This window comes from Salmo salar, chromosome ssa17 (genome assembly GCF_905237065.1).
Source record: "Salmo salar chromosome ssa17, Ssal_v3.1, whole genome shotgun sequence".
In the NCBI taxonomy this organism is placed as follows: Eukaryota; Metazoa; Chordata; class Actinopteri; order Salmoniformes; family Salmonidae; genus Salmo; species Salmo salar.
This window is the reverse complement of record NC_059458.1, coordinates 32,430,489-32,574,667: the sequence shown is the minus strand read 5'-3', so window position 1 is coordinate 32,574,667 and position 144,179 is coordinate 32,430,489. Positions and strand designations below refer to the sequence as shown.

The 144,179-nt window shown below is 43.7% G+C and overlaps 3 protein-coding genes across 5 annotated transcripts; 2 read left to right on the top strand and 1 right to left on the bottom strand.

Annotated features, from left to right (window-relative positions):
* Positions 1-65,834: 65,834 nt before the first annotated feature.
* On the bottom strand, positions 65,835-95,517 carry LOC106595002 (coiled-coil domain-containing protein 81). The gene is made up of 14 exons (XM_045699487.1): positions 94,837-95,517; positions 94,543-94,604; positions 88,847-89,000; positions 84,220-84,479; positions 83,433-83,598; positions 83,004-83,121; positions 77,467-77,578; positions 76,857-77,003; positions 75,603-75,710; positions 75,243-75,412; positions 74,925-75,003; positions 70,302-70,528; positions 69,942-70,067; positions 65,835-66,814 (listed from the first exon to the last, which is right to left on the bottom strand). The coding sequence occupies exons 1-14, from the start codon at positions 94,913-94,915 to the stop codon at positions 66,676-66,678; spliced, it is 1,947 nt and encodes a 648-aa protein (XP_045555443.1). The 5' UTR covers positions 94,916-95,517; the 3' UTR covers positions 65,835-66,675.
* Positions 95,518-99,819: 4,302 nt separating this feature from the next.
* Positions 99,820-117,678, top strand: LOC106595009 (interleukin-18 receptor 1). The gene is made up of 12 exons (XM_045699485.1): positions 99,820-100,313; positions 100,592-100,646; positions 101,069-101,348; positions 103,288-103,471; positions 104,251-104,419; positions 106,188-106,253; positions 108,485-108,611; positions 108,700-108,830; positions 109,922-110,071; positions 110,519-110,671; positions 112,621-112,805; positions 115,876-117,678. The coding sequence occupies exons 2-12, from the start codon at positions 100,595-100,597 to the stop codon at positions 116,056-116,058; spliced, it is 1,680 nt and encodes a 559-aa protein (XP_045555441.1). The 5' UTR covers positions 99,820-100,313; positions 100,592-100,594; the 3' UTR covers positions 116,059-117,678.
* A 159-nt stretch (positions 117,679-117,837) lies between these two features.
* On the top strand, positions 117,838-126,665 carry LOC106575893 (interleukin-18 receptor accessory protein). Of its 3 annotated transcripts, none has more exons than XM_045699483.1 (10): positions 117,839-118,436; positions 118,600-118,873; positions 120,038-120,200; positions 120,708-120,885; positions 121,142-121,204; positions 121,512-121,641; positions 122,256-122,419; positions 123,084-123,221; positions 125,162-125,338; positions 125,801-126,663. In XM_045699483.1, exons 1-10 carry the CDS (start codon positions 118,331-118,333, stop codon positions 126,394-126,396), a joined length of 1,989 nt encoding a protein of 662 aa, XP_045555439.1. In that variant the 5' UTR covers positions 117,839-118,330; the 3' UTR covers positions 126,397-126,663. The 3 variants fall into 3 exon arrangements, with proteins under 3 accessions (XP_045555440.1, XP_045555439.1, XP_045555438.1); XM_045699482.1 differs by having other exon boundaries at positions 117,840-118,436; positions 121,139-121,204; positions 125,801-126,662; XM_045699484.1 differs by lacking the exon at positions 123,084-123,221 and having other exon boundaries at positions 117,838-118,436; positions 121,139-121,204; positions 125,801-126,665.
* Positions 126,666-144,179: the final 17,514 nt, after the last annotated feature.

Below are 144,179 nucleotides of genomic sequence, written 5' to 3'. Positions count from 1 at the left end.
TAGTGTTGTTTATACAGTATCATACTGTCGTTACCCATATCTAGTGTTTATAACAGTATCATACTGTCGTTACCCATATCTAGTGTTGTTTATAACAGTATCATACTGTCGTTACCCATATCTAGTGTTGTTTATACAGTATCATACTGTCGTTACCCATATCTAGTGGTGTTTATAACAGTATCATACTGTCGTTACCCATATCTAGTGTTGTTTATAACAGTATCATACTGTCGTTACCCATATCTAGTGGTGTTTATACAGTATCATACTGTCGTTACCCATATCTAGTGTTGTTTATAACAGTATCATACTGTCGTTACCCATATCTAGTGGTGTTTATACAGTATCATACTGTCGTTACCCATATCTAGTGTTGTTTATAACAGTATCATACTGTCGTTACCCATATCTAGTGTTTATAACAGTATCATGCTGTCGTTACCCATATCTAGTGTTGTTTATAACAGTATCATACTGTCGTTACCCATATCTAGTGTTGTTTATACAGTATCATACTGTCGTTACCCATATCTAGTGGTGTTTATAACAGTATCATACTGTCGTTACCCATATCTAGTGTTGTTTATAACAGTATCATGCTGTCGTTACCCATATCTAGTGTTTTATAACAGTATCATACTGTTGTTACCCATATCTAGTGTTGTTTATAATAGTATCATACTGTCGTTACCCATATCTAGTGTTGTTTATACAGTATCATGCTGTCGTTACCCATATCTAGTGGTGTTTATAACAGTATCATACTGTCGTTACCCATATCTAGTGTTGTTTATAACAGTATCATACTGTCGTTACCCATATCTAGTGGTGTTTATACTGTATCATACTGTTGTTACCCATATCTAGTGTTGTTTATAATAGTATCATACTGTTGTTACCCATATCTAGTGTTGTTTATACAGTATCATACTGTCGTTACCCATATCTAGTGGTGTTTATACAGTATCATACTGTCGTTACCCATATCTAGTGGTGTTTATAACAGTATCATACTGTCGTTACCCATATCTAGTGTTGTTTATAACAGTATCATACTGTCGTTACCCATATCTAGTGGTGTTTATACAGTATCATACTGTCGTTACCCATATCTAGTGTTGTTTATAACAGTATCATACTGTCGTTACCCATATCTAGTGGTGTTTATAACAGTATCATACTGTCGTTACCCATATCTAGTGTTGTTTATAACAGTATCATACTGTCGTTACCCATATCTAGTGTTGTTTATAACAGTATCATACTGTCGTTACCCATATCTAGTGTTGTTTATAACAGTATCATACTGTCGTTACCCATATCTAGTGTTGTTTATAACAGTATCATACTGTCGTTACCCATATCTAGTGTTGTTTATAACAGTATCATACTGTCGTTACCCATATCTAGTGTTGTTTATAACAGTATCATACTGTCGTTACCCATATCTAGTGTTGTTTATAACAGTATCATACTGTCGTTACCCATATCTAGTGTTGTTTATACAGTATCATACTGTCGTTACCCATATCTAGTGTTGTTTATAACAGTATCATACTGTCGTTACCCATATCTAGTGTTTTATAACAGTATCATACTGTCGTTACCCATATCTAGTGTTGTTTATAACAGTATCATACTGTCGTTACCCATATCTAGTGTTGTTTATACAGTATCATACTGTCGTTACCCATATCTAGTGGTGTTTATAACAGTATCATACTGTCGTTACCCATATCTAGTGTTGTTTATACAGTATCATACTGTCGTTACCCATATCTAGTGGTGTTTATAACAGTATCATACTGTCGTTACCCATATCTAGTGTTGTTTATAACAGTATCATACTGTCGTTACCCATATCTAGTGTTGTTTATAATAGTATCATACTGTCGTTACCCATATCTAGTGTTGTTTATACAGTATCATACTGTCGTTACCCATATCTAGTGGTGTTTATAACAGTATCATACTGTCGTTACCCATATCTAGTGTTGTTTATAACAGTATCATACTGTCGTTACCCATATCTAGTGGTGTTTATACAGTATCATACTGTCGTTACCCATATCTAGTGTTGTTTATAACAGTATCATACTGTCGTTACCCATATCTAGTGTTTATACAGTATCATACTGTCGTTACCCATATCTAGTGTTGTTTATACAGTATCATACTGTCGTTACCCATATCTAGTGTTGTTTATAACAGTATCATACTGTCGTTACCCATATCTAGTGTTGTTTATAACAGTATCATACTGTCGTTACCCATATCTAGTGTTGTTTATAACAGTATCATACTGTCGTTACCCATATCTAGTGTTGTTTATAACAGTATCATACTGTCGTTACCCATATCTAGTGTTGTTTATAACAGTATCATACTGTCGTTACCCATATCTAGTGTTGTTTATAACAGTATCATACTGTCGTTACCCATATCTAGTGTTGTTTATAACAGTATCATACTGTCGTTACCCATATCTAGTGTTGTTTATAACAGTATCATACTGTCGTTACCCATATCTAGTGTTGTTTATACAGTATCATACTGTCGTTACCCATATCTAGTGTTGTTTATAACAGTATCATACTGTCGTTACCCATATCTAGTGTTGTTTATAACAGTATCATACTGTCGTTACCCATATCTAGTGTTGTTTATAACAGTATCATACTGTCGTTACCCATATCTAGTGTTGTTTATAACAGTATCATACTGTCGTTACCCATATCTAGTGTTGTTTATAACAGTATCATACTGTCGTTACCCATATCTAGTGTTGTTTATACAGTATCATACTGTCGTTACCCATATCTAGTGTTGTTTATAACAGTATCATACTGTCGTTACCCATATCTAGTGTTGTTTATAACAGTATCATACTGTCGTTACCCATATCTAGTGTTGTTTATAACAGTATCATACTGTCGTTACCCATATCTAGTGTTTATAACAGTATCATGCTGTCGTTACCCATATCTAGTGGTGTTTATAACAGTATCATACTGCCGTTACCCATATCTAGTGTTGTTTATAACAGTATCATACTGTCGTTACCCATATCTAGTGTTTTATAACAGTATCATACTGTTGTTACCCATATCTAGTGTTGTTTATAATAGTATCATACTGTCGTTACCCATATCTAGTGTTGTTTATACAGTATCATACTGTCGTTACCCATATCTAGTGGTGTTTATAACAGTATCATACTGTCGTTACCCATATCTAGTGTTGTTTATAACAGTATCATACTGTCGTTACCCATATCTAGTGGTGTTTATACTGTATCATACTGTTGTTACCCATATCTAGTGTTGTTTATAATAGTATCATACTGTTGTTACCCATATCTAGTGTTGTTTATACAGTATCATACTGTCGTTACCCATATCTAGTGGTGTTTATACTGTATCATACTGTCGTTACCCATATCTAGTGGTGTTTATAACAGTATCATACTGTCGTTACCCATATCTAGTGTTGTTTATAACAGTATCATACTGTCGTTACCCATATCTAGTGGTGTTTATAACATTATCATACTGTCGTTACCCATATCTAGTGTTGTTTATAACAGTATCATACTGTCGTTACCCATATCTAGTGGTGTTTATACAGTATCATACTGTCGTTACCCATATCTAGTGGTGTTTATAACAGTATCATGCTGTCGTTACCCATATCTAGTGTTGTTTATAACAGTATCATGCTGTCGTTACCCATATCTAGTGGTGTTTATAACAGTATCATACTGTCGTTACCCATATCTAGTGTTTATAACAGTATCATGCTGTCGTTACCCATATCTAGTGGTGTTTATAACAGTATCATACTGTCGTTACCCATATCTAGTGTTTATAACAGTATCATGCTGTCGTTACCCATATCTAGTGTTGTTTATAACAGTATCATACTGTCGTTACCCATATCTAGTGTTGTTTATACAGTATCATACTGTCGTTACCCATATCTAGTGTTTATAACAGTATCATACTGTCGTTACCCATATCTAGTGTTGTTTATACAGTATCATACTGTCGTTACCCATATCTAGTGGTGTTTATAACAGTATCATACTGTCGTTACCCATATCTAGTGTTTATAACAGTATCATGCTGTCGTTACCCATATCTAGTGTTGTTTATAACAGTATCATACTGTCGTTACCCATATCTAGTGTTGTTTATACAGTATCATGCTGTCGTTACCCATATCTAGTGGTGTTTATAACAGTATCATACTGCCGTTACCCATATCTAGTGTTGTTTATACCAGTATCATGCTGTCGTTACCCATATCTAGTGGTGTTTATACAGTATCATACTGTCGTTACCCATATCTAGTGTTGTTTATAACAGTATCATACTGTCGTTACCCATATCTAGTGTTGTTTATACAGTATCATACTGTCGTTACCCATATCTAGTGTTGTTTATACAGTATCATACTGTCATTACCCATATCTAGTGTTTATAACAGTATCATGCTGTTGTTACCCATATCTAGTGTTGTTTATACAGTATCATACTGTCGTTACCCATATCTAGTGTTGTTTATACAGTATCATACTGTCGTTACCCATATCTAGTGTTTATAACAGTATCATACTGTCGTTACCCATATCTAGTGTTGTTTATACAGTATCATACTGTCGTTACCCATATCTAGTGTTGTTTATACAGTATCATGCTGTCGTTACCCATATCTAGTGGTGTTTATAACAGTATCATACTGTCGTTACCCATATCTAGTGTTTTATAACAGTATCATACTGTCGTTACCCATATCTAGTGGTGTTTATAACAGTATCATACTGTCGTTACCCATATCTAGTGTTTATAACAGTATCATGCTGTCGTTACCCATATCTAGTGTTGTTTATACAGTATCATACTGTCGTTACCCATATCTAGTGTTTATAACAGTATCATACTGTCGTTACCCATATCTAGTGTTTATAACAGTATCATGCTGTCGTTACCCATATCTAGTGTTGTTTATACAGTATCATACTGTCGTTACCCATATCTAGTGTTGTTTATACAGTATCATACTGTCGTTACCCATATCTAGTGTTTATAACAGTATCATGCTGTCGTTACCCATATCTAGTGTTGTTTATACAGTATCATACTGTCGTTACCCATATCTAGTGTTGTTTATAACAGTATCATACTGTCGTTACCCATATCTAGTGTTGTTTATAACAGTATCATACTGTCGTTACCCATATCTAGTGTTGTTTATAACAGTATCATACTGTCGTTACCCATATCTAGTGTTGTTTATAACAGTATCATACTGTCGTTACCCATATCTAGTGTTGTTTATAACAGTATCATACTGTCGTTACCCATATCTAGTGTTTATAACAGTATCATACTGTCGTTACCCATATCTAGTGGTGTTTATAACAGTATCATACTGTCGTTACCCATATCTAGTGTTGTTTATAACAGTATCATACTGTCGTTACCCATATCTAGTGGTGTTTATAACAGTATCATACTGTCGTTACCCATATCTAGTGTTGTTTATAACAGTATCATACTGTCGTTACCCATATCTAGTGTTGTTTATAACAGTATCATACTGTCGTTACCCATATCTAGTGTTGTTTATAACAGTATCATACTGTCGTTACCCATATCTAGTGTTGTTTATAACAGTATCATACTGTCGTTACCCATATCTAGTGGTGTTTATACTGTATCATACTGTTGTTACCCATATCTAGTGTTGTTTATAATAGTATCATACTGTTGTTACCCATATCTAGTGTTGTTTATACAGTATCATACTGTCGTTACCCATATCTAGTGGTGTTTATACAGTATCATACTGTCGTTACCCATATCTAGTGTTGTTTATAACAGTATCATACTGTCGTTACCCATATCTAGTGTTGTTTATAACAGTATCATACTGTCGTTACCCATATCTAGTGGTGTTTATACATTATCATACTGTCGTTACCCATATCTAGTGTTGTTTATACAGTATCATACTGTCGTTACCCATATCTAGTGGTGTTTATACAGTATCATACTGTCGTTACCCATATCTAGTGGTGTTTATAACAGTATCATACTGTCGTTACCCATATCTAGTGTTGTTTATACAGTATCATACTGTCGTTACCCATATCTAGTGGTGTTTATAACAGTATCATACTGTCGTTACCCATATCTAGTGTTTATAACAGTATCATACTGTCGTTACCCATATCTAGTGTTGTTTATAACAGTATCATACTGTCGTTACCCATATCTAGTGTTTATAACAGTATCATACTGTCGTTACCCATATCTAGTGTTGTTTATACAGTATCATACTGTCGTTACCCATATCTAGTGTTGTTTATACAGTATCATACTGTCGTTACCCATATCTAGTGTTTATAACAGTATCATGCTGTCGTTACCCATATCTAGTGTTGTTTATACAGTATCATACTGTCGTTACCCATATCTAGTGGTGTTTATACAGTATCATACTGTCGTTACCCATATCTAGTGTTTATAACAGTATCATGCTGTCGTTACCCATATCTAGTGGTGTTTATAACAGTATCATACTGTCGTTACCCATAATCTAGTGTTGTTTATACAGTATCATACTGTCGTTACCCATATCTAGTGGTGTTTATAACAGTATCATACTGTCGTTACCCATATCTAGTGTTGTTTATAACAGTATCATGCTGTCGTTACCCATATCTAGTGTTGTTTATACAGTATCATACTGTCGTTACCCATATCTAGTGTTGTTTATAACAGTATCATACTGTCGTTACCCATATCTAGTGTTGTTTATAACAGTATCATACTGTCGTTACCCATATCTAGTGTTTTATAACAGTATCATACTGTCGTTACCCATATCTAGTGTTGTTTATACAGTATCATACTGTCGTTACCCATATCTAGTGTTGTTTATAACAGTATCATACTGTCGTTACCCATATCTAGTGTTTTATAACAGTATCATACTGTCGTTACCCATATCTAGTGTTGTTTATACAGTATCATACTGTCGTTACCCATATCTAGTGTTGTTTATACAGTATCATACTGTCGTTACCCATATCTAGTGTTGTTTATAACAGTATCATACTGTCGTTACCCATATCTAGTGTTTTATAACAGTATCATACTGTCGTTACCCATATCTAGTGTTGTTTATAACAGTATCATACTGTCGTTACCCATATCTAGTGTTGTTTATAACAGTATCATACTGTTGTTACCCATATCTAGTGTTGTTTATAACAGTATCATACTGTCGTTACCCATATCTAGTGTTGTTTATAACAGTATCATACTGTCGTTACCCATATCTAGTGTTTTATAACAGTATCATACTGTCGTTACCCATATCTAGTGTTGTTTATACAGTATCATACTGTCGTTACCCATATCTAGTGGTGTTTATACAGTATCATACTGTCGTTACCCATATCTAGTGTTTATAACAGTATCATGCTGTCGTTACCCATATCTAGTGGTGTTTATAACAGTATCATACTGTCGTTACCCATATCTAGTGTTGTTTATACAGTATCATGCTGTCGTTACCCATATCTAGTGTTGTTTATAACAGTATCATACTGCCGTTACCCATATCTAGTGTTGTTTATACCAGTATCATGCTGTCGTTACCCATATCTAGTGGTGTTTATACAGTATCATACTGTCGTTACCCATATCTAGTGTTGTTTATAATAGTATCATACTGTCGTTACCCATATCTAGTGTTGTTTATACAGTATCATACTGTCGTTACCCATATCTAGTGTTGTTTATAACAGTATCATACTGTCGTTACCCATATCTAGTGTTTTATAACAGTATCATACTGTCGTTACCCATATCTAGTGGTGTTTATACAGTATCATACTGTCGTTACCCATATCTAGTGTTGTTTATAATAGTATCATACTGTCGTTACCCATATCTAGTGTTGTTTATAACAGTATCATACTGTCGTTACCCATATCTAGTGTTGTTTATACAGTATCATACTGTCGTTACCCATATCTAGTGGTGTTTATAACAGTATCATACTGTCGTTACCCATATCTAGTGTTGTTTATACAGTATCATACTGTCGTTACCCATATCTAGTGGTGTTTATACAGTATCATACTGTCGTTACCCATATCTAGTGTTGTTTATAACAGTATCATACTGTCGTTACCCATATCTAGTGTTGTTTATACAGTATCATACTGTCGTTACCCATATCTAGTGGTGTTTATAATAGTATCATACTGTCGTTACCCATATCTAGTGTTGTTTATAACAGTATCATACTGTCGTTACCCATATCTAGTGGTGTTTATACAGTATCATACTGTCGTTACCCATATCTAGTGTTGTTTATAACAGTATCATACTGTCGTTACCCATATCTAGTGGTGTTTATAACAGTATCATACTGTCGTTACCCATATCTAGTGGTGTTTATAACAGTATCATGCTGTCGTTACCCATATCTAGTGGTGTTTATAACAGTATCATGCTGTCGTTACCCATATCTAGTGTTGTTTATAATAGTATCATACTGTCGTTACCCATATCTAGTGGTGTTTATAACAGTATCATACTGTCGTTACCCATATCTAGTGTTTATAACAGTATCATACTGTCGTTACCCATATCTAGTGTTTATATCAGTATCATACTGTTGTTACCCATATCTAGTGTTGTTTATAATAGTATCATACTGTCGTTACCCATATCTAGTGTTGTTTATACAGTATCATGCTGTCGTTACCCATATCTAGTGGTGTTTATAACAGTATCATACTGTCGTTACCCATATCTAGTGTTGTTTATAACAGTATCATACTGTCGTTACCCATATCTAGTGGTGTTTATACTGTATCATACTGTTGTTACCCATATCTAGTGTTGTTTATAATAGTATCATACTGTTGTTACCCATATCTAGTGTTGTTTATACAGTATCATACTGTCGTTACCCATATCTAGTGGTGTTTATACAGTATCATACTGTCGTTACCCATATCTAGTGTTGTTTATAACAGTATCATACTGTCGTTACCCATATCTAGTGTTGTTTATAACAGTATCATACTGTCGTTACCCATATCTAGTGGTGTTTATACATTATCATACTGTCGTTACCCATATCTAGTGTTGTTTATACAGTATCATACTGTCGTTACCCATATCTAGTGGTGTTTATACAGTATCATACTGTCGTTACCCATATCTAGTGGTGTTTATAACAGTATCATACTGTCGTTACCCATATCTAGTGTTGTTTATACAGTATCATACTGTCGTTACCCATATCTAGTGGTGTTTATAACAGTATCATACTGTCGTTACCCATATCTAGTGTTTATAACAGTATCATACTGTCGTTACCCATATCTAGTGTTGTTTATAACAGTATCATACTGTCGTTACCCATATCTAGTGTTTATAACAGTATCATACTGTCGTTACCCATATCTAGTGGTGTTTATAACAGTATCATACTGTCGTTACCCATATCTAGTGTTGTTTATACCAGTATCATACTGTCGTTACCCATATCTAGTGTTTTATAACAGTATCATACTGTCGTTACCCATATCTAGTGTTGTTTATACAGTATCATACTGTCGTTACCCATATCTAGTGTTGTTTATAACAGTATCATACTGTCGTTACCCATATCTAGTGTGTTTATAACAGTATCATACTGTCGTTACCCATATCTAGTGGTGTTTATAACAGTATCATACTGTCGTTACCCATATCTAGTGTTGTTTATACAGTATCATACTGTCGTTACCCATATCTAGTGGTGTTTATAACAGTATCATACTGTCGTTACCCATATCTAGTGTTGTTTATAACAGTATCATACTGTCGTTACCCATATCTAGTGTTGTTTATAACAGTATCATACTGTCGTTACCCATATCTAGTGTTGTTTATAACAGTATCATACTGTCGTTACCCATATCTAGTGTTGTTTATAACAGTATCATACTGTCGTTACCCATATCTAGTGTTGTTTATAACAGTATCATACTGTTGTTACCCATATCTAGTGTTGTTTATACAGTATCATACTGTCGTTACCCATATCTAGTGTTGTTTATACAGTATCATACTGTCGTTACCCATATCTAGTGTTTATAACAGTATCATACTGTCGTTACCCATATCTAGTGGTGTTTATACAGTATCATACTGTCGTTACCCATATCTAGTGTTGTTTATACAGTATCATACTGTCGTTACCCATATCTAGTGGTGTTTATAACAGTATCATACTGTCGTTACCCATATCTAGTGTTTATAACAGTATCATGCTGTCGTTACCCATATCTAGTGGTGTTTATAACAGTATCATACTGTCGTTACCCATATCTAGTGTTTATAACAGTATCATGCTGTCGTTACCCATATCTAGTGTTGTTTATAACAGTATCATACTGTCGTTACCCATATCTAGTGTTGTTTATAACAGTATCATACTGTCGTTACCCATATCTAGTGTTTATAACAGTATCATACTGTCGTTACCCATATCTAGTGTTGTTTATAACAGTATCATACTGTCGTTACCCATATCTAGTGTTGTTTATACAGTATCATACTGTCGTTACCCATATCTAGTGTTTATAACAGTATCATGCTGTCGTTACCCATATCTAGTGGTGTTTATAACAGTATCATACTGTCGTTACCCATATCTAGTGTTGTTTATACAGTATCATGCTGTCGTTACCCATATCTAGTGTTGTTTATAACAGTATCATACTGCCGTTACCCATATCTAGTGTTGTTTATACCAGTATCATGCTGTCGTTACCCATATCTAGTGTTGTTTATACAGTATCATACTGTCGTTACCCATATCTAGTGTTGTTTATAACAGTATCATACTGTCGTTACCCATATCTAGTGTTGTTTATACAGTATCATACTGTCGTTACCCATATCTAGTGTTGTTTATACAGTATCATACTGTCGTTACCCATATCTAGTGTTTATAACAGTATCATGCTGTTGTTACCCATATCTAGTGTTGTTTATACAGTATCATACTGTCGTTACCCATATCTAGTGTTGTTTATACAGTATCATACTGTCGTTACCCATATCTAGTGGTGTTTATAACAGTATCATACTGTCGTTACCCATATCTAGTGTTGTTTATAACAGTATCATACTGTCGTTACCCATATCTAGTGTTGTTTATAACAGTATCATACTGTCGTTACCCATATCTAGTGTTGTTTATAACAGTATCATACTGTCGTTACCCATATCTAGTGGTGTTTATACAGTATCATACTGTCGTTACCCATATCTAGTGGTGTTTATAACAGTATCATACTGTCGTTACCCATATCTAGTGTTGTTTATACAGTATCATACTGTCGTTACCCATATCTAGTGTTGTTTATAACAGTATCATACTGTCGTTACCCATATCTAGTGTTGTTTATAACAGTATCATACTGTTGTTACCCATATCTAGTGTTGTTTATACAGTATCATACTGTCGTTACCCATATCTAGTGTGTTTATAACAGTATCATACTGTCGTTACCCATATCTAGTGTTGTTTATAACAGTATCATACTGTCGTTACCCATATCTAGTGTTGTTTATACAGTATCATACTGTCGTTACCCATATCTAGTGGTGTTTATAACAGTATCATACTGTCGTTACCCATATCTAGTGTTGTTTATAACAGTATCATACTGTCGTTACCCATATCTAGTGGTGTTTATACCAGTATCATACTGTCGTTACCCATATCTAGTGTTTATAACAGTATCATACTGTCGTTACCCATATCTAGTGTTGTTTATAACAGTATCATACTGTCGTTACCCATATCTAGTGTTGTTTATACAGTATCATACTGTCGTTACCCATATCTAGTGTTGTTTATAACAGTATCATACTGTCGTTACCCATATCTAGTGTTGTTTATACAGTATCATACTGTCGTTACCCATATCTAGTGTTGTTTATACAGTATCATACTGTCGTTACCCATATCTAGTGTTGTTTATAACAGTATCATACTGTCGTTACCCATATCTAGTGTTGTTTATAACAGTATCATACTGTCGTTACCCATATCTAGTGTTGTTTATAACAGTATCATACTGTCGTTACCCATATCTAGTGTTGTTTATAACAGTATCATACTGTCGTTACCCATATCTAGTGTTGTTTATAACAGTATCATACTGTCGTTACCCATATCTAGTGTTGTTTATAACAGTATCATACTGTCGTTACCCATATCTAGTGTTTATAACAGTATCATACTGTCGTTACCCATATCTAGTGTTTTTTATAACAGTATCATACTGTCGTTACCCATATCTAGTGTTGTTTATAACAGTATCATACTGTCGTTACCCATATCTAGTGTTGTTTATAACAGTATCATACTGTCGTTACCCATATCTAGTGGTGTTTATAACAGTATCATACTGTCGTTACCCATATCTAGTGTTGTTTATAACAGTATCATACTGTCGTTACCCATATCTAGTGTTGTTTATAACAGTATCATACTGTCGTTACCCATATCTAGTGTTGTTTATACAGTATCATACTGTCGTTACCCATATCTAGTGTTGTTTATAACAGTATCATACTGTCGTTACCCATATCTAGTGTTGTTTATAACAGTATCATACTGTCGTTACCCATATCTAGTGTTTTATAACAGTATCATACTGTCGTTACCCATATCTAGTGGTGTTTATACAGTATCATACTGTCGTTACCCATATCTAGTGTTGTTTATAACAGTATCATACTGTCGTTACCCATATCTAGTGTTGTTTATAACAGTATCATACTGTCGTTACCCATATCTAGTGTTGTTTATAACAGTATCATACTGTCGTTACCCATATCTAGTGTTGTTTATAACAGTATCATACTGTCGTTACCCATATCTAGTGTTGTTTATAACAGTATCATACTGTCGTTACCCATATCTAGTGTTGTTTATACAGTATCATACTGTCGTTACCCATATCTAGTGTTGTTTATAACAGTATCATACTGTCGTTACCCATATCTAGTGTTGTTTATACAGTATCATACTGTCGTTACCCATATCTAGTGTTGTTTATAACAGTATCATACTGTCGTTACCCATATCTAGTGTTGTTTATAACAGTATCATACTGTCGTTACCCATATCTAGTGTTGTTTATAACAGTATCATACTGTCGTTACCCATATCTAGTGTTGTTTATAACAGTATCATACTGTCGTTACCCATATCTAGTGTTGTTTATACAGTATCATACTGTCGTTACCCATATCTAGTGTTTTATAACAGTATCATACTGTCGTTACCCATATCTAGTGTTGTTTATAACAGTATCATACTGTCGTTACCCATATCTAGTGTTGTTTATAACAGTATCATACTGTCGTTACCCATATCTAGTGGTGTTTATAACAGTATCATACTGTCGTTACCCATATCTAGTGTTGTTTATAACAGTATCATACTGTCGTTACCCATATCTAGTGTTGTTTATACCAGTATCATACTGTCGTTACCCATATCTAGTGTTGTTTATAACAGTATCATACTGTCGTTACCCATATCTAGTGTTGTTTATAACAGTATCATACTGTCGTTACCCATATCTAGTGTTGTTTATAACAGTATCATACTGTCGTTACCCATATCTAGTGTTGTTTATAACAGTATCATACTGTCGTTACCCATATCTAGTGTTGTTTATAACAGTATCATACTGTCGTTACCCATATCTAGTGTTGTTTATACAGTATCATACTGTCGTTACCCATATCTAGTGGTGTTTATAACAGTATCATACTGTCGTTACCCATATCTAGTGTTGTTTATAACAGTATCATACTGTCGTTACCCATATCTAGTGGTGTTTATAACAGTATCATACTGTCGTTACCCATATCTAGTGTTGTTTATAACAGTATCATACTGTCGTTACCCATATCTAGTGTTGTTTATAACAGTATCATACTGTCGTTACCCATATCTAGTGTTGTTTATAACAGTATCATACTGTCGTTACCCATATCTAGTGTTGTTTATAACAGTATCATACTGTCGTTACCCATATCTAGTGTTGTTTATAACAGTATCATACTGTCGTTACCCATATCTAGTGTTGTTTATAACAGTATCATACTGTCGTTACCCATATCTAGTGTTGTTTATAACAGTATCATACTGTCGTTACCCATATCTAGTGTTGTTTATAACAGTATCATACTGTCGTTACCCATATCTAGTGGTGTTTATAACAGTATCATACTGTCGTTACCCATATCTAGTGTTGTTTATAACAGTATCATACTGTCGTTACCCATATCTAGTGTTGTTTATACAGTATCATACTGTCGTTACCCATATCTAGTGTTGTTTATAACAGTATCATACTGTCGTTACCCATATCTAGTGTTGTTTATAACAGTATCATACTGTCGTTACCCATATCTAGTGTTGTTTATAACAGTATCATACTGTCGTTACCCATATCTAGTGGTGTTTATAACAGTATCATACTGTCGTTACCCATATCTAGTGTTGTTTATAACAGTATCATACTGTCGTTACCCATATCTAGTGTTGTTTATACCAGTATCATACTGTCGTTACCCATATCTAGTGTTGTTTATAACAGTATCATACTGTCGTTACCCATATCTAGTGTTGTTTATAACAGTATCATACTGTCGTTACCCATATCTAGTGTTGTTTATAACAGTATCATACTGTCGTTACCCATATCTAGTGTTGTTTATAACAGTATCATACTGTCGTTACCCATATCTAGTGTTGTTTATAACAGTATCATACTGTCGTTACCCATATCTAGTGTTGTTTATAACAGTATCATACTGTCGTTACCCATATCTAGTGTTGTTTATAACAGTATCATACTGTCGTTACCCATATCTAGTGTTGTTTATACAGTATCATACTGTCGTTACCCATATCTAGTGTTGTTTATACAGTATCATACTGTCGTTACCCATATCTAGTGTTGTTTATAACAGTATCATACTGTCGTTACCCATATCTAGTGTTGTTTATAACAGTATCATACTGTCGTTACCCATATCTAGTGTTGTTTATAACAGTATCATACTGTCGTTACCCATATCTAGTGTTGTTTATAACAGTATCATACTGTCGTTACCCATATCTAGTGTTTTATAACAGTATCATACTGTCGTTACCCATATCTAGTGTTGTTTATAACAGTATCATACTGTCGTTACCCATATCTAGTGTTGTTTATACAGTATCATACTGTCGTTACCCATATCTAGTGTTGTTTATACAGTATCATACTGTCGTTACCCATATCTAGTGTTGTTTATAACAGTATCATACTGTCGTTACCCATATCTAGTGTTGTTTATACAGTATCATACTGTCGTTACCCATATCTAGTGTTGTTTATAACAGTATCATACTGTCGTTACCCATATCTAGTGTTTATAACAGTATCATGCTGTCGTTACCCATATCTAGTGTTGTTTATAACAGTATCATACTGTCGTTACCCATATCTAGTGTTGTTTATAACAGTATCATACTGTCGTTACCCATATCTAGTGGTGTTTATAACAGTATCATACTGTCGTTACCCATATCTAGTGTTGTTTATAACAGTATCATACTGTCGTTACCCATATCTAGTGTTGTTTATAACAGTATCATACTGTCGTTACCCATATCTAGTGTTGTTTATAACAGTATCATACTGTCGTTACCCATATCTAGTGTTGTTTATAACAGTATCATGCTGTCGTTACCCATATCTAGTGGTGTTTATACAGTATCATACTGTCGTTACCCATATCTAGTGGTGTTTATAACAGTATCATGCTGTCGTTACCCATATCTAGTGGTGTTTATACAGTATCATACTGTCGTTACCCATATCTAGTGGTGTTTATAACAGTATCATGCTGTCGTTACCCATATCTAGTGTTGTTTATAACAGTATCATACTGTTGTTACCCATATCTAGTGTTTATACAGTATCATACTGTCGTTACCCATATCTAGTGTTGTTTATACAGTATCATACTGTCGTTACCCATATCTAGTGTTTATAACAGTATCATACTGTCGTTACCCATATCTAGTGTTGTTTATACAGTATCATGCTGTCGTTACCCATATCTAGTGTTTATAACAGTATCATACTGTCGTTACCCATATCTAGTGTTGTTTATAACAGTATCATACTGTCGTTACCCATATCTAGTGTTGTTTATACAGTATCATACTGTCGTTACCCATATCTAGTGTTGTTTATAACAGTATCATACTGTCGTTACCCATATCTAGTGTTGTTTATACAGTATCATACTGTCGTTACCCATATCTAGTGTTGTTTATACAGTATCATACTGTCGTTACCCATATCTAGTGTTGTTTATAATAGTATCATACTGTCGTTACCCATATCTAGTGTTGTTTATAACAGTATCATACTGTCGTTACCCATATCTAGTGTTGTTTATACAGTATCATACTGTCGTTACCCATATCTAGTGTTGTTTATAACAGTATCATACTGTCGTTACCCATATCTAGTGTTGTTTATACAGTATCATACTGTCGTTACCCATATCTAGTGGTGTTTATACAGTATCATACTGTCGTTACCCATATCTAGTGGTGTTTATACAGTATCATACTGTCGTTACCCATATCTAGTGGTGTTTATAACAGTATCATACTGTCGTTACCCATATCTAGTGTTGTTTATAACAGTATCATACTGTCGTTACCCATATCTAGTGGTGTTTATAACAGTATCATACTGTCGTTACCCATATCTAGTGTTGTTTATAACAGTATCATACTGTCGTTACCCATATCTAGTGTTGTTTATAACAGTATCATACTGTCGTTACCCATATCTAGTGTTTATAACAGTATCATGCTGTCGTTACCCATATCTAGTGGTGTTTATAACAGTATCATACTGTCGTTACCCATATCTAGTGGTGTTTATAACAGTATCATACTGTCGTTACCCATATCTAGTGTTGTTTATAACAGTATCATACTGTCGTTACCCATATCTAGTGTTTATAACAGTATCATACTGTCGTTACCCATATCTAGTGTTGTTTATAACAGTATCATACTGTCGTTACCCATATCTAGTGTTTATACAGTATCATACTGTCGTTACCCATATCTAGTGGTGTTTATAACAGTATCATACTGTCGTTACCCATATCTAGTGGTGTTTATAACAGTATCATGCTGTCGTTACCCATATCTAGTGTTGTTTATACAGTATCATACTGTCGTTACCCATATCTAGTGGTGTTTATAACAGTATCATACTGTCGTTACCCATATCTAGTGTTTATAACAGTATCATACTGTCGTTACCCATATCTAGTGGTGTTTATACAGTATCATACTGTCGTTACCCATATCTAGTGGTGTTTATACAGTATCATACTGTCGTTACCCATATCTAGTGGTGTTTATAACAGTATCATACTGTCGTTACCCATATCTAGTGGTGTTTATACAGTATCATGCTGTCGTTACCCATATCTAGTGGTGTTTATACAGTATCATACTGTCGTTACCCATATCTAGTGTTTATAACAGTATCATACTGTCGTTACCCATATCTAGTGTTGTTTATACAGTATCATACTGTCGTTACCCATATCTAGTGGTGTTTATACAGTATCATACTGTCGTTACCCATATCTAGTGGTGTTTATAACAGTATCATACTGTCGTTACCCATATCTAGTGTTTATAACAGTATCATACTGTCGTTACCCATATCTAGTGGTGTTTATACAGTATCATGCTGTCGTTACCCATATCTAGTGTTTATAACAGTATCATGCTGTCGTTACCCATATCTAGTGTTTATAACAGTATCATGCTGTCGTTACCCATATCTAGTGTTTATAACAGTATCATACTGTCGTTACCCATATCTAGTGGTGTTTATACAGTATCATACTGTCGTTACCCATATCTAGTGGTGTTTATACAGTATCATACTGTCGTTACCCATATCTAGTGTTGTTTATAACAGTATCATACTGTCGTTACCCATATCTAGTGTTGTTTATAACAGTATCATACTGTCGTTACCCATATCTAGTGTTTATACAGTATCATACTGTCGTTACCCATATCTAGTGGTGTTTATACAGTATCATACTGTCGTTACCCATATCTAGTGTTGTTTATAATAGTATCATACTGTCGTTACCCATATCTAGTGTTGTTTATACTGTAACACAGACAAGTTGTCTAACCGTACCAGCTGTCTGTTTGAGATGAATCATAACCACACATTCGTTTTGATTTACTTAGGGTTTGTTTTTAATCAAACGCACCCAACTATTGATCTCATAAAAAAGGCTGGGCTTGCGGTTTCTGATCAGTTCAATATGCTGTGAATCTGCCTGATCGCTGTTAAAGCATCTAAGATGTGTGGATGCTGAATAACTGCAGATCCTCAGTAAAACTACCATGATGTTTCAGTCCAATATGCAATGATTGTTTATAGTTAAAGCATCAGAGAAGTTGAGGACAAAAGGTGGAGCCACATCTCCCAGTCAAGACCATGAGTCAGGCATGATTCAGGGCCACCAGAGAGCATGGTGTCATATTGTTGGAGAGGTAGCCAGCACCAGAGAGCATGGTGTCATATTGTTGGAGATGTAGCCAGCACCAGAGAGCATGGTGTCATATTGTTGGAGAGGTAGCCAGCACCAGAGAGCATGGTGTCATATTGTTGGAGATGTAGCCAGCACCAGAGAGCATGGTGTGATATTGTTGGAGATGTAGCCAGCACCAGAGAGCATGGTGTCATATTGTTGGAGATGTAGCCAGCACCAGAGAGCATGGTGTCATATTGTTGGAGAGGTAGCCAGCACCAGAGAGCATGGTGTCATATTGTTGGATAGGTAGCCAGCACCAGAGAGCATGGTGTCATATTGTTGGAGAGGTAGCCAGCACCAGAGAGCATGGTGTCATATTGTTGGAGATGTAGCCAGCACCAGAGAGCATGGTGTCATATTGTTGGAGAGGTAGCCAGCACCAGAGAGCATGGTGTCATATTGTTGGAGAGGTAGCCAGCACCAGAGAGCATGGTGTCATATTGTTGGAGATGTAGCCAGCACCAGAGTGCATGGTGTCATATTGTTGGAGATGTAGCCAGCACCAGAGAGCATGGTGTCATATTGTTGGAGAGGTAGCCAGCACCAGAGAGCATGGTGTCATATTGTTGGAGATGTAGCCAGCACCAGAGAGCATGGTGTCATATTGTTGGAGAGGTAGCCAGCACCAGAGAGCATGGTGTCATATTGTTGGAGAGGTAGCCAGCACCAGAGAGCATGGTGTCATATTGTTGGAGATGTAGCCAGCACCAGAGTGCATGGTGTCATATTGTTGGAGAGGTAGCCAGCACCAGAGAGTATGGTGTCATATTGTTGGAGAGGTAGCCAGCACCAGAGAGCATGGTGTCATATTGTTGGAGAGGTAGCCAGCACCAGAGAGGTTCACACCGTTATAGATGGGTGAACAGGGCTCTGAGATCGATGCACACATGGGCACACATAAACGCAAGCACACACAGACACAAACAAACGTGTGTTTATGCACGCATGCACATACACGCACACAAACACACATCCAACAATGTGAGAGCATGGAGATAGTTGGATGAACTGGCTCTGTGAACACACACACCCACACAACAATGCAGCGACATGGTCCTGGGTGAACTGTGTTCTGTCTGTGAGTGATTAGTAATCAGGTCGTTGGCCAGGTCCAGGGTGGGTTCTACTCTTCATCGCACGCTGAACTACCTAACAATGAGACTTCCTATCCTGCTCCCCCTCTTTATCTCTGTCTCCTGCTCTCTCTATCTCTCTCCCTTTCCCGCTCTCGCTCTCGCTCTCCCTTTTCGCTCTCTTCCCCTTTTCTCTCTCTCTTTCCCTCTCTCTCTGTCTCTCTCTCTTCCCCCCTCTCCCTTTCCCTCTCTCGCTCTCCCTTTCACTCTCTTTCTCTCGCTTCCCCTTTTCTCTCTCTCTCTCGGTTTGCTGTGTAACTGGGTCAGCAGCCCTGCCAACTGAGCCTAACCCCCATTCACTCCCAACGCCAATTCTACAGCCTTGGACAGAGCTGACCTCTGAGGCCTTGAATTAAGTATTCAAATACACAAGAATATTCATCCATGGTTGGACTTCTGCATTATAGAAAGTGTAATTGGTCCTCCGTTGGTTAGCAACCTTGACTACAGTATGCACAATGAGTCATCACTATGTTGGATGAAAATCTCCATTGTCATAGACGTCGTAAGGATAGGACCAAGGCGCAGCGGGTAAAGTGCTCATACTTAATTTATTCGATGAAAACACTTAAACAAAATAAACAAACGATGAAAAACAGTTCCATAAGGCATCCAGGCTATACAGAAAATAACCACCCACAAAACACAAGTGAAACAAACCTCAACGAAATATGGCCTCCAATTAGAGACAACGACAACCAGCTGCCTCTAATTGGAAGTCCTACCAAAATTCTGACATAGAAATAGAAAACTAGATTTAAACATAGAAATAGAAAACATAGAACCTAAACCAAAAACACCAAAACAAACACCCCCTGCCACGCCCAGACCAAACTACAATGACAAATAACCCCTTTTACTGGTCAGTACGTGACAGTACCCCCCCCCCCCCCAAAGGTGCAGACCCCGAATGCACCTCAAAAACAAAACCCCCACAAAAACAACCCCAAACTTAAAGGGAGGGAAGGGAGGGCTGCCACCGTCAACGACGGTCCCTGTGTTACACCCCCCCCTTCCCAATCCTCCCACTACGGAGGTGGCTCTGGCTCTGGGCGTAGCTCCCGTTCAGAAGACTCTGGGCTGTGCGGCATCGCTGGAGGCCCCGGGCTGAGAGGCGTCGCTGGAGGCTCCGGGCTGGGGAGCGTCGCTGGAGGCTCCGGGCTGGGGAGCGTCGCTGGAGGCTCCGGGCTGGGGAGCGTCGCTGGAGGCTCCGGGCTGGGGAGCGTCGCTGGAGGCTCCGGGCTGGGGAGCGTCGCTGGAGGCCCCGGGCTGAGAGGCGTCGCTGGAGGCCCCGGGCTGAGGGGCGTCGCTGGAGGCCCCGGGCTGAGGGGCGTCGCTGGAGGCCCCGGGCTGAGGGGCGTCGCTGGAGGCCCCGGGCTGGGGAGCGTCGCTGGAGGCTCCGGGCTGAGGAGCGTCGCTGGAGGCTCCGGGCTGAGGAGCGTCGCTGGAGGCCTCCTGCGTTGAGCTGGGACCGGTCTCCCCGGACTGGGGAGACTTACAGGAGACTGGGTGCGCAGAGCAGGCACGGGGCACACTGGGCCGTGGAGGCGCACCGGCGGTCTGGAACTCAGGGCTGGCACACCCCGTCCTGGCTGAGTGGTCACTGTAGCCCGGCACGGGCGGAGCGCTGGCACAGGGCGAACTGGGCTGTGCTGGAGAGCGAGGGCTGCCGTGCGTAGAGCAGGCGCAGGGTAAGCTGGACCGAGGAGACGCACTGGTGGCCAGATGCGCTGCCCCGGCGCACTTCTCCCTAGCTGCCGGCCAACTCTCGCCCGGCAACGCTGCGGAGCCCTTACTGACCGCACCGGACTGTGTGTGCGTATGGGCGACACCGTGCGCATTTCTGCATAGCTTGGTGCTCTTTTGGTCACCTGCTCCCCACGGTAAGCATGGGGAGTTGGCTCAGGACTCCACCCTGACTCTGCCCAACTCCCCGTGTGCCCCCCCCCCCCCTAATGTTTTGGGGGGGGCTGCCTCTCGCACTTGCCTTTGGGCCTATACAGCGCCTCATAGTAGCGCCGCTCTGCCTTTGCTGCCTCCAGTTCCTCCTTCAGTCGCCGGTACTCCCCAGCCTGCCTCCAGGGTCCTTTCCCGTCTAAGATCTCCTCCCATGTCCACGACTCCAAATATTTCTCCTGCTGCTCCTTCTTCCCCTGCTTGGTCCTTTTTTGGTGGGTGGTTCTGTCATAGGCGTCGTAAGGATAGGACCAAGGCGCAGCGGGTAAAGTGCTCATACTTAATTTATTCGATGAAAACACTTAAACAAAATAAACAAACGATGAAAAACAGTTCCATAAGGCATCCAGGCTATACAGAAAATAACCACCCACAAAACACAAGTGAAACAAACCTCAACGAAATATGGCCTCCAATTAGAGACATCGACAACCAGCTGCCTCTAATTGGAAGTCCTACCAAAAACCCAACATAGAAATAGAAAACTAGAGTTAAACATAGAAATAGAAAACATAGAACCTAAACCAAAAACACCAAAACATACAAAACATGATACTTTTGGTTGAATCTGAAGGGGTTGAGTGTGTATCTCTGACACAGCCTGTGTGTTTGTTCATTTGTTTGTGTGTGTGTTTGTGATGTTGTTTGTCCTCCAGCCAATCACATGTCCTGAGTTATAACGAGTATTCTCTACAGCTGGATCAGTAGACAGACTAGGAGACAGGCAGACTAGGAGACTGGCGGACTAGGAGACAGGCGGACTAGGAGACAGGCGGACTAGGAGACAGGCGGACTAGGAGACTGGCGTACTAGGAGACGGGCAGACTAGGAGACAGGCAGACTAGGAGACAGGTGGACTAGGAGACAGGCGGACTAGGAGACAGACAGACTAGGAGACAGCCAGACAACCTCATTTGGCCAATGGGAGAAAGGTTATTTGAATGGGCTGACATGGTGAGAGATGCTGTTTGTTTTGAGTTGTTATGAAAGAGGCCATCTTGTTTGAGCTAATGGGTTGTCGTTGCCACAGGGACACACATTCTCCAGAGTGGAGTTCATGTACATTTTTCCCCTCCTCTTCATTCTCCCCACAAAGCTGAACTGAGCAGACACAATCAAACAAGTGTGATGCTGGATTCCCCTCTCTGTGTATCTCTATCTCTCCCTCTCCCCTTTCCCTCCCTCCTCTTCACTCTTCCCTCACTCGCTCAATCCCTCTCCCCCATTCTCTCTCTCTCTCTCTCTCTCTCTCTCTCTCTCTCTCTCTCTCTCTCTCCCCCCCTCTCTCTCTCTCTCTTTCTCTCTCCCCCTCCTGCTCTTTCTCTCTCTCTTCATCCCTCTCTCTTTCTCACTCTCTCTCTCTCTCTCCCTCTCCCTCTCTCTTTCTCCCTCTCTCTCTCTTTATCCCTCTCTCTCTCCCTTTCTCTCTCTTTCTCCCTCCCGCTCTCCCTCCTTCTCTCTCTCTCTCTATCCCTCTGTCTGTCCATCCCATCATCTGTCCTTTCTCTCTCTCTCCGTCTCTCTTTCTCCTCACTCCCTTCTTCCCTCTCTCCTTCCTTGTTTGTCCATCCCCTCCTGTGTCCTCCCACTGATCCTTCCATCCTCTTGTTCTCCCCTGGCAACGAGGGAAACAGCTGTTCAAGAATCACAAGACCCGTTGGAAAAGCGAAGCAGTCCAAGAGGTCCTCTGAGTAGAACATTCGCTGTGAAATCAGGGGGAATGCAAACGTTGAACTATCCAAAACAATGGTGTGTGAGAGGAGGTCCACCAAGTCGAGAGCAAGCTGTTTCCACGCTAGTCTGATCTGAAGGGGCTGCGTACCAAATGGCACCCTATTCCCTATTTAGTACACTACTTTTGACCAAAATGAGGGAGTAGGGGGCCATTTGGGACACACAGGGTGTTGATCTCTGAGCTGGTCCAAATGGTTGGAGGGTCACGGGAAAGGAAACGTCTGTTCTCTGCGTGACTAGCAGGGTAATTCTATCTGACTAAGGTGGTTGTGTTTCATTAGGTGTCGTTCCTATGGGTTCCTGTTAGTGTCTCACAGCCTTCAGTTCAGTGTTGCTGAATCTTTCATCTGGACCACAGACTGAGAAGCGGTGCTGCCTACTCCTTGGTAAATAAGAGTTGATATTAAAACGGACACTTGAGAACTGACTGAGTAGATAGAGGGTGTATCCGCAATGGCACCCTGTTCCCCATATAGTGCACTACTTTTGACGAGAGCGCTATGGGTCCTGGTCCAAAGTAGTGCACTATGTAGGGAATCTGGTGCCATTTGGGGACCGGTCAGCAACATTCCAGGGACCAGAGTTGGGGTGGGTCATAATCATCTCTCCTTCCTGAAGTGTGCAGTAGTTCACTACTCCACATGAATTTAAAATAAATGGATTGGTGTTGGCTTGGAGAGGGAGTTTACAAATACCAGTCATTTCTTTTCAAATCCATGAAGGCTAGTGAACGAGTGTCTCCCTTCTTTTCTCTCCTCCTCTCTCCCTTAATTTCTCCCTCTTCTCCTCCCCTGTCCCTTAATTTCTCCCTCTCCTGTCCCTTCATTTCTCCCTCTCCTCTCATTTCTCCCTCTCCTCTTCTCCTTTCCTGTCCCTTCATTTCTCCCTCTCCTTTCATTTCTCCCTCTCCTCTCCTCCTCTCTTGTCCCTTAATTTTTCCCTCTCATCTTCTCTTCTCCTCTCCTGTTCCTTCATTTCTCCCTCTCCTCTTCTCCTTTCCTTTCCCTTCATTTCTTCCTCTTCTCCTGTCCCTTCATTTCTCCCTCTCCTTTCATTTCTCCCTCTCGTCTCCTCCTCTCCTGTCCCTTAATTTCTACCTCTCCTCTCCTTCTCTCCTGTCCCTTCATTTCTTCCCTCTTCTCCTCTTTTTTATTTAACCTTTATTTAACTAGTCAAGTCAGTTAAGAACAAATTCTTATTTACAATGACAGCCTACCCCGGCCAAACCCTAACCAGGACGACGCTGGGCCAATTGTGCGCCGCTCTATGGGACTTCCCATCACGTCCGGTTGTGATACATCATGGAAATTGAACCAGGGTCTGTAGTGACGCCTCTGGCACTGAGATGCAGTGCCTTAGACCTCTGCTCCACTCGGGAGGTCTGCTGGACAGCGACGTCATAATGAGTCAGTCAGTCACATTATGGCGTGTAATCCACTAAACATAATTTGATCATAACATTTTATTTAGTTATGATCTGTCCGTCCGATGCTGTCCTGGCCAAACTCATATCTCTGCCGTATGACCACCTGACCTTGGCGTTTAGAGCGGCCATCATTTCTCTCTCTGCTCCTCTTCAACAAGCTCTGTTCTGGTTGTCCAGAGTCGCTTAGGCCTCGTCCCAAATTGATCCGTATTCCCTGTATAGTGCACTAAATAGGGCATTGGGTACCATTTGTGACACAGACGTAGCTACATAGCTCAGATAAAAGCAGAGCAACAGTTTGTTTATGCAGCTGAAGATTTCACTGGAGCCGCTTGAATCCTTCCTGCCCTGAGGGCATAGTAACAGAAACAACAACAGCCAGTATAGGATAGGCACCAGTCCTGGCTCTGGTTACATATCTACTAGATATGCATTTCCTCAAGTTAATGTTTAGTCAAGATGTATGCGTTTATGAGGAACTTGTGGGGATCATTGTGTAGAGGTGTCTGACTCAGAGCTACATAAGTGTATTTCAGTGTTAGTATGTGTCTGTGGTAAGACTGTGATGTCACAAAGGGCAAGGAGAGCCTTCAGCATGCCACACAGGAGTTTTTTGATGCAGGACTAGATTCACCCACTACTTTATGTTACTGTGAGCGAGAACAAGAAGAGAAGCTTTATTGTGAGAGGCGTTGTGCTTGCAGCTTTCCTGAACACATTGGTTTGTCAGGGCGGGGAGGCAGAGGCACTGACATACTGAACATGTACCTGGTATTCATGCAGGAATCCATTTACCCAGTAGACTACTTCATGTCAAAGAACAAGAAGAGTGGTTTCATTGTTTTCCTGAACTCGTTGTCTTGTGGACCTGGGATAGTCCCGGTTCTGCATTAAAAACAACACCCTATTGCCTATATAGAGCACTACTTTTGACCAGGGTTGGCAACCTATTCCCTTTATAGGGCCCTGGTCAAAGGTAGTGCACTAAATAGTGAATAGGGTGCCATTTGGGATGCATATCTAGCCTCCCAGCCACCAGGACATGGGTTGGGTGTGGTGCGGTGTGGGTGGTGAGTCAGAGGCATTGGACAGAGCAGAACAGCGCAGAGAACAGAGCAAAGAAGAACTGAGCATAACTGAGCATAACAGAACAGAACAGAGCAGAACAGAATAGAGCAGAACAGAGCAGAACAGAACAGAGCAGAACAGACCTGCCTGGATGAGTTCTATCTGTGTTATAGATCAAGAGAGACAGCTGTGGGCTCAGTGCTTGTGAGGCCCTGTAACAGGAAGTGGGCTTGGCTTTACATGGCGGCTCACTGGCCGGGCTGGGCTGGCATGTCTGTTGTGTTTCCCCCCTATGACAGACAGAGCTCACTGTTCTGATCCATTGGGACACTCAATTGGACCGTGACACATATTTGTTCTATTCCAGCACTAATCAAGGATTTAAACTAACTTGATGATTAGTTTACCAGTAATGCTGGCATTGTAATAGAAACAATATATGATGGATATGACAGACGAGGATATGATGGTGCAACCTGGTCTCAGAGCACTTCATATTATTCTGTACGTAAATCCGAGACAGTGTGATATGTTACATTTCATATGGAATGTATTAATTTGTGGATGTCCATCATCCATTTCATATGATATGTTATGAATTTGCTTACAAATTTATTGTTGCTAACGTTAGCTAGGTGGATAGGTGGCTAACGCTGATGTTAGCTACCTATAGGGGTTAAGGTTAGGATTTAGTTTAAAGGGTTAAGGTTAGGGTTATCTAAAAGGGTTAGGATTGGGGGAAGGGTTAGCTAAAATGGTTAGAGGAAGGGTTAGCTAACATGTTAACCTCTATGGGCTAGGTGGGACGCTTGCGTCCCACCTACTCAACAGCCAGTGGAATCCCGTGGCGCGATATTCAAATACCTTAGAAATGCTATTACTTCAATTTCTCAAACATATGACTATTTTACACCATTTTAAAGACAAGACTCTCGTTAATCTAACCACACTGTCCGATTTCAAAAAGGCTTTACAACGAGAGCAAAACATTAGATTATGTCAGCAGAGTACCCAGCCAGAAATAATCAGACACCCATTTTTCAAGCTAGCATATAATGTCACAAAAACCAAAACCACAGCTAAATGCAGCACTAACCTTTGCTGATCTTCATCAGATGACACTCCTAGGACATTATGTTATACAATACATGCATGTTTTGTTCAATCAAGTTCATATTTATATCAAAAACCAGCTTTTTACATTAGCATGTGACTAGCATGTGACTAGCATTCCCACCGAACACTTCCGGTGAATTTACTAAATTACTCACGATAAACGTTCACAAAAAACATAACAATTATTTTAAGAATTATAGATACAGAACTCCTTTATGCAATCGCGGTGTCCGATTTTAAAATAGCTTTTCGGTGAAAGCACATTTTGCAATATTCTGAGTAGATAGCCCGGCCATCACAGGCTAGCTATTTTGACACCCACCAAGTGTGGTACTCACCAAACTCAGATTTACTGTAAGAAAAATTGGATTACCTTTGCTGTTCTTCGTCAGAATGCACTCCCAGGACTTCTACTTCAATAACAACTGTTGGTTTGGTTCCAAATAATCCATAGTTATATCCAAATAGCGGCATTTTGTTTGTGCATTCAAGACACTATCCGAAGGGTAAAGAAGGGTGACAAAAAAATTCAAAATATTCCATTACCGTACTTCGAAGCATGTCAAACGCTGTTTAAAATCAATTTTTATGCGATTTTTCTCGTAAAAAAGCGATAATATTCCGACCGGGAAACCCTGTTTTCGTTCAAAGACAAAAAAATAAAAACATGGTGTCGGCTCGTGCACGCGCCCCCAGTCTCATTGTTCTCAGATCGACCACTATCCAAATGCGCTTCTGTTTTTCAGCCATGGCCTGCAAAGTCACCATTCAACGTTCTGGCGCCTTCTGAGAGCCTATGGGAGCGTTAGAAAATGTCACGTTATGCCAGAGATCCCCTGTTTTTGGATAGAGATGATCAAGAAGACCAAGAAATAGTCAGAGAGAGCGCTTCCTGTTTGGAATCTTCTCAGGTTTTGGCCTGCCAAATGAGTTCTGTTATACTCACAGACACCATTCAAACAGTTTTAGAAACTTTAGGGTGTTTTCTATCCATTATATGCATATTCTAGTTACTGGGCAGGAGTAGTAACCAGATTAAATCGGGTACGTTTTTTATCCGGCCGTGCAAATACTGCCCCCTATCCCCAACAGGTTAAGTAGTTGCAAAGTACCTAATGAGATGTGATGAGATTCAAACACGCAACCTTTGGGTTGCTAAACGTTCGCATTATACCACCCAGCTTTAGTTTTTGCCTTAAGTAACCTTCTGTCTTGTGTAACCATACCAAACGTAACATATCATATTCATTTCAGTTTCCCGGATTTACGTTTACTATGTTACGTCTAGTCTATGAGACCAGGCTGGATGGTGTTGTAATAGAACAATATAATGATGGATCTGACAGACGAGGATATGATGGTGTTGGAATAGAACAATATAATGATGGATCTGACAGACGAGGATATGATGGTGTTGGAATAGAACAATATAATGATGGATCTGACAGACGAGGATATGATGGTGTTGGAATAGAACAATATGCACTACATGACCAAAAGTATGTGGACAGCTGCTGTTTGTGAGGCCCTGTAACAGGAAGTGGGCTTCAAATGGCGGCTCACTGGCCGGGCTGGGCTGGCATGTCTGTTGTGTTTTCCCCCTATGACAGACAGACAGAGCTCACTGTTCTGATCCATTGGGACACTCAATTGGATCGTGGCACATATTTATTCTATTCCAGTACTAATAAGGATTTAAACTAACTTGATAATTAATTTAGGGCTCCTGAGTGGTGCAGCGGTCTAAGGCACTGCATCTCAGTGCAAGAGGTGACACTACAGTCCCTGGTTCGAATCCAGGCTGAATCACAACCATGATTGGCCATGATTGGGAGTCTCATAGGGCGGCGCACAATTGGCCCACAATTGGTTGTTCAGGTTTGGCTGGGGTAGGCCGTCATTGTAAGTAAGAATTTGTTCTTAACTGACTTGCCTAGTTAAATAAAAAAAATGACCAGTTATGCTGGCAGATGAGGATATGATGGTGCAACCTGGTCTCAGAGCATTTCATATTATTCTGTATGTAAATCTGAGACAGTATGGTATGCTACGTTTCGTATGGTATGTATTAATTTGTGGATGTCCATCATCCATAATATGTTACGAATTACAATTCGTACAATATGTGAATGTGCTTACGACGCTTGGCATTGGGTATGGTAAACAAAGTCTTGTGTGTGGCTGCTCAGCCATGGAAACCCATTTCATGAAGCTCCCGATGAATAGGTCTGGTGCTGACGATCCTTCCAGAGGAAGTTTGGAACTCGGTAGTGTGTTTACACGCTTCAGGACTAGGCGGTCCCGTTCTGTGAGCTTGTGTGGCCTACCACTTCCCGGCTGAGCCTTTGTTGCTCCTAGACATTTCCACTTCACAATAACAGCACTTACAGTTGACCGAGCCAGCTCTAGCAGGGCAGAAATTTTACGAACTGACTTGTTGGAAAGGTGGCATCCTATGACGGTGCCACGTTTAAAGTCACTGAGCTCTTCAGTAAGGCCATTCAACTACCAATATTTGTCTATGGAGATTGAATGGCTGTGTGCTCGATTTTATACACCTGTCAGCAACGGGTGTGGCTGAAATAGCCAAATCCACTACATTTGAAGGGGTGTCCACATACACTATATGTACAAAAGTATGATGGATCTGACAGACAAGGATATGATGGTGCTGAGAGAACCCACCTGCTGGCACTAGAGGGTCAAAGGTTAACAACCTGCTGCCAGGCTAAAGAAAATACACCCAGAGCTACTCAACAGACCGTCAAAATAGCTCATTGAGTTGTTCGGTCTCTGTGTCAAACTGAAGATAGATTCAGGATCCTACCTATCTGTAAGGGCTGTCTGAAGAGAGAGTGGACCAAAACGCAGCGGAGTTAGTGTTCATCATTTAATATTTAATTGAACAACGTGAACACTATACAAAAACAAGAAAAGCGAAAACCGACAGCCAACAGTCCTGTCAGGTGCAAACACTAACAGAAACAATTACCCACAAAACCCAAAGGAAAAACATGCTCCTTATGTGTGACTCCCAATCAGCAACAACGAGCTTCAGCTGTGCCTGATTGTCGAGCCACACACACGGCCCAAAACAAAGAAATACAAAAACATAGAAAAAGGAACATAGAACGCCCACCCAATGTAACACCCTGGCCTAACCAAAATAAAGAACAAAAACCCCTCTCTATGGCCAGGGTGTTACACTATCCTGGGAGAAATCAAGCAAAACCAAGAGTTGAGTCAGCCGCAAATACAAACAGGCATGTAGTTGAGTCAGCCGCAAATACAAAACAGGCATGTAGTTGAGTCAGCCGCAAATACAAAACAGGCATGTAGTTGAGTCAGCCGCAAATACAAAACAGGCATGTAGTTGAGTCAGCCGCAAATACAAAACAGGCATGTAGTTGAGTCAGCCGCAAATACAAAACAGGCATGTAGTTGAGTCAGCCGCAAATACAAAACAGGCATGTAGTTGAGTCAGCCGCAAATACAAAACAGGCATGTAGTTGAGTCAGCCGCAAATACAAAACAGGCATTTAGTTGAGTCAGCCGCAAATACAAAACAGGCATGTCAGGAAAGATTCTCCTTGGATGACTAATAAACACTTTTATGGGTCTCTCTCTCCCTGTCATATATCAGACTCTCAAAGCATACTGACTAGTCCATATAAACCATACTGACTAGTCCATATAAACCATACTGACTAGTCCATATAAACCATACTGACTAGTCCATATAAAACATACTGACTAGTCCATATAAACCATACTGACTAGTCCATATAAACCATACTGACTAGTCCATATAAAACATACTGACTAGTCCATATAAACCATACTGACTAGTCCATATAAAACATACTGACTAGTCCATATAAACCATACTGACTAGTCCATATAAACATACTGACTAGTCTATATAAACATACTGACTAGTCCATATAAACATACTGACTAGTCCATATAAACCATACTGACTAGTCCATATAAACCATACTGACTAGTCCATATAAACATACTGACTAGTCCATATAAACATAATGACTTGCTTATACAAGATGTTTATATTAGCTTATTTTTTTATTGAATCAGATGTTCTGTTTTGACTTCCCCGTAGTCTCTGAAGATAAAGTCTGACTCAGAAAATCCAATGAAGATATCAAAGAGGCTGTGTCCCGAATAGAACCCTACATTCCTGTCCTACACTCTTAGAAAAAAAGCTAGAACCTAAAAAACCTAGAAAAAGGTTATTCGGCTGTCCCTATAGGAGAACGCTTTTTGGTTCCAGATAAAACCCTTTTGGGTTCCATGTAGAACCCTTTCCACAGATGGTTCTACATAGAACCCAAAGGGGTTCTACGTGGAACCGAAAAGAGGTCTACCTGGAATCAAAAAGCATTCTCCTAAAGGGACAGCCCCCAAAAAACTTTTGGAACCCTTTATTCTAAGAGTGTATTCCCTATGGTCAAAAGTAGTGCACTACATGGGAAATAGGGTGCCATTTGGGACACATCCCATGTAATTCTCATCTTGGGGGACAGTGACCCTGTGCAGCGTGTCTCACTGTTATCCCAGATGATATCACCATGGCGTGAGTCAAATCACCCAGAACAACATCAGCACAATAGACACACACACACACAACATGGCAGAAACACCAGAGCCATCATCATTACAGACAGAAGCAACAGAAGTTTTGATCAGAATGAAGCTTCCTTTAATGAGAGAGAGAGACAGACAGATATGGAGATAGAGAGAGATAAAGAGAAAGAGAGAGGAGAGAGACAGACAGAGATGGAGATGGAGAGAGAGATAAAGAGAGAGGAGAAAGAAAGAGAGAGGAGAGAAAAGAGAAAGAGAGAGATATCAAATCATCATCATATGTTTGCTTTGGCAATGCATGTGGTAATACGGTCCATGCCAATAAAGCCATTTGAATTTGAGAGAGAGGAGACAGAGAGAGAGAGAGAGAGACCAGACAGACAGAGGAGGAGAGAGAGAGAGAGAGAGAGATGATGGAAAGAGTGAGAGAGTCAGCAACAACAGGGATAGGGTCAACTCACAGCTTGGATTGTAACTTCTGAACACAAACACACAGCAGAGTCTAACGTAGGCAGGAGGCAGGGGACTGGGGGCAGTAGACTGTAGACAGGAGGCAGTAGACATTAAGCAGTAGACAGTAGGCAGTAGACAGCAGACATTAAGCAGTAGACAGCAGACAATAGACATTAAGCAGTAGACAGCAGACAGCAGGCAGTAGACATTAAGCAGTAGACATTAGGCATTAGGCAGTAGACAGGAGGCAGTAGACAGTAGGACATTAGACAGTAGACAGGAGGCAGTAGACATTAGACAGTAGACAGGAGGCAGTAGACATTAGGCAGTAGACATGAGGCAGTAGACATTAGGCAGGAGGCAGTAGACATTAGGCAGTAGACAGGAGGCAGTAGACAGGAGGCAGTAGACAGTAGACATTACCTTTTACATTTTTAGTCATTTACCAGACGCTCTTATCCAGAGTGACTTACAGTAGTGAATGCATATATTTCATTTTCATTTCATACATTTTTTTATCTTCTTCGTACTTGGCCCCCCGTGGGAATCGAACCCACAACCCTGGCGTTGCAAACACCATGCTCTACCAACTGAGCTACGGGGAATCTACATTAAGCAGTAGGCAGTAGACGTTAGACATCTGGCAGCAGGTAGTAGACATTAGACAGTAGACATTAGGCAGTAGACAGTAGACATTAGGCATTAGGCAGTAGACAGTAGGCAGTAGGCAGCAGGCAGTAGACAGTAGACATTAGACAGTAGGCAGTAGACAGTAGGCAGTAGGCAGTAGACAGTAGGCAGTAGACATTAGGCATTAGGCAGTAGACAGTAGGCAGCAGGCAGTAGACAGTAGGCAGCAGGCTGTAGACAGTAGGCAGCAGGCAGTAGACAGCAGACAGTAGACAGCAGACAGTAGATATTAGACAGCAGACATTAGACAGCAGGCAGTAGACAGTAGACAGTAGGCAGTAGACATTAGGCAGTAGACAGTAGACAGCAGACAGTAGGCAGTAGACAGTAGACAGTAGACATTAGGCAGTAGACAGCAGACAGTAGACAGTAGACAGTAGACAGTAGGCAGTAGACAGTAGACAGTAGACATTAGACAGTAGGCAGTAGACATTAGACATGAAGCAGTAGACAGTAGACATTAGACAGTAGACAGTAGACATTAGACAGTAGACAGTAGACAATAGATATTAAGCAGTAGACAGCAGACAGTAGGCAGTAGGCAGTAGACAGTAGACAGCAGACAGTAGGCAGTAGGCAGTAGGCTGTAGACAGTAGACATTAGGCAGTAGACAAGAGGCAGTAGGCAGTAGACAGTAGACATTAAGCAGTAGACATTAGGCAGTAGACATTAGGCATTAGGCAGTAGACAGTAGACATTAAGCAGTAGACATTAGGCATTAGGCAGTAGACAGGAGGCAGTAGACAGTAGACAGGAGGCAGTAGACATTAGGCATTAGACAGTAGGCAGTAGACAGTAGACAGTAGGCAGTAGACAGTAGACATTAGACAGTAGACATTAGACAGTAGACAGGAGGCAGTAGACAGTAGACATTAGACATTAGGCAGTAGACATTAGGCAGTAGACAGGAGGCAGTAGGCAGTAGACAGTAGGCAGTAGACATTAGGCATTAGGCAGTAGGCAGTAGACATTAGGCATTAGACATTAGGCATTAGACAGTAGACAGCAGACAGCAGGCAGTAGACATTAGACAGTAGGCAGTAGACCTTGGGCATTAGGCAGTAGACAGCAGGCTGTAGACAGTAGGCAGCAGGCAGTAGATATTAGACAGCAGACAGTAGACAGCAGGCAGTAGACATTAGACATGAAGCATTAGACAGTAGACAATAGACATTAAGCAGTAGGCAGTAGACAGTAGACAGGAGGCAGTAGGCATTAGGCAGTAGACATTAGGCAGTAGACATTAGGTAGTAGACATTAAGCAGTAGGCAGTAGGCAGTAGACAGGAGGCAGTAGACAGTAGACATTACATTTTACATTTTTAGTCATTTAGCAGACGCTCTTATCCAGAGCAACTTACAGTAGTGAATGCATATATTTCATTTTCATTTCATACATTTTTTTTTCTTCTTCGTACTTGGCCCCCCGTGGGAATCGAACCCACAACCCTGGCGTTGCAAACCACATGCTCTACCAACTGAGCTACGGGGAATCTACATTAAGCAGTAGGCAGTAGACGTTAGACATCTGGCAGCAGGTAGTAGACATTAGACAGTAGACATTAGGCAGTAGACATTAGGCATTAGGCAGTAGACAGTAGGCAGTAGGCAGCAGGCAGTAGACAGTAGACATTAGACAGTAGGCAGTAGACAGTAGGCAGTAGGCAGTAGACAGTAGGCAGTAGACATTAGGCATTAGGCAGTAGACAGTAGGCAGCAGGCAGTAGACAGCAGACAGTAGACAGCAGACAGTAGGCAGTAGACAGTAGACATTAGACAGTAGGCAGTAGACAGTAGGCAGTAGACAGTAGACAGTAGGCAGTAGACATTAGGCATTAGGCAGTAGACAGTAGGCAGCAGGCAGTAGACAGTAGGCAGCAGGCTGTAGACAGTAGGCAGCAGGCAGTAGACAGCAGACAGTAGACAGCAGACAGTAGGCAGTAGGCAGCAGGCAGTAGGCAGTAGACAGTAGATATTAGACAGCAGACATTAGACAGCAGGCAGTAGACAGTAGGCAGTAGGCAGTAGACATTAGGCAGTAGACAGTAGACAGCAGACAGTAGACAGTAGACAGTAGACATTAGGCAGTAGACAGCAGACAGTAGACATTAGACAGTAGACAGTAGGCAGTAGACAGTAGACATTAGACATTAGACAGTAGGCAGTAGACATTAGACATGAAGCAGTAGACAGTAGACAGTAGACATTAGACAGTAGACAGTAGACATTAGACAGTAGACAGTAGACAATAGACATTAAGCAGTAGACAGCAGACAGTAGGCAGTAGGCAGTAGACAGTAGACAGCAGACAGTAGGCAGTAGACATTAGACAGTAGACAGCAGACAGTAGGCAGTAGGCTGTAGACAGTAGACATTAGGCAGTAGACATTAGGCAGTAGACAAGAGGCAGTAGGCAGTAGACAGTAGACATTAAGCAGTAGGCAGTAGACATTAGGCAGTAGACATTAGGCATTAGGCAGTAGACAGGAGGCAGTAGACAGTAGACATTAAGCAGTAGACATTAGGCATTAGGCAGTAGACAGGAGGCAGTAGACAGTAGACAGTAGGCAGTAGACAGTAGACAGGAGGCAGTAGGCAGTAGACATTAGGCATTAGACAGGAGGCAGTAGGCAGTAGGCAGTAGACAGTAGACATTAGACAGTAGGCAGTAGACATTAGGCAGTAGACATTAGGCATTAGGCAGTAGACAGGAGGCAGTAGGCAGTAGACAGTAGACATTAGACAGTAGGCAGTAGACATTAGGCATTAGGCAGTAGACATTAGGCATTAGGCAGTAGACAGGAGGCAGTAGGCAGTAGACAGTAGACATTAGACAGTAGGCAGTAGACATTAGGCATTAGGCAGTAGACATTAGGCAGTAGACAGGAGGCAGTAGGCAGTAGACAGTAGACATTAGACAGTAGGCAGTAGACATTAGGCATTAGGCAGTAGACATTAGGCATTAGGCAGTAGACAGGAGGCAGTAGGCAGTAGGCAGTAGACAGTAGACATTAGACAGTAGACATTAGGCATTAGGCAGTAGACAGGAGGCAGTAGACAGTAGACATTAAGCAGTAGACATTAGGCATTAGGCAGTAGACAGGAGGCAGTAGACAGTAGACAGTAGGCAGTAGACAGTAGACAGGAGGCAGTAGACATTAGGCATTAGACAGGAGGCAGTAGGCAGTAGGCAGTAGACAGTAGACATTAGACAGTAGGCAGTAGACATTAGGCATTAGGCAGTAGACATTAGGCATTAGGCAGTAGACAGGAGGCAGTAGGCAGTAGGCAGTAGACAGTAGACATTAGGCAGTAGGCAGTAGACATTAGGCAGTAGACATTAGGCATTAGGCAGTAGACAGGAGGCAGTAGGCAGTAGACAGTAGACATTAGGCAGTAGACAGTAGACATTAGGCAGTAGACAGTAGACATTAGGCAGTAGACATTAGGCATTAGGCAGGAGGCAGTAGGCAGTAGACATTAGGCAGTAGACAGTAGACATTAAGCAGTAGGCAGTAGACATTAGGCAGTAGACATTAGGCAGGAGGCAGTAGACATTAGGCATTAGGCAGTAGACAGGAGGCAGTAGGCAGCAGACAGTAGGCAGGAGACAGTAGGCAGTAGGCAGTAGACATTAGGCAGTAGACATTAGACAGTAGACATTAAGCAGTAGACAGTAGACATTAGACAGTAGACAGTAGACATTAGACAGTAGACATTAAGCAGTAGGCAGTAGACATTAGACATCTGGCAGCAGGTAGTAGACATTAGACAGTAGACAGTAGACAGTAGACAGTAGACATTAGGCAGTAGACAGTAGACATTAGGCATTAGGCAGTAGACAGTAGGCAGTAGACATTAGGCATTAGGCATTAGACAGTAGGCAGTAGGCAGCAGGCAGTAGACAGTAGGCAGTAGGCAGCAGGCTGTAGACAGTAGGCAGCAGGCAGTAGGCAGTAGACAGTAGACATTAGACAGTAGGCAGTAGACAGTAGGCAGTAGGCAGTAGACAGTAGGCAGTAGACATTAGGCATTAGGCAGTAGACAGTAGGCAGCAGGCAGTAGACAGTAGGCAGTAGGCAGCAGGCTGTAGACAGTAGGCAGCAGGCAGTAGACAGCAGACAGTAGACAGCAGACAGTAGGCAGTAGGCAGCAGGCAGTAGGCAGTAGACAGTAGACATTAGACAGCAGACATTAGACAGCAGGCAGTAGACAGTAGGCAGTAGGCAGTAGACAGTAGGCAGTAGGCAGTAGACAGTAGACATTAGACAGTAGGCAGTAGGCAGTAGACATTAGGCAGTAGACAGCAGACATTAGGCAGTAGACAGTAGACAGTAGACATTAGGCAGTAGACAGCAGACAGTAGACATTAGACAGTAGACAGTAGGCAGTAGACAGTAGACATTAGACAGTAGACAGTAGACAGTAGACATTAGACATTAGGCAGTAGACATTAGACATGAAGCAGTAGACAGTAGACAGTAGACATTAGACAGTAGACAGTAGACATTAGACAGTAGGCAGTAGGCAGTAGACAGTAGACATTAGACAGTAGACAGTAGGCAGTAGACAGTAGACATTAGACAGTAGACATTAGACATTAGACAGTAGACAGTAGACATTAGACAGTAGACATTAGACATGAAGCAGTAGACAGTAGACAGTAGACATTAGACAGTAGACAGTAGGCAGTAGACAGTAGACATTAGGCATTAGACAGTAGACAGTAGGCAGTAGGCAGCAGGCAGTAGACAGTAGGCAGTAGGCGGCAGGCAGTAGGCAGTAGACATTAGACAGTAGGCAGTAGACAGCAGGCAGTAGGCAGTAGGCAGCAGGCAGTAGACAGTAGACAGTAGACAGCAGGCAGCAGACAGTAGACAGCAGACAGTAGACAGTAGGCAGTAGACAGTAGACAGTAGGCAGTAGACAGTAGACATTAGGCATTAGGCATTAGACAGTAGACAGTAGGCAGTAGGCAGCAGGCAGTAGACAGTAGGCAGCAGACAGTAGGCAGTAGGCAGCAGGCAGTAGGCAGTAGACAGTAGACATTAGACAGTAGACAGTAGGCAGTAGACAGTAGACAGTAGACAGCAGACAGTAGGCAGTAGGCAGCAGGCAGTAGACAGTAGACAGTAGACAGCAGGCAGTAGACAGTAGACAGCAGACAGTAGGTAGTACACAGTAGACAGTAGACAGCAGGCAGTAGACAGTAGACAGCAGACAGTAGGTAGTACACAGTAGCTGGAAGGAGCAGAGCTCTCTTTCACCAGTAATGTCAGTTTGTTTTGCACCCAGACGTTGCTCCTCTTGTGACAGCAGAGCCAGGGTTGGGGACAGGGGACAGAGGGTGAGGTCTGGAGAGGATAGGACAGAGAAGGGAGGACAGGGGATGAGGTCGGGTCTGTGTTGAACCCAGGTCATAAGCACAGCCAAGGCTGTGTTAGACTGCTGGGTGAAGCCTGTGCATTAGTTAGGTGGTCATCATACAACCCCCAGACAACCTCCAATACAGCATCCATCAATCAGCCATAATAATGATCAATAACACTCATGACCTGCTGGGAACCAGAGTACAGTAGTTGATGTTATGTTGTATCCAGATGTACAGGGAACATCTGTGCATAGCCGCAGGAAGTAGTTTGGGGGTGCTGGGATTTTTTGGTCCGTGCTACAAACGGCTAATACAGGACTAGTAAAGGCCCACTGCATTACTTTGTGAGAAAAATATATATATGTTCTCCAAAAACGGTAACTTTTTATATATATACTGCTCAAAAAAATAAAGGGAACACTAAAATAACACATCCTAGATCTGAATGAATGAAATAATCTTATTAAACAACTTTTTTCTTTACATAGTTGAATGTGCTGACAACAAAATCACACAAAAATAATCAATGGAAATCCAATTATCAACCCATGGAGGTCTGGATTTGGAGTCACACTCAAAATTAAAGTGGAAAACCACACTACAGGCTGATCCAACTTTGATGTAATGTCCTCAAAACAAGTCAAAATGAGGCTCAGTAGAGTGTGTGGCCTCCACGTGCCTGTATGACCTCCCTACAACGCCTGGGCATGCTCCTGATGAGGTGGCGGATGTTCTCCTGAGGGATCTCCTCCCAGACCTGAACTAAAGCATCCGCCAACTCCTGGACAGTCTGTGGTGCAACATGGCATTGGTGTATGGAGCGAGACATGATGTCCCAGATGTGCTCAATTGGATTCAGGTCTGGGGAACGGGTGGGCCAGTCCATAGCATCAATGCCTTCCTCTTGCAGGAACTGCTGACACACTCCAGCCACATGAGGTCTAGCATTGTCTTGCATTAGGAGGAACCCAGGGCCAACCGCACCAGCATATGGTCTCACAAGGGGTCTGAGGATCTCATCTCGGTATCTAATGGCAGTCAGGCTACCTCTGGCGAGCACATGGAGGGCTGTGCGGCCCCCCAAAGAAATGCCACCCCACACCATGACTGGCCCACCGCCAAACCGGTCATGCTGGAGGATGTTGCAGGCAGCAGAATGTTCTCCACGGCGTCTCCAGACTCTGTCACGTCTGTCACCTGCTCAGTGTGAACCTGCTTTCATCTGTGAAGAGCACAGGGCGCCAGTGGCGACTTTGCCAATCTTGGTGTTCTCTGGCAAATGCCAAACGTCCTGCACGGTGTTGGGCTGTAAGCACAACCCCCACCTGTGGATGTCGGGCCCTCATACCACCCTCATGGAGTCTGTTTCTGACCGTTTGAGCAGACACATGCACATTTGTGGCCTGCTGGAGGTCATTTTGCAGGGCTCTGGCAGTGTTCCTCCTGCTCCTCCGTGCACAAAGGCGGAGGTAGCGGTCCTGCTGCTGGGTTGTTGCCCTCCTACGGCCTCCTCCACATCTCCTGATGTACTGGCCTGTCTCCTGGTAGCGCCTCCATGCTCTGGACACTACGCTGACAGACACAGCAAACCTTCTTGCCACAGCTCGCATTGATGTGCCATCATTGGATGAGCTGCACTACCTGAGCCACTTGTGTGGGTTGTAGACTCCGTCTCATGCTACCACTAGAGTGAAAGCACCGCCAGCATTCAAAAGTGACCAAAACATCAGCCAGGAAGCATAGGAACTGAGAAATGGTCTGTGGTTCCCACCTGCAGAACCACTCTTTTATTGGGGGTGTCTTGCTAATTGCCTATAATTTCCACCTGTTGTCTATTCCATTTGCACAACAGCATGTGAAATTTACTGTCAATCAGTGTTGCTTCCTAAGTGGACAGTTTGATTTCACAGAAGTGTGATTGACTTGGAGTTACATTGTGTTGTTTAAGTGTTCCCTTTATTTTTTGAGCAGTGTATATAAATATACAGTTGAAGTCGGAAGATTACATACACTTACAGTGTGGGAAAAAAGTATTTGATCCCCTGCTGATTTTGTACGTTTGCCCACTTACAAAGAAATGATCAGTCTATAATTTTAATGGTAGGTTTATTTGAACAGTGAGAGACAGAATAACAACAAAATAATACAGAAAAACGCATGTCAAAAATGTTATAAATTGATTTGCATTTTAATGAGGGAAATAAGTATTTGACCCCTCTGCAAAACATGACTTAGTACTTGCTGGCAAAACCCTTGTTGGCAATCACAGAGGTCAGATGTTTCTTGTAGTTGGCCACCAGGTTTGCACATATCTCAGGAGGGATTTTGTCCCACTCCTCTTTGCAGATCTTCTCCAAGTCATTAAGGTTTCGAGGCTGACATTTGGCAACTCGAACCTTCAGCTCCCTCCACAGATTTTCTATGGGACTAAGGTCTGGAGACTGGCTAGGCCACTCCAGGACCTTAATGTGCTTCTTCTTGAGCCACTCCTTTGTTGCCTTGGCCGTGTGTTTTGGGTCATTGTCATGCTGGAATACCCATCCACGACCCATTTTCAATGCCCTGGCTGAGGGAAGGAGGTTCTCACCCAAGATTTGACGATACATGGCCCTGTCCATCGTCCCTTTGATGCAGTGAAGTTGTCCTGTCCCCTTAGCAGAAAAACACCCCCAAAGCATAATGTTTCCACCTCCATGTTTGACGGTGGAGATGGTGTTCTTGGGGTCATAGGCAGCATTCCTCCTCCTCCAAACACGGCGAGTTGAGTTGATGTCAAAGAGCTCCATTTTGGTCTCATCTGACCACAACACTTTCACCAGTTGTCCTCTGAGTCATTCAGATGTTCATTGGCAAACTTCAGACGGGCATGTATATGTATTCTTGAGCAGGGGGACATTGCGGGCGCTGCAGGATTTCAGTCCTTCACGACGTAGTGTGTTACCAATTGTTTTCTTGGTGACTATGGTCCCAGCTGCCTTGAGATCATTGACAAGATCCTCCCGTGTAGTTCTGGGCTGATTCCTCACCGTTCTTATGATCATTGCAACTCCACGAGGTGAGATCTCGCATGGAGCCCCAGGCCGAGGGATATTGACAGTTCTTTTGTGTTTCTTCCATTTGCGAATAATTGCATCAACTGTTGTTACCTTCTCACCAAGCTGCTTGGCGATGGTCTTGTAGCCCATTCCAGCCTTGTGTAGGTCTACAATCTTGTCCCTGACATCCTTGGAGAGCTCTTTGGTCTTGGCCATTTTGGAGAGTTTGGAATCTGATTGATTGATTGCTTCTGTGGACAGGTGTCTTTTATACAGGTAACAAACTGAGATTAGGAGCACTCCCTTTAAGAGTGTGCTCCTAATCTCAGCTCGTTACCTGTATAAAAGACACCTGGGAGCCAGAAATCTTTCTGATTGAGTGGGGGTCAAATACTCATTTCCCTCATTAAAATGCAAATCAATTTATAACATTTTTGACATGCGTTTTTCTGTATTTTTTGTTGTTATTCTGTCTCTCACTGTTCAAATAACCCTACCATTAAAATTATAGATGGATCATTTCTTTGTCAGTGGGCAAACATACAAAATCAGCAGGGGATCAAATACTTTTTCCCTCACTGTAGGTTGGAGTCATTAAAACTCGTTTTTCAACCACTCCACAAATTTCTTGTTAACAAACTATTGTTTCGGCAAGTCGGTAAGGACATCTACTTTGTGCATGACACAAGTAATCTTTCCAACAATTGTTTACAGACAGATTATTTTGCTTATAATTCACCGTATCTCAATTCCAGTGGGTCTGAAGTTTACATACAGTAAGTTGACTGTGCCTTTAAACAGCTTGAAAAACATCTATATCCACAGTAAAATTAGTCCTATATCGACATAACCTGAAAGGCCGCTCAGCAAGGAAGAAGCCACTGCTCCAAAACCGCCATAAAAAAGCCAGACTACGCTTTGCAACTGCACATGGGGACAAAGATCGTACTTTTTGGAGAAATGTCCTCTTATGTTTGGAGGAAAAAGGGGGAAGCTTGCAAGCCAAAGAACACCATCCCAACCGTGAAGCACGGGGTTGGCAGCATCATGTTGTGGGGGTGCTTTGCTGCAGGAGGGACTGGTGCACTTCACAAAATAGATGGCATCATGAGGGAGGAAAATTATGTGGACATACTGAAGCAACACCTCAAGACATCAGTCAGAAAGTTAAAGCTTGGTCGCAAATGGGTCTTCCAGATGGACAATGACCCCAAGCATACCCCAAGCATACTTCCAAAGTTGTGTCAAAATGGCTTAAATGGGTCTTCCAGATGGACAATGACCCCAAGCATACTTCCAAAGTTGTGTCAAAATGGCTTAAAGGACAACAAAGTGAAAGTATTGGAGTGGCCATCACAAAGCCCTGACCTCAATCCTATAGACAATTTGTGGGCAAAACTGAAAAAGCATGTGCGAGCAAGAAGGCCTACAAACCTGACTCAGTTACTCAGTTACTCCAGCTCTGTCAGGAGGAATGGACCAAAATTAACCCAACTTATTGTGGGAAGCTTGTGGAAGGCTACCCGAAATGTTTGACCCAAGTTAAACAATTTAAAGGCAATGCTACTGTCACAGTTGTCAAAAGGAGAAGCGGACCAAAGTGCAGCGTGTGTGTCGTTCCACATTTTATTTACTCTGTGAAACTATGCAGTACATAAATAAACTTGTAACGGTTGTCGTCGGGAATGGAGGACCAAAACGCAGCAGGAATGTGGATGCTCATCTTGAATTTATTTGAAAATAAAGTGAACACCAAAATAACAAAAACGAAGAACTCACGAACAACAAAACAGTCTTGTCATGCTCACACACGCAAAACAAGAAACAATCTCCCACAACACTACACCAAACAATTACCCATATATAGGACTCTCAATCAGAGGCAACGAGAAAGCACCTGCCTCCAATTGAGAGTCCAACCTCCCATTAACCTACACATAGAAATACACCAACCCAGAAAGAACATAGAACATAAACCAAAACCCGGAAATAATAAATCAAACGCCCTACTAAATAAACCACCACCCCGAACCACATAAAACAAATACCCTCTGCCACGTCCTGACCAAACTACAATAACAGATAACCCTTATACTGGTCAGGACGTGACAAAACTGAATACACAAAACAATAAACTGCGACACAGAGGTGAAACAAACACTACTCAAAAATAATCACTCACAAAACCCAGGTAGAAAAAAACCCTACTTAAGTATGATCTCCAATTAGAGACAACGAGGACCAGCTGCATCTAATTGGAGATCATCCCAAACAAACCAACATAGAAATACATAAACTAGAACCTAACAACATAGAAATAGAACACATAGAATAAACCCCCTTGTCACGCCCTGACCTGCTCTACCATAGAAAATAACAGCTTGCCATGGTCAGGACGTGACAGCTACCAAATAATAATGAAGTGTATGTAAACTTCTGACCCACTGGGAATGTGATTAAAGAAATATATATATATATATATATATATATATATATATATATATATATATATATATATATAAAAAAATTCAGGGGGTACTGCAGCACCCTCAGCACCCCTACTTCCCACGGCTATGCATCTGTGTAATAGTTAATGTACTGTAACTCCAATGGTCTTAACATGGAGTTCTTCATTATCTCCACACTCATCAGAGAGGCTGTGAGCTTTACTGTAACATAAAGGACTTATTCACTAGTCTCCACAATCATCAGAGAGGCTGTGAGATTTACTGTAACCGTGCCAACGCCTCCACACAGAGTTACCATGACGACCGCAGAGGTCCTGCTCCCAACAGGAAGTGTTGTGCTGCGAGGGGTTAATGAGAGCTTCCGTGTTGCCAGAGGGAATTGGAAAAGACCCTTTGTTCCTGCTGCGTCATTCTGACCCCATCACAGGGGTTTTCCATCTTCTGACACGTCAACAATTATTATAATCTTTTTAATATATATACAGTATATACCTACTCATTCAAGGGTTTTTCTTTATTTTTACTATTTTCTACATTGTAGAATAATAGTGAAGACATCAAAACTATGAAAAAACACATATGGAATCCAATCATGTAGTAACCAAAAAGTGTTAAACAAATCAAAATATATTTTAGATTTTAGATTCTTCAAAGTAGCCACCCTTTGTCTTGATGACAGCTTTGCACACACTTGGCATTCTCTCAACCAGCTTCACCTGGAAAGCTTTTCCAACAGTCTTGAAGGAGTTCCCACATATGCTGAGCACTTGTTGGCTGCTTTTCCTTCACTCTGCAGTCCAATTCATCCCAAACCATCTCAATTGGGTTGAGGTTGGGTGATTGTGGAAGTCATCTGATGCAGCAGTCCATCACTCTCCTTCTTGGTCAAATAGCCCTTACACAGCCTGGAGGTGTGTTGAGTCATTGTCCTGTTGAAAAACAAATGATAGTCCCACTAAGCGCAAACCACATGGGATGGCGTATCGCTGCAGAATGCTGTGGTAGCCATGCTGGTTAAGTGTGCCTTGAATTCTAAATAAATCACTGACGGTGTCACCAGCAAAGCACCCCAACACCATCACACCTCCTCCTCCATGCTTCACAGTGGGAACCACACATGCGGAGATCATCCGTTCACCTACTCTGCCTCTCACAAAGACACAGCGGTTGGAACCAAAAATCTCAAATTTGGACTCATCAGACTAAAGGACAGATTTTCACCGGTCTAATGTCCATTGCTCATGTTTCTTGACCCAAGCAAGTTTTTTCTTGTTATTGGTGTCCTTTTGTAGTGGTTTCTTTGCAGCAATTTGACCATGAAGGCCTGATTCTGTCCTCTGAACAGTTGATGTTGAGATGCGTCTGTTACTTGAACTCTATGAAGCATTTATTTGGGCTGCAATTTCTGAGGCTGGTAACTCTAATGAACTTATCCTCTGCAGCAGAGGTAACTCTGTGTCTTCCTTTCCTGTGGCGGTCCTCATGAGAGCCAGTTTCATCATAGCGCTTGATGGTTTTTGCGACTGCACTTGAAGAAACTTTAAAAGTTCTTGACATTTTTCGTATTGACTGACCTTCATGTCTTAAAGTAATGATGGACTGTCATTTCTCTTTGCTTATTTGAGCTGTTCTTGCCATAATATGAACTTGGTCTTTTACCAAATAGGGCTATCTTCTGTATACCACCCCTACCTTGTCATAACACAACTGATTGGCTCAATTGCATTAAGAAGGAAAGAAATTCCACAAATTAACTTTTAATGAGGCACACCCTCTAATTGAAATGCATTCCAGGTGACTACCTCATGAAGCTGGTTGAGAGAATGCCAAGTGTGTGCAAAGCTGTCATCAAGGCAAAGGGTGGCTACTTTGAAGAATCTCAAATATAAAATATATTTTGATTCGTTTAACACTTTTTTGGTTACTACATGAGTCCATATGTGTTATTTCATAGTTTTGATGTCTTCACTATTATTCTACAATGTAGAAAATAGTAAAAATAAAGAAAAACCCTTGAATGAGTAAGTGTTCTAAAACTTTTGACTGGTACTGTATATATATATATTTTTTAATCACCAGGTGTTGCAGCACCCTCAGCACCCTACTTCCCACGGCTATGCATCTGTGTAATAGTTCATATAACTCCAATGGTCTTAACATGGAGTTCTTCATTATCTCCACACTCATCAGAGAGCCTGTGAGCTTTACTGTAACATAAAGGAGTTATTCACTAGTCTCCACAATCATCAGAGAGGCTGTGAGCTTTACTGTAACCGTGCCAATGCCTCCACACAGAGTTACCATGACGACCGCAGAGGTCCTACTCCCAACAGGAAGTGTTGTGCTGCGAGGGGTTAATGAGAGCTTCCGTGTTGCCAGAGGGAATTGGAAAAGACCCTTTGTTCCTGCTGCGTCATTCTGACCCCATCACAGGGGTTTTCCATCTTCTGACACGTCAACAATTATTTTTAGGGATCTTATTATTTTAACAGTCATTATATCCCAGATAATCAGAGCAGTGTTATATTTGTTTTATTTTTCCGTCTGCGGATATGTTTTATGTTTTTATGTTTTCCTGTCTTTGTGTGTGTGTGTGATAGTGTGATAGTTGTCACAGGTGTTGTGTTTTCACACACACACACACACACACACACACACACACACACACACACACACACACACACACACACACACACACACACACACACACACACACACACACACACACACACACACATGTCTGACAAGGCTGGAGTCTGGATTATGGTGAGATATAAAAACTTTTAATGACAGCAGTCAGCCAGGGAAAAGGAACTGCATGGAGTCTTTGTTGTCCTAAATCTCTGGACTTGGTCTCACGCAGCTCTCTGACTGTTTGGCTAGACTCCAGATCAGTGAACAATGGTAGTGCGTGCTGCTGGTGAGTGTTTTGGAGCCAGTGACACTGCTCACAGGTCAGTTCTTAAATTATGGTGTGGATTCCAAATGGCACCCTATTCCCTACATAGTGCACTACTTTTGGCCAGGGTCCAGCGGGAGCCCCATAGGGTTCTGGTCAAAAGTAGTGCACTGTGTAGGGAATTGGGGACCATTTGGGAAGCAGATTTGGTCAGGGCTGATGTTCAGCAAAGTGGTCACCTCCCTGTTCTGTCAATGCAGAGGGCCCCAGTGGGCTGATACACTGAACAAACACAGAACCACCTTGTTGGTTTTGGCAGATCATCAAGATTATCGGCTCTACCCCTCCTCTCCTTCTTCCCTCTTCTCGTTCATCCCTCCCCTCATTCACCCCTCCTCTCGTTCATCCCTCCTCTCGTTCTCCCCTCCTCTCCTTCTTCCCTCCTCTCGTTCATCCCTCCCCTCGTTCATCCCTCCTCTCGTTCATCCCTCCCCTCGTTCATCCCTCCTCTCGTTCATCCCTCCCCTCGTTCATCCCTCCTCTCGTTCTTCCCTCCTCTCGTTCTTCCCTCCTCTCGTTCTTTCCTACTCTCGTTCTTCCCTCCTCTCGTTCTCCCCTCCTCTCGTTCATCCCTCCTCTCGTTCTCCCCTCCTCTCGTTCTTCCCTCCTCTTGTTCTCCCCTCCTCTCGTTCACCCCTCCTCTCCTTCTCCCCTCCTCTCGTTCTCCCCTCCTCTCGTTCATTCCTCCTCTCGTTCTCCCCTCCTCTCGTTCTTCCCTCCTCTCGTTCTTCCCTCCTCTCGTTCACCCCTCCTCTCCTTCTCCCCTCCTCTCGTTCATCCCTCCTCTCGTTCTCCCCTCCTCTCGTTCTTCCCTCCTCTCGTTCATCCCTCCTCTCGTTCTTCCCTCCTCTCGTTCTCCCCTCCTCTCGTTCATCCCTCCTCTCCTTCTTCCCTCCTCTCGTTCTTCCCTCCTCTCGTTCTTCCCTCCTCTCGTTCTCCCCTCCTCTCGTTCACCCCTCCTCTCCTTCTCCCCTCCTCTCGTTCTCCCCTCCTCTCGTTCTTCCCTCCTCTCGTTCATCCCTCCTCTCATTCTCCCCTCCTCTCGTTCTTCCCTCCTCTCGTTCATCCCTCCTCTCGTTCTTCCCTCCTCTCGTTCATCCCTCCTCTCGTTCTTCCCTCCTCTCGTTCTTCCCTCCACTCGTTCATCCCTCCTCTCGTTCATCCCTCCTCTCGTTCATCCCTCCTCTCGTTCATCCCTCCTCTCGTTCTTCCCTCCTCTCCTTCTTCCCTCCTCTCGTTCTTCCCTCCTCTCGTTCTTCCCTCCTCTCGTTCTCCCCTCCTCTCGTTCACCCCTCCTCTCCTTCTCCCCTCCTCTCGTTCTCCCCTCCTCTCGTTCTTCCCTCCTCTCGTTCATCCCTCCTCTCATTCTCCCCTCCTCTCGTTCTTCCCTCCTCTCGTTCACCCCTCCTCTCCTTCTCCCCTCCTCTCGTTCATCCCTCCTCTCGTTCTCCCCTCCTCTCGTTCTTCCCTCCTCTCGTTCATCCCTCCTCTCGTTCTTCCCTCCTCTCGTTCTCCCCTCCTCTCGTTCATCCCTCCTCTCCTTCTTCCCTCCTCTCGTTCTCCCCTCCTCTCGTTCTTCCCTCCTCTCGTTCATCCCTCCTCTCATTCTCCCCTCCTCTCGTTCTAACTATTCAAGGATAGTTATATTGCACACAGTAGGCTGGACACATGACATTTTTAACAATGCTTTTTTCTGATAAAAACTAGTTCATCATCACCGTGGAGCCCAGTTTCATAATATTACCATATGTCCCAGCTGCCTGCCATAGTTTTGAAGTACTCACAAAAAAACAGGTCTTATTTTAGGGCACTGTGGTACCAACCCGCCTCCGAACGTCCTATTCCCAGTTTATTGTTCTACGTCACAATGCCTGCTTTGCTATTGTTGGCAATGAAGACCAACAATAGTCCACGTTGTTTGTAGTTAAAATGTAATCAACAAAAAATGACTCATGGAACTCTGTGGTCGTCCCATTGTTTACTAGAGGGATATATAGGTATGTCTGACTATTTCGCCAAATATCTCGCAATGTGTATATTTACATTTTTTTTTTTACATTGGATACCATTTTATTCATGAGAATCTCCTCTTTCTAATTGTGTAAGGCTGAGCAGTGTATTCTGTTGCCATCAAACGCTAGCCCCGAAATACCTTTTGTCCTTGGAACGATGAGCTCCCCCCATTGTTTTCCTATGATGTCACGCCCTGACCTTAGAGAGACGTTTTTATTTGGTTAGGTCAGGGTGTGATGTGGGGTGGGCAATCTAGTTTTCGTATTTCTTTGTTTTGGCCGGGGATGGTTCCCAATCAGAGGCAACTATCTATTGTTGTCTCTGATTGGGAATCATACTTAGGCAGCCTTTTCCCCACCTATGTTTGTGGGTAATTATTATTTCTGTGTGTGTTTGTGTGCGCCACAGTTGCGTCACGTTCATTTCTGTTTACCTGTTTATTGTTTTGTTCGGTTTCACTTCAATAAAGGATGTGGAATTACATGCACGCTGCGCCTTGATTGATTTACGACAGGGAGTTTGAGGACAGTGAACGTGACATATGGAGAGGCATGCTGGTATATTTCGGCAAATATCTCACAATGTGTATATTTACATTTTTTCAAGTCGGACACCATTTTAATCATGATAATCTCCTCTTCTTAATTATGTAAGGCTGGGCAGTGTATTCCGTAGACCAGAAATAGTCAAAAGCATTTTTTTTCCGACTTCCTTGTTATGCAGACATGAGCACACTTGGCACCATCGAGGTGCGGATGTTTACTTTCTACACGAGTTGTTATTTTTCAATTTCGTCCTAAGAACAGATTGTTTTGGTGCCATTTAGGCGAAATGGAATTATAAGCATCACTCCAGTCAAAACAGGCTCTGCGAACGTTCGATTCCATTCATTTGCTATGGTCTCGCGCTAGTGTTCCAGCTTAGCCAACGTTCCTTTGCCATTTTCAGCCTTGGGTGAATTTTGACTAATTCTATTGTCCAGCCTGCACGCAAAGACATGCGCGCACACACACACACACACACACACACACACACACACACACACACACACACACACACACACACACACACACACACACACACACACACACACACACACACACACACACACACACACACACACACACACACACACACACACACACACACAAACACACAGATATACACAAACAGACACAAACACACATATGTGTATGTGTGGGTTCTGTGGACCCTGTGTGTTAAAGAGAGAGTATCAGGTCTATTCTGGCAACCGAGCAGCATTTCATTCACATCCTAATCATCATGATACCTTCCTGTTTCTCCAAGTCCATTTCCAGCTGGATACAGGATCCTCAGGGGTCTCATCCTCTGATGTGTCATTTCCAGTCCAGTATAACCACATCATGATGTTGGTTCAAACTCTGAATCAGTCAACACCCCTCCAGTATAACTACATCATGATGTTGGTTCAAACTGAGTCAGTCAACACCCTTCCATTATAACCACATCATGATGTTGGTTCAAACTCTGAATCAGTCAACACCCCTCCAGTATAACTACATCATGATGTTGGTTCAAACTGAGTCAGTCAACACCCTTCCATTATAACCACATCATGATGTTGGTTCAAACTGAGTCAGTCAACACCCTTCCATTATAACCACATCATGATGTTGGTTCAAACTCTGAGTCAGTCAACACCCTTCCATTATAACCACATCATGATGTTGGTTCAAACTCTGAGTCAGTCAACACCCCTCCATTATAACCACATCATGATGTTGGTTCAAACTGAGTCAGTCAACACCCCTCCATTATAACCACATCATGATGTTGGTTCAAACTGAGTCAGTCAACACCCTTCCATTATAACCACATCATGATGTTGGTTCAAACTGAGTCAGTCAACACCCTTCCATTATAACCACATAATGATGTTGGTTCAAACTGAGTCAGTCAACACCCTTCCATTATAACCACATCATGATGTTGGTTCAAACTGAGTCAGTCAACACCCTTCCATTATAACCACATCATGATGTTGGTTCAAACTGAGTCAGTCAACACCCTTCCATTATAACCACATCATGATGTTGGTTCAAACTCTGAGTCAGTCAACACCCTTCCATTATAACCACATCATGATGTTGGTTCAAACTGAGTCAGTCAACACCCTTCCATTATAACCACATCATGATGTTGGTTCAAACTGAGTCAGTCAACACCCCTCCATTATAACCACATAATGATGTTGGTTCAAACTGAGTCAGTCAACACCCCTCCATTATAACCACATCATGATATTGGTTCAAACTGAGTCAGTCAACACCCTTCCATTATAACCACATCATGATGTTGGTTCAAACTGAGTCAGTCAACACCCCTCCAGTATAACTACATCATGATGTTGGTTCAAACTGAGTCAGTCAACACCCTTCCATTATAACCACATCATGATGTTGGTTCAAACCGAGTCAGTCAACACCCCTCCATTATAACCACATCATGATGTTGGTTCAAACCGAGTCAGTCAACACCCCTCCAGTATAACCACATCATGATGTTGGTTCAAACTGAGTCAGTCAACACCCCTCCATTATAACCACATCATGATGTTGGTTCAAACTGAGTCAGTCAACACCCCTCCATTATAACCACATCATGATGTTGGTTCAAACTGAGTCAGTCAACACCCCTCCAGGATAACCACATCATGATGTTGGTTCAAACTGAGTCAGTCAACACCCCTCCATTATAACCACATCATGATGTTGGTTCAAACTGAGTCAGTCAACACCCCTCCATTATAACCACATCATGATGTTGGTTCAAACTGAGTCAGTCAACACCCTTCCATTATAACCACATCATGATGTTGGTTCAAACTGAGTCAGTCAACACCCCTCCATTATAACCACATCATGATGTTGGTTCAAACTGAGTCAGTCAACACCCTTCCATTATAACCACATCATGATGTTGGTTCAAACTGAGTCAGTCAACACCCTTCCATTATAACCACATCATGATGTTGGTTCAAACTGAGTCAGTCAACACCCCTCCATTATAACCACATCATGATGTTGGTTCAAACTCTGAGTCAGTCAACACCCTTCCATTATAACCACATCATGATGTTGGTTCAAACTGGGTCAGTCAACACCCTTCCATTATAACCACATCATGATGTTGGTTCAAACTGAGTCAGTCAACACCCCTCCAGTATAACCACATCATGATGTTGGTTCAAACTGAGTCAGTCAACACCCCTCCATTATAACCACATCATGATGTTGGTTCAAACTGGGTCAGTCAACACCCTTCCATTAAAACCACATCATGATGTTGGTTCAAACTGAGTCAGTCATCACCCTTCCATTATAACCACATCATGATGTTGGTTCAAACTGAGTCAGTCAACACCCTTCCATTATAACCACATCATGATGTTGGTTCAAACTGAGTCAGTCATCACCCTTCCATTATAACCACATCATGATGTTGGTTCAAACTGAGTCAGTCAACACCCTTCCATTATAACCACATCATGATGTTGGTTCAAACTGAGTCAGTCAACACCCTTCCATTAGAACCACATCATGATGTTGGTTCAAACTCTGAGTCAGTCATCACCCTTCCATTATAACCACATCATGATGTTGGTTCAAACTGAGTCAGTCAACACCCTTCCATTATAACCACATCATGATGTTGGTTCAAACTGAGTCAGTCAACACCCCTCCATTATAACCACATCATGATGTTGGTTCAAACTGAGTCAGTCAACACCCCTCCAGGATAACCACATCATGATGTTGGTTCAAACTGAGTCAGTCAACACCCCTCCATTATAACCACATCATGATGTTGGTTCAAACTGAGTCAGTCAACACCCCTCCATTATAACCACATCATGATGTTGGTTCAAACTGAGTCAGTCAACACCCTTCCATTATAACCACATCATGATGTTGGTTCAAACTGAGTCAGTCAACACCCCTCCATTATAACCACATCATGATGTTGGTTCAAACTGAGTCAGTCAACACCCTTCCATTATAACCACATCATGATGTTGGTTCAAACTCGAGTCAGTCAACACCCTTCCATTATAACCACATCATGATGTTGGTTCAAACTGAGTCAGTCAACACCCCTCCATTATAACCACATCATGATGTTGGTTCAAACTCTGAGTCAGTCAACACCCTTCCATTATAACCACATCATGATGTTGGTTCAAACTGGGTCAGTCAACACCCCTCCAGTATAACCACATCATGATGTTGGTTCAAACTGAGTCAGTCAACACCCTTCCATTAAAACCACATCATGATGTTGGTTCAAACTGAGTCAGTCAACACCCTTCCATTAGAACCACATCATGATGTTGGTTCAAACTCTGAGTCAGTCATCACCCTTCCATTATAACCACATCATGATATTGGTTCAAACTGAGTCAGTCAACACCCTTCCATTATAACCACATCATGATGTTGGTTCAAACTGAGTCAGTCAACACCCCTCCATTATAACCACATCATGATGTTGGTTCAAACTGAGTCAGTCAACACCCCTCCATTATAACCACATCATGATGTTGGTTCAAACTCTGAGTCAGTCAACACCCTTCCATTATAACCACATCATGATGTTGGTTCAAACTGGGTCAGTCAACACCCCTCCAGTATAACCACATCATGATGTTGGTTCAAACTGAGTCAGTCAACACCCTTCCATTAAAACCACATCATGATGTTGGTTCAAACTGAGTCAGTCATCACCCTTCCATTATAACCACATCATGATGTTGGTTCAAACTGAGTCAGTCAACACCCTTCCATTATAACCACATCATGATGTTGGTTCAAACTGAGTCAGTCAACACCCCTCCATTATAACCACATCATGATGTTGGTTCAAACTGAGTCAGTCAACACCCTTCCATTATAACCACATCATGATGTTGGTTCAAACTGAGTCAGTCAACACCCTTCCATTATAACCACATCATGATGTTGGTTCAAACTGAGTCAGTCATCACCCTTCCATTATAACCACATCATGATGTTGGTTCAAACTGAGTCAGTCAACACCCTTCCATTATAACCACATCATGATGTTGGTTCAAACTGAGTCAGTCAACACCCTTCCATTAGAACCACATCATGATGTTGGTTCAAACTCTGAGTCAGTCATCACCCTTCCATTATAACCACATCATGATATTGGTTCAAACTGAGTCAGTCAACACCCTTCCATTATAACCACATCATGATGTTGGTTCAAACTGAGTCAGTCAACACCCCTCCATTATAACCACATCATGATGTTGGTTCAAACTGAGTCAGTCAACACCCCTCCAGGATAACCACATCATGATGTTGGTTCAAACTGAGTCAGTCAACACCCCTCCATTATAACCACATCATGATGTTGGTTCAAACTGAGTCAGTCAACACCCCTCCATTATAACCACATCATGATGTTGGTTCAAACTGAGTCAGTCAACACCCTTCCATTATAACCACATCATGATGTTGGTTCAAACTGAGTCAGTCAACACCCCTCCATTATAACCACATCATGATGTTGGTTCAAACTGAGTCAGTCAACACCCTTCCATTATAACCACATCATGATGTTGGTTCAAACTGAGTCAGTCAACACCCTTCCATTATAACCACATCATGATGTTGGTTCAAACTGAGTCAGTCAACACCCCTCCATTATAACCACATCATGATGTTGGTTCAAACTCTGAGTCAGTCAACACCCTTCCATTATAACCACATCATGATGTTGGTTCAAACTGGGTCAGTCAACACCCCTCCAGTATAACCACATCATGATGTTGGTTCAAACTGAGTCAGTCAACACCCTTCCATTAAAACCACATCATGATGTTGGTTCAATCTGAGTCAGTCAACACCCTTCCATTAGAACCACATCATGATGTTGGTTCAAACTCTGAGTCAGTCATCACCCTTCCATTATAACCACATCATGATATTGGTTCAAACTGAGTCAGTCAACACCCTTCCATTATAACCACATCATGATGTTGGTTCAAACTGAGTCAGTCAACACCCCTCCATTATAACCACATCATGATGTTGGTTCAAACTGAGTCAGTCAACACCCTTCCATTATAACCACATCATGATGTTGGTTCAAACTGAGTCAGTCAACACCCTTCCATTATAACCACATCATGATGTTGGTTCAAACTGAGTCAGTCAACACCCTTCCATTATAACCACATCATGATGTTGGTTCAAACTGAGTCAGTCAACACCCTTCCATTATAACCACATCATGATCATCCTGCCAGGACAACATATTGTACCAAGGTCCTGCCAGGACAACATATTGCACCAAGGTCCTGCCAGGACAACATATTGTACCAAGGTCCTGCCAGGACAACATATTGTACCAAGGTCCTGCCAGGACAACATATTGTACCAAGGTCCTGCCAGGACAACATATTGTACCAAGGTCCTGCCAGAACTCAACATATTGTACCAAGGTCCTGCCAGGACAACATATTGTACCAAGGTCCTGCCAGGACAACATATTGTACCAAGGTCCTGCCAGGACAACATATTGTACCAAGGTCCTGCCAGGACAACATATTGCACCAAGGTCCTGCCAGGACAACATATTGTACCAAGGTCCTGCCAGGACAACATATTGTACCAAGGTCCTGCCAGAACTCAACATATTGTACCAAGGTCCTGCCAGGACAACATATTGTACCAAGGTCCTGCCAGGACAACATATTGTACCAAGGTCCTGCCAGGACAACATATTGCACCAAGGTCCTGCCAGGACAACATATTGCACCAAGGTCCTACCAGGACAACATATTGTACAGGTTTACACACATGAGGTCATAGATGTTAGTAAGCGGTTCTGGCCGGTTCCATTTCTGTTCATTCAAAGTAAAAGAGACATTGTTTCAATAGAACACATGATGTCACAGATGTCTTCTTTTACTTCCTGACTCCAGATGGATTATTACTGTGTTATACATGTCATCTGATCCTCCACTGGTTTCTGTTCATAATGGTGAGTCCAGGGACAGACCACTGGACCACAGGATACAGCAGGGCTAACACACACACAGAGCTGGGCTGGAGTAGGGCTGGAGTAGGGCTGGATCAGGGCTGGATCAGGGCTGGATCAGGGCTGCAGTAAGGCTGGGGGGATTGGACAGGAATATGTAGCAGGGCTGGAGCAGGGCTGGGGGGATTGGACAGGAATATGTAGCAGAGCTGGAGCAGGGCTGGGGGGATTGGACAGGAATATGTAGCAGAGCTGGAGCAGGGCTGGGGGGATTGGACAGGAATATGTAGCAGAGCTGGAGCAGGGCTGGGGGGATTGGACAGAAATATGTAGCAGAGCTGGAGCAGGGCTGGGGGGATTGGACAGGAATATGTAGCAGAGCTGGAGCATGGGGATTGGATAGGAATAAGTAGCAGAGCTGGAGCAGGGCTGGAGCAGGGCTGGGGGGATTGGACAGGAATATGTAGCAGAGCTGGAGCAGGGCTGGGAGGATTGGACAGGAATATGTAGCAGGGATGCGGGGATTGGACAGGAATATGTAGCAGGGCTGGAGCAGGGCTGGAGCAGGGCTGGGGGGATTGGACAGGAATATGTAGCAGGGCTGGAGCAGGGATGCGGGGATTGGACAGGAATATGTAGCAAGGCTGGAGCAGGGCTGGGGGATTGGACAGGAATATGTAGCAGGGCTGGAGCAGGGCTGGGGGGATTGGACAGGAATATGTAGCAGAGCTGGGGGATTGGACAGGAATATGTAGCAGGGCTGGGGGATTGGACAGGAATATGTAGCAGGGCTGGGGGATTGGACAGGAATATGGAGCAGGGCTGGGGGATTGGACAGGAATATGTAGCAGAGCTGGGGGGGATTGGACAGGAATATGTAGCAGAGCTGGGGGGATTGGACAGGAATATGGAGCAGGGCTGGGGGATTGGACAGGAATATGGAGCAGGGCTGGGGGTTACAGGATATGGAGCAGGGTTGGGGGGATTGGACAGGAATATGTAGCAGGGCTGGGGGATTGGACAGGAATATGTAGCAGAGCTGGGGGGATTGGACAGGAATATGTAGCAGAGCTGGGGGGATTGGACAGGAATATGTAGCAGAGCTGGGGGATTGGACAGGAATATGGAGCAGGGCTGGGGGGATTGGACAGGGATATGGAGCAGGGCTGGAGCAGGGCTGGGGGGATTGAACAGGAATATGTGCAGAGCTGGAGCAGGGCTGGGGGGATTGGATAGGAATATGTAGCAGAGCTGGAGCAGGGCTGGGGGATTGGACAGGAATATGTAGCAGAGCTGGAGCAGGGCTGGGGGGATTGGATAGGAATATGTAGCAGAGCTGGAGCAGGGCTGGGGGGATTGGATAGGAATATGTAGCAGAGCTGGAGCAGGGCTGGGGGGATTGGATAGGAATATGTAGCAGAGCTGGAGCAGGGCTGGGGGGATTGGATAGGAATATGTAGCAGAGCTGGAGCAGGGCTGGGGGGATTGGACAGGAATATGTAGCAGAGTTGGAGCAGGGCTGGGGGATTGGACAGGAATATCCACCCATTGATTAGGAGGTGTTGACATGGGAACAGGTCTGTGTTTTAACCTAGCTGAACATCATCATGACTCATGAGGTGTGTGTGTGTGTGTGTGTGTGTGTGCGTGCGTGCGTGCGTGCGTGTGTGTGTGTGTTTATCTGTGTGCTCAGTCTCAGAGCTCTCTCTGGCACAGCTAGACTTCCAGCATAGTTTGTCCATAAACAGGCATGATATGCATCACCATCCTCATCATCAGGAGACCCAGACGTTGCTACTCTCTTTAATCATCCCTTATGTCTCACTCACTTGTTTATGGCCTCTTTATGTGGTCTTTATTTTCATAGGTAGTCATCGGTGCCCTTCAATAACTGGACTAAAGACACAGCAGTTTTTAAGGAACACATTTCTGATCTTCAGATCAGTGAGTGTTTACATTAGATGTGTAATGTTGGACACTCAGTTGTTTGTGCCAGAACCAGCACCTTGTTGTCTAGGAGACACACTGCTGCCTGTGCACAGGGCCACGCCCACAGGACCTGTTGTGGACAGGAATGTGAGAAATGAAATGGTTCAGCAGCAACATGAACATACAGAGATGCAGCTCAATCACTGACAAGAGCACTGGCGCTGCAAGGGGATGGAAGATAACATGAACACACAACTCTTCTCTGCCAATGATCTGATATGATCTCCCCTGGGTTCAGCTGTAGTTCTGTCTGTTTAAATGATCTGATGTGATCTCCCCTGGGTTCAGCTGTAGTCCTGTCTGTTTAAATGATCTGATGTGATCTCCCCTGGGTTCAGCTGTAGTCCTGTCTGTTTAAATGATCTGATGTGATCTCCCCTGGGTTCAGCTGTAGTCCTGTCTGTTTAAATGATCTGATGTGATCTCCCCTGGGTTCAGCTGTAGTCCTGTCTGTTTAAATGATCTGATATAATCTCCCCTGGGTTCAGCTGTAGTCCTGTCTGTTTTTAATTAAGACGTGGGAAGTAAAGCCCATTAGCAAGAACTCCCTGTTACGCTGGACGGAGGAAGGGGACAGGGAGGAGGAGGAGGAGAGGAAAGGAGGCCAAGATCACCCCTCACAGGGGACAGAAAAGTGAGGATGAAGGAGGTGTTGGATGGCTGGATGGATGGATGGATGGATGGAGGAGTATTGTCATGGACTGGTCCAGATTAGTATATTTCGAGCATAGATTTGGCTGAGAAAGACAATTCAGCCAGTCCAAGGCAGCACATAATGTAGAACCACAGTACAGTAGCTGTATGAGCTCCTATGTGCATGCACGTGTGTGTGTGTGTGTGTGTATGTGTGTGTGTGCGTGCGTGCGTGCGTGCGTGCGGGTGCGTGCATGCGTGCGTGTGTGTTTAGGTAGGTTGTGGACTGGAGCGGGGGCCACAGACAGGAAAGGTGTTGTCTGTTTGGAAGTGTGTATCCATCAGGGTGTTCTGTATATCCCACCGTCAGGATCTCAGGAAGTCTATTTCCATGTGGAACTGGAAGTGTGTGTTTCTGTAACTGACACTGCATCCCAAATGGCATCCTTTTCCCTATATAGTGCACTACTTTTTTTTACCACAGCCCTGTGCCCGTGGTCTAAAGTAGTGCACTATATAGGGAATAGGGTGTCATTTGGAACGCAGATTCTGACACTGTAGTAACCAGGGGGAGTGCTGAGGCACACCGTTAGGGAACTCTGGGAACAGGGAGCGGTTCCTTTTGGACCCCGACTCCGGTCCCTGGCACTAGGCTCTCAGATCTGTGAGACTACAGGGACCTGACACACACACACATCTCTGAGTGATACTACAGGGACCTGACACACACACATCTCTGAGTGATACTACAGGGGCCTGACACACACACATCTCTGAGTGATACTACAGGGACCTGACACACACACATCTCTGAGTGATACTACAGGGGCCTGACACACACACATCTCTGAGTGATACTACAGGGGCCTGACACACACACATCTCTGAGTGATACTACAGGGACCTGACACACACACATCTCTGAGTGATACTACAGGGACCTGACAGCTCATGGATCTGTAACAGCTGTTCTCAGAACTGTGTTCACAACACTAATAGAACACAGATGATACTGTATTATGATTGGGAAGATAACGTGTTGGCTTGATACACTGTTGGTTCTGTTTCATATCAGGCCATTTCTTCAGAACTTGGAACTTGGAATTTGGAATCCACTTCGATGGGAATGGAATGGAACACAGTGTGTTCATTACTGTAATACATTTTGAGCCTAAGCTTCCATCATGGTATCCTCTGATTGAATGACAGTTGTTTGTCTACTGATGTCACAATGATCCCTATAAGGGCTTCTTCCCAGCGTTCTACTGTAAAGGTCAAGCGAGGAGAAATATGTCAGAGTGGAGCTTTTATAAGCTTTGAGAACTTAAGCTGAGACAAGCAGCCTTTTATAAACTGAGACAAGAAGTTGTTGTTGGGAAAGATGCCAAAGTAGAGCTTTATAAAGTTGAGACAATAGTTTGTTGTTATTCTTTTAATGTTTAGAGAAGTGTGTCAGTGATTGGTGTTTGCATAGTTCAGAGTGATTTGCTGTTACACTTAGTGCAGTATACAGTCTGCCATATTGTTTAGTCTGTCATATTGTTGACAGTCTGTCATATTCTTACAGTCTGTCATTATCTTTACAGTCTGCCATATAGTTTACAGTCTATCATATTCTTACAGTCTGTCATATTCTTACAGTCTGCCATATAGTTTACAGTCTATCATATTCTTACAGTCTGTCATTATCTTTACAGTCTGTCATATTGTTTACAGTCTGCCATATTGTTTACAGTTTGCCATATTGTTTACAGTCTGCCATATTGTTTACAGTTTGTCATATTGATTACAGTTTGCCATATTGTTTACAGTCTGCCATATTGTTTACAGTTTGTCATATTGATTACAGTTTGCCATATTGTTCACAGTCTGCCATATTGTTTACAGTCTGTCATATTGTTTACAGGCTGCCATATTGTTTACAGTCTGCCATATTGTTTACAGTCTGCCATATTGTTTACAGTCTGCCATATTGTTTACAGTCTGCCATATTGTTTACAGTCTGTCATATTGTTTACAGGCTGCCATATTGTTTACAGTCTGCCATATTGTTTACAGTCTGTCATATTGTTTACAGGCTGCCATATTGTTTACAGTCTGCCATATTGTTTACAGTCTGTCATATTGTTTACAGGTTGCCATATTGTTTACAGTCTGCCATATTGTTTACAGTCTGTCATATTTGTTACATTGTATCTTATTGTATCTGTGTCACGTCATGCTCAGCTCTAGTCAAGTGGGTTAGAGGGATGCCTCTGACCATTGCTGCTTGAGTAACTGACCGGGTATCGAACCCGGTTCATCAGCATGCCACAAGACTATCTCGACCCACTGAGCTAAAGCCTAGGAATGATCTCAGGTGGTTAACACAAGTCTTTAGGTCTCAGACAAGGTTACTCATCATGCGAGAGTGGGTTCACCAAACCCCTTCCGTTACCCTTGGTCATGTCCAGGGCAGGGTAGGACAGGGGTAGAAGGATGATGGTGGGCTGATGGTGGGTGTTGTATGGCATGTGTGTAGTGAATTGTGTGTTCTGCTTTCGTTGTGGTGAAACATCTGGAGTCACTAATAAACTTACAGCCAAACAAAGTCTGTACTGCCAGTAAAGCTGGGATATCGATTTGATCTGCTGCCCTGTTGATCTGCTGCCCTGGGAAACTGGAACTGCACACACCTATCTCTCTTTCTTTCTCTCTCTCTTGTAACTCCCTCCCGCCTCCCCCTCTTATATCCCTCCTGTCTTGCCCTCATAACCTCCTTCTCTATCACCCATATTCTCCCTGCTCCTCCTCTCTGGCCCTCATACTCCCTTACTTTCTGAGGGTAGTGACCTGATGCAATGCTAGAGAGAGATAGAGAGAGAACCCTACTGCCAGACTTTCCCTGACTTATCAATAGTTGTCAATAATTGAAGGGCTGCTTTCAACAAGGTTTCAGAGGGCTGCATTCAACAAGGTTTCAGAGGGCTGCATTCAACAGGGTTTCAGAGGGCTGCTTTCAACAAGGTTTCAGAGGGCTGCATTCAACAGGGTTTCAGAGGGCTGCATTCAACAGGGTTTCAGAGGGCTGCTTTCAACAAGGTTTCAGAGGGCTGCATTCAACAAGGTTTCAGAGGGCTGCATTCAACAGGGTTTCAGAGGGCTGCATTCAACAGGGTTTCAGAGGGCTGCATTCAACAGGGTTTCAGAGGGCTGCTTTCAACAAGGTTTCAGAGGGCTGCATTCAACAAGGTTTCAGAGGGCTGCATTCAACAGGGTTTCAGAGGGCTGCATTCAACAGGGTTTCAGAGGGCTGCCTTCAACAGGGTTGCAGAGGGCTGCATTCAACAGGGTTTCAGAGGGCTGCATTCAACAGGGTTTCAGAGGGCTGCATTCAACATGGTTTCAAAGGGCTGCCTTCAACAGGGTTTCAGAGGGCTGCATTCAACAGGGTTTCAGAGGGCTGTCTTCAACAGGGTTTCAGAGGGCTGTTACAGTGCAGTCATGATAACAGGTCCATGGGTCTAAGACAGGACTGGATCATATGAGTAATGATTGGGTTTATTGGTATCAGAGCACACAAGAGAAGAGATCAGTGATTTAAGAGGGGGGAGAAGGTGGTTATCCCCATGTCTCATACAGATGTAGGATCTTCATTTGAGCCAGTTTGCTACTGCAGAAAAATAATCCTGCAGCAACAGGAAATGCGAATTATTATATAGATGATAATTCATGGGTGTTTTTGTAAGGGTTAATACATTTTTCATTAGGGCGAATCAAGTCTGAAATGTCAAAGTGGAAATTACAAAGTTTATAAGACTTTAACACTCAAATACACCTAGAAGTTCTCAGCAACAAAATAGTGATCAAATGAAGATCCTACATCTGTAGATAGGGCGCGGCTCTGCGGAATCCCTCTGCTCCAGGCTGCCCAACCTAATGTGTTTATATATGTGTCAGTGTGTATCGGAGCTGTTGGGGAAAAAAGCAGAACACACATTTCCATCCCGTATGGACTAATAAAGTATATCGTATGTCTCAGTGTAGCTAGCTATAGTTGTGGTGAGAGTCATAGGTCTGGGACCAGAGACACATGTTTCAGGGAGGAAGTCCATCTTGTTCTAATAATTCTAGGGGAGGAGGCAGGGAGCAAACACGTGTACGCAATCAATCAACTATACAGACCACAAGCGCACACATAATTTCTGTTGATTTTTTTCATTCACATACTATAGGTTCCACACAACTCCTAGTACAGAGGCAAGAAAAAGTCAGTGAACCCTTTGGAATTACCTGTACTTCTGCATAAATTGGTCATAAAATTTTATCTGATCTTCATCTAGGTCACAACAATAGACAAACAGTCTGCTTAAACTAATAAAACACAAACAATTATGCGTTTTCATATATTTTTTGAACACACTCTGTAAACATTCACAGTGCAGGGTGGAACAAGTATGTGAACCCTTGGATTTATTAACTGGTTAACCCTCCTTTGGCAGCAATAACCTCAAACAAACGTTTTCTGTAGTTGCGGATCAGACCTGCACAACGGTCAGGAGGAATTTTGTACCATTCCTCTTTACAAAACTGTTTCAGTTCAGCAATATTCATGGGATGTCTGGTGTGAACCGCTCTTTTGAGGTCATGCCACAGCATCTCAATCGGGTTGAGGTCAGGACTCTGACTGGGCCACTCCAGAAGGCGTATTTTCTTCTGTTGAAGCCATTCTGTTGTTGATTTACTTCTGTGTTTTGGGTCGTTGTCCTGTTGCATCACCCAACTTCTGTTGAGCTTCAATTGGCAGACAGATAGCCTTACATTCTCCTGCAAAATGTCTTGATAAACTTGGGAATTCATTTTTCCATCGATGATAGCAAGCTGTCCAGGCCCTGACACAGCAAAGCAGCCCCAAACCATGATGCTCCCGCCACCATACTTTACAGTTGGGATGAGGTTTTGATGTTGGTGTGCTGTGTCTTTTTTTCTCCACACATAGTGTTGTGTGTTCCATCCAAACAACTCAACTGTAGTTTAATCTGTCCACCGAATATTTAGCCAGCAGCACTGTGGAACATCCAGATGCTCTTTTGCAAACTTCAGACATGCAGAAATCTTTTTTTTGGACAGCAGTGGCTTCTTCCGTGGTGTCCTCCCACGAACACCATTCTTGTTTAGTGTTTTACGTATCGTAGACTCGTCAACAGAGATGTTAGCATGTTCCAGAGATTTCTGTAAGTCTTTAGCTGACACTCTAGGATTCTTCTTAACCTCACTGAGCATTCTGCTCTGTGCTCTTGCAGTCATCATTGCAGGATGGCCACTCCTAGGGAGAGTAGCAACAGTGCTGAACTTCCTCCATTTATAGACAATTTGTCTTACCGTGGACTGATGAACATCAAGGCTTTTAGAGATACTTTTGTAACCCTTTCCAGCTTTATGCAAGTCAACAATTAGGTCTTCTGAGATCTCTCTTGTTCGAGACATGGTTCACATCTGGCAATGCTTCTTGTGAATAGCAATCTCACATTTTGTGAGTGTTTTTTATAGGACAGGGCAGCTCTAACCAACATCTCCTATCTCGTCTCATTGATTGGACTCCAGGTTAGCTGACTCCTGACTCCAATTAGCTTTTGGAGAAGTCATTAGCCTAGGGGTTCACATACTTTTTACAACCTACACTGTGAATGTTTAAATGATGTATTCAATATAGACAAGAAAAATACAATAATTTGTGTATTATTAGTTTAAGCACACTATGTTGTCTGTTGTTGTGACTTAGATGAAGATTAGATCTAATTTTATGACCAATTTATGTAGAAATCCAGATAATTCCAAAGGGGTTCACATACTTTTTCTTACAACTGTGTGTGTACAGATAAGTAGCAGTGTGAGAGGACTGGGAAAGAAGAGACTGATACAGAGAGTCCACTAACTAACAAGCTAAAATAACCTCTTCTTGAACTTCAGCAGAACATACATCATAGTTTGTATCCCAAATGGCACCCTATTCCCTTCATAGTGCACTACTTTTGACCAGAGCCCAATGGAGCGTAGTGCACTATGTCGGGAATTGGGTGCCATTTGGGATGCATCCCATACTCTGTGTAATGAAGCCGACACATGCACTTCTCCCCCTCATTCACTCCCTGCAGTCTTTCATCCATCCTCTCTCCCTTCTGCACCTCTCCTCCTTGACTGTACTCCATCCCTCCATCCCTCCATCTATCTTCTACTATCTCTGATTAACAGACAGTCATCCTTCTCTCCCTCCTCGAGACCTTCTGCTCTATCACACCCCCTAGTGTTTGTTATACGTCATCACAGACTAGTTGGCCAGTTTGTGCACTGGAGAGAATGGTAACTAGGTAAGAGATGAGTCCACAGCCAATGGGTCATTTTGTTGACCGACAGGATTGGTTAAGCTGCTTTACGATCAATCAAAGATGACAAAACACACACACACACACACACACACACACACACACACACACACACACACACACACACACACACACACACACACAAAACATACAAAAAATAATAATAATACAGAAGAGCAGAAACAAACACTCATGAAGGCATGATTAACACACACACTCAATTAGCCTGCAAGCACAAACATATTAAAGTATTATCCTTCACAGACTGGTGTTTATTTATAGGATTAAGTCTAAGATTTGTAGTCTTCTGATGATTGTTCAGGGTTGGAGTCAATTCTATTTAAATTCCAGTCAATTCAGGAAGTACACTGAAATTCCAACTCCAATTATCTTCGATGCTTTTCAATGAGGCAAATTTGGAATTTGATTTACTTTCCGAAATTGACTGGAATTGAAATGGAATTGACTGGAATTGAAAAGGGATTGATCCCAGCTCTGTTGCGGTTACACATCATGCGTTCCACCAGACTGGTCTCAGAACATATTTTAGATTTTACTAAAATCCGTGCCACTCCAATAGAACATCTCCTTTTTAGCATATGTAAATCCAGGAACACTCAAATGAGCATGATATGTTACGTTGGTATGACAGTAGGTTACTTAAGGCAGAGCAAACGTTCAGCAAGCCAAAGGTTACGTATTTCAATCTAATCACAGACAACTTTAGCATTTTAGCTAATTAGCCGCTTTGCAGCTACATACTACTTTTTAGGTACTTTGCAACTACTTAGCATGCTAGCTAACCCTTCCCCTAACCCTTTAATCTAACTCCTAACCTTAACTCCTAACCTAATGTAGCATATCATACTAAAGCAGTTGAGTGTGATATATCATACTAAAGCAGTTGAGTGTGATATATCATACTAAAGCAGTCGAGTGTGATATATCATACTAAAGCAGTCGAGTGTGATATATCATACTAAAGCAGTCGAGTGTGATATATCATACTAAAGCAGTCGAGTGTGATATATCATACTAAAGCAGTCGAGTGTGATATATCATACTAAAGCAGTTGAGTGTGATATATCATACTAAAGCAGTTGAGTGTGATATATCATACTAAAGCAGTTGAGTGTGATATAGCATACTAAAGCAGTTGAGTGTGATATAGCATACTAAAGCAGTCGAGTGTGATATAGCATACTAAAGCAGTCGAGTGTGATATATCATACTAAAGCAGTCAAGTGTGATATATCATACTAAAGCAGTCGAGTGTGATATAGCATACTAAAGCAGTTGAGTGTGATATATCATACTAAAGCAGTTGAGTGTGATATATCATACTAAAGCAGTTGAGTGTGATATATCATACTAAAGCAGTTGAGTGTGATATAGCATACTAAAGCAGTTGAGTGTGATATATCATACTAAAGCAGTTGAGTGTGATATAGCATACTAAAGCAGTTGAGTGTGATATAGCATACTAAAGCAGTTGAGTGTGATATAGCATACTAAAGCAGTTGAGTGTGATATATCATACTAAAGCAGTTGAGTGTGATATATCATACTAAAGCAGTTGAGTGTGATATATCATACTAAAGCAGTTGAGTGTGATATAGCATTCTAAAGCAGTTGAGTGTGATATGTCATACTAAAGCAGTTGAGTGTGATATATCATACTAAACGGGTCAAAGGATACTGGTGCGATCAAGACGTAGGATACGTCCTACAATTTGTATTATATTACGACCGCTATTATGTTGTTAAGCCAATGTAATGTAATCTAATGTAAAGTAACATATCATACTAAATGGAGTGGCATGGATACGTTTGCTCTGAGACCAGGTTTCAGCGGTCTACACCATGAGGCGAGAGCCAGGGATGTAGTGAGACTCTTTCCAGATGTTTGTCTCTCCACAGTTCTCTGTTTTCCTCTTGCACTGGTAACAGCGGCGGTACTGCTCACACTGGTCAATCAGCAGACTGCTCCCAGACCTGTCAAAGACATCAGATATCAACCTCAGAATGTGGTAAATCAATCAGCAGACTGCTCCCAGACCTGTCAGAGACATCAGAGATCAACCTCAGAATGTGGTCAATCAGCAGACTGCTCCCAGACCTGTCAAAGACATCAGAGATCAACCTCAGAATGTGGTCAATCAATCAGCAGACTGCTCCCAGACCTGTCAGAGACATCAGAGATCAACCTCAGAATGTGGTCAATCAGCAGACTGCTCCCAGACCTGTCAAAGACATCAGAGATCAACCTCAGAATGTGGTCAATCAATCAGCAGACTGCTCCCAGACCTGTCAGAAACATCAGAGATCAACGTCAGAATGTGGTCAATCAGCAGACTGCTCCCAGACCTGTCAGAGACATCAGAGATCAACCTCAGAATGTGGTCAATCAATCAGCAGACTGCTCCCAGACCTGTCAAACACATCAGAGATCAACCTCAGAATGTGGTCAATCAATGAGCAGACTGCTCCCAGACCTGTCAAAGACATCAGAGATCAACCTCAGAATGTGGTCAATCAATCAGCAGACTGCTCCCAGACCTGTCAGAGACATCAGAGATCAACCTCAGAATGTGGTCAATCAGCAGACTGCTCCCAGACCTGTCAGAGACATCAGAGATCAACCTCAGAATGTGGTCAATCAATCAGCAGACTGCTCCCAGACCTGTCAAAGACATCAGAGATCAACCTCAGAATGTGGTCAATCAATCAGCAGACTGCTCCCAGACCTGTCAGAGACATCAGAGATCAACCTCAGAATGTGGTCAATCAGCAGACTGCTCCCAGACCTGTCAGAGACATCAGAGATCAACCTCAGAATGTGGTCAATCAATCAGCAGACTGCTCCCAGACCTGTCAAAGACATCAGAGATCATCCTCAGAATGTGGTCAATCAATCAGCAGACTGCTCCCAGACCTGTCAAAGACATCAGAGATCAACCTCAGAATGTGGTCAATCAATCAGCAGACTGCTCCCAGACCTGTCAGAGACATCAGAGATCAACCTCAGAATGTGGTCAATCAGCAGACTGCTCCCAGACCTGTCAGAGACATCAGAGATCAACCTCAGAATGTGGTCAATCAATCAGCAGACTGCTCCCAGACCTGTCAGAGACATCAGAGATCAACCTCAGAATGTGGTCAATCAATCAGCAGACTGCTCCCAGACCTGTCAAAGACATCAGAGATCAACCTCAGAATGTGGTCAATCAATCAGCAGACTGCTCCCAGACCTGTCAAAGACATCAGAGATCAACCTCAGAATGTGGTCAATCAGCAGACTGCTCCCAGACCTGTCAAAGACATCAGAGATCAACCTCAGAATGTGGTCAATCAGCAGACTGCTCCCAGACCTGTCAGAGACATCAGAGATCAACCTCAGAATGTGGTCAATCAATCAGCAGACTGCTCCCAGACCTGTCAAAGACATCAGAGATCAACCTCAGAATGTGGTCAATCAATCAGCAGACTGCTCCCAGACCTGTCAAAGACATCAGAGATCAACCTCAGAATGTGGTCAATCAATCAGCAGACTGCTCCCAGACCTGTCAGAGACATCAGAGATCAACCTCAGAATGTGGTCAATCAGTCAGCAGACTGCTCCCAGACCTGTCAGAGACATCAGAGATCAACCTCAGAATGTGGTCAATCAATCAGCAGACTGCTCCCAGACCTGTCAAAGACATCAGAGATCAACCTCAGAATGTGGTCAATCAATCAGCAGACTGCTCCCAGACCTGTCAAAGACATCAGAGATCAACCTCAGAATGTGGTCAATCAATCAGCAGACTGCTCCCAGACCTGTCAAAGACATCAGAGATCAACCTCAGAATGTGGTCAATCAATCAGCAGACTGCTCCCAGACCTGTCAGAGACATCAGAGATCAACCTCAGAATGTGGTCAATCAGCAGACTGCTCCCAGACCTGTCAGAGACATCAGAGATCAACCTCAGAATGTGGTCAATCAATCAGCAGACTGCTCCCAGACCTGTCAAAGACATCAGAGATCAACCTCAGAATGTGGTCAATCAATCAGCAGACTGCTCCCAGACCTGTCAAATACATCAGAGATCAACCTCAGAATGTGGTCAATCAATCAGCAGACTGCTCCCAGACCTGTCAAAGACATCAGAGATCAACCTCAGAATGTGGTCAATCAGCAGACTGCTCCCAGACCTGTCAGAGACATCAGAGATCAACCTCAGAATGTGGTCAATCAATCAGCAGACTGCTCCCAGACCTGTCAAAGACATCAGAGATCAACCTCAGAATGTGGTCAATCAATCAGCAGACTGCTCCCAGACCTGTCAGAAACATCAGAGATCAACGTCAGAATGTGGTCAATCAGCAGACTGCTCCCAGACCTGTCAGAGACATCAGAGATCAACCTCAGAATGTGGTCAATCAATCAGCAGACTGCTCCCAGACCTGTCAGAGACATCAGAGATCAACCTCAGAATGTGGTCAATCAACCAGCAGACTGCTCCCAGACCTGTCAGAGACATCAGAGATCAACGTCAGAAGGTGGTCAATCAACCAGCAGACTGCTCCCAGACCTGTCAGAGACATCAGAGATCAATGTCAGAATGGGATGGTACAGATAGCAGACGTCAACTATCATGATAGTGATCGACTCATTCAGCCGGTCCCAAATCACTACTTTTTATCCTTCTTGACCCTAACCCCCAATGCTAGCATGTCTGAAGGGTCTGGATAGGTATAAACAGTGTAGTAGTGGATCTGAAGGATCTGGATAGGTATAAACAGTGTAGTGGTGGATCTGAAGGGTCTGGATAGGTATAAACAGTGTAGTGGTGGATCTGAAGGGTCTGGATAGGTATAAACAGTGTAGTGGTGGATCTGAAGGGTCTGGATAGGTGTAAACAGTGTAGTGGGGGATCTGAAGGGTCTGGATAGGTATAAACAGTGTAGTGGTGTATCTGAAGGGTCTGGATAGGTATAAACAGTGTCGTGGGGGATCTGAAGGGTTTGGATAGGTATAAACAGTGTAGTGGGAAAGCTTCCATCATATTGTGTCCATCTTACAGATCTGTAAACATAGAAGGGTTAGGGCCAATCCAGGTTGTGATTTGAGTACATTACCTGATGAATTCCTTCTCCTCTCTGTCTCGGTGGCGTTTCAGGTCGGCGCTGCGTCTCCAGGTCTCCTCCAACGAGGCCCGCAGGTTACGCAGCTTCTCAAAGCGGTTGATGTGGTCGTTTATCAGTCTGCCAGGAGAGAGTGAGATGAAATATAGAAACAGAACATATAGACAAGACATCTCATTTAAAATGGCCTTTAACTTTTAACCTTGAACCGTTCCACAAACCAATTTTTTCTGCATTCTCATTGTATTTACTCATTTTCTGAATTTCAAGTGGAGAATTTCACCCTCCCCACACCCCCGTCTCTCCATGACTCCCTCTCTCTCCCTTTCCCCCACCTCTCTCCCCCCCACTCACTCCTTCCTGTTCCTGTTGAGCATCTCTCTCTCGTTCTTCTGTTTGGTGCTGCGGTTAAGGAGCAGCTCTTTTCTCTTGTTATTAGCCGTGGTCAGCTGTTCCTGGTAGACCTTCTCCGCCCGCTGCCTCTGCTCTGACAGCCCAGCAGGGGTGCAGTCCAGCTGGCCAAACACAGGGCCGTCTGAGTCGGGCAGGCGCGCTGGGAGGCCCAAGCCCTGGTACTTCACCTGGTAGATACGTTAGTTAAATAACATCCATTAGATTTGTGGAGCATCAAGATCATCAAATGACTTATCTACTCAATCTGGGTGAAGATTACAATCACAGAGGAGCTCACAACTACTGGAAACTCATCTGTATCTATAAGTACTGGAATCTCTCAACTATGACTTCCTGTTCTCGGTTAAAGAAGAGCCATTTGATTGGCAGAGCATGAAGATCACCAGTGTGCTGGGATTGTTTTCTACTCAACCTGGACTAGTCATAGACACCACAGAGGAGCTGGACTACTGTTCAACCTGGACTAGACATAGACACCACAGAGGAGCTGGACTACTGTTCAACCTGGACTAGACATAGACACCACAGAGGAGCTGGACTACTGTTCAACCTGGACTAGACATAGACACCACAGAGGAGCTGGACTACTGTTCAACCTGGACTAGACATAGACACCACAGAGGAGCTGGACTACTGTTCAACCTGGACTAGTCATAGACACCACAGAGGAGCTGGACTACTGTTCAACCTGGACTAGACATAGACACCACAGAGGAGCTGGACTACTGTTCAACCTGGACTAGTCATAGACACCACAGAGGAGCTCGACTACTGTTCAACCTGGACTAGACATAGACACCACAGAGGAGCTGGACTACTGTTCAACCTGGACTAGACATAGACACCACAGAGGAGCTGGACTACTGTTCAACCTGGACTAGTCATAGACACCACAGAGGAGCTGGACTACTGTTCAACCTGGACTAGTCATAGACACCACAGAGGAGCTGGACTACTGTTCAACCTGGACTAGTCATAGACACCACAGAGGAGCTGGACTACTGTTCAACCTGGACTAGACATAGACACCACAGAGGAGCTGGACTACTGTTCAACCTGGACTAGTCATAGACACCACAGAGGAGCTGGACTACTGTTCAACCTGGACTAGTCATAGACACCACAGAGGAGCTGGACTACTGTTCAACCTGGACTAGTCATAGACAGCACAGAGGAGCTGGACTACTGTTCAACCTGGACTAGACATAGACACCACAGAGGAGCTGGACTACTGTGCAATTCCCTCATCTACTGCATTTCCTTCCTCAACTGCCTTCTTTATGTACTTCAAGTCTAGCTCAACTGTCCTTCTTTACCATGCATTTTACCTCCTCTTCCTCCCCCATTTCTCCTTCCTCTTTCCTTCCCTCTCTATCCCTTCCCTTCTTTATCTTAAACCTCTCCATCTGTTTCCCCCTCTCCTCTCCTCTCCTCTCCTCTCCTCTCCTCTCCTCTCCTCTCCTCTCCTCTCCTCTCCTCTCCTCTCCTCTCCTCTCCTCTCCTCTCCTCTCCTCTCCTCTCCTCTCCTCTCCTCTCCATAGAGACTTGTCTATATTATGTTTCCTGCCTGCTCTGAGTCATCTCCTGGTGCTGTCTGTCCCTGGATGGGCGGGAACATCACTCTCCTATCTCCCTTGGCTTTCTGCGGCTTGCCCTTTCCTGTTTCCACCTGTACAACAAGACAGTAAGTCAGGTAAACATCAATCTGTAGTGGTCCCCTCTGCCTTGCTCAGCCTTAACCTGTGCAGCACACCTGGGAGTTCAGTTATTCAATCCACAGCCTTGTAATCAACATAATAAATATCCCTCCACTTCAACCTGCACTTGTGTAACACATGGTGGGAGGCATGTCTTTGGTAGGTATGGTCTGGTAGGTATGGTCTGGTAGGTATGATCAGGTAGGTATGGCCTGGTAGGTATGATCAGGTAGGTATGGCCTGGTAGGTATGATCAGGTAGGTATGGCCTGGTAGGTCTGGCCTCATTGGTAGGGTCTGGTAGGTATGGCCTGGTAGGTATGATCAGGTAGGTATGGCCTGGTAGGTATGGCCTGGTCTGGTAGGTATGGTCTGGTAGGTTTGGTCTGGTCTGGTAGGTATGGTCTGGTCTGGTAGGTAGGGTCTGGTAGGTCTGGTAGGTATGGTAGGTAGGGTCTGGTAGGTAGGGTCTGGTAGGTATGGTCTGGTAGGTCTGGTCTGGTAGGTATGGCCTGGTAGGTAGGGTTTGGTAGGTCTGGCCCGGTAGGTAGGTTCTGGTAGGTATGGTCCGGTAGGTAGGGTCCGGTAGGTATGGTCTGGTAGGTAGGGTGCGGTAGGTAGAGTCCGGTAGGTAGGGTCTGGTAGGTAGGGTCCGGTAGATATACTATATAATATATGGTATAGTATGGTCTGGTAGGTATGGCCTGGTAGGTATGATCAGGTAGGTATGGCCTGGTAGGTATGGCCTGGTCTGGTAGGTATGGTCTGGTAGGTTTGGTCTGGTCTGGTAGGTATGGTCTGGTAGGTAGGGTCTGGTAGGTCTGGTAGGTCTGGTCTGGTAGGTATGGTAGGTAGGGTCTGGTAGGTAGGGTCCGGTAGGTATACTATATAATATATGGTAGGTATGGTCTGGTAGGTATGGCCTGGTAGGTATGATCAGGTAGGTATGGCCTGGTAGGTATGGCCTGGTCTGGTAGGTATGGTCTAGTAGGTTTGGTCTGGTCTGGTAGGTATGGTCTGGTAGGTAGGGTCTGGTAGGTCTGGTAGGTCTGGTCTGGTAGGTATGGTAGGTAGGGTCTGGTAGGTAGGGTCTGGTAGGTATGGTCTGGTAGGTCTGGTCTGGTAGGTCTGGCCTGGCCTAGGTAGGGTTTGGTAGGTCTGGCCTGGTACGTTTGGTAGGTAGGGTCTGGTAGGTCTGGCCTGGTACGTTTGGTAGGTATGGTCTGGTAGGTATGGCCTGGTAGGTATGGTAGGTCTGGTCTGGTAGGTATGGCCTGGTAGGTTTGGTAGTTATGGTCTGGTAGGTATGGTCTGGTAGGTCTGGCCTGGTAGGTAGGGTCTGGTAGGTCTGGTCTGGTAGGTCTGGTCTGGTAGGTAGGGTCTGGCCTGCTAGGTAGGGTTTGGTAGATCTGGCCTGGTACATTTGGTAGGTATGGTCTGGTAGGTATGGCCTGGTACGTTTGGTAGGTAGGGTCTGGTAGCTCTGGCCTGGTACATTTAGTAGGTATGGACTGGTAGGTCTGGCCTGGTACGTTTGGTAGGTATGGTCTGGTAGGTATGGCCTGGTAGGTTGGTAGGTCTGGTCTGGTAGGTATGGCCTGGTAGCTTTGGTAGGTCTGGTCTGGTAGGTAGGGTCTGGTAGGTAGGGTCTGGTAGGTAGGGTCTGGTAGGTTTGGTCTGGTAGGTAGGTATGGTCTGGTAGGTAGGGTCTGGTAGGTATGGCCTGGTAGGTAGGGTCTGGTAGGTCTGGCCTGGTAGGTATGGCCTGGTAGGTCTGGTCTGGTAGGTAGGGTCTGGTAGGTATGGCCTGGTAGATCTGGTCTGGTAGGTAGGGTCTGGTAGGTATGGCCTGGTAGATCTGGTCTGGTAGGTAGGGTCTGGTAGGTATGGTCCGGTAGGTAGGGTATGGTAAGTATGATCAGGTAGGTATGGTCTGGTAGGTATGGTCTGGTAGGTCTGGCCTGGTAGGTAGGGTCTGGTAGGTCTGGCCTGGTAGGTATGGCCTGGTAGGTATGGCCTGGTAGGTAGGGTCTGGTAGGTCTGGCCTGGTAGGTATGGCCTGGTAGGTATGGCCTGGTAGATCTGGCCTGGTAGGTATGGCCTGGTAGGTATGGCCTGGTAGGTAGGGTATGGTAAGTATGATCAGGTAGGTATGGTCTGGTAGGTATGGTCTGGTAGGTCTGGCCTGGTAGGTAGGGTCTGGTAGGTCTGGCCTGGTAGGTATGGTCTGGTAGGTAAGGTCTGGTAGGTAGGGTCTGGTAGGTATGGTCTGGTAGGTATGGCCTGGTAGGTCTGGCCTGGTAGGTAGGGTCTGGTAGGTCTGGCCTGGTAGGTCTGGTCTGGTAGGTAGGGTCTGGTAGGTATAGTCCGGTAGGTAGGGTCTGGTAGGTAGGGTCCGGTAGGTAGGGTCCGGTAGGTAGGGTCCGGTAGGTAGGGTCCGGTAGGTCTGGTAGGTAGGGTCTGGTAGGTAGGGTCCGGTAGGTAGGGTCCGGTAGGTAGGGTCCGGTAGGTATGGTCCGGTAGGTAGGGTCCGGTAGGTAAGGTCCGGTAGGTATGGTCTGGTAGGTAGGGTCTGGTAGGTAGGGTCTGGTAGGTATGGTCCGGTAGGTAGGGTCCGGTAGGTATGGTCTGGTAGGTAGGGTCCGGTAGGTAGGGTCTGGTAGGTATGGTCCGGTAGGTAGGTTCTGGTAGGTATGGTCCGGTAGGTAGGGTCCGGTAGGTATGGTCTGGTAGGTAGGGTCCGGTATGTAGGGTCCGGTAGGTAGGGTCTGGTAGGTAGGGTCTGGTAGGTATGGTCTGGTAGGTAGGGTCCGGTAGGTAGGGTCCGGTAGGTATACTATATAATATATGGTAGGACAGACTCTTACCTGTGTATCCAGGGCTTTCTTGTAGCAGCTAGTGTTCTTCTGTTTCAGGTGGAGCTGCTGGGACTTATGCAAGGCGATTCTGAGACACACAACAGCTATTCACACACTGTAGAAACTGAGACATAGGTACAATGACCACAGCATTCTGTATGTAGAGTAGAGACCACAAGCCTGTTTACATGGGTTCATTCCTTTTAGACAAACATATTGACGCGGTACCCTACTCCCTTTATAGTGCACTGAAGAGCCCTGGCCAAAACAAAGTAGTGCACTACACAGGGAATGGGGTGCCATTTGGGACTCAGATGCATCACCTACTCATGTGCCAGCTGGACCTGTTGTAGCAGGTCAATAAGCTCCTGGTCCTGCTGAGTCTGGCTGACCTGGCCCTTCCTCCACTCTGCCTGGGCCCGCAGATCCTGCATGTAGCCGCGCTGCTTATGGACCCTGGGAGGGGTGAGGGGACGGCCCCTGAAGATGTACGAACCCTGTGGGAGGGGGTTCAATATCATCACAACATCATTCATTGATACGTTTAGACCATTGGCTAAGTGTTGCAATAGTAACTGTGCATAGACCAATGCATGCGAAATGCAGCAACTGAAAAGCCGTGAACCATTTGAACTAGAACAAACCCCCTGAGGATCAGTGTGCTGATTGGACAAGGCCAGGGCTCACATGGAAGTGGGAGGAGCGAGCAACCTTCTTCTCCTTCATGGCTTCAGACACTGCCAGGTTGAACGCTGCCACCTTCTGGTTGTTCTCACGTATCTCCAGACGGTCCTCCTAACACACACACACCACCACATCACACACACACACACACACACACACACACACACACCCCCCCACATCACAAAAACAAACACACACACACCACCACGTCACAAATACACACAGAGGGACCACACACATGCTCAGTGTCACCTCACTACTGAGTTTAATCTGACTACTGAGTTTAATGTGACTACTGAGTTTAATCTGACTACTGAGTTTAATCTGACTACTGTGTTTCATCTCACTACTGAGTTTAATCTGACTACTGAGTTTAATGTGACTACTGAGTTTAATCTGACTACTGAGTTTAATCTGACTACTGTGTTTCATCTCACTACTGAGTTTAATCTGACTACTGAGTTTAATGTGACTACTGAGTTTAATCTGACTACTGAGTTTAATGTGACTACTGAGTTTCATCTGACTACTGAGTTTCATGTGACTACTGAGTTTCATCTGACTACTGAGTTTAATGTGACTACTGAGTTTAATCTGACTACTGAGTTTCATCTCACTACTGAGTTTAATCTGACTACTGAGTTTAATCTGACTACTGAGTTTCATCTCACTACTGAGTTTAATCTGACTACTGAGTTTAATGTGACTACTGAGTTTAATCTGACTACTGAGTTTAATCTGACTACTGAGTTTAATCTGACTACTGAGTTTAATGTGACTACTGAGTTTAATCTGACTACTGAGTTTCATCTGACCACTGAGTTTAATCTGACTACTGAGTTTAATGTGACTACTGAGTTTAATGTGACTACTGAGTTTAATCTGACTACTGAGTTTAATGTGACTACTGAGTTTAATGTGACTACTGAGTTTCATCTGACTACTGAGTTTCATCTGACCACTGAGTTTAATCTGACTACTGAGTTTAATGTGACTACTGAGTTTCATCTGACTACTGAGTTTCATGTGACTACTGAGTTTAATCTGACTACTGAGTTTAATCTGACTACTGAGTTTAATCTCACTACTGAGTTTAATGTGACTCCAGGACTAAAACAAAAGTAGAAATGCAGACTCTCCCTGGGCTTTTAGTGGAGTAGTATTCTGTCTATTCATCACTCCAAGACAAAGAATAAAAGACAATAGGGAACATGTAACATGTTCCTCATCTCATCATCAGAGTGGTGTTGGCCTCACCTGCTCCCTCTGTAGGTAGTACTGGTCTCTGCGCTGCTCGTTGAATAGTAACACCCTCTCTTCCTCCTGCTGTTCCCTCAGCCTCTCCTCTGCCAGGTAATAGGGGATGTTACGCTGGGCCCGCTGCATGCACAGATAACACAACTCCTATAGGGAAAGATAGGTGATGTTATATACACAGGTAACACAACTCCTATAGGGAAAGATAGGTGATGTTATATACACAGGTAACAACCCCTATAGGGAAAGATATGTGATGTTATATACACTGGTAACACAACTCCTATAGGGAAAGATAGGTGATGTTATATACACAGGTAACACAACTCCTATAGGGAAAGATAGGTGATGTTATATACACAGGTAACACAACTCCTATAGGGAAAGATAGGAGATGTTATATACACAGGTAACACAACTCCTATAGGGAAAGATAGGTGATGTTATATACACAGGTAACACAACTCCTATAGGGAAAGATAGGTGATGTTATATACACAGGTAACAACTCCTATAGGGAAAGACAGTTATTGATTGAGTGATTGATTGATTGATTGATACCCCTCATACACACTCATAAAAGCAGAGTGTCCGGCACACACACACACACCTGTCCAGCCCTGTTGTGGTTGACACAGCGCATGTCCAGGTGAGAGTCCGCCCACTTCACCTTCCCCTCCTTCAAAGCAGCGCCCTCCAGTGGTAGGATAGACACTGTGGACCTACAGGACAGCAGGTTAGAAACAGATAGCAGTCCTGGGTTATCTTTCAGATCAGGGGCTATTCAACCACAGTCCTGGGTTATCTTTCAGATCAGGGGCTATTCAACCACAGTCCTGGGTTATCTTTCAGATCAGGGGCTATTCAACACAGTCCTGGGTTATATTTCAGATCAGGGGCTATTCAACACAGTCCTGGGTTATCTTTCAGATCAGGGGCTATTCAACACAGTCCTGGGTTATATTTCAGATCAGGGGCTATTCAACCACAGTCCTGGGTTATCTTTCAGATCAGGGGCTATTCAACCACAGTCCTGGGTTATCTTTCAGATCAGGGGCTATTCAACCACAGTCCTGGGTTATCTTTCAGATCAGGGGCTATTCAACCACAGTCCTGGGTTATCTTTCAGATCAGGGGCTATTCAACCACAGTCCTGGGTTATCTTTCAGATCAGGGGCTATTCAACCACAGTCCTGGGTTATCTTTCAGATCAGGGGCTATTCAACACAGTCCTGGGTTATCTTTCAGATCAGGGGCTATTCAACACAGTCCTGGGTTATCTTTCAGATCAGGGGCTATTCAACACAGTCCTGGGTTATCTTTCAGATCAGGGGCTATTCAACACAGTCCTGGGTTATATTTCAGATCAGGGGCTATTCAACACAGTCCTGGGTTATCTTTCAGATCAGGGGCTATTCAACCACAGTCCTGGGTTATCTTTCAGATCAGGGGCTATTCAACCACAGTCCTGGGTTATCTTTCAGATCAGGGGCTATTCAACCACAGTCCTGGGTTATCTTTCAGATCAGGGGCTATTCAACCACAGTCCTGGGTTATATTTCAGATCAGGGGCTATTCAACCACAGTCCTGGGTTATCTTTCAGATCAGGGGCTATTCAACCACAGTCCTGGGTTATCTTTCAGATCAGGGGCTATTCAACCACAGTCCTGGGAGACCAAAATAAATCTGGTTATGTACCCCAAATGGCACCCTATTCCCATAGTGCACTACGTTTGACTAAAAGTAGGGAATAGGGCGCCATGTGGGACGCAAAACTGGTTCCCTTTCTTTCCTGTTAATCAGAGAGTGTACCCTCTGGCCAATCAATGATGACCAGCAGTACTTATTTTAATCAGAGAGTGGACCCTCTGGCCAATCAATGATGACCAGCAGTACTTATTTTAATCAGAGAGTGGACCCTCTGGCCAATCAATGATGACCAGCAGTACTTATTTTAATTAGAGAGTGGACTGTCTGGCCAATCAATGATGGCCAGCAGTACTTATTTTAATCAGAGAGTGGACTATCTGGCCAATCAATGATGACCAACAGTACTTATTTTAATCAGAGAGTGGACTGTCTGGCCAATCAATGATGACCAGCAGTATTTATTTTAATCAGGGAGAGGACTGTCTGGCCAGTTAATAGTGACCAGCAGTACTTGGGCCCCTAAGGGCCAGTAATTGAATAGCTCTGTGTCAGCTTACCCAACAGCTCTATTAGCACGTCAGCCTCCCTCAACCTTCCCTCCCTTTCCACTTTAGCTGGTGACAAACACTGAATACAGGCAGTTGCCCAAAATGCGTCTCGAATGGCACCCTATTCCCTATATAGTGCACTACTTTTGACCAGGGCCCATGGCACCCTATTCCCTATATAATGCACTACTTTTGCCCAGAGCCCTATGGGTTTCCTCAGAGCCATACATTAAGAGAGTTGGGCCAGGTTTCAGAACAGACACCATATTCTCAACATGTTGATGATATAACAATACGAGAGCCTCCGACAGTTCCCTGTGAAATGACCTGCTGTAAACAAGCAAAACAGAGCAGCGGATTTAACAGAAATGTTCAAATGATCATGTGTATCCAAGTCTGTAGTGTGTTGTAGTGTCAACAAACGGCATATCTGCTTTCACCGGACATGTTCATAAGTTTAGGAAACTAGCAGCAATAAACAGCACAATGTGGAAGCCTTCAATTATCACTTGGCTCCGGCTGTGCAGGAGAAAGTGACGCTCTCAGAATGTTCAACAGCATTGACTCAACTCTCTCTACTGTATATATATGACTCTGGGTTTCCTGATGGGCCCTGGTCAAAAGTAGTGCACTATATAGGGAATAGGGTGTCATTTAGGATGCAACCAGTGTCTGTATGGACGGAGGAACGTCCAGAGGGGTCTAGTTTCAGAGCCCAGGGCCACGGGACCGCTGTGGGGGGTACAGGGCAGGCTAAACCTCAGGGCACACTGTCTGTATGATCAGGTGGTGACAGGTGAGGGACTGTCCCACACAGGGAGAGCTGCATCATTCATGGAGCTACTGCCCCAGGACAGGAGAGTAACACCCTCTCCTAGACTCCCGCAGACTCCCAAGGGTGTGTAAATCTAAAAGCATTGAATTGGAGGCATGGGGCTACTGGGAGTTTCCACCATATTTCTTATACCAGTCATTTCCTTTCAAATCAGTGAAGGGAAGTGAACAAGTGCACACTTTGGGAGGAAGGAGAGATAATTGGGACATAGCCTAGGTATTGGGTCTTCAGGTTTTAGTCAAGGCTACTCACTGAATTTAACTTATTATTGGGTCAGAGAGCTAACGCCGTCTTCAGGTTTTAGTCATGGCTACTCACTGAATTTAACTTATTATTGGGTCAGAGAGCTAACGCCGTCTTCAGGTTTTAGTCAAGGCTACTCACTGAATTTAACTTATTATTGGGTCAGAGAGCTAACGCCGTCTTCAGGTTTTAGTCAAGGCTACTCACTGAATTTAACTTATTATTGGGTCAGAGAGCTAACGCACGTCTTCAGGTTTTAGTCATGGCTACTCACTGAATTTAACTTATTATTGGGTCAGAGAGCTAACGCACGTCTTCAGGTTTTAGTCATGGCTACTCACTGAATTTAACTTATTATTGGGTCAGAGAGCTAACGCACGTCTTCAGGTTTTAGTCAAGGCTACTCACTGAATTTAACTTATTATTGGGTCAGAGAGCTAACGCCGTCTTCAGGTTTTAGTCAAGGCTACTCACTGAATTTAACTTATTATTGGGTCAGAGAGCTAACGCACGTCTTCAGGTTTTAGTCAAGGCTACTCACTGAATTTAACTTATTTGGGTAAAACATATACAACTAGATGTACATTGGCTCCCTATAGGATAGCACTTAGAAGTGATGATTAAAACACTTGTTTCCAAACTGGTTTTCTGTTTTCTGGGAGTGGGGTCTTGTGTTACTGTCCTGGATTAACAGGTTTAGAGAGGAGACCAACCAGGGTCTTGTGTTACTGTCCTGGATTAACAGGTTTAGAGGAGACCAACCAGGGTGTTGTGTTACTGTCCTGGATTAACAGGTTTAGAGGAGACCAACCAGGGTCTTGTGTTACTGTCCTGGATTAACAGGTTTAGAGAGGAGACCAACCAGGGTCTTGTGTTCCTGTCCTGGATTAACAGGTTTAGAGAGGAGACCAACCAGGGTCTTGTGTTCCTGTCCTGGATTAACAGGTTTAGAGAGGAGACCAACCAGGGTCTTGTGTTCCTGTCCTGGATTAACAGGTTTAGAGAGGAGACCAACCAGGGTCTTGTGTTACTGTCCTGGATTAACAGGTTTAGAGGAGACCAACCAGGGTCTTGTGTTACTGTCCTGGATTAACAGGTTTAGAGGAGACCAACCAGGGTCTTGTGTTCCTGTCCTGGATTAACAGGTTTAGAGAGGAGACCAACCAGGGTCTTGTGTTACTGTCCTGGATTAACAGGTTTAGAGAGGAGACCAACCAGGGTCTTGTGTTCCTGTCCTGGATTAACAGGGTTAGAGGAGAGACCAAACAGGGTCTTGTGTTACTGTCCTGGATTAACAGGTTTAGAGAGGAGACCAATCAGGGTCTTGTGTTCCTGTCCTGGATTAACAGGGTTAGAGGAGAGACCAACCAGGGTCAAGCGTCACTCACTATCCTGTGGCAGTGTGTGGCTATGTCTCAAACGGCACCCAAACAGCCCTATGAAGTAGTGCACTACGTAACATATGGAATATGATGCCATTTGGGATGCAGCCTGGTCAGTAGGAGATGAGGTTAGCAGTGTTAGCCGACAATAGCTGGGGTTAGCAGTGTTAGCCGACAATAGCTGGGGTTAGCAGTGTTAGCCGACAATAGCTGGGGTTAACAGTGTTAGCCGACAATAGCTGGGGTTAGCAGTGTTAGCCGACAATAGCTGGGTTAACAGTGTTAGCCGACAATAGCTAGGGTTAGCAGTGAGGCCTACAACAGGTGGGGTTAGCAGTGAGGCCGACAAAAGCTGGGGTTAGCAGTGTTAGCCGACAATAGCTGGGGTTAACAGTGTTAGCCGACAATAGCTGGGGTTAACAGTGTTAGCCGACAATAGCTGGGGTTAGCAGTGTTAGCCGACAATAGCTGGGTTAACAGTGTTAGCCGACAATAGCTAGGGTTAGCAGTGAGGCCTACAACAGGTGGGGTTAGCAGTGAGGCCGACAAAAGCTGGGGTTAGCAGTGTTAGCCGACAATAGCTGGGGTTAACAGTGTTAGCCGACAATAGCTGGGTTAACAGTGTTAGCCGACAATAGCTAGGGTTAGCAGTGAGGCCTACAACAGGTGGGGTTAGCAGTGAGGCCGACAAAAGCTGGGGTTAGCAGTGTTAGCCGACAATAGCTGGGGTTAACAGTGTTAGCCGACAATAGCTGGGGTTAGCAGTGTTAGCCGAAAATAGCTGGGGTTAGCAGTGTTAGCCGACAATAGCTGGGGTTAACAGTGTTAGCCGACAATAGCTGGGGTTAGCAGTGAGGCCGACAACAGCTGGGGTTAGCAGTGGGGTTAGCCGACAATAGCTGGGGTTAGCCGACAATAGCTGGGGTTAACAGTGTTAGCCGACAATAGCTGTGGTTAGCTGTGTTAGCCGAAAATAGCTGGGGTTAGCAGTGTTAGCCGACAATAGCTGGGGTTAGCAGTGAGGCCGACAACAGCTGGGGTTAGCAGTAGGGTTAGCCGACAATAGCTGGGGTTAGCCAACAATAGCTGTGGTTAACAGTGTTAGCAGACAATAGCTGGGGTTAGCAGTGTTAGCCGACAATAGCTGGGGTTAGCACTGTTAGCCGACAATAGCTGGGGTTAACAGTGTTAGCCAACAATAGCCGGGGTTAGCAGTGAGGCCGACAATAGCCGGGGTTAGCAGTGAGGTCGACAATAGCCGGGGTTAGCAGTGAGGCCGACAATAGCCGGGGTTAGCAGTGAGGCCGACAATAGCCGGGGTTAGCAGTGAGGCCAACAATAGCCGGGGTTAGCAGTGAGGCCGACAACAGCTGGGGTTAGCAGTGAGGCCGACAACAGCTGGGGTTAGCAGTGAGGCCGACAACAGCTGGGGTTAGCAGTGAGGCCGACAACAGCTGGGGTTAGCAGTGAGGCCAACAATAACAATACCTGTCAGTGTTGGTCTCTGCTGGAGGTCTGGGCTCCAGGTCATCAGTGAGACTGATCCCGTTGACCTTGGCTGGGTGCAGGGTGTATCTAGATCTGGACCGCGGAGTAATCAGGGACTCTGGGTACACATGGTAACATAACTATAGATCAGAAAGACTTGACAGATGAAGCTACCGTAGGAAGAGAAATACATGTTCTGGGATACGCCCCTAAATCTAGATAATGTTATATTAGCTTACCTTTCTCTCCAACACAGGGTTATCAAGGTTAAGTGAGCCCAACACATATCTCTCACCAGAGACATTACACCCATTAAAACCCCTCAATCTGATCGAGATATTCACTGAGCAAATCCAAAGCAATTGAATTTGGCCATAAAAACCCTTAATGTTTTTAGAGGACTAGATTACACCACTGTCTCTCCCTCACCTCTATTCTCCTCCTTCCTGTCTGAGTCTGTCTGGACCTGGGCCAGGGCCTCCTCTCCCCAGTCCTTCCCCCGCTGTTTGGAAGAGATCCTGGGGAGGATGATGGTGCTGCTGGTCCCTGGTATGCTGGATCTCCCAAACAGGACAGAGTTGCTGGTGCCAGGTCTCTGGGATAGAGAGTGGATAGGGGGATTGTCATCAACACAAATACAAACGCACTTGTACAATCATACACACCTGCTCACTCTCTCTCTCTCTCTCTCTCTCTCTCTCTCTCACACACACACACACACACACACACACACACACACACACACACACACACACACACACACACACACACACACACACACACACATACACACACACACACACACACACACACACACACACACACACACACACACACACACACACACACACACACACACACACACACATACTGTACACACACACACACACACACATACTGTACACACACACATACTGTACACACACACACACACACACACACACACACACACACACACACACACACACACACACACACACACATACTGTACACACACACACACACACACACACACACACACACACACACAAATACTGTACACACACACACACACATACACACACCCTACCCAATCCCCCCCACACACCCACACACACACACACACACACACACACACACACACACACACACACACACACACACACACACAATTTACCCAACCCCCGTCCCCGATACACATACTACCTACATGGCATATCTAATCCACCCTACTGACATTGGAGAGCGCCAAGAGCAGCTTCCCGCTGCCGTCCAGGGCTGTGACAAAGTCGTGGTAGAACTTCATCTTGACTTTGCTCTGGCAGAACAACAGCTCTCCGATGGCGTGGAAGGTGAAGAGGACTGAGCGTCCGGTGGCCACGGCTCTCAGCAACACCAGCAAAGTCTCTCTCACACAGCCCTCCACCACGTGACGCTCAAACGGGCTCTCCACAGACAGGGCTGTGAAGTTGAGCTGGACCAGTGGCACGTCCCCTGCTGTGATGACAGATGGATGACACACATTCCTAGTGTTAGTGTACTGGACTCCTGTGATGACAGATGGATGACACACATTCCTAGTGTTAGTGTACTGGACTCCTGTGATGACAGATGGATGACACACATTCCTAGTGTTAGTGTACTGGACTCCTGTGATGACAGATGGATGACACACATTCCTAGTGTTAGTGTACTGGACTACTGTGATGACTAACCTGCTTGTCTGAGACCTGAAGACTCTGTTATCCAAGTTAAAGCTATAGGCTTTAGCTCAGCAGGCTAACAGTCGTGTATAGACAGACAACCCGGGTTGGATAAGGCTCAGCCACACCAAGATGGCTCTCTCTATCCCATTCCCAACAGACTCTCCACAGACAGACATATTAACACACCAAGATGGCTCTCTCTATCCCATTCCCAACAGACTCTCCACAGACAGACATATTAACACATCAAGATGGCTCTCTCTATCCCATTCCCAACAGACTCTCCACAGACAGACATATTAACACATCAAGATGGCTCTCTCTATCCCATTCCCAACAGACTCTCCACAGACAGACATATTAACACATCAAGATGGCTCTCTCTATCCCATTCCAAACAGACTCTCCACAGACAGACATATTAACACACCAAGATGGCTCTCTCTATCCCATTCCCAACAGACTCTCCACAGACAGACATATTAACACATCAAGATGGCTCTCTCTATCCCATTCCCAACAGACTCTCCACAGACAGACATATTAACACACCAAGATGGCTCTCTCTATCCCATTCCCAACAGACTCTCCACAGACAGACATATTAACACATCAAGATGGCTCTCTCTATCCCATTCCCAACAGACTCTCCACAGACATATTAACACATCAAGATGGCTCTCTCTATCCCATTCCCAACAGACTCTCCACAGACAGACATATTAACACATCAAGATGGCTCTCTCTATCCCATTCCCAACAGACTCTCCACAGACAGACATATTAACACACCAAGATGGCTCTCTCTATCCCATTCCCAACTGACTCTCCACAGACAATATTAACACACCAAGATGGCGCTCTCTATCCCATTCCCAACAGACTCTCCACAGACAGACATATTAACACATCAAGATGGCTCTCTCTATCCCATTCCCAACAGACTCTCCACAGACATATTAACACACCAAGATGGCTCTCTCTATCCCATTCCCAACAGACTCTCCACAGACAGACATATTAACACATCAAGATGGCTCTCTCTATCCCATTCCCAACAGACTCTCCACAGACATATTAACACACCAAGATGGCTCTCTCTATCCCATTCCCAACAGACTCTCCACAGACAGACATATTAACACATCAAGATGGCTCTCTCTATCCCATTCCCAACAGACTCTCCACAGACATATTAACACACCAAGATGGCTCTCTCTATCCCATTCCCAACAGACTCTCCACAGACAGACATATTAACACATCAAGATGGCTCTCTCTATCCCATTCCCAACAGACTCTCCACAGACACATATTAACACACCAAGATGGCTCTCTCTATCCCATTCCCAACAGGCTCTCCACAGACAGACATATTAACACATCAAGATGGCTCTCTCTATCCCATTCCCAACAGACTCTCCACAGACAGACATATTAACACATCAAGATGGCTCTCTCTATCCCATTCCCAACAGGCTCTCCACAGACAGACATATTAACACATCAAGATGGCTCTCTCTATCCCATTCCCAACAGACTCTCCACAGACATATTAACACACCAAGATGGCTCTCTCTATCCCATTCCCAACAGACTCTCCACAGACAGACATATGAACACACCAAGATGGCTCTCTCTATCCCATTCCCAACAGACTCTCCACAGACATATTAACACACCAAGATGGCTCTCTCTATCCCATTCCCAACAGACTCTCCACAGACATATTAACACACCCAGATGGCTCTCTCTATCCCATTCCCAACAGACTCTCCACAGACAGACATATTAACACACCAAGATGGCTCTCTCTATCCCATTCCCAACAGACTCTCCACAGACAGACATATGAACACACCAAGATGGCTCTCTCTATCCCATTCACAACAGACTCTCCACAGACACATATTAACACACCCAGATGGCTCTCTCTATCCCATTCCCAACAGACTCTCCACAGACAAATATTAACACACCAAGATGGCTCTCTCTATCCCATTCCCAACAGACTCTCCACAGACAGACATATTAACACACCAAGATGGCTCTCTCTATCCCATTCCCAACAGACTCTCCACAGACAGACATATTAACACACCAAGATGGCTCTCTCTATCCCATTCCCAACAGACTCTCCACAGACAGACATATTAACACACCAAGATGGCTCTCTCTATCCCATTCCCAACAGACTCTCCACAGACAGACATATTAACACACCAAGATGGCTCTCTCTATCCCATTCCCAACAGACTCTCCACAGACAGACATATTAACACATCAAGATGGCTCTCTCTATCCCATTCCCAACAGACTCTCCACAGACAGACATATTAACACACCAAGATGGCTCTCTCTATCCCATTCCCAACTGACTCTCCACAGACAGACATATTAACACATCACGATGGCTATCTCTATCCCATTCCCAACAGACTCTCCACAGACAGACATATTAACACATCAAGATGGCTCTCTCTATCCCATTCCCAACAGGCTCTCCACAGACAGACATATTAACACACCAAGATGGCTCTCTCTATCCCATTCCAAACAGACTCTCCACAGACAGACATATTAACACACCAAGATGGCTCTCTCTATCCCATTCCCAACAGACTCTCCACAGACATATTAACACACCAAGATGGCTCTCTCTATCCCATTCCAAACAGACTCTCCACAGACAGACATATTAACACACCAAGATGGCTCTCTCTATCCCATTCCCAACAGACTCTCCACAGACATATTAACACACCCAGATGGCTCTCTCTATCCCATTCCCAACAGACTCTCCACAGACAGACATATTAACACATCAAGATGGCTCTCTCTATCCCATTCCCAACAGGCTCTCCACAGACAGACATATTAACACATCAAGATGGCTCTCTCTATCCCATTCCCAACAGGCTCTCCACAGACATATTAACACATCAAGATGGCTCTCTCTATCCCATTCCCAACAGACTCTCCACAGACAGACATATTAACACATCAAGATGGCTCTCTCTATCCCATTCCCAACAGACTCTCCACAGACATATTAACACACCAAGATGGCTCTCTCTATCCCATTCCCAACAGACTCTCCACAGACAGGGCTGTGAAGTTGAGCTGGACCAGTGGCACATCCCTTGCAGTGATGACAGACGGACAGGCGCATGGAACAGGCACACACATAGAAATACAACGACTAGAGCGGACATGTCATTGTGTTGCCGCTGCTAAAAGCAGCACTTGGATTTAGACACAGAGCTGTGCACTGGGTTTTCTCATTCATTCTCTTTCATCATAGTGTTTCTATGGGACACATTGCTGGTATTACTGTAACATACTGTTTCTATGGGACACATTGCTGGTATCACTGTAACATAGTGTTTCTATGGGACACATTGCTGGTATCACTGTAACATAGTGTTTCTATGGGACACATTGCTGGTATCACTGTAACATAGTGTTTCTATGGGACACATTGCTGGTATCACTGTAACATAGTGTTTCTATGGGACACATTGCTGGTATCACTGTAACATACTGTTTCTATGGGACACATTGCTGGTATCACTGTAACATAGTGTTTCTAAGGGGAACATTGCTGGTATCACTGTAACATAGTGTTTCTATGGGACACATTGCTGCTATCACTGTAACATAGTGTTTCTATGGGACACATTGCTGGTATCACTGTAACATAGTGTTTCTATGGGACCCATTGCTGGTATCACTGTAACATAGTGTTTCTATGGGACACATTGCTGCTATCACTGTAACATAGTGGTTCTATGGGACACATTGCTGGTATCACTGTAACATAGTGTTTCTATGGGACACATTGCTGGTATCACTGTAACATAGTGTTTCTATGGGACACATTGCTGGTATCACTGTAACATAATGAATGGAAGTGGGATGATTAATCATCTTTCCTGACACCTGAATAATTGTACTAGTTCCCCAAGCTACTGCCCAGGCTTTAGCTCAGCGGGCTATCAGCACAACTCAGGGTTGATATCTGCGCTCGTTCACATAAACGTGCCAGCGTTGACAGAAGATGTCTCATGTGTGTGTGCGTGTGCGTGTGTGCGTGCGTGCGTACTCGTGTGTGTGTGTGTGTGTGTGTGTCTGTGTTGTTGGCCCATCGCCACTCACCTGCAGACAGCGGTTTGACCTGCTTGAGGCCGTGTGACTGGGACAGCTTCTCAGAGAGCAGGAAGATGGGTCGCTGGATCAAAACAAACTTGTTGCCTACGTCCAGCTTCTGCTGAGAGAAGGTGAAGGTTCCCAGGCCTGCGATGTAGACCCCCTGGACAGACAGACACACAGACACAGCAAGTTGTCAACCAGTTCTCCTAGACCTGATGATGAATACAGCTGAAGGACAATCATGATAATGCCTCTACTATTTATGATATGTCATATTTACTTTCCTAATGCCTTGCCTAACTTTCCTCAGAGCTGAAAGATTTCTTAATCTCACTGAAAATTGGGCAATAAGATAACTGCCAGCTTCAAATCTATGTCACATGGTAAAATAGTCCTATTTCAGAGTTGATATTCATACACTACCGTAGCTCCAGAGCAAAAATGTCAAGTTAAACTCAATTCATTCCAATCCCAAATAAAATACAACAGCTGGCTTTCATTGGCTGACTGGCATCGCTCGGAGAGCAGCTGCCCTTTTCTCTCACTTGTAGAAAGCAGAGAACAGAGATGGTGCCAGTTTGCTTTGCCAGTCAGCCGTTTAGTCAGCGCGCCACTTGTAGAAAGCAGAGAACAGAGATGGTGCCAGTTTGCTTTGCCAGTCAGCCGTTTAGTCAGTGCGCCACTTGTAGAAAGCAGAGAACAGAGATGGTGCCAGTTTGCTTTGCCAGTCAGCCGTTTAGTCAGTGCGCCGATTGCTTTCAGTTTGATGTCGGCATTTTGTAAACCTTGTTGTAATCTGATAGCCAGGGGTTGATCGAATTGGGAATTGAGAGGTGAGGGAGCCCTCATTTTTGGTGACCAATCGAAATATAAAGCTATTTTATTGCTATTAAAATATGGGCTGTGATAGCTGCAGGCCTAATTGATATTTGTATTCATTTGCCCCAGAGGCTAGTGTAATTTTGCTCTCATGTATTGGTATGAAAATAAACACAACTGAACAACGTACACTACCTGATCCTACTTGTAGCCAACCTGATCCCTACCTGTAGCCTACCTGATCCCTACCTGTAGTCTACCTGATCCCTACATGTAGCCTACCTGATCCCTACCTTTTTGTCTACCTGATCCTACCTGCAGTCTACCTGATCCTACCTGTAGTCTACCTGATCCCTACCTGTAGTCTACCTTATCCCTACCTGTAGCCTACCTGATTCCTACCTGTAGTCTACCTGATCCCTACCTGTAGACTCCCTGATCCCTGCCTGTAGTCTACCTGATCCCTACCTGTAGGCTACCTGATCCCTACTTGTAGTCTACCTGATCCTACCTGCAATCTACTTGATCCCTACCTGTAGTCTACCTGATCCCTACCTGTAGTCTACCTGATCCCTACCTTTTTGTCTACCTGATCCTACCTGTAGTCTACCTGATCCTACCTGTAGTCTACCTGATCCCTACCTGTAGTCTACCTGATACCTACCTGTAGACTCCCTGATCCCTGCCTGTAGTCTACCTGATCCCTACCTGTAGGCTACCTGATCCCTACTTGTAGTCTACCTGATCCTACCTGCAATCTACTTGATCCCTACCTGTAGTCTACCTGATCCCTACCTGTAGTCTACCTGATCCCTACCTGCAGTCTACTTGACCACTACCTGTAGTCTACCTGTTCCCTACCTGTAGGCTACCTGCCTCTGGAATAAAAAACCATGCATTTCCATCTCTCACTCTATCAATCTTGCTTGTCCATCTTCCTCAGTTAAAATGAGATATTTTTTACTGATCTATCTTGCTGGCAAAACGTCATTAAACATAGCTAAGTTATTTAGCTATAGTGTGGATGTTATTAAATATAATATTCACACAGATAATCCACCTGCGTAGGTAACATACCACCAGGGAAATGTTGCAATCAATATTCTCGGAGCCGCCTTGTTGATACAAAATGCTTCAATATTCTCAGAATGTTTTCCTTCCATGGCGATGAAAGGAAATGCAAAAATGAACTGAGCGCACACATGAGGATCATCTCTGAATGAAGCACGTGAGACAATGACACTGTCATGGTACACTGTAGGCCTACGAGCCATTCGACAAGGATGGCTTCATACAGCCTATAGCAGGGGAGTCTGCAGCCTTTTTCATGTGGAGTGCCAATTTACAATTCATCCTACCATTTCTAAAGATCTGCGTACCAGTTATGATTTTCATATACGCATTGTAGGATACCTAACTGTGCCCAAAACATTTCTAACTGCCCACAAATTAAATAATTATATACAGTGCATTCAGAAAGTATTCAGACACCTTGACATATTCCGCATTATGTTACGTTACAGCCTTATTCTAAAATTACACAAAATACCCCATAATGACAAAGCAAAAACAGGTTTAAAAAATAAAACTGAAATATTTCATTTACATAAGTATTCAGACCCTTTTCTCAGTACTTTGAGCACCTTTAGCAGTGATTACAGCCTCGAGCCTTCCTGGGTATGACACTACATGCTTGGTCCACCTGTATTTGGGGAGTTTCTCCCATTCTTCTCTGCAGATCCTCTAAAGCACCTTCAAGTTGGATGGGGAGAGTCGCTGGACAACTATTTTTAGGTCTCTCCAGAGATGTTTCGATTGGGTTCAAGTCCGGGCTCTGGCTGGGCCACTCAAGGACATTCAGACACCGAAGCCACTCCTGCATTCTCTTGGCTGTGTGCTTAGGGTCGTTGTCCTGTTGGAAGTGGACTCTTCGCCCCAGTCTGAGGTCCTGAGCACTCTGGAGCAGGTTTTCATCAAGGTTCTTTCTGCACTTTGCTCCTTTCATCTTTCCTTCGATCCTGACTAGTCTCCCAGTCGCTGCTGCTGAAAAACATCCCTACAACATGATGCTGCCACCACCATGCTTCACTGTAGGGATGGTGCCAGGCATTCAGGCTAAAGAGTTCAATCTTAGTTTCATCAGACCAGAGAATCTTGTTTCTCATGGTCTGAGTATTCCTTTAGGTTCCTTTTGGCAAACTCTAAGTGGGCTGTCATGTGCCTTTTACTGAGGAGCGGCTTTCGTCTGGCCACTCTACCATAAAGGCCAGATTGGTGGAGTGCTGCAGAGATGGTTGTCCTTCTGGAAGGTTCTCCCATCTCCACAGAGGAATTCTGGAGCTCTGTCAGAGTGACCATAGGGTTCTTGGTCACCTCCCTGACCAAGACCCTTCTCCCCCAATTGCTCAGTTTGGCCGGGCGACCAGTGATATTGGGGACCTTCAATGCTGCAGAAATGTTTTGGTACTTCCCCAGATCTGTGCCTCAACACAATCCTGTCTCGGAGCTCTACGGACAATTCCTTCAACCTCGTGGCTTGGTTTTTGCTCTGACATGCACTGTCAACTGTGGAACCTTATATAGACAGGTGTGTGCCCTTCCAAATCATGCCCAATCAATTAAATTTACCACAGGTGGACTCCAATCAAGTTGTAGAAACATCTTAAGGATGATCATGCACCTGAGCTCAATTTTGAGTCTTATAGCAAAGGGTCTGAATACTTATTAAGGTATTTCTGTTTTTTATTTGTAATTAATTTGTGAAAATATCAACATGAATTTTTTTTACACCCATTTTAGATTAAGGCTGTAATGTAACAAAATGTTGGAAAGGGAAGGGGTCTAAATGCTTTCCGAATGCCCTGTAGCTGACTACTAGACAGAGGCGCTGTCCATTCAGCACCACGTCACGGAGCTCCACTATGCCTGTACCGAGGCGCTGTCCATTCAGCACCACGTCACAGAGCTCCACTATGCCTGTACCGAGGAGCTGTCCATTCAGCACCACGTCACAGAGCTCCACTATGCCTGTACCAAGGCGCTGTCCATTCAGCACCACGTCACAGAGCTCCACTATGCCTGTACCGAGGCGCTGTCCATTCAGCGGTGCTGAATCACGGGCGTGGCCTTAGTGCCCTTTAAAAATTTGATTTTCCCTTTGTATTTCATGATATTCATCATTCTTTAGTCGAGTTTGTTTGTCTTCATGCGTCCTTGTCAATTAAAGGCCTAAGTAAGTCTGATGTAGGCTATGCCTTTTATTTCAATGCATGTGTAGGATTTATCTGGCATAATTTGCATTCACAGTCAGCTGTTTTATGCATCGGTTACTCAAGCAATCAAAAGCCCTTTTTACATCAGCAGATGTCACAAAGTGCTTCTACAGAAACCCAGCCTAAAACCCCAAAGAGCAAGCAATGCAGATGTAGAAGCACTGTGGCTAGGAAAAACTCCCTAGAAAGGCCGGAACCTAGGAAGAAACCTAGAGAGGAACCAGGCTCTGAGGGGTGGCCAGTCCTCTTCTGGCTGTGCCGGATGGAGATTATAAGAGTACATGGCCATTAAGGCCAGATCGTTTCACACTGATGTCAGCATTTAATGTCGGGCCTTGATAGCATGTATTATGCATCTATTTCATGTTCACTGTATGTACCGTTCCACAAGTAAATTAGTCAATTTATGACGAGGTTGAGTAGTGGTTGACATTGTAGCCGGTGGTGTAAAGTAAAATACAACGTAACAAGTAATACGTTTTTTGGGGTAGCTGTACTTTACTATTTATATTTTCGACAACTTTTACTCCACTGCATTCTCAAAGAAGATAATGTACTTTTTACTCAATACATTTTCCCTGACACCCAAAAGTACTCATTACATTTCAAATGCTTAGCAGGACAGGAAAATGGTCCAATTCACACAGTTACCAAGAGAACAACTCTGGTCATCCCTACCTCCTCTGACCTGGTGGACTTACTGAACACACATGCTTGGTTTGTAAATTCTATCTGAGTGTTGGAGTTTGCCCCTGTCTGTCCGTGAGAAATAAAACCAGATAATGGTACCATCTGGTTTGCTTAATATAAGTAATGGATAATGATGTATACTTTTACTTTTGATACACAAGTTTATTTTTGCAATTACATTTACTTTTGATACTTAAGTATGTTTAAAAGCAAATCGTTTTAGACTTTTACTGGGTGACTTTCACTTCTACTTGAGTCATTTTCTATTAAGGTATCTTTACTTTTACTTAAGTGTGACATGTGGGTACTTTTTCCCCCACTGATTGTAGCCTACACGCAGTTCCTGTCACAAAATCCTTCGTTGTGTTGCAGGGAAGACCAAAATGCAGTGGAGTTGTGGATACTCATATTTTAATTAACAAAAAAAGAGTAGCGCATCCACTTGACAAAACAATAAATGATACCCACAACACTAAACAGTTTTGCAGGCTCACCAACGCAGTGCAAAAACAACTACCCACAAAACCAAGTGACAAACATACTCCTACATATATGACTCCCAATCAGGAACAACGATCCCCAGCTGTTCCTGATCAGGAGTCACAAGACCAACACAGAACAATCACACACACACACAAGACTGCCACGTCCTGACCCCAAAACTACTACAACACCTCCATCTGCTGGTCAGGACGTGACAGTTCCCCAGACCTTTAAACCTGATACTGCATGATAATTAATACCTGATGTCATTTTGTTTCATTTTGCTGTTCGTCAAATAGCATTTTCCAGTTTTTAAATGGTGTATAAATGCAGTAAATAAGCTTCAAACTGCTAAAAACATCCTCTGCTATACCCTCAGTTTAGCTGAACTGACTGAACACTAACTATGGCAATATCGACTTTCTAAAGTGCTCTCACCTTTTGCAAGGTCATCTGTCGCTCCACGAAAGATGACACGTTTGACCAAATGCTGTCAACGTCTGAAATAAAGGGGAACATTTTCAGAACAATTTTCAGAAAATAAAAATTGCTTATACAGCTAAATGTTTAAAAAATGTAGTATAAATCAAATGACATGCACACCTTGATTCTATATTGTGCAAAGTTTGCAAACAAATGCGCATAGCCTAGGTGTTTTTAAGATGCAGCAAGGTGGGCTATATATTTTCTACTGTACAATAAAATAGGCTAGAAAGTGTGTCCTGTCCTGACCGTTTTCTGAGAGCTGAGAGAGGGTTGGAAAGGACTTCATCTCCGCCTCCGACACCACGGACAACAAGTCGGTCATCATGACAATTACAGCAAAATATCTTTTTTAAAAGATAGAAAAGAAACCCAGAGTTGTTTCAGTTCAATCCACCGCCTTCCAGATTCTCCCCCGCCGATAGCCCATTACAGTGCGTCTCCTCGGGTGATAAATCTCGATGGGAAATGCATCCGTGCGCGCAACTCCAACACTGACCTTGTTGCTACGAGTAACGTCACAATAGCCACTTGCAACCCCCGCAGCGACAGTCACTGGGGCCAAAGTTTAGCCCTGCAGATTAGAAACTCCGTTTATTTTAACTTTAGCATGTCTTCTAAAAGCAAATAGGCCTGTATAATGACTTTAAGGATCCCTTCCGAGTTGAATCCAGATAGCTCATGTCATGAAAATGGTCACTGTATTTCTGAGACCGATTTAATCAAGAATGGTAGATGAGCAATTGTGCATTTGCATCCCTCTTGTGAAGCAATTTTCACTGCCCCCCAGCTATATCTGTTGAAACGTAATAAAGCCGTACATGTGTGTCATTCAGCAGGCTTTTGAAGTAAAGTGTAAACCAGCACATTGGCAGGTTTACAACTGACCGGGTAGTGAGTGTTGATTTTACGTGCTTTCGCTGTGATTGTTCATGTGAGTGTTTTTGACTATTCATGTCCCTCCGTACATTTTAGGAATTTGGGTCATAAGTATAATAACACACACTGCACAGTTAGGCCCGAATCTGACCAGCTTTTTAAATAGTTTTATTTTAGTAGCCAAGTCTAATTTTAAAAGGCTCTGTGCCTAATTTGTATATATTGACTGTGGACTAATTTGATATATTTTGTCATTTCAGAGTTGAATTGCCTAAAATGAATCACTCCGGGCCTGAGAAGCGCGAGCAGAAGTTCGTGCTCGACTGCATCGCTGTCAGTTCGGTTGCGCTCGGGTATGAACACATGCGCCCCCGGCTCTGGTCGGTGCTCCCCCGGTACGACGCACGCAATGACCCCCACGCTGCGCGCTACACGACAATCCCGTCCGTGCAGAGGGTCCCGCAGAAGACCACCCCGTCGGTGCAGAGGGTCCCGCAGAAGACAACCCCGTCGGTGCAGAGGGTCCCGCAGAAGACCGAGAACAAGGAATTTAAGAGTGCCGCTGCCCAAAAGTCTCTAGACCTGAGGAACACTTCCGGAGCAGGTAGGCTATTCTATTGTATTCTAGGATATTCTATTATATTATATAGGCTGTTCTATTCTATATATATTTTTTTTATTTGGATGAAATGGGATTCATAATATGTCCTGTTTGACATCAAATTAGTTCCACAGAATCAGAGAAATAAGTTTAAATTTACATTGTATATTTTGGTCATTTAGCAGACTCTTATCCAACACCTACTTTTTATACAGGTTGTGGCTTTTCTGGCCACCAGGGAGAAATAATCAATGCATGCCATTGCTTTGACCTATCGAATTAAGGATGGGGGAGATAGGCCTATAGGCTATGTGAAGTGACAAACAGTTGGAGGAGACTGAAGAATAGGCTACAGTTATATTCTGAAGAAACTATTCTATACCCTGCAGAAATGCTCTTCTATTCTATTCAATAAATCAAGGTACTTTTAGTTAGCAGTAGTCCTACATGGGATTCATAATCTATACAGGTTTTACATCAGTAGGCCTACATGGGATTCATAATCTATACAGGTTTTACATCAGTAGGCCTACATGGGATTCATAATCTATACAGGTTTTACATCAGTAGGCCTACATGGGATTCATAATCTATACAGGTTTTACATCAGTAGGCCTACATGGGATTCATAATCTATACAGGTTTTACATCAGTAGGCCTACATGGGATTCATAATCTATACAGGTTTTACATCAGTAGGCCTACATGGGATTCATAATCTATACAGGTTTTACATCAGTAGGCCTACATGGGATTCATAATCTATACAGGTTTTACATCAGTAGGCCTACATGGGATTCATAATCTATACAGGTTTTACATCAGTAGGCCTACATGGGATTCATAATCTATACAGGTTTTACATCAGTAGGCCTACATGGGATTCATAATCTATACAGGTTTTACATCAGTAGGCCTACATGGGATTCATAATCTATACAGGTTTTACATCAGTAGGCCTACATGGGATTCATAATCTATACAGGTTTTACATCAGTAGGCCTACATGGGATTCATAATCTATACAGGTTTTACATCAGTAGGCCTACATGGGATTCATAATCTTTACAGGTTTTACATCATCATCATCATCATTGCTCAGAGTCACTGGTATAGGCTATCTTGTCTCTGCACCGGACAGGTCACTCCCGAGAGCAGGTGAGCAACCACAGTGGTCTCATGTCGGACATCAAGCCGCTGATAGGCTACAACGGGCGGTTTGGGTTTCGGCGCAACACGCCCAACCTCCGGCGGAACCCGTCCAGCTTCGGAGAGGTGACCACGTTCCAACTCCATTGAGTCCAACGACTGAAAAGGCATCATCATCATCATTATGAGGTTCCAATGAGCAACAATAAATGCGTCCAGAGAATGCCATCCTATAACTTGATGAGTCATTATTTAGGCCTGTGTATCTCAGCTTAACCCTAGGGTGATAATATAACAATAATAATATTTTGTTCACAGACTGCTATAGCCTACTTTCACAGGCAATGGATTTCAGGTAGCACCATTGATGTACACTATATATACAAAAGTATGTGGACACCCCTTCAAGTGTAGTGGATTCGGCTATTTCAGCCACAACAGTTGCTGACAGATGTATAAAATTGAGCACACAACCATGCAATCTCCATAGACAAACATTGGCAGTATAATGGCCTTACTGAAGAGCTCAGTGACTTTCAACGTGGCACCGTCATAGGATGCCACCTTTCCAACAAGTCAGTTTGTCAAATTTCTATCCTGCTAGAGCTGCCCCGGTCAACTGTAAGTGCTGTTATTGTGAAGTGGAAACGTCTAGGAGCAACAACGGCTCAACCGGGAAGTGGTAGGCCACACAAGCTCACAGAATGGGACCGCTGACCGCTGAAACACGTAAAGAACGTCTGTCCTCGGTTACACCACTCACTACTGAGTTCCAAACTGCCTCTGGAAGCAACGTTAGCACAGTAACTGTTCGTCGGGAGATAATGAAATGGGTTTCCATGGTCAAGCAGCTGCACACAAGCCTAAGATCACCATGCGCAATGCCAAGTGTCGGCTGGAGTGGTGTAAAGTTTGCCGCCATTGGACTCTGGAGCAGTGGAAACACGTTCTCTGGACTGATGAATCAGGCTTCCCCATCTAGCAGTCCGACGGACAAATCTGGGTTTGGCAGTAAAGTTTAGTGGAAGAGGAATAATGGATGTGCTTCCATCTTTGTGGCAACAGTTTGGGGCAGGCCCTTTCCTGTTTCAGCATGACAATGCCGCCATTCACAAAGCGAGGTCCATACAGATTTTTTTTCCCCCGAGATCATTGTGGAAGAACTTGACTGGCCTGTACAGAGCCCTGACCTCAACCCCATTGACCACCTTTGAGATGAATTGGAATGCCGACTGCGAGCCAGTCCTAATCACCCAACACCAGTGCCCGACCTCAGTAATGCTATTGTGGTTGAATGGAAGCAAGTCCCCGCAGCAGTGTCCAACATCTAGTGGAAAGCCTTCCCAGAACAGTGGAGGCTGTTATAGCAGCAAAGGGGGAACCAACTCCATATGAATGCCAATGATTTTGGAATGACATGTTGGACGAGCAGGTGTCCACATACTTTTGGTCATGTAGTGTATTAGTTTACTATCACTAACCAGGTTTCCATCCAAACTTTTTATGCGAGTTAAGTAGACTACATCAACAAAATTACAGACCTGATGGAAACGGATTTTTTTTGTAAACTTTCCAAATGTCCACAAAACAAAAATGCTCTTTTTCTGTCAGTAAAATGAATTATGCGAGAAATGTTATGGAAACGCTTTTATGAGCAAATATTGATATAATAACCATCATATCAAAGTAAATGGTGTCAACTATGCCTTGTGTTGTCCTCCCATTATGACGTAGTAGAGAAAGCATGGAGTTTATTAGGATACAGATGAAATAAGTTAGGATTCATTTCACCGGGTCTGATTCAGTTTGGCTTCCGTTTGACAAATACAAATATTCTTACTTTTATCCACAACAATCTCATCATGTAGCCTACCCGCCCAGCCAGCCCGAGCTGTTGGCTAGAGCGCACAAGACCAGAGTATGCACATACTGAATGCTATTTAACTACAGTTTTTGTGACAAAACTATATGTTGAGTTGAAAATGGGATGGAAACACATTGAAATGTAGATTTTTATTACATACATGAAAACGCACAGATTTTCATCCACAAGTCATGTTGGTGGAAACACCACTGGTGAGGTCATTTTCTTTCAGTATCTGTAGTTTAAAAATGACGGTTTTTTTTTATGGGGATTTTCTTTATTAAGCCAATTAAAGGTAACTCGAGCCACGATGTAGCAGGGGATGTTAAGTCATAACAAATACACTTTTTCAGCTGCCGATTATGATGATAATGTCCAAAACTACACTGAAGTCTAACAAAACATGATGATCGATGCTTGACTGCTGTTTGACAAATAACAATACTATGTCTTAATTATTATCTCATGTAGACTCACTAGCCTACCTGCACAGCCTGCCCGCACTTTATCTGCAAACTGTTGACTAGAGCGCTTATGCCAAGAACGGAGTAGTCACATTTGCTATTTTATGCAAGTTTTTGGAGAAACTATTGGTAGAGTTGAAAATGCGATGCAAACAGATTGAACTCTAGATTTTATTCGGGACCTTCAAATTTGAAGGAAAAACAACATTTTGTGTGCACTACGTCATCACATGCTGATTTTTATGCTAAACAAGTCAGTTTAGCGGAAACACCACTGGTGGGGAAGTGCGCATATTTTCTTTATGCTGATTTTTTTCAATATTATCATGAAAATCTTTCGCCAATCGGACGTACACCTAGCTAGTGTCGCGGTCTGCTCTCCCCACACACAGAAAGAAGGTGCGCCAATATCTTAGATACACCAGGATTTCTGGGAAATCACAAGTATTATGTCACGCCTTGTGACATCTGCATATAGCACCTGCAATGGCACTAGAATCACAAAGTTTCACTTTGACATCTTCTAGTCAGTGGGCTAAATCTTCATCAGTGGGTAGCACACTCGGTCAATTTGACTATAGATTATAGGAGGAGCCATGTGAAATATAATATATTAATATGGAAATTCCAGTTCCTACCGAGAACGAAACTGCTATCCTGAAGTTTAAAGGGAAGTAGCCTAGAACAGAAAGCATTTCCTCAGTTTCTGTTAATGGTCTGCGAAAATACACTATATCATCTTGTAATTTACCTCCACACTCACAGCTGAGTAAGTTATTCATTCCTTTACTGCATGTTGTTGTATTGTAGGTTATTCTTATTCTATCTATAGTCATGCAGCCTGCTATAACATAGTACTATTATGTTGATCTGGTAGTACCTGTTTATATTTCACTTTCATGAAAAGTTCAAAGTTTCTCTGCTGTCATTTTTTTCAATATATTTGTTATGACTTGTGGTTCAGGGGGCTTTTCCCCCACTGACTTTCTCTCTGTGTGTGTTTGTGTGTTTGTGTGTGTTTGTGTGTTTGTCTGTGTGTGAATTAAGAACATGATGAAGATGACCCCACTGTTTACGTTCCTCATCCTCTCTGCAACCAAAGGTCTGTTAGAATGAGCAGGTTACAACATGTTTTAGAAATAACACATGATGAGTATCCTGCCCTAGAAACTGCTGATAACCAACCAAAAAGACCATTCATACAACAAACCTTTCATCGCTAATTGTTGTCCTATTGAGCACCCTATAACAATTTTAAGGTCGGTGTAAAATGTTTATTTGTACCGCATAAAATGCTACCCTACATAGTGCACTACTCTTGACCATAGCCCAACGGGGAGCCCTGATCTAAAGTAGTGCACTATATAGGGAATAGGGTGCCATGGATACTGGTCAAATGTAGTGCACTATATAGGGAATAGGGTGCCATGGACCCTGGTCAAAAGTAGTGCCAAAGGTCTGTTAGGGAATAGGGTGCCCTCCATCCTCCACTGAGACGGTCTATCTTGGATGTTCTTCCCACAGAGCTGGTCAGAGGAGGCTGTATGTCATGTGACTCTCCTCCATCTCCATGTAAGTCGTGTGTCCAACCTCCTGTTCATGTCCGGGAGGGAGAGATGGCAGTGCTCCAGTGCCCACTGCGGACCACCATGGCAGGGCACAGGGAGGGCAACCTGACCCTGGCATGGAGCAACCACTCTGGGCCTGGGGAGCTTCAGGAGCCTGCGGTGTGGAGGTCTGAAGACACTCTCGTCATCCTGAGGGTCTCTCCCAACCAACAGGGGTCCTACTCCTGCTCTCTACTGTAAGTGTCTCTCCCAACCAATAGGGATCCTACTCCTGCTCTCTACTGTAAGTGTCTGTCCCAACCAACAGGGATCCTACTCCTGCTCTCTACTGTAAGTGTCTGTCCCAACCAACAGGGTCCTACTCCTGCTCTCTACTGTAAGTGTCTCTCCCAACCAATAGGGATCCTACTCCTGCTCTCTACTGTAAGTGTCTGTCCCAACCAACAGGGATCCTACTCCTGCTCTCTACTGTAAGTGTCTGTCCCAACCAACAGGGATCCTACTCCTGCTCTCTACTGTAAGTGTCTGTCCCAACCAACAGGTTTCCTACTCCTGCTCTCTACTGTAAGTGTCTGTCCCAACCAACAGGGTCCTACTCCTGCTCTCTACTGTAAGTGTCTGTCCCAACCAACAGGGATCCTACTCCTGCTCTCTACTGTAAGTGTCTGTCCCAACCAACAGGGTCCTACTCCTGCTCTCTACTGTAAGTGTCTGTCCCAAACAACAGGGATCCTACTCCTGCTCTCTACTGTAAGTGTCTGTCCCAACCAACAGGGTCCTACTCCTGCTCTCTACTGTAAGTGTCTGTCCCAACCAACAGGGATCCTACTCCTGCTCTCTACTGTAAGTATCTGTCCCAACCAACAGGGTCCTACTCCTGCTCTCTACTGTAAGTGTCTGTCCCAACCAATAGGGATCCTACTCCTGCTCTCTACTGTAAGTGTCTGTCCCAACCAACAGGGATCCTACTCCTGCTCTCTACTGTAAGTGTCTGTCCCAACCAACAGGTTTCCTACTCCTGCTCTCTACTGTAAGTGTCTGTCCCAACCAACAGGGATCCTACTCCTGCTCTCTACTGTAAGTGTCTGTCCCAACCAACAGGGATCCTACTCCTGCTCTCTACTGTAAGTGTCTGTCCCAACCAACAGGGATCCTACTCCTGCTCTCTACTGTAAGTGTCTGTCCCAACCAACAGGGATCCTACTCCTGCTCTCTACTGTAAGTGTCTGTCCCAACCAACAGGGATCCTACTCCTGCTCTCTACTGTAAGTGTCTGTCCCAACCAACAGGGATCCTACTCCTGCTCTCTACTGTAAGTGTCTGTCCCAACCAACAGGGATCCTACTCCTGCTCTCTACTGTAAGTGTCTGTCCCAACCAATAGGGATCCTACTCCTGCTCTCTACTGTAAGTGTCTGTCCCAACCAACAGGTTTCCTACTCCTGCTCTCTACTGTAAGTGTCTGTCCCAACCAACAGGGATCCTACTCCTGCTCTCTACTGTAAGTGTCTGTCCCAACCAACAGGTTTCCTACTCCTGCTCTCTACTGTAAGTGTCTGTCCCAACCAACAGGGATCCTACTCCTGCTCTCTACTGTAAGTGTCTGTCCCAACCAACAGGTTTCCTACTCCTGCTCTCTACTGTAAGTGTCTGTCCCAACCAACAGGGTCCTACTCCTGCTCTCTACTGTAAGTGTCTGTCCCAACCAACAGGGTCCTACTCCTGCTCTCTACTGTAAGTGTCTGTCCCAACCAACAGGGATCCTACTCCTGCTCTCTACTGTAAGTGTCTGTCCCAACCAACAGGGATCCTACTCCTGCTCTCTACTGTAAGTGTCTGTCCCAACCAACAGGGTCCTACTCCTGCTCTCTACTGTAAGTGTCTGTCCCAACCAACAGGTTTCCTACTCCTGCTCTCTACTGTAAGTGTCTGTCCCAACCAACAGGGATCCTACTCCTGCTCTCTACTGTAAGTGTCTGTCTCTTACAAATCTAGTTGGCCTTTTATTGTCCATTTTATCAATCATACTTTTGTTCTTCAACTGTCTTCTCCTTCCCTCTGATGTATTTTATGCGTCATTCTGTTGATGCATTGATTCATTGACTGATTGAATGGTTGATGGTTTGATTGATTGATTGGTTGATTAATGGTCATATCTCTGTCTGGACTGTTGCAGCGATGCCAGTGGCCAGCCCCTGAGAACAGCGTGGTTTAACATCACAGTGTTCTCTGGCCAGTGTTACACAGATATGGATGTGTATGTATCCACTTGCTATCTGAGACAGTCCTGTGAAAAGTTAACCTGCACGTCAGACAGCATCCCACAAAACTTCACAAAACATAATTATACGTGGTACAAGGTATGACTTCTTCTTTTCTTTGCCCCCCATCCCCCAGCAGTTGACAAAGTAAGTAGTAGTAAATATCCAGTGATGTTGAGTTTCCACTAGTTCTTCTTACTTGCCTTTGGCTAAAACTAAAGACATCTGCTTGAAGAGGTGTGTTTTCCCTCTAGCAGTTGGCAAGGTACTATTGAATACTCTGTTGATTGTGATTTTTTTTCCACTAGACCAAAAGCCACAGGGTATTTCCTGTTATTTCATGTTTTTCCCCTAGCCTGAGTGGGTGTCCTAGCTAGCATAGGGACCAGCATCAACGTTTTAGTTCACCAGTCATGGATGGTGCAGCAAAAACAACTCTCAGTTTTGTGATTAGCATCAATAGACACTGGCGTTGTATTACCTATTTATTACCAGTTGATTACCTGTTTATTAATCACATTTATTTGTAAAGTCCTTTTTACATCAGTGTGACTTTCAGTGTACTTTGTGACAAAGTGCTTATACAGAAACCCAGTCTAAAACCCCAGGAAGCAAGCAATGCACATGTAGAAGCATGGTGGCTAGGAAAAACTCCCTGTGTATTATATGTGTCTTACCTGTTATTGCCAGTTTATTACCTGTTATTACAAGTTATTGCCTGTTATTGCCTTTTATTGCCTGTGTATTATGTGTCTTACCTGTTATTGCCAGTTTATTACCTGTTATTGCCTGTTTATTGCTTATTATTGCCTGTTTATTACCTGCTATTGCCTGTGTATTATATGTGTCTTACCTGTGTCTTGATTAATGCATTGTAGAACTGTGACACAGAGTTACCCTCTGACTTTGGCAATGGATACCTGATGAGTGCTTCTGAAAATGACAGTGGTTACTATACCTGCACTTCATACTACACATACAACTCAAACCTCCATGATGGACAGGTGTTTACCTTGTCCAGATCCATGGAGCGGACCGTTAAAGAAGGTAAGAAGTTACTGGACAGTACTGGATATCAGGGTTGGGATTAATTACATTTCAATTCCAGTCAAGTCAGAAAGTAAATCCAATTCCAATTTGAAATGTTTATTAATTGAAAAGAATTGAAGAGAATTAGAATTTCAGTGTACTTCCTGAATCGACTGGAATTGACCCCAACCCTGCTGTATAGTTTTGGAGCTTCTGACCTTTTGCAAAGATACCTTGAAATGTATTTGTCAGTTAAGATGTATTTCATGTTTGGTGGATCTGAACCTAGGCTATAGCGGAAAGCTATAATGCAAGAACAAGGATCTGTAACTTTTGTCCATATTGATGCTTTATTCTGATTAAAACAATTTATAGAAAGAGTTTCCTTTTAACTACATTCATGTTTGTGTTTCAGCTACAGTGATATTTCTGTTTTAACTATAGTGATATTTGGTATTAGCTACAGTGATATTTCTGTTTCAGCTACAGTGATATTTATGTTTTAACTATAATGATATTTGGTATTAGCTACAGTGATATTTCTGTTTCAGCTACAGTGATATTTATGTTTTAACTATAGTGATATTTGGTATTAGCTACAGTGATATTTCTGTTTCAGCTACAGTGATATTTATGTTTTAACTATAGTGATATTTGGTATTAGCTACAGTGATATTTCTGCGTCAGCTACAGTGGTATTTCTGTGTCAGCTACAGTGATATTTATGTTTTAACTATAGTGATATTTGGTATTAGCTACAGTGATATTTATGTTTCTGCTACAGTGATATTTCTGTTTTAACCATAGTGATATTTGGTATTAGCTACAGTGATATTTCTGTTTCAGCTACAGTGATATTTCTGTTTCAGCTACAGTGATATTTCTGTTTTAACCATAGTGATATTTGGTATTAGCTACAGTGATATTTCTGTTTCAGCTACAGTGATATTTCTGTTTCAGCTACAGTGATATTTCTGTTTTGACTACAGTGATATTTCTGTTTTAACCATAGTGATATTTGGTATTAGCTACAGTGATATTTCTGTTTCAGCTACAGTGATATTTCTGTTTTAACCATAGTGATATTTGGTATTAGCTACAGTGATATTTCTGTTTCAGCTACAGTGATATTTATGTTTTAACTATAGTGATATTTGGTATTAGCTACAGTGATATTTCTGTTTCAGCTACAGTGATATTTATGTTTTAACTATAGTGATATTTGGTATTAGCTACAGTGATATTTCTGTGTCAGCTACAGTGATATTTCTGTTTTAACTATAGTGATATTTGGTATTAGCTACAGTGATATTTCTGTTTCAGCTACAGTGATATTTCTGTTTTAACCATAGTGATATTTGGTATTAGCTACAGTGATATTTCTGTTTCAGCTACAGTGATATTTCTGTTTCAGCTACAGTGATATTTCTGTTTTAACCATAGTGATATTTGGTATTAGCTACAGTGATATTTCTGTTTCAGCTACAGTGATATTTCTGTTTCACCTACAGTGATATTTCTGTTTTAACCATAGTGATATTTGGTATTAGCTACAGTGATATTTCTGTTTCTGCTACAGTGATATTTCTGTTTCAGCTACAGTGATATTTCTGTTTTAACCATAGTGATATTTGGTATTAGCTACAGTGATATTTCTGTTTCAGCTACAGTGATATTTCTGTTTTGACTACAGTGATATTTGTGTTTTAGTAACTACAGTGATATTTGTGTTTTAACTACAGTGATATTTGTGTTTTGACTACAGTGATATTATTGTATTGTACAGGAAGTTCCCAGGTTATGCCAAAGATCATCAAACCTCAGAATGGGGAGGTTATTAATGTAGAAATGGGTGAGTTCCTCTCTACTTATCTGTATGGGTGTCAATTAGTGTCTGAATTGTCACGTGGTCTCAACTTCTCAACTTACTGTTGCGAGGTAGAACAGCAGAATACACAAGGTGCAATTTCTAAATTGATTTTTCTATTGTTATGTCAGTCACTCAATTAGCCATGTCAGCTATCATATTTTATATTGGTAGGTTAGGCTAGTGGCCAGCTATCATATTTTATATTGGTAGGTTAGGCTAGTGGCCAGCTATCATATTTTATATTGGTAGGTTAGGCTAGTGGCCAGCTATCATATTTTATATTGGTAGGTTAGGCTAGTGGCCAGCTATCATATTTTATATTGGTAGGTTAGGCTAGTGGCCAGCTATCATATTTTATATTGGTAGGTTAGGCTAGTGGCCAGCTATCATATTTTATATTGGTAGGTTAGGCTAGTGTCCAGCTATCATATTTTATATTGGTAGGTTAGGCTAGTGGCCAGTTATCATATTTTATATTGGTAGGTTAGGCTAGTGGCCAGCTATCATATTTTATATTGGTAGGTTAGGCTAGTGGCCAGCTATCATATTTTATATTGGTAGGTTAGGCTAGTGGCCAGCTATCTTATCTAAACGTAGTAATCATGCTATGGAAAAATGTGTAGTATTGTAGGACATTAGCTTGCAAAATTTGTAAAATTGCACAAAATTAACTCTAAAACAAAAAAGTGCATGAAATGAGTAATAAAATTGCTAAATCTTCTGCTAAATGTGTAGAATTGTAGCAAACTAGCTTTAAAACAGCAACATCTTCTGCGGCCCCTCATGATGAGTTCAGATGACTTGTGGCCTCCACCCCCATCCCTGCCCTAAGTATTTTATTTTATTTATTTAACTAGGCAAGTCAGTTAAGAACAATTTCTTATTTACAATGGCGGCCTAACAAAAGGCAAAAGGACTTCTGCAGGGAAGGGGGCTGGGATTAAAAATAAAAATAAAATATAAATTTAGGACAAAACACGCATCATGACAACACAACACTACATAAAGAGAGACCTAAAGACAACAACATAGCAAGGCAGCAACACATGACAACACAGCATGGTAGCAACACAACATGACAACAACATGGTAGCAACACAACATCGTAGCAGCACAAAACATGGTACAAACATTATTGGGCACAGACAACAGCACAAAGGTAGACACAACAATACATCACGCTAAACAGCCACAACTGTCAGTAAGAGTGTCCATGATTGAGTCTTTGAATGAAGAGATTGAGATTAAACAGTCCAGTTTGAGTGTTTGTTGCAGCTCGTTACAGTCGCTAGCTGCAGTGAACTGAGAAGACAAGCGACCCAGGGATGTGTGTGCTTTGGGGACCTTTAACAGAATGTGACTGGCAGAACGGGTGTTGTATATGGAGGATGAGGGCTGCAGTAGATATCTCAGATAGGGGGAAGTGAGGCCTAAGAGGGTTTTAAAAATAAGCATCAACCAGTGGGTCTTGCGACTGGTATACAGAGATGACCAGTTTACAGAGTATAGAGTGCAGTGATGTGTCCTATAAGAAGCATTGGTGGCAAATCTGATGGCCGAATGGTACAGAACATCTAGCCGCTCGAGAGCACCCTTACCTGCCGATCTATAAATTATGTCTCCGTAATCTAGTATGGGTAGGGTAGTCATCTGAATCAGGGTTAGTTTGGCAGCTGGGGTGAAAGAGGAGCGATTACGATAGAGGTAACCATGTCTAGATTTAACTTTAGCCTGCAGCTTTGATATATGCTGAGAGAAGGACAGTGCACCGTCTAGCCATACTCCCAAGTACTTGTATGAGGTAACTACCTCCAGCTCTAAACCCTCGGAGGTAGTAATCACACCTGTGGGGAGAGGGGCCTTCTTCTTACCAAACCACATGACCTTTGTTTTGGAGGTGTTCAGAACAAGGTTAAGGGTAGAGAAAGATTGTTGGACACTAAGAAAGCTTTGTTGTAGAGCATTTAACACAACATCCGGGGAGGGGCCAACTGAGTATAAGACTGTATCATCTGCATATAAATGGATGAGAGAGCTTCCTACTGCCTGAGCTATGATGTTGATGTAAATTGAGAAGAGCGTGGGGCCTAGGATTGAGCCTTGGGGTACTCCTTTGGTGACAGGGAGTGGCTGAGATTGTCTGACTTTATACACTGCACTCTTTGAGAGAGGTAGTTAGCGAAGTGTTAGTGAATGTTGTGTGTTTTCTCCAGGATCCACTGTGGTGGTGGTCTGCATGGCTGTCCTGTCCTCTGAATCTGACCTCTTATATTGGATGGAAAACAGATCTTTTGTGGAGGAGAACCAGGAGACCCTACCAGTGTTTTCTAACACTTCAGAGTGAGCATGTACACTCACTACAGAACAGACCTGGGTTCAAATACTATTTAAAATCACTTAACACAACACACTTGACTGTTTTCTCCAGAGAGAATGGCCATCACCAGGCATCGCTGGTGATCAGGCAGGTGTCAGAGGAGCAGCTGAGGAACAGATACACCTGTCAAGTGGAGTCTCCATCTAGGAACTCCAACGTCTCCATCATCTTCCAACAGAAGAGTAAGTCAAGCAGCCTCTTAAATTTTTATTTTACCTTTATTTAACTAGGCAAGTCAGTTAAGAACAAATTCATATTTTCAATGACGGCCTAGGAACAGTGGGTTAACTGTCTTGTTCAGGGGCAGAATGACAGATTTGTACCTTGTCAGCTCAAGGATTTGATCTTGTCACGTCCTGGCCAGTATAAGGGTTAATTGGTATTGTAGTTTGGTCAGGACGTGGCAGAGGGTATTTGTTTTATGTGGTTCAGGGTGGTGTTTTTGTAGTAAGGGCACTTGATTTAGTATTCCGGGGTTTTTGGGCACTGTTTGAGATTCACGTATTTCTATGTTGATGTAGTTAGTTGTATGTCTATGTTTGGTTAATTGGGGTGGACTTCCAATTGAAGGCAGCTGTGTGGCGTTGCCTTTGATTGGAAGTCCTATATTAGTTGGGTGTGTTTGTCTGTTTGATTGTGGGAGATTGTTCCGTGTTTAGTATGTGTAAACCTAACAGGACTGTCAGTGTATCGTGCGTTCGTTTTTTGTTATTTTGTATGTTCGTTTTGGAATTTATTAAAAGTTCAAAATGAACCATCTCAACTCTGCTGCATATTGGTCCTCATTTTCCGATGATGATTTCGCCATATCGTCCTCCGACGAAGAAATCCCTGACAGATCTTGCGACCTTTCGGTTACTAGTCCAACACTCTAACCACTAGGCTACGCTGCCGCCCCAAGGGACATCTTAGCTTTCCAATCATTAAAAATATTACAGAGTCTGCCTTTATCAAACTCTACTGGTCATTTCACAGAACCCTCTCTTCTGCTCTTAGGTTATCATGACATTTAATCAAGAAGAGATTATCATCACTTCTGTGTGAAATTAGGATGATTTTCTGTGGGTTTTTTTCTCTCCAGTTTCTCTTTCCGCTGTACAGTAACAGCTGTTTGATATTATCAGGTTTATTTGTGTGTGTGTGTGTGTGTGTGTGTGTGTGTGTGTGTGTGTGTGTGTGTGTGTGTGTGTGTGTGTGTGTGTGTGTGTGTGTGTGTGTGTGTGTGTGTGTGTGTGTGTGTGTGTGTGTGTGTGTATTTCATGTCACCCTTTAGGTCCACCCCAGTTCCACTTCCTGGTGCTGGGTATACTGGGGGTCTTTGCCGTGACGGTGGTGGTGGTGACTGTTGTCTATGTCAAGCTGAAGGTGGACATCATTCTATTTCTCAGAGATGATCTGGGTTGGCATCATCACAACGTCTCTGGTGAGAATAACACCTAACATGCCAATGTCCCATGCAAACAATCTCGTTGTAGATCGTGTTTCACCACATGATTTGGATGAATTGTGTTAGTTTCAGATGGGATGTGTAACAACGCCTATGTACTGTGTTATAATGCCTATGTCCTGTGTTATAATGCCTATCTGCTGTGTTATAATGCCTATGTGCTGTGTTACATTGTCTATGTCCTGTGTTCTAACTTGTCTGAATGGTGTGTTTCAGATGGGAAGCGTTACGATGCCTATGTGCTGTGTTATAATGCATGTGTGCTGTGTTATAATGCCTATGTGCTGTGTTATAATGCATATGTGCTGTGTTATAATGCCTATGTGCTGTGTTATAATGCCTATGTGCTGTGTTATAATGCCTATGTGCTGTGTTACATTGTCTATGTCCTGTGTTCTAACTTGTCTGAATGGTGTGTTTCAGATGGGAAGCGTTACGATGCCTATGTGCTGTGTTACAAGAGTGACACAGAATCAGGTGTCAGTGAGGAGGACAGGCGTCAGGTGGAGGAGGTGCTGGAAGAGGAGTATGGTTACAGCCTGTGTCTCTACGACCGTGACGTGCTCCCTGGGGAGGGTGAGTCAGTCCACTGTCCTCACATTTGTCCTCATACTGGTGTGTGTGTGTGTGTGTGTGTTTGTTTGTATGCACTGTTCTTGAACCTGTACCTGTTCCTGTTTCTGTTCCTTTATCTGTACCTGTTCCTGTACCATTTCCTGTTCCTGGAACTGTATCCGTTCCTGTACCTGTTCCTCTACCTTATCCTGTTCCTCTACCTCTACCTGTTCCTCTACCTCTACCTGTTCCTCTACCTCTACCTGTTCCTCTACCTCTACCTGTTCCTCTACCTGTTCCTCTACCTCTACCTGTTCCTCTTCCTCTACCTGTTCCTCTTCTTCTACCTGTTCCTCTACCTGTACCTGTACCTGTTCCTCTACCTGTTCCTCTACCTCTACCTGTTCCTCTACTTGTTCCTCTACCTCTACCTGTTCCTGTACCTGTTCCTCTACCTTATCCTGTTCCTCTACCTGTACCTGTTCCTCTACCTTATCCTGTTCCTCTACCTCTACCTGTTCCTCTACCTCTACCTGTTCCACTACCTGTTCCTCTACCTGTTTCTCTACCTCTACCTGTTTCTGTACCTGTTCCTCTACCTGTTCCTCTACCTGTTCCACTACCTGTTCCTCTACCTGTTTCTCTACCTCTACCTGTTCCTCTACCTGTACCTGTTCCTGTACCTGTTCCTCTACCTGTACCTGTTCCTCTACCTGTTTCTCTACCTCTACTTGTTCCTCTACCTCTACCTGTTCCTCTACCTGTTCCTCTACCTGTACCTGTTCCTCTACCTGTTTCTCTACCTCTACTTGTTCCTCTACCTCTACCTGGTCCTCTACCTGTTCCTCTACCTGTTCCTCTACCTGTTCCTCTACCTCTACCTGTTCCTCTACCTCTACCTGTTCCACTACCTCTACTTGTTCCACTACCTCTACCTGTTCCTCTACCTGTATCCGTTCCTGTTCTTGTTCCTGTATCCATCCCTGTTCTTGTTCCTGTTCCTGTTCTTGTTCTTGTTCCTGTACCTGTATCCGTTCTTGTTCCTGTGCCTGTTCCTGTATCTGTTCCTGTTCTTGTTCCTGTACCTGTTCCTGTACCTGTTCCTGTTCTTGTTCTTGTACCTGTTCCTGTATCCGTTCCTGTTCTTGTTCCTGTACCTGTTCTTGTTCCTGTACCTGTTCCTCTACCTGAACCAGTTCCCATATCCATTCCCGTACCTGTTCCCGTTCCTGTATCTGTTCCTGTACCCGTACCCATTCCCGTACCATTTTTGTTCCTATTCCTGTATCCATATCTGTTCCTGTACATGTTCCTGTTCCTTTACATGTTCTTATTCCTGTTCAGGTTACTGTTCCTGTACAGGTTCCTGTTCCTGTTCCTGTACCCGTTCCTGTTCCTGTACTCATTCCTGTACCTGTTCCTCTACCTCTACCTGTATCCGTTCCTGTTCCTCTACCTGTCCCTCTACCTCTACCTGTTCCTCTACCTGTTCTTGTTCCTGTTCCTCTACCTCTACCTGTTCCTCTACCTGTACCTGTATCCGTTCCTGTTCCTCTACTTGTTCCACTACCTGGTCCTCTACCTGTACCTGTATCCGTTCCTGTACCTGTTCCTGTACATGTTCCTGTTCATGTTCTTATTCCTGTTCAGGTTACTGTTCCTTTACATGTTCCTGTTCATGTTCTTATTCCTGTTCAGGTTACTGTTCCTGTACAGGTTCCTGTTCCTGTACCCGTTCCTGTACCTGTTCCCATATCCATTACCGTACCTGTTCCCGTTCCTGTACCCGTAACCATTCCCGTTCCCATTCCCATTTTTGTTCCCGTTCCTGTACCTGTTCCCGTACCTGTTCCCATTCCTGTATCTGTACCTGTTCCTGTATCTGTTTCTGTACCTATTCCTGTATCTGTTCCTGTACCCGTTCCTGTTCCTGTATCTGTATCAGTACAGTATGTGCTCTGTGTTTCCAGCGGTGGCTGAGGCGGTGCTGGGGTGTATAGAGCAGAGCCGGAGACTGATCCTGGTGCCCAGCAGCCTGGGGCTGAACCCAGGGCAGGACAGCCAGTATAGTCTGCTCACTGGGCTCCATGCTGCACTGGTGGAACGGCAGACATGGCTGGTCCTCATCCAGACAGAGTCAGCCCCAGACAGCCAGGTAGTTATGCCTATGGACGAGTTCTGCCTATGGACGACAGTTAGCTTTGTGGGTGTGTCCCAAATGGCACCATATTCCCTATATAGTGTTATGGGCCCTGGTCTAAAGTAGTGCACTATAAAGGGAATAGGGTGCCATTTGGGACAATACCGTTGGTGAATGTGCGCTGTCCTTGTCAAATCAATTTCCCAAATTAACAGGTAGACCTGTAGCTGATGCCATGCTGTCTTTCAAATTAAATAAACAGATAGACCTGGAGCTGATGCCATGCTGTCTTTCAAACTAAATAAACAGATAGACCTGGAGCTGATGCCATGCTGTCTTTCAAATTAAATAAACAGATAGACCTGGAGCTGATGCCATGCTGTCTTTCAAACTAAATAAACAGATAGACCTGGAGCTGATGCCATGCTGTCTTTCAAACTAAATAAACAGATAGACCTGGAGCTGATGCCATGCTCTCTTTCAAACTAAATAAACAGATAGACCTGGAGCTGATGCCATGCTGTCTTTCAAACTAAATAAACAGATAGACCTGGAGCTGATGCCATGCTGTCTTTCAAACTAAATAAACAGATAGACCTGGAGCTGATGCCATGCTCTCTTTCAAACTAAATAAACAGATAGACCTGGAGCTGATGCCATGCTGTCTTTCAAACTAAATAAACAGATAGACCTGGAGCTGATGCCATGCTGTCTTTCAAACTAAATAAACAGATAGACCTGGAGCTGATGCCATGCTGTCTTTCAAACTAAATAAACAGATAGACCTGGAGCTGATGCCATGCTGTCTTTCAAACTAAATAAACAGATAGACATGGAGCTGATGCCATGCTGTCTTTCAAACTAAATAAACAGATAGACCTGGAGCTGATGCCATGCTCTCTTTCAAACTAAATAAACAGATAGACCTGGAGCTGATGCCATGCTGTCTTTCAAACTAAATAAACAGATAGACCTGGAGCTGATGCCATGCTGTCTTTCAAACTAAATAAACAGATAGACCTGGAGCTGATGCCATGCTGTCTTTCAAACTAAATAAACAGATAGACCTGGAGCTGATGCCATGCTGTCTTTCAAACTAAATAAACAGATAGACCTGTAGCTGATGCCATGCTGTCTTTCAAACTAAATAAACAGATAGACCTGGAGCTGATGCCATGCTGTCTTTCAAACTAAATAAACAGATAGACCTGGAGCTGATGCCATGCTGTCTTTCAAACTAAATAAACAGATAGACCTGGAGCTGATGCCATGCTCTCTTTCAAACTAAATAAACAGATAGACCTGGAGCTGATGCCATGCTGTCTTTCAAACTAAATAAACAGATAGACCTGGAGCTGATGCCATGCTCTCTTTCAAACTAAATAAACAGATAGACCTGGAGCTGATGCCATGCTCTCTTTCAAACTAAATAAACAGATAGACCTGGAGCTGATGTCATGCTGTCTTTCTGCTTTAACTCCATTTCCTTTTAAACTGCTTCAACTCTATTTCCTTTTCAAACTGCTTCAACTCCATTTCCTTTTAAACTGCTTCAACTCATTTTCCTTTTCAAACTGCTTCAACTCCTTTTCAAACTGCTTCAACTCCATTTCCTTTTAAACGGCTTCAACTCCTTTTCCTTTTCAAACTGCTTCAACTCCTTTTCCTTTTCAAACGGCTTCAACTCCTTTTCAAACTGCTTCAACTCCATTTCCTTGTCAAACTGCTTCAACTCCATTTCCTTTTCAAACAGATTCAACTCCATTTCCTTTTCAAACGGCTTCAACTCCATTTCCTTTTCAAACGGCTTCAACTCCATTTCCTTTTCAAATGGCTTCAACTCCATTTCCTTTTCAAATGGCTTCAACTCCATTTCCTTTTCAAACGGCTTCAACTCCATTTCCTTTTCAAACGGCTTCAACTCCATTTCCTTTTCAAACGGCTTCAACTCCATTTCCTTTAAAACTGGACTTACCCCAACTCCATTTCCTTTAAAACGGCTTCAATTCCATTTCTTTTAAAACGACTTCAATTCCATTTCTTTTCAAACGGCTTCAATTCCATTTCTTTTCATTTCTTTTCAAACGGCTTCAATTCCATTTCTTTTCATACGGCTTCAACTCCATTTCCTTTTCAAACGGCTTCAACTCCATTTCCTTTTCAAACGGCTTCAACTCCATTTCCTTTTCAAACTGCTTCAACTCCATTTCCTTTAAAACTGCTTCAACTTCTTTTCAAACTGCTTCAACTCCATTTCCTTTACAAAGCTGACTAGAAACACTTTGTATTTTTCCACTTTTGCAATTGGTTGTGCATGTTTGTTTTCAGTGCTTTTTCGAGATTCTATTTTGTAATGAAAAGCTCTATATCAGCTAAATTAGTAATTGTAGCAACCTTAACACAACACCTAGTCAAATCAAATTTATTTATATAGCCCTTCTTACATCAGCTGATATCTCAAAGTGCTGTACAGAAACCCAGCCTAAAACCCCAAACAGCAAGCAATGCAGGTGTAGAAGCACGGTGGCTAGGAAAAACTCCCTCGAAAGGCCAAAACCTAGGAAGAAACCTAGAGAGGAACCAGGCTATGAGGGGTGGCCAGTCCTCTTCTGGCTGTGCCGGGTGGAGATTATAACAGCACATGGCCTAGATGTTCAAATGTTCATAAATGACCAGCATGGTCAAATAATAATAATCATAGTAGTTGTCGAGGGTGCAACAAGTCAGTAACACAAGAGTAAGTGTCAGTTGGCTTTTTCATAGCCGATCTTTGAGAGTATCTCTACCGCTCCTGCTGTCTCTAGAGAGTTGAAAACAGCAGGTCTGGGACAGGTAGAACGTCCGGTGAACAGGTCAGGGTTCCAGCAGGTCTGGGACAGCAGGTCTGGGACAGGTAGCACGTCCGGTGAACAGGTCAGGGTTCCATAGCTGCAGGCAGAACAGTTGTAACTAGTGATCTTGTCAAGGGGTTCGGATCTCTTGGTGTAACAACTAAGGCGTTGGGTTGGTAGTTGGTGGACCTCCGTTCAAGTCCCGGTCGGGGCTACCCCCCAAAATTCACTACATTATTCTGTAAATGTTTTAGGTGGATCTGGAGCTGGACTCCCTCCCTGAGGCCCTGCGGTTGCTGGCCCAGTCAGGACACACCGTCACCTGGAGAGGCTCCCACTCCAAACCCCTCTCCTCACCCTTCTGGAAGGAGCTGCGCTACCGTATGCCTGCCAGGACCAGACGGCGCCCCCCGAAGGATGAGAGGACCATTCTGTGATTATATAGGCTCCAGGGCAGGGTTTGGGTTCAGTCAATTCACAAAGTAAACTCAAATGAAATAATGGCATCTATTTTCAATTATTAAAAAAAATAAATAAACTTGACCCCAACCCTGCTCCGGGTGAAATAAATGCATCTAACGTGATTAATGTGCCATTTTTTACCTATAAGAGTGAAATAGTTTCAGCAACAGAATGGTGTGGGCTTACCTCAGCAACAGAATGGTGTGGGCTTTCCCAGCAACAGAATGGTGTGGGCTTACCCCAGAAACAGAATGGTGTGGGCTTACCTCAGCAACAGAATGGTGTGGGCTTACCCCAGCAACAGAATGGTGTGGGCTTACCCCAGCAACAGAATGGTGTGGACTTACCCCAGCAACAGAATGGTGTGGGCTTACCCCAGCAACAGAATGGTGTGGGCTTACCCCAGCAACAGAATGGTGTGGGCTTACCTCAGCGACAGAATGGTGTGGGCTTACCCCAGCGACAGAATGGTGTGGGCTTACCTCAGCAACAGAATGGTGTGGGCGTATACCGGTCATTAAAAATATTAATGCGACTAGACCGCTGATTGGCGAGCTCGGCCAATGAGCCAACATTACGTCATGTTCTATGAGGAAATAGCAAGAAGTGTATTTCAGATATAAGTTTGGGGTGGGGTTTTTGTGTGTTTTTGTTTTCTCAAATGTATGCATTGGCCACCAATACGAGTATAGGACATTATTTGGGTAGGAGTTAATGGAATATGAACTTGTAAAAGTGAGATTTTCACTGGACAGTTACTTTAAGACCCATTGACTTCCATCCAAAACTACCACGGCATACTCTGCTTGTCCAGTGGACAGAAGAATTGTCTTTCTCGCTCTACCTGTTTCTCTCTGTTACCAGTCGGGGGCCAGACCCCCCCCCCCCCCAAAAAAGCTTTAAGAGATTCAAGGAAAGACCACGCACAGCAGCAGGTCACACCTCAATGTACTTACGTGCACTCCCAACAAACATGAAACAGAAGTGACATTGAGAGGAAATGCATTAATTCCTTGGCCCTGATATTTCATAGGGCTGTATGTAGGAGGCTGCTATGATAAGAATCACAATAGAATCACCAAGTACATTGACATGAACCAGGAATTTGACCTGGTGAAATTATGCTGACAACAACAGTAAACAGAATGTCCAGACAGGATATATAGATGAAGAATTAGCTCATAATCCACATAGAATGAGTAGATGGGATTATGACATGTATTGATGAAGTCATTGACGACTGATTACATTTGTCTTGTTTTGTGTTAACTTATTTGGTGTTTTAGTTCTGTTTTATCTAGACAGTATTAATTATTAAGCCTTTATTTTGGCATTTAAGCCTGGACATACAATGTACATAGGGTCTATGGGACCTGGTCAAAAGTAGTGGACTATATGGGACATAGCCTCACTGATTCTGTCAAAAGATGTCAAACTAAGTCTTGAGAGGCTGTGCCAAAGCCTGTATCATTCATTACAGAACATATCTGTCCACCCTACTCTGTTTGCATGTATTGGTCTATAGACTCACCACTGTTCAGTGTTACTAATGTATTGACACTGTACTTCAATAAATGTTTTCTACTTGCAACAAAGCTGTCTTCTCTTACATCACAGATCAGCCTTGCATACTTACACAGACACATTTCACACTCCGGCTACCCACACCCACAGATGCACAGAAACTCGAAGATAGTGTGAAACTTCTAGCGAAGTAGAGCTCTCTGCATTTAACCAGGAAATAGACGTTGACACATAGGAAACTGGTGGTCATGTTTTCACATTGTGCATCTCTGAGGGGAGCCAGTATCAGATATGATTGGTTTCCAACCATCTAAGAGGCAAGCTGCACAGACTAGTGGCTAAAGAAGAACAGGGCAGTGGAATGCAGGGAAACTAGTTCAGATGCGTCCCTTTTCATTTACTAGGAAAGGACTGACAGCTATTTGTCTGGTTTTAGAGTGGTGAAAGAGATTCTGTTTCCAGGAAACCCAGATCCTTGTGACAGTTATGACACGCAGTGCTGGGTTTGATATTGGAATGAATGAAGTGCTGAGTTTGATATTGGAATGAATGAAGTGCTGAGTTTGATATTGGAATGAATGAAGTGCTGAGTTTGATATTGGAATGAATGAAGTGCTGGGTTTGATATTGGAATGAATGAAGTGCTGAGTTTGATATTGGAATGAATGAAGTGCTGAGTTTGATATTGGAATGAATGAAGTGGTGGATTTGATATTGGACTGAATGAAGTGGTGCGGAGTGATGCACCCTGGACCGCCACTGGCTTTAGCAATCATCGCATGTTTTCTGCAGAGATACTTCTGTGAAAGTCGCTGGGACAAGGAAGAAGGTACTTATCTTTATTATCAAACAATTGTTCAAAAAACATTTATAGATTTTAACATTTATAGATTTTTCCATGTGCATATAGACATTTCATATGCCTTCAGTATTAATGACATTATACATACATCTGTGTGGAATGAGAGGTCTTTCTTGTGTGACACGTGTAGGTTTGAAGCCACGCCCAGAGACGTACGGCTACAAAGCTTTCTCTGGGGAGGGGTTTGTCATGCAATGTAACAAACCACAGTCCACCGGTCTCTGTCAGCGCCTCTACAACATCACATCCAGCTCTGAGGAAGCTGATTGGTCGAGGGCCGAGGGGGAAACCAATAGAGACAGAGATTTCCTCAGAGATGACGGGGCCGTGACAGGACGGGGGAACGCGCTCTGGTTCTCTACCGTTACCGCAAAGGACTCTGGGAAGTACACATGCCACACAGGGTAGGTAGTCTGTATTGACTCTGTTTGGGTGGGCCCCTCTCTCTGTTCCACAGGGTAGGTAGTCTGTATTGACTCTGTTTGGGTGGGCCCCTCTCTCTGTTTCACAGGGTAGGTAGTCTGTATTGACTCTGTTTGGGTAGGCCCCTCTCTCTGTTTCACAGGGTAGGTAGTCTGTATTGACTCTGTTTGGGGGAGCCCCTCTCTCTGTTTCACAGGGTAGGTAGTCTGTATTGACTCTGTTTGGGTAGGCCCCTCTCTCTGTTTCACAGGGTAGGTAGTCTGTATTGACTCTGTTTGGGTAGGCCCCTCTCTCTGTTTCACAGGGTAGGTAGTCTGTATTGACTCTGTTTGGGTAGTCCCCTCTCTCTGTTCCACAGGGTAGGTAGTCTGTATTGACTCTGTTTGGGTGGGCCCCTCTCTCTGTTTCACAGGGTAGGTAGTCTGTATTGACTCTGTTTGGGTAGGCCCCTCTCTCTGTGTCACAGGGTAGGTAGTCTGTATTGACTCTGTTTGGGTAGGCCCCTCTCTCTGTTTCACAGGGTAGGTAGTTTGTATTGACTCTGTTTGGGTAGGCCCCTCTCTCTGTCCACAGGGTAGGTAGTCTGTATTGACTCTGTTTGGGTGGGCCCCTCTCTCTGTTTCACAGGGTAGGTAGTCTGTATTGACTGTTTGGGTGGGCCCCTCTCTCTGTTTCACAGGGTAGGTAGTCTGTATTGACTCTGTTTGAGTGGGCCCCTCTCTCTGTTTCACAGGGTAGGTAGTCTGTATTCACTCTGTTTGGGTAGGCCCCTCTCTCTGTTTCACAGGGTAGGTAGTCTGTATTGACTCTGTTTGGGTAGGCCCCTCTCTCTGTTTCACAGGGTAGGTAGTCTGTATTGACTCTGTTTGGGTAGGCCCCTCTCTCTGTTTCCTGCCCTTTGATCAGAAGAAGTGAGAGAAGCTTTGGTGGAACGAACGGATGAAGTGAAGTAGTCTAACTTTCCAAAACATGCCACGTCATTACATGAATTCTCTTCAGGACCAAAACGCCTTCAAAAAGACAGTACAAATGCGGTTCTTTCTTTGAACAGTTTGCCTGGGTTTGACTTTGAAAAATAGTTTGCCTATATTTGACCTTTCCAGAACACAATGTGTGAATTTGAATGTGTGTTGTTAATATCACAGTGGTATGGTGATCCACTTCTATGTGGAGGTGCTGGAGAGGGCCAGCCTGGGGTGCAGGGACACAGAGGAGAACAGGGTCACTCTGGTTCTGGGCAAAGGTGGCAGGATCCCATGCCCTGGGATCAAATGTCAGACACAGAGGTCAGAGGTCACATGGTACAAGGTGATTATTCCAGCAGATTTATGGATGGATGGATGATGGATGGATGGATGGTGGATGGATGGATGGATGGATGGATGGATGGTTGGATGGATGAATGATGGATGGATGGATGATGGATGGATGGATGGATGGATGGTTGGATGGAGGAATGATGGATGGTTGGATGGATGGATGGATGGATGGATGGATGGATGAATGATGGATGGATGGATGGATGGATGGATGGATGGTGGGTGATATATTGATGAACGGCAGGTTTTACCTGATGTTTGTTTCTCTTCAGAATGTAATTATGCTATCATTCCACTGCATCTAAGACTTTACACAAACTCCTAACCTTTAGTAAACACAAGTACAAGCCTTACACACCCGTGTGACCGGTTACACACCTACTCACCTGTGACAGGTCAACACATGCATGGAATAAATAGACCAATGTACAAAGAAATGAACAAACGGCTAAACAGGCAAACAAGTAATGGCTTTACGTCATGGGTTTCTCTGCAGGATGCCAGGCCTGTGTGTGAGATACAGGAGAAGAGGACTATCTCTGTGGTAGACAGGTATACTCTTCTGCTGGGTACTGTCTATGTGAGTGATGCTACACTGTATTTCTGTGACTACACCTATGAAGACAATGGGATCCCCTGGACAGTCAGGAGATCTGTTAACGTCTCGGTCATACGTAAGTATGGGAGGACTGTCGCTGCAGGCTCTGTCTTCCAACACACACCACACAAGAGTGTTCAGATGAACGCACGCCCATACACACACCACACAAGAGTGTTCAGATGAACGCACGCCCATACACACACCACACAAGCACGATCACATGCACGCACTTACGAATCGCACACAAACACCACATGTGCTCGTTCACATGAACGCACACATACTGTACACACATATTCTAGTAAATGTCACTTTTACCTCCACAGCAGCTGACACCACAGACCCTCCACAGATTACTTATCCCCATGGCAACAAGGAGGGTGTGGAGCTGGGTGAGTGCAGAGCCTGAGGTTGAATGATTGATTGATTTGATGATGGCAGGTGTATAGATTATGATCACTGTGTTTCACCAGTTTATGGCTTCGTCCTAAATGGCAACCTATTCCCTATATAGTGCACTACTTTAGACCCCTATGGGATAGTGCACTACTTTAGACCAGAGCCCTATGGGGTAGTGCACTACTTTTGACCAGAGCCCTATGGGTAGTGCACTAATTTTGACCAGAGCTCTATGGGGTAGTGCACTATATAGGTAATAGGGATGGAACCTAGTCCTTATATCAACCCTCTATTCCCCAGGGGAGCCTCATAATCTGAGCTGTCAGGTGCAGTTTGGGTTCCAGAGAACCTTTGACCCAGTGGTCCAGTGGTGGATCAGTTCCCATAGCAACCATGAAGGCATGATGAAACTGATGGAGATGGAGGCACAGTGAGCTGGATCTCATTTTTGTTGTTGATGCTCGTCATGTGTTATTGTATATTAAGCATTAACATTAATGAATGAATGATTTATTCATGAAACAGTTTTTTGTCAGGCACCCACCTATCATTAAAATAATAATGTGTATCACTGTAGGCTATGCCTACGTCCCAAAATGGCACCCTAGTCCCTACATAGTGCACAGTGTACTTTATAGGGAACAGGATGCCATTTGGGCCACAACCAAATCAAATCAAATGTATTTATATAGCCCTTCTTACATCAGCTGATATCTCAAAGTGCTGTACAGAAACCCAGCCTAAAACCCCAAACAGCAAGCAATGCAGGTGTAGAAGCACTGTGGCTAGGAAAAACTCCCTAGAAAGGCCAGAAACTAGGAAGAAACCTAGAGAGGAACCAGGCTATGAGGGGTGGCCAGTCCTCTTCTGGCTGTGCCGGGTAACAGAACATGGCCAAGATGTTAAAATGTTCATAAATGACCAGCATGGTCAAATAATAATAATCACAGTAGTTGTCGAGGGTGCAACAGGTCAGCACCTCAGGAGTAATGTCAGTTGGCTTTTCATAGCCGACCAGAGGGTCCCCTTCTGTTTCCTCTGCAGGCAGGTGAGGGAAAGGAGTATTGAAGAGTTTGAGTTCACGGTCACCAGGACAGCTCAAATCCCGGAGGTGACCCAGCTACACCTGGACTCCACCTTCACCTGTCTGGCCCAGAACTCTGTAGGCAACAGCAGCGTCACCATCAGGCTGATAAGGAAATCTGCAGGTACCAGAAGAATACTGATGGGGTGCGTCTCAATCATCTCTGCTTTCTCCCCAAGTGTGCACTTGTTCACTTCCCTTCATGGATTTTGAATGAAATTACTAGTTTTATGGCAACTCCCTCTGGCACCTGCCTGGTCCAATCCAATGGTTTTCAATTTGTTGGGAGTAATGAACAAGTTCCCACATCTAGAGGAAGTAGAGATAATTGGAACGCAGCCCTAGTATCTCATTACATCTGATTTGGTTCTGGGTACCAAGGTTAGCCTACAACAAGTCAGATCCATTTTTCAGAGAACACTAGCAATGTATTTTTACTTAATAACCCTATCTTGTCATACTGTTATCTGAGACAACAACGCTCCTATGTGTTATAATTAATCAATAATGCCCGAGGGGGTGTGGTATGTGGCCAATATACCACGGCTATGGGCTGTTCTTATGCACGACGCAACGCGGAGTGCCTGGATACAGCCCTTAGCTGTGGTATATTGGAATATACCACAAACCACCGAGGTGACTTATTGCTACTATAAACTGGTTACCAACGTAATTAGAGCAGTAAAAATACATGTTTTGTCATACCCGTGGTATACGGCTGTCAGCCAATCAGCATTCAGGACTCAAACCACCCAGTTTCTAATGTGTATTTTGTAATGTTGTTTCAGTTTCCCGTGTGCTGGTGATAGTGTGTCCGGTGGTGTCTCTGCTGTTTGTAGCTGGGCTGGGCATTACAGTGCATGTCTACTGGCTAGAGCTCTCTATTCTCTACAGAATCTACCTGCCATACAAACAGACCACCACAGGTCAGCAACACATCTCTCACAGACACACAGACACACAGACACACACACACACACACACACACACACACACACAAGATAAGATATGAGGAAAACAAATCACAGGATATCTTAATTTGGTGTTTTCTCCTCCCACTCTTACCAAGTATCTAATGGCTGATATATGGTGTCCATCTCCTCCACTCCCACTCTTACACACACATGAAAACACACACTGTCAGATAAAAGCTATCTAGATTCTAGGCAAGCCTCAAATCTAGCAATCAGGAAATGACTGTTTCAACTTGACTTGTTACAACCTCAAACCACACAGAAAGATGGCTGGGTGTTCTGAAAAAAAAGCCAGTTGTTGTCAGTTCTTTGAAATTACATCATAACTGTCATCACTGTCCTAACTGTCATCACTGTCCTAAAGGTCATCACTGCAGTACGATGTGTTGTATTATGTGTTTAAAAAAGGGTTGGGGTCAGTTCAAATTGAAATCAGTCAATTCGGGAAGTATCCTGAAATTTTAAAAAGAACACCTATTTTCAATGATTCATCAATAAACTGTATTAACCATGTAACCTGAATGTCTCTTCTCTCTCCTTCCCTGTATTGACCATGTAACCTGAATGTCTCTTCTCTCTCCTTCCCTGTATTGACCATGTAACCTGAATGTCTCTTCTCTCTCCTTCCCTGTATTGACCATGTAACCTGAATGTCTCTTCTCTCTCCTTCCCTGTATTGACCCTGTAACCTGAATGTCTCTTCTCTCTCCTTCCCTGTATTGACCATGTAACCTGAATGTCTCTTCTCTCTCCTTCCCTGTATTGACCATGTAACCTGAATGTCTCTTCTCTCTCCTTCCCTGTATTGACCATGTAACCTGAATGTCTCTTCTCTCTCCTTCCCTGTATTGACCATGTAACCTGAATGTCTCTTCTCTCTCCTTCCCTGTATTGACCATGTAACCTGAATGTCTCTTCTCTCTCCTTCCCTGTATTGACCCTGTAACCTGAATGTCTCTTCTCTCTCCTTCCCTGTATTGACCATGTAACCTGAATGTCTCTTCTCTCTCCTTCCCTGTATTGACCATGTAACCTGAATGTCTCTTCTCTCTCCTTCCCTGTATTGACCATGTAACCTGAATGTCTCTTCTCTCTCCTTCCCTGTATTGACCATGTAACCTGAATGTCTCTTCTCTCTCCTTCCCTGTATTGACCATGTAACCCGAATGTCTCTTCTCTCTCCTTCCCTGTATTGACCATGTAACCCGAATGTCTCTTCTCTCTCCTTCCCTGTATTGACCATGTAACCCGAATGTCTCTTCTCTCTCCTTCCCTGTATTGACCATGTAACCCGAATGTCTCTTCTCTCTCCTTCCCTGTATTGACCATGTAACCTGAATGTCTCTTCTCTCTCCTTCCCTGTATTGACCATGTAACCTGAATGTCTCTTCTCTCTCCTTCCCTGTATTGACCCTGTAACCTGAATGTCTCTTCTCTCTCCTTCCCTGTATTGACCATGTAACCTGAATGTCTCTTCTCTCTCCTTCCCTGTATTGACCATGTAACCCGAATGTCTCTTCTCTCTCCTTCCCTGTATTGACCATGTAACCTGAATGTCTCTTCTCTCTCCTTCCCTGTATTGACCATGTAACCTGAATGTCTCTTCTCTCTCCTTCCCTGTATTGACCATGTAACCTGAATGTCTCTTCTCTCTCCTTCCCTGTATTGACCATGTAACCTGAATGTCTCTTCTCTCTCCTTCCCTGTATTGACCATGTAACCTGAATGTCTCTTCTCTCTCCTTCCCTGTATTGACCATGTAACCTGAATGTCTCTTCTCTCTCCTTCCCTGTATTGACCATGTAACCTGAATGTCTCTTCTCTCTCCTTCCCTGTATTGACCATGTAACCTGAATGTCTCTTCTCTCTCCTTCCCTGTATTGACTCTGTAGATGACAAGGAATACGATGCCTTTGTGTCCTACGTGCCCAGCTCTTCCTCTGAGGAGGTGGGGGGACGAGGAAGAGGAGTAAGAGAGGAGCCACTGGAGGTGCTCCTGCCCAGGGTTCTGGAGGGGCAGTGGGGCTACCGCCTCTTTCTGCTAGAGAGAGACCTGCTGCCGGGTGGAGGTGAGTTCTAGGCTGCATCTCAAATGGCACCCTATTCCCTATTTAGTGTACTATTAAAAAGTAGGGTACTATATAGAGAAAGGCTGCCATTTAGGACGCATAATAGTCTGGTCCCAGACCAGTTTGTGCTGTAGAGCCAGCCAACGACCATAGGAGTTAGCTATACTGCACAAACTGATCTAGGTTATAGTTGAGCAGGCCATGTGAATAGAAACAGTCACATTACCAGATTAGACTGTAAAACATTGCCATTGAATGTACAGTTGGCCTAGAGATGGCAGCTTTCAAATGAAATGTATTTTGAAGAATGTGTGGTTCCCAGAGTCACTGTTTTACTGTCAGATTTTGACAGTCTGCATAACTGTCATGTCTCCCTGCCAAGCATGACACTTGTGTGGTGTTTGTGGTTTTGTGTTTGTGTGTGTGTGCATGCATGTCTGGTGTGTGTGTTCTGTGCTTTAGCGTATGCAGAGGATGTGGTGTGTGCGATCCGCAGCAGCAGGCGACTGGTGTGTGTCCTGAGTCCTGACTACCTGGCCAGTACTTGTCTGTTTGAACTGGAGACAGGCATCAGAGCCTTACAACAAGACCCACACCTCAGGCTCATCCTCATCTGGACCAGCCCCAACCCCAGCAGCCCCAGCACCACCAGCCCCAGCACCACCAGCCCCAAACCCAGCATCCCCAGCACCACCAGCCCCAATCCCAGCAACCCCAGCCCCAGCACCACCAGCCCCAACCCTAGCCCTAGCACCACCAGCCCCAACCCCAACCCCAGCCCCAGAATCACCAGCCCCAACCCCAGTCCTAGCCCCAGCACCACTAGCCCAACCAGCAGCAGGCCTCTATCTCTACCCCTGTCTCACACCCTGGGCCTGGTGGCTTCAGCCTCACCGCTGCCCCCACTGGTTCGGAGGGCCATCAGAGTCCTGCCTGCTCTGCACTGGACCCCCCAGGACCAGGGAAGGATGATAACTAGCTCCAACTCTGGATCACGGTTCTGGAGATCCCTCCACAAGGCCATGCCAGCCCAGAGTGGGACTGGGACAGACACATAGACACTCTTAGACAGTGTAATGACTGTCCTGATCAGGTCGGGTTACAGGAGCCCACAATCCTACAGGGTCTCTCTCAACCCCCAACAGAGGAGGAGAGATCTAGGGGTCTGAAGATGTGGGGGTTTTATGACCCCTCACGCCCATGATAAACCGTAGGCCACAGAGAAATTCCTTTGTCCTCATTATGGAGAACTGGCCTCAGAACATTAAACATGCAATAAAGGGACTTTGGAACAATGGTTTCCGTCAGCCACAATGGTGGTCATGACGAGAGATGGAATATGAAATGTATGTAATTTTTGTTTTATTATTAAAGGTTAACAGATGACGTTATTATGAAAACATTGTACCTTTAAGAGTTTTCCCAGTATATGCCTGATGTTTATACATTGCACGTTGTGTGGAAAATATCCAAATCAAAGAGAATGTTTTGGTAAAGATGAGATGTGAAGTTAGTGTCTAAAAGTGGATTTGAGTAAAATCTAGGCCTTGTCCCTTAACTTGGTACGCCCAGAGAATTGCCCTAAAGGCAGTTACGCCCACTTCTGACCCGAGGGTATAAGACAGGAGACTGAAGAATTAACATATCAGACTAAGTGACCCCAGGCTGCAGCCACGGTCTGAATGGTCAACGAACCCCAAAACGCAACACAAAGTTTGAAGACAAAGAAATATTTTTCTACACAAGCTACGGATGAGTAGCTGTGTCTAAGCGGGTGAATTCAAACCGAACCACCTAGCCTCCACTCTCCATTTAATCGTGGTATCTACATTGTTTCATTCCTAAGCTGTGAGCTCTGAGCTACAGAGCTGTCTGTCCTCAGAAGACCCCTTTCAGAGCAAGGGCGAGGGATCAGACCACTAAGCCAAGAAGGACACTGACATCGTGAGGACAACCAGAGAGTTGAGTCGGAGAAGTGCGTCATTGAGAAGCCTAAACGACCCACGCGGAGCTTCCCACCTGAGACCTCCAACATGTAATTACATCATTATATTCTGACCCATAAGAGCGGCAGTTCGGGGCAAGGCTAGGGTTTAAATAAGCATAGCTGACAAATGAACCCAAATGTATATTTCTCTCATGTACTTTCTTTGTTTCTCTCTCTTTTGAAATCCCCCATTTTGGGTAACACGCACCATAGTGTGTTGGCCCGTTATACTAAGTCCTAATCATTAGCCTAGACTGTTTTGTGTATGTGTATCTTTTATCATAATTTTAGCTTGCTAGTAAATAAATAATCAACTAAGATTGGTGTGGTAAACTCATTGGTGTAGCCCGGGTTCGTGCAGATTCCCGGATTATGCGACGTTCAGACATGAGACTAGAGGTTGATTAATTTAGCGACTGTTGTAAAATCGATATTCTGATATTCTTTGAGTTAATTTGGGAAATAGAAACTCAATAAAACTAATTTTCCCATGGTGCCCCAGGTTAATGAGTTAATAATTGCTTGATTCATTGCTTGATTCATTTAATCACACAATTATAAACCGTTAATCATTCGATGAGCAACAGTCGTCACATTAACTAATACAACGTCACGACATATGGCGCCCCCTGTGAGGAGTCTAAGATAGGACTAGGCCGCACTATTGGGAAATTCCATATCAATTGTGTAGCAAGATATATACATTCCATTAATAGCTATAGGCAGGACTAGTGCGGGAGAGAGGTGTGTGTGTCGTTCCATTTCACCCAGATACTGGTCGGAAGAGAACGACCCCTGTTGTATATCTGACGAAAGCCAGTGTGAAGGGGGGTCTACTGAATGCTACGAGCTAGGGCATATGTACCAGCCGATGCAGGCATTCTGAGAAATAATACTAGTTGGGCCTAACGTAGTGTTATTTCTGTCGATCGCTTTCAGGAGTGATCTGACTCGGTCATAAGCAATTCCTAGAGCAGAAGACATATGAGCCAGCCATTACGGAAATTAGAGTAGATATATTCGTTTGACCGAAGCGAAGTTATTATCTCTCTACCTCTCGCGTTTGGTAACGGGAAGAGGTTAAGGGTTGAACGTGAGACGTCACCAAGTAAACCTGTTCCCTTGTTGGAGGGAACTTCCCTTGTGCGGCGAGGTGGAAACCCCGCGCAAGGAAAGCTAAGCATTGCGCCAGATGCTAAGCTAACAAAGGGGAGCAGCCATTTTTGTTTTCCTCTTTGTTCATAGTGAATTCCCGCGCCAGGCGGGAATCCTGTGAGATCTCAGCTTGTGCTATCCGTAACCTCTGGCGAAGAATCGCCAGTCATTTTTCGTGAAATAATTCAGGTTACGCTGTAGGATATCAAACCAGTCTCAACTGATTGGATATCATTGTCTCATTCAATTTAATATACATTAAATTGCTACACTACCTGTCCAGGTTGGTTATTGGAATAATACGCACACGAATGTGTCATAACCAATGAGACATGGTTAAACTGTTCCACGTTAACTTAGATATAGCAACTATTTCAGGTTAATTAAAGCTAATTCCTTTAGCCTATACGGGGTTGACTAATCATTCAAATTGATTAATAGATTAAAGCTGTTTTACCAGCTTAATGGTGTTTAGGTAGACTTTTTAACAGTATTGTAAAATTCTACCTTCACTGGTACCCTGTCGATTTTAGCTTGTGTTAACAGTGACCTCCGGTGGTGAAGAATCACCAGTAATTAATTTTTTTTATAATTCAGGTTATGCTGTATGATATCTAACCAGACTCAACTGATTGGATATCATTGTCTCGTTCAATTTAATATACATTAAATTGCTACACTACCTGTCCAGGTTGGTTATTGGAATAATACGCAAACTAATGTGTTCTAACCAATGAGACATAGTTAAACTTTTCAACGTTAACTTAGAGATAGCAACTCTTTCAGGTGAATTACAATTAAAATTCCCAAATAGCCTATACAGGTTAGATTTATCATTAAAATCGATTTAATCAATTAAACCTGTTTTGGCAAGTTCAGTAATAACCAACTCACATTACTGACCCAGTCTTGATGATTCATTGACATTTACAAACTGAGTTAAATCGTGTTTGCAGCCTCCAACTCAAAAACCCAAACATTACGTAAATTGAAATAACTGACAATCATAATAATGAGCAATCCATCAGATGGGTTTCCACCCATTTCCCCTCTAATCAGTGGACCTTCACCCACGGAAAGATTGATCGCGGACCTCAGCAACGATGCAAATCCTAACTATGCCAAGGGGCAGAAAATGTTAGATTTCAATGCCATAAGCGAGAAAAATGCAGACATTGCGACAGACGCTCTTCAAAATAGACCATCAGGCGGAGGCCTTGTGAAGGCTCTCTCCAGTTTAGCCCTCAACTATGCCCACCAGCAGATGGACAGTGCACCAGTACCTCAGTGCCCAGCAGAGGCACGAGCAGGAAGCTGGGGAGTTCAAGGTACAGGTGGAGAGAACCAGGGAGCTGGCATCGAAAGCCGAAAAAGATAAGCTACTGCTAGCCGAGGAACTGTGTGTGAGAACAGATAAATTGGAAGATCTGTCTAACACTTATAACAAAGAACGCAAACAAACTCTTGACCAAGTCCGTATTCTAAAAGAACAACTCGTTTTAGCCAAAACTAAATACGATGAAGTCCACGCGAAACTAGATGAATTTGACGAGCTAGCTAGAAATCGGGGCGAGCAAATTGATGCCCTGCAAACGGTTGTGAATGAAACCACTCAAAGCAATAATGCTCTATTCCAAAAGCTGCAGACCAAAGACGATCAGTTAATGAACACAATGACCAAGTTGGAGGACAAAACAGCAGAACTCATTGAAGTCGCTGATTTAATGAAGGATGAGAAAGACCAGGTGAGAAAGTTGGAAAATGTGACCTCTAAACAAAAGGAGGACATCGCATCACTGGATCTCTCACTCCACACTCGAGACCTCTTCCTGCAAACCATGACAGATAAGTATGAGGCCGAGAAAATAAACACCCTCAACTCCCAGGTGGACTCTGCGATGCAGCAGAACACCACCCTTAGGTATCATCTGGAGGAACTCCAGAACAGTCACGCGCTATCGCGGGACAACCAAACCAAGCAACCTAGCTCACATCCGGAGCTCAGAGAACGAGGGAATGTAGATGACAGGAGATTTCAGCCTCTTTCTCTTGGCCATTCGGCCCACAGTGAATTGGGGCCTCCTCGCCAACACAACCACAGCTTGACTTTTCCTCTTGGCCTCTCGGCCCACAATTCCCAACGGGAGAGTGCAGATGTTCCCCGCGCACTTGGCAGGGATCGCCTTGACAAAATCGTCAAAAACTTCCGCCTCTTCGACCCCGTTCCGGGAAAGCCAAACTACACTGAGACATTCTTAGCAGACATGGAGGACGCCTTGGATGGCTACCCAAACGCTACGAATGCAGACAGGCTCTACCTTTTGAAGCAAACGTCCAACAGACACGTGACAAGGTTCATCCGTCTACAAGAGCAACACGTGCAAAACGACTATGCTAAACTTGCCACGGTTTTGAAAATAGAATTCAGTGGTTCTGCGACTCGCAAACACGATAGCTCGTTGGCTAACAATATCAGACAAGCTCGAAATGAACACCCACAAGCCTACTATCACCGGCTTCGTTCAGCTTACTTTGGCATGCTCACTGAAACAGGAATGGAAGACCTATTACCGTTCAAACAACTGTTTCTGTCAAACATGTCTCCCAACTTCATTAACTACTTGGGCCCTACTGTCCACGTCGGGTTGCCAATCTCGACGCTCCGAGAGCTGGCAAGCACCGCTTTTGAAGCATCAAAAGCAAGCCGGGCTAAGAGCCCGGACACCTCGACTTTCGAGCTTAGGCAGGAACCATCACTCGAATTAGAAGGGGCTGCATCAGGGACATATGCGGTAAAAGTTGACGATCAAGCTACCAAGTAACCACCACCCCGACAACCACCGCCGTAACAATAGCTACGATGAACGTCCCCAATCTAACAGGTCCCGTAGAGATCAACCTAGCCGACATGCCCCTCCACCTAACTCTCACAAAGGGTCAGGACACAAGGGTAACAAGCGTAACAAGGGCAACAAAGTGTACAACAATGATCTAAACGCTAACCGAAATGATATAGAAGCTCTGATAAAAGATGTACTGCATCGTAAGAAATTTGAGAAAGAGGACAAGGATAAGTCCTCATGACTAGGTGTAAAATCGTTGGAACAATCTAGAAAAAAGAAACGCACACCTATAAAGGCGAGGTGCTGGCTAGCGGAGTAGAACACTAGAAAATAAAGGAAAGCCGCACACTCTAAGAGCTCAGATGCAAAAATGTAATAACCAACGTTTCGACAGCGAAGCTGTCTTCATCAGGGTATCATCACAAACACTGCGAGATGAGTCATTTATATAGTGTCAAGAGACACACAGGTGTTTGTAATCATGGCCAAGTATGGCCTAATATCATTGGTTAACTCAAATATTTAAAAAAATGACATACAAAGAACATACAAAAAGACAAACAAATGGATAGCATACGATCATAGCATTTGTAGTCTAAAATGTATCTAACAAACAATTACAATGGCAAAGTCACAATAATCACAAGAATGGCTTCAGATCAAAGTCTATGTTGAGACCGAAGGGAGCAAGGGTCTTTAAATTAAAGATCCAGGCAGCCTCTCGTTTTAACAATAAATTATCAAGGTCACCCCCTCTCCTCGGGAGGGTGACATGTTCGATGCCAATATAACGCAGAGACGAAATCGAATGGTTTGCTTCCAAAAAGTGGGCCGCAACTGGGTAAGTCAAGTTTTTGCACATTTATAAGTGCCATTCTACATTTATAAGTGCCATTGCATTGAGCACAGCCATTACACTTGTAATTTCCATCCAGTATGGGCGCAAATAGGCGTTGTTCAGGAATATCTTGGGGTGGTAAATCAGAGTGTACCAATTGGTCTCTGAGATTTCTGCCCCGCGAGAATACGACCAGGGGAAGATCAGAAAACACATTACCGAGACTATCATCATATTTCAAAATGTGCCAATGTTTGTGAACGATTCCTTTAATTTGTTCAGAGCACTTAGAATAGCGGGTAGTGAGAACGCAAGAATGCGTCTTTTTGCGAGACTGACCTTGAAAAGGTCATGTCTCGTTTTGTTTTGAATTTTCTCAATGGCAATATTAATCTGATCATTGTTGTACCCCCTCTCCTTGAACTTATCCTGAGTCTCAGCCATATTTCTGTCGAAATCTGATTGTTTACTACAAATTCTTTTGATTCGACAGAATTGGCTGTAGGGCAAACTATTTTTCAAGGGAAGTGGGTGACAACTATCAGCACTCAAAAAACTGTTACGATCAGTAGGTTTCCTGTAAAGATCAGTGTATAAAACATTATCTTCACACAAGATCAGAAGATCAAGAAAACTGATTTGACGTGTATCAGATTGCATAGTAAATCTCAAATGTTCAGAACAGGAGTTAAGAAAAGCATAAAACGCTTGAAGCAGTTCTGCATCACCCCTTCAAAGAACAAAAATATCGTCAATATACCGTTTCCAAATAATGATGTTAGGCAAGAAAACATTTTTGAGAGGGTTGAAAATGGATTGTTTCTCCATGTAACCCACATACAAATTAGCATAGTTAGGAGCCATGGGGGATCCCATAGCAGTACCCTTCGTCTGAATAAAGAAATCATTTAGAAACATGAAATAGTTATGTGTGAGTACTATTTCAGCCAACGTTACAATGCAGGCACTGGAAGGTAGCTCATTAGGGTCACGTTGCAGAAGAAAATGTTCCATGGTTTCAATACCGCCCTCGTGTGGAATATTTGTGTATAACGACTCAACATCAAAAGTAACTAACAAGGTGTTCTCAGGGAGAGGATCAAGAGATTCAATGATAGAGATCATACTGCTGGTGTCCTTTACAAAGGAGGGGAGCTGTTCTGCGAGTGGTCTAATAAAAAAAGTCAACAAAGTAGATAGAGGGGCCGTTACTGCATCAATGCCCGCTACAATAGGGGCCGTTACTGCATCAATGCCCGCTACAATAGGGCGCCGTGGAGGGTTTGTAACATTCTTGTGTAATTTCGGCAAAGTATAGAAAGTGGCAATTTTAGGGTGTTGAATGGCCAGAAAGTCATATTCTTTTTTGGTTATCTGACCAGAATTTAAATAACCATCTAGGACAGTAAAGATAGTATTCTGAAATTGGGAAGTAGGGTCACTTCTGAGTTTCTTGTAAAAGGTATTGTCAAGCAGTTGTCTATGACACTCATTTACATAAGCTGTCCTATCCATGAGTACAACCGACCCACCCTTATCAGCAGGACGAATAAGGACTGACATATCGGATTGTAAATCAAGCAAAGCTTGTTTTTCATCCTTAGATAAATTATGGAAAGATTTGAAGTCCTGTTTATTCTTAAGGAGATGAGCAACATCTTTTTCAACAAGTCTACAATATGTCTCGATAGAGTGATTGCGATTGGCTGGAGGTATAAAATAACTCTTGCTTCTAAAAGGAGTCGGAGTATGTACAGGTAAGTAACCTACTGGTTCAATAGAAGTGTCAGGATTGGGGGAGCTAAAGTATTCCCTTAAACGGATGTTTCTAAAAAACTTGAACATGTCTACCTTAACGTCAAAATCGTTACGCTGTGTTGTAGGCACAAAAGATAACCCTTTATTAAGCAAAGAGACATGGGCAGGGCTCAATATCTTGCTTGATAAGTTAAAGACACTCAGTCCCGTGGGTTCTGGGACCGTGTGAACAGTCTCCTCTGCCTCTGATAGTCGCTTCTTCTTACCCCGTCGGGTGCGGCATCTCGTCGATGCGCGTGCCTGCGGCCACCTGCACCCTTCCGTTGGCCCAGTCTCTAGTTGAATAAAAAACTGCCACTGGAAGCCGATGAGGCGCTGGTTGTAGAGTGTTGGTCAGACGGGGGTGGATCAAAGTAAGTGTCATCCCTCCTGTGTCTGCCATGGGTAGGAGTAGGACCTCCTTTGTCAGGGTTTCTCCAGAAGTAGACTTTATCCTCGGCCTTGTCTTTTTTGTCTTGGTTGAATTTCTTGATTTTAAGTTCCTTTATTTCTGTAGACAGCTTGTCCTGGAGCGCTTGGTTAGTTTTCATCAGTTCATTGAATATGCCATCATCATTAACAGCTATTTGTAGAGCTGTGCGTTTGTCTTTAATCGTATTATCCATTTCACTAAAATCCTTTTTCAACTGGTCAACAATTAATGTCATTAAATCAATAGAGCACTTGTTCAGGATGGCACACCAGCGCTCACAGAAATAATCTGTGCGCTGTCCCAATGATGGCTCTTTTTGCCACCTGAGTCCCCGTGGAATAATGCCTTGACGCACGTAATCACTAAGAGTGACTATATGTAAATGTGTTCTCGTCTGGCGCTTAGATAAATGTAACAGTTCTTTCGAGAGGTCAGAATTACCTCCCGGCATGTCAAAAAGGGACTCCGAAACAATTTTATCACGCTCCTTTAGGCTATATTCAAAGTAATCTTGTTTGGGTCTGTGACCAGTGTCAGGAAAAGAATTGTCATTCGGCATCGTATTAGAGCTTTTTAGTCGATAGGGTGCTGTTAACTGGGTAACAGAACAATCTAGAAAAAAGAAACGCACACCTATAAAGGCGAGGTGCTGGCTAGCGGAGTAGAACACAAGAAAATAAAGGAAAGCCGCACACTCTAAGAGCTCAGATGCAAAAAATGTAATAACCAACGTTTCGACAGCGAAGCTGTCTTCATCAGGGTATCATCACAAACATTGCGAGATGAGTAATTTATATAGTGTCAAGAGACACACAGGTGTTTGTAATCATGGCCAAGTATGGCCTAATATCATTGGTTAACTCAAATATTTAAAAAAAATGGCATACAAAGAACATACAAAAAGACAAACAAATGTTTGTTAGATACATTTTAGACTACAAATGCTATGATCGTATGCTATCCATTTGTTTGTCTTTTTGTATGTTCTTTGTATGGCATTTTTTTAAATGCAACTCCCACGTTTGTTAGACAATACAAAATCCCACTCACAGCATACTCAGCGGTACAAGAGATTATCGATTCCTTATTAGCTAAACGGATAATCAGGGAATGTAACAGTACGTACAGCGCTCCCGTGTGGCCCGTTCTGAAACCAACGGGTAAATGGCGTCTTACCATTGACTATAGACAACTCAACAAACTGGTTCCGTTGTCTCGTTGGCCAATGACACAGCTCGACCAAGAGTTGCCAAAGGTGGCAAACGCCAAGTACTTCTCCAACGTCGACGTAGCAAATAGTTTCTGGACCATGACAGTCGACCTGCGTGACCAACACAAGTTGGCTTTCTCTTTCTCGAACAAGCTCTTCACGTTCAATCGTTGCCCATTCGGGTATGCGAACTCCCCCTCAGAGTTCAACATCTTCCTGCACAAGGCAATGCCAGACGCAGCCTCTAGGGGGACGATCATTTACGTGGACGACGTTCTCATGAGAAGTGAGACTTGGTCACATCACCTCAATGAAATGGACCACGTTCTCACCCAACTCGGGACTGCAGGGGCTAAGTTGGCCATCATGAAAGGACAATGGTGCAGGACCAAGGTAAACTACATTGGGCTTCTGGTGGGTGCCGAGGGCATCCTGCCACAGTCTAACAGAATCCAAGCAGTCCGCAACATCAAAACACCTACAAACCTTCACGAGGTGCGCAGCTTCTTGGGAGTATGTAATTACTCCCGTCAATTCATCGAAAACTACGCCGACTTGTCAAAACCGTTGACTCGTCTTCTTCAGAAAGACACCCCATTCGTTTGGGATGCCACTCACAACGAAGCTGTGGCTTCCTTGAAAAACCTGCTTTGCGAGGCACCCTGCCTGGTATAACCCAACAAAGACAAGACATTATTTTTGGAAGTCGGTTTCTCAGAGCACTGCCTTAGCGCTGGGTTGTACCAAAAATACGACCAAGACAAACGTGTGGTTGCTTACGCGAGCAAAACACTCATCCCTGCTGAACACAAATACTCAGACTGCGAAAAGGCGCTGCTGTCGACAGTCTGGGTGATCAAACACTTCACCAGTTATGTCGGCGGACAAAAGGTGATCATGGAAACAGGTCACCAGCCTGTGACTTTTCTGAAAAGCCAACGAATCCGTGAGGGTGCTGTACACAACAGCAGGATAGCGGCTTGGCTCATGACGCTGCAGAGCCATAATGTAGTAATCAACTACGCAAAAGCAAAAAACATGCCTTTGGGCAGTGCTTTGGCGGTGGTGACGATGAAACCGACTCCGGACCACCCCCGCGTGACATCGCTCCGCCATTGCCTTCGAACCATCACTATTTCGAAGAGAACGTGTGTCTCGACATGCCGATGGCATTTGTAGATGGCTGTTCTTACTGCCATCTAGACCACTTGCAAGCAGGCGTGGGATTGGTATGGCACAACAACATTCCATGCAAACCACTTCAATTTCAGCTGGGCAACAAGACCAGCCAGTTTGCAGAAGTGGCTGGCGTGCTGATCACCCTGCAAACGGCGGTGAAACACGAATTGGCAGAACTGGCGATCTGCACCGACTCAAACTACGCGAGACTCACCTTCTTATGCCACTTGCCGTTTTGGAAACAAAAGCAAATGACTACTTCAAGTGGTAAAGAGGTGAAAAACAAAGAGCTCATTCTAGCTTGTGATGACCTCATCACCAAACACGACATAAAGGTGTATTGGAAGAAAGTCAAGGGACACTCCAAATCACCTGGTCGTGACAAACTTGGCAACGACCATGCCGACAGCATGGCGAAATCCGGTGCAATTCACGGCACCCCTTGGGTGTTTGATGCTCGAGACAGAAAAACCACTGAAGAAGCTATGGTGTCTGCGGTAACGCGTAGCCATGTAGCACCACGGAAAATGTCTTCGCACGAACATAATGTGTTGCTAACGCATTCATTCATGAATGGCGACCTGGTAGCAATGCAACACCAAGATGAGTCCCTCGCCACTTTGATGGCTTTCCTGTCAGATCCTGTCAACCACTCAGTGTCCGAACTGGCTTTGGCAGGTTCACATGACTTGCGTTCGCTGTAAGCAACTAAAGAGCACCTCACACTTGTAGATGACCTACTGGTGTATATTTCAGAAACCGACACCGCTCGAAGGTGGGTGGTTCCTAAAACACAGAGGGGGATAATGATAGCCCATGCCCACGACGAGCCATGTGGAGGCCATAGGGGGGTCCAGGCTACATGTGAAACATTGCGACAGGTTGGCCTACTGGCCTCACATGGAACAAGACGTGGCACGATACGTGAGGGGGTGCCTAGTTTGCTGCCAGTTTCAACCCTCCAAGCCACTTCACAGAGCACCCCTGCAACGCAAGGGTGTGTCTTACCCCTGGAGCTCGATCCAGATCGACTGGGTCGGCCCAGTTGCCAGGTCGGCCAGAGGCAACAAGTATCTCCTCACAGTGACTTGCGCATTCACAAAGTGGGTGGAGTGCCTGCCGGCGACCAATGACACAGCGGAAACCACAGCCGTTCTTTTGCTAAACCACGTTTTCAGTCGTTTCGGCCTGCCAGGAGAAACCATGGACAGCGACAGAGGAACGCACTTTTCGGCAGCTGTAATGACCGAACTGTGGAGGCTTCTGGGAGTCAAAGCTAAACTTCACATCGCATACCACCCTAGGAGCTCGGGGGGGGGTAGAAAGGAGCAACCAAACAATCGTCAGAATCTTGAGGAAATATGTGGCAGCCAACCACAAAGATTGGGACCTCAAACTCCCATTGGTACTGATGGCGATCAGAGCCACACGCAACGGGAATAACACTCTTCGAGATGATGACGGGCCGGCAAATGACACTTCCACTGCATCTCCTGTACCAACCGGGAAATGTCGCCGCAGCCACCGCCTACACAGCTCACCAATACGTGACCAACTTGCGGAACCATCTCCAGACTACCTTTGCGTATGCTCAAGGACAGTTGGAAAGAAGTGCAGAAGGTGACAAGACCTATTACGACAAAAAAGCCTCACACCAGGTGTTCGAGGTCGGGGATAAGGTGTGGTACTACATATACACCAAACCCGCGGGCGTCGCAACAAAGTTCCTGCCCCACTGGACGGGGCCACACGAGATTGTGGTGAAGCTATCACCTGTAGCTTACCAGATCAAAATCAGCAAAGGTCGACAAAACGCCACATTAAAGTGGGTCCACCGGAACCAAATCAAGTTGTACACTCCCCCCATGGGAATAGAAGGGGTGCTAGCCAGCACCGAATAGATAAAAACCTAGCAAAGCCAGAGGTACTAAGAAAATTCTTAAGTACCCTCAGCTGATCCCTCCCAGGAGATCAGTACGTTGCACCTAACATATTTTATTCTCTTCCCAGCTACCAGATATACATCTGTTGTCACTATTGATATCGCCCTGCGCTGTACTGTTTCAAAATAAGAAAACCAGAAAAATAGTCGGCAAAATATTTTTTGGTTTACAAATAACTGAAAAATCCAACAATCTTTGATTATGCGTTTCTGTAGGATGGAGTTCCTTTGGATGATCCTGACACTCTGTGCCCTGGTCAAAACCAACCCAGCAGACGTAATCACGAATGGACCCCCAACGGGAATCGTTCTCCGTGACGATCCAGGACTCCTCATAACTAACTGCAGAGTACACACGCAGAGGGTATATGTCCGCCTAGATGCAGAGAATGTGTACCGCCAACACATTCCACCTGTGGCGCATTTGAGTTGGGCCGGGGCTGACTGGACCAGCCAGGCAATTAAGCACGCCCAGCTAGACACTGCCCATATGTTGGCCCAACTCCAAAAGTTCACAGTAACCCAGTCAGAACTGGCTGAGCCCAGGTGAGAAAAATGATTCGTCGGGGCGCTACTATCGATAGGGGCAGCCGTAGGATCAATCTTTGCCCTAGGTACCACTGCCGTCAACGCAGTCAGTCTAGCCACAGTCAAGAAGAATGTTAGGGAGATTACTGAAGAGATGCCACTTATCCAGCAGCAGATGAAGGCACAGGCCCTCAGGTTGCAACATGTGGGAAAGTCTCTCCAGGACACTATTCTGGTGGTCAACACACACGCTACTCTCCTGAACAAAACTATCCTGTTTGTAGGAAAGCTAGCAGAGGTCATGAACCATGACTATGCCCATGTCCAATTGGTTTGATTGTTACTGGAGGATTTTCTCCGTGAAGTTAGCTCTTCTATGGACCACTTGGCCATGAATAGAATCCCCTCATATCTAGTGCCCCTCTCAATGGTGCACGACATATTGACCTCAGCTACTTCAACCACGATAAGGCCGTTACAGTCACATTTGGCCTATAGTCTGGGGTCGGCCATCCCAATAGAAGTTGATGTTGATCGTAATGAAGTGGGTTTTCTACTGACGCTGCCGGTTGTTGAACTGGAGAATATCTATAGATTGAAAACGGTTCTCAATGTAGGATTTTGGCGCGACAGTACCCACATAAAGATTGCCACGCCCCCAGTTGTAGCTTACCAGGAAAACAACCCAGATTTCTATCTCACCCCTAACCTGCTAATGTGTACTCTAACCAAAGATGTCCACTACCTCTGTCCTAGCAAACCATTTGTCAGGGATAAGACTGAGCGTCTTTGTGGTATTAAAGCTATCACTAGCGAAGAACGCTGTAGAGCCAAACTAACAGCCAGGGATGGGGACACCACCACACAAGTGGAGGTGGTAGGGAACCGATGGTTGGTCAACACACCGTTCGCGTCCGCCACTATGACTTACGAACGCCATGACTCCATCACCCAATTGAACCTCCCCAACCAGACTGTTTTTGTTAAGGTACCAGAGGGGGCGATTATTCACATAGACGACCTCGCTCTATATCAACTTCCCGATGACAGGATAGACACAGAGATTGAAATGCCGGACGCGTTTGCTAAACGTTCCCTTGAGTTACCACAAGCCATTCAATACCAAATCCAGTACGAAGGACCCATGACTGTTGATCTTAACGTACTGGATGAGGCACTTTTAGTCGACCCGACTGACTACAGACCAAAAGATTGGTCTGTCGCCCACTCTTGGACGGTGCCGGACAGTATCCTGACTGTTACTATGATCCTTGGTCTTATTTCCCTTGGCGTGTGCACCTACTACGTACACAGGCGCACACGTGCAATGGAAGACCTAATGAGGTCTTATACTAGGATCACCCGTGGGACGGAAGCGATCCCGATGTTTGGAAAGTTGGCAATGGATCCGGAAACCCCCTTAGGGGGCCCAGTCCCAGCCTCCTCTCCCAAACTCGCTAGGTCAGCCCAGTAATGTCCCCGATATAAGCTTTGGCCTTCAGGGGCCAAGGTTTTCCAAGTGCCTTAACTACCCACCTGCAAGTAGGATCACCCTAGACATGACATTAGAGACAATGCCATTATAGAGCCATTTAGCCTAGACCTTGGACATATATTTAACATAGTTCATATTAGATGATTAAGGTGTGGTAGACACGTTTGGTATACTTTCATGTTTCTATTCCAATTTTTCATTTCATTTCCTTTGACACTTAGGAAGCAGTAGAGCCAAAACGCCGCTCGGTTGGGGAGGAAATGTAATGATGTATTGCCTGAGTGTTGTGCGTTATTAACGTCTGCCAAGTTACTGCCTAGGTCCACTAGCCGGGATAACCGGACGACGGGCCGGAACACAGAGCCACTGCCAGACCTTCTAGGTCCATTCTCTCTCCTTCCCTGTATTGACTCTGTAGATGACAAGGAATACGATGCCTTTGTGTCCTACGTGCCCAGCTCTTCCTCTGAGGAGGCAGGGGGACGAGGAAGAGGAGTAAGAGAGGAGCCACTGGAGGTGCTCCTGCCCAGGGTTCTGGAGGGGCAGTGGGGCTACCGCCTCTTTCTGCTAGAGAGAGACCTGCTGCCGGGTGGAGGTGAGTTCTAGGCTGCATCTCAAATGGTACCCTATTCCCTATTTAGTGTACTACTAAAAAGTAGGGTACTATATAGAGAAAGGCTGCCATTTAGGACGCATAATAGTCTGGTCCCAGACCAGTTTGTGCTGTAGAGCCAGCCAATGACCATAGGAGTTAGCTATACTGCACAAACTGATCTAGGTTATAGTTGATCAGGCCATGTGAATAGAAACAGTCACATTACCAGATTTTTTTTTTTTGACTTTTCGTCGTGACTTTTCCCTCCCAATTTTAGTCTCCTACCGAACGCGCTAACAACACGGAACAGCATGGAGTTATTTGGACATAAATTATGAACTTCATTGAAAAAAACAACATTTGTTGTGGACCTGAGATTCCTGGAAGTGCCTTCTGATGAAGATTATTAAAGGTAAGGGAATATTGCTAATGTTATTGATGGTTTTAGATTATTCCAACATAGCGGCTAGCTGTATAGCCTAGTGTATTTTTCTGACCAGAGTACTCAGATTATTGCAAAGTATGCTTTCCCAGTAAAGTTATTTTGAAATCTGTCAATGTGGTTGCATTCAGAATGCAACCGTTATTCTTTGAATAACAGTTTAATACTTTAACCACGTTTTATAATGAGTATTTTTTTGTAAATTCACTGGCAGTTTTGGGGGAGACATTTTCTCAACGACATGCGCCGATGTAAAATGCTGTTTTTGGATATAAATATGAACTTGATAGAACAAAAATGCATGTATTGTCTAACATAATGTCCTAGGAGTGTCATCTGATGAAGATTGTCAAAGGTTAGTGCATAATTTTAGCTGGTTTTCTGCTTTTGGTGACGCCTGTCCTTGAATTGAAAATGGATGTGTGTACTTTTTTGGCTATGTACTCTCCTAACATAATCTAACTTTATGCTTTCGCCGTAAAGCCTCTTTGAAAATCGGACAATGTGGTTCGATAAGGAGATGTTTATCTTTTAAATGGTGTAAAATAATTGATTATTTGAGAAATTGAAATTATTCGATTTTTGATGTTTTGAATTTCCCGCCTTGCTAGCAATCCCGTCAGTGGGATTAGGTTACCCTCGACCCCCAAGAGGATAAGGGAGTGTTGTCATCATTTATCTCATTATAACAGTGTCCCCTCCCGTTAGTCATATTTAGTATCCTCATCTTAAATCTCGCGTTTTTGTCCTTCTCTAACCCCTATTTTATAGGTTACTTATTTTGAGTATTTTGTCTTTTGCTTCTCAGAAATGGTAGAGATTCAGTACGATTTATGCTGACTGATGGTGGATCTGGATGTATCAAAAATATTATTAGTACTATGATGCAGCTTAGGGTCCCCCATATTCCCAAAAACCTCCAACCCTCTCCTGCCTGTAGCCTATCTGCCCTGAACCACCCCATACTCACACTCTAGGAGCACACACAGTGATGACAGGTCGGGTTAGGGAATCTTAGTTAAGGAGGTAACCCCCGAACCCTATTGGTAATCGGTTCTTCTCCTAACTCTGTGTGTGATCAGTAGTGCTTGTATGTGTTCCTACCTTCTTGCAGTGGGTAACGTGGACCCAAGTGGCTCTCTCAGCTATTCTAATGCAAAGGCTGTAGTTAACAGAACCTGGTAGGGTCCTTCCCAACGGGGCTGTTTCCAGTCTTTTCTCCTCAGGGACTGGATCCACACCCAGTCTCCAGGCTGTATTGAGTGAATCACCTTCTCCTGTAATTCACCTGTTGGACACAAAATCTTGGACATACGAGTATGGTTAACAAACAGTCTTCTCGTGTGTTCTGCTAGTATATCTTCAACTTCTATGTCTACCTGTTCTAATCCCCCTAACTCTGGCATTCTATAGGCTCTTTCTTCCTGATTAGCTAAATTCTAATCCATTACTTAAAGAAATAGATCCTAGTAAACTAACTCTAGGGATAATATCTTAACCTATTATTTTAACTACCATAATCATGTCTGCCACGTAAGTTGGGAACGCTTCTATCCATTTACTATTCTTATCTATTACTGCTAAACACTACTACTTTCCCTCACTTCGGGATTGTTTATAAAATATATCAATGAGGTCCATTTCCAATAGTTGGAATGGATATTCTACCTGGGGGGTATTCTCCCAGTGGTGCTCTTACTCTACCTTGATGATTATTCTGTGCACAAATTACACATTTGGAACAAAACAATTTTTTAAAAGTAATTTGTACTTCTGTATGTTGCGAAGTGTTTTCTTATTATTTCTACCATCCCCCCTTTTGATACATGGCTTTGCCCATGCATCAATATTCCTGCATATCTGAACAATGACTTAGATAGTATGGGAAACTTATCCCTGTACCAAGTCCCATCTTAATAGACCACTCCTAACATTTCCCATTTAGAAATATCCTTTACTGGTGCTCTAGACTGACTATCTTTTAGTAGGGTTTTGTCTACATTTACTTCCTCTTTCAAATATTGCTGTGTAGGTGTCTGTGTTCTAAGACCTACCTTTTTCGCTTCTTCATCTGCCATTGCTAATTTTATCCGTCTCTTTAATAGGAACCTCACACTTACAAATAGCTAACTTCTCTGGTAAAAGTACATCATCTAATAAGTTCAAAATCAACTGAGCATGTGTAATAGGTTTACCAGAAGTGGTTACCATTCCTCTTATGGCAGAATTCCCAACTGGGGCTGCTCTCTTGGCCAAAACCTTGGAGAATTGCACTATGCATCACTTTCTCTAATTACATCCCCCTCTACCAAGTCTTCAAAGGTGGGAGTAATCCATTTTATGGCCTTGGCTTTCTGTGGAGGTGACAACCACATTCAACAGAATCATTCAACAGGT

What these genes read in the sequence shown, in the direction of transcription:
- LOC106595002 (XM_045699487.1), bottom strand. Translation starts at nt 94,915, where the DNA reads ATGATGACCGACTTGTTGTCCGTGGTGTCGGAGGCGGAGATGAAGTCC. An exon ending in CTCGCTCCTCCCACTTCCAT is followed by an intron (nt 75,413 to 75,602) that starts GTGAGCCCTGGC and finishes CCCCTCCCACAG; the next exon opens with GGTTCGTACATCTTCAGGGG. An exon ending in GAGGAGAAGGAATTCATCAG is followed by an intron (nt 66,815 to 69,941) that starts GTAATGTACTCA and finishes TGTCTTTGACAG; the next exon opens with GTCTGGGAGCAGTCTGCTGA.
- LOC106595009 (XM_045699485.1), top strand. Translation starts at nt 100,595, where the DNA reads ATGATGAAGATGACCCCACTGTTTACGTTCCTCATCCTCTCTGCAACC. An exon ending in GGAGCGGACCGTTAAAGAAG is followed by an intron (nt 104,420 to 106,187) that starts GTAAGAAGTTAC and finishes TGTATTGTACAG; the next exon opens with GAAGTTCCCAGGTTATGCCA. An exon ending in TGACGTGCTCCCTGGGGAGG is followed by an intron (nt 110,672 to 112,620) that starts GTGAGTCAGTCC and finishes CTGTGTTTCCAG; the next exon opens with CGGTGGCTGAGGCGGTGCTG.
- LOC106575893 (XM_045699482.1), top strand. Translation starts at nt 118,331, where the DNA reads ATGAAGTGGTGCGGAGTGATGCACCCTGGACCGCCACTGGCTTTAGCA. An exon ending in GCTGATAAGGAAATCTGCAG is followed by an intron (nt 122,420 to 123,083) that starts GTACCAGAAGAA and finishes ATGTTGTTTCAG; the next exon opens with TTTCCCGTGTGCTGGTGATA. An exon ending in AGACCTGCTGCCGGGTGGAG is followed by an intron (nt 125,339 to 125,800) that starts GTGAGTTCTAGG and finishes TCTGTGCTTTAG; the next exon opens with CGTATGCAGAGGATGTGGTG.